Source organism: Mus musculus, chromosome 9 (assembly GCF_000001635.26).
Source record: "Mus musculus strain C57BL/6J chromosome 9, GRCm38.p6 C57BL/6J".
Classification (NCBI taxonomy): Eukaryota; Metazoa; Chordata; class Mammalia; order Rodentia; family Muridae; genus Mus; species Mus musculus.
The window spans coordinates 36,609,513-36,753,244 of record NC_000075.6 but is presented as its reverse complement, the minus strand read 5'-3'; the positions used below and the strand labels follow the sequence as shown (position 1 = coordinate 36,753,244).

The window sequence follows — 143,732 nt, the reverse complement described above, 5'->3', positions numbered from 1 at the left end:
TGACTAGCTAGATTTACTGCCCACAAATAAAACAGTGTTATGGCCAATATTTACCAGTTGCTTTCTGTATTCTAAGTATTATTCTAGGTGCTTTGTGTGCTGCGTTTTCTTTACAATGACTTCAATAAATAGGTATTTACTGAAAACTCCTTGGGCTGCAGGTGCAGCTTGGTGGGTGAGCATTTGCCTAGCATGCGTGAGGCCCTGTGTTTAATCCCCAGCACTTGGGGGATAAAATTATACTCAAGACCCCTTCTTACAGGAAGCAGAGGCAAAGGGAAGTAAAATAGTTTGCCCAAAATCATACGTGTGCTGAATAGTAGTTTAGAAACTTGAATCTAAATAGTGTGCTCCAGAATTGTCTTCTTTTTTTGAAGGTTTATTACCTTTTTGATTATATGTAAGTAAGTGCAAGTGCCTGAAGAGGACAGAGGAGGGGCTTAAATCACCTGGAACTGCAGTTACAGATGGTTGTGAGCCAGCAGATGTGGGTGCTGGGAACCAAATTTGGGTTTTCTGAAACAGCAGTATTTGTTCTTAACCATTGAGCCATTCCTAGGTGTGTTTTCTTAGATATTCCTAAGTAGTTTTTTTTTTTTTCCTCCCCCACGGTTGTGGGTATGTTGAGATAGGGTTTCTCTATGTAATTCTGGCTGTCCTGAATCTTACTCTGTAGACCAGGCAAACCGGAAATTCAGAGATCTACCCGCCTCTGCCTTCTATGTATTAGGATTAAAGGCCCAGTTTCTAAACAAGTATTGTTAACATTGTGTTAGTATGGGTTTTGAATCTCTGTTGTCTTCTGCAGGAATTGCTATCTTTTGCATGCTGCTTACTTACTACATGTGGATCAAGGCAGTGAAGACTGGTTCCATCTATTGGGCTGCCAAGTGTGCCCTCGCTTATTTCTACATGGTAACTTTGTGTGTGTGTGTGTGTGTGTGTGTGTGTATGTACGTATGTATGCATATACATGTCTCTTTGTCCTTTTCTTTTTTCTGGTGCAAGGATTTGATTTATCACTGTTACATCTCCAGCTTGTCTACATATTTTAATTTTTTGGGGGGTGTTCAAGACGGGGTTTCTCTGTGTAGCCCTGGCTATCCTGGAACTCACTCTGTAGACCAGGCTGGCCTCAAACTCAGAAATCCACCTGCCTCTGCCTCCCAAGTGCTGGGATTAAAGGCATGGCCCACTACTGTCCGGCTAAGTTTTTCTTTTTTTTTTAAAGATTTATTTATTTGATACATATGATGAGTACCTTTGTAGCTGTCTTCATACATACCAGAAGAGGGTGTCAGATCACATTGCAGATGGTTGTGACCCACCATGTGGTTGCTGGGAATTGAACTCAGTACCTTTGGAAGAGCAGTCAGTACTCTTAATCACTGAGCCATCTCTCCAGCCCCATATTTTCAATTTTAAAATTTTCTTTTTTCACCTAGTTCTCTTTGATATGGGGTCTTATGTATCCTTGGTTGTTCTCTCCTCTGCTGAGGATGACCTGATCCTCCTGCCTCTACTTCTTGAGAGCTGGGATTGCAGATGTGTACCATAATCTATGCTTGGCAAGCTCTCTACTAACCTAGCTACATCTTAGCCCTCTGTTTTTTTTTTTTTTAGTCTGCTAATAAAAATTTTCAAATTCTGTATTACTGTACTTCCTATGGGTATATGTTGGTTTTCTCATATTTTTGTTATATTTTCCTTAAAATTTCTCTTTCCTAATACATATTTTGTATAATTTTACATCTGTCTCTTGACTTTCTTTATATCTCTGCTTCTCCTTAGATTTTGTGTGTGACATAATTAGTTTCGCCTATATTTACACTGTAGCTTGGTATATACAGTTGAACATGTTGTGAGTGGTGCTCAAAGGGACTGTTCTATCCTCACAGGTCTCTTCATGGGGAGGCTATGTGTTCCTGATCAACTTGATTCCTCTACATGTCCTGGTGCTAATGCTGACAGGCCGTTTTTCTCACCGGATCTACGTAGCCTACTGTACTGTTTACTGCCTGGGCACCATTCTTTCTATGCAGATTTCCTTTGTTGGTTTCCAGGTAAACCTGAGACTTTGTAGAATTTTCTGCAGCCAAATGTTTCTGAGTAGCTTCTTAGAATGGCTTCTCTTAAAAACATGAATTACAGTTTGTATTTGAGGCTGTTTTTAACTGAAACAGCAGAATCATTGGTTATTAGAATCTGCTTCTAATAGCATGTCAGTATTTGCTGTATGCTCTTTGAATTTAGTGGCTCTTTGGCTTGAGATTGTGTGAGGAGGAGGAGGAGGAGGAGGAGGAGGAGGAGAGCCTGTTTAGTTAAACAAGGTTGACTTTAATAATCAAAGTTTAAATTTCAAAAAAAGGTTAAAATTCCAGCCCTTTTAGTGGAAAAGATCCCATTTAGTAGCAGTGAGCTCTGATCATCTTAATGGGGCCAGTGTGAGCTCTTGAAACAGTAAAGCTTCGAGGCTAGCCTGATCTACAGACTGAGTTCCAGGACAGCCAGGGCTATGCAGAGAAACCCTGTCTCGGATAAAAGAAAAAGAAGAAGTAAAGCACAAACCTTTTACCCAAGTTCCAACATACAGTTAACAGGACACTGTGTGTGTTTGGTTTCTTGTGTATAGTTCTCATCTTTAAAGATAAGTACTTTTAGTCAATTAATTTATAAAGTTTGCTATTTGGTGGAATGTGTAAGAGATGTAATATGCTAATCCTTGAGGAAGCTGGAAAAATACATACAGCTGTTTGTGGTCTACACAGTTCACAGTTCAGTAGTTACAGAAGGCTGTTTCCAGAGCATCAGCGCTATTAGTGTCTGGGACTTGTTAGAAATGCGAAGTCTGTAGAGGTAGGAGGATTAGGAATTCAGGGCCATCCTGGAATACCTGAAACCTTGTCTCAACAAACAATAGAACGAACACATCAAGATCCCAGGCCAAACCAAACTAAGTGAAACATAAAAGAGACCTGTTGAATGAGAAACTCTAGGGTGGGGCTTAGCAGCCTGCTTTAACATTGGTTAAAACAGTGCTTAGCCCATTGGTTATGATGCCCACTAGATTTAGAGAACCATTGTGTATGGAAAAGAGTAATTTATATACTAAAGAGATCTAGTGCTGTGAAACATAGGAGTCATTGATTTGTCAGGTTTGGAAATGATAATTATGTTGAATTTTAAATGGTCAGTTTTAGTGAAAGGGAATTTGGGGAAAATGCCAGTCTACACTAAGGAAAGAGCCTAAGCAGACGGCATAGGTGTGATTGTGATGGTGTATATGCTTCGTTGGCCTCCAAACATTCCTTGGAAAATATACTCGATAAATTAAACCCCTTTAATATTGGTCCTCATTCACTTTGGAACTTTAGAACTCAATTGACTCCTTGAGCTAAATGGATCAGGAAAATGCCAATCTTGGATGAACTCATTCTGGGTTTTTTGTTTTGCTTTATTTTGTTGTTTTGCTCCTAATATTGCCATCTATGATCACCTACCTTTCCCCCAGCCCGTCCTTTCATCAGAACACATGGCAGCCTTTGGAGTGTTTGGTCTCTGTCAGATCCATGCTTTCGTAGATTACCTGCGCAGCAAGTTGAATCCACAGCAATTCGAAGTTCTTTTCCGGAGTGTTATCTCCCTGGTTGGCTTTGTCCTCCTCACTGTGGGAGCTCTCCTCATGCTAACAGGTAGAGGATTCTTTTATTTTACTTTTTATTTCAAGCTATAAAGTTCTACTTAAAATTAACTAATTTAGTTTTATGTGTATGAGTGTTTTGCCTTCATGAATGCCTGTGTACCACATGTGTGCCTGGTCCCTGAGGAGGCCAGAAGAGGGCTTCAGATTTCCTGGAACTGGATTTGGGTCAGTAGTAAGCCACCATGTCTTCTGCAAGACCAGGAAGTGCTCAGTCCGGTTTTTTTGGATTCTGGAGAGCTGCTAAAAGGACTGTGTAGCCTTGCCAGTCTTTTCTCAGTTTCTGTCCTATTGGTTAACTTAGAGAAATTTGTACACCCTTTCTCATATTTTAAATCATGGCACTGGTCTCATTCTATGGAAACTAAATCCTGATGGTCTCAGTCAGGGTTTCTATTCCTGCACAAACATCATGACCAAGAAGCAAGTTGGGGAGGAAAGGGTTTATTCAGCTTACACTTCTATACTGCTGTTCATCACCAAGGAAGTCAGGACTGGAACTCAAGCAGGTTAGGAAGCAGGAGCTGATGCAGAGGCCATGGAGGAATGTTCCTTACTGGCTTGCTTCCCCTGGCTTTCTCAGCTTGCTTTCTTATAGAACCCAGGACTACCAGCCCAGAGATGGTACCACCCATAATGCCCCCCATCCCCCTTAACTAATTGAGAAAATGCCTTACAGCTGGATCTCATGGAGGCATTTCCTCAAGGGAGGCTCCTTTCTCTGTGATAACTCCAGCTTGTGTCAAGTTGAGACACAAATCCAGCCAGTACACATGGCTATATAGTTTAGATGATATTCTCTTTTTTTGATTTACTTATATTTTTCAGAAGCTAATTTGGTATTTCTAATTCATAGCAGGATGAAGGACTTAGTTCACTTAGATTCAGGAGTTGGCCTTGATTGGTTGATTTGAGCAAATCAAATCTAAGATCTTCCTTTCCTGTAGGCTTCTTTGACGCCCCCACTCCCAACCCTGTGAATTTATATATAGCCTAATTATTGCACTGACAAAAATACTCCGAATTTAAAAAGAAAAGGAGTGAAATTCTGTAAGTATAATTTACTGTAGTAAAGCAGAACAGCCCTTTCCCGCCTCAGAATTTTACTGAAATGTAATGCTGTGGGCTGGTGACATGGCTCAGTGGATAGAAGTGCTTTTTGTACAATCCTGCACTCCTGGGATGAAATGAGTAGCTAAAATAGTTCAGCCACCCAGAAGCTTGGAGGTAAACTAGTCTGGAATATAAAGCGTGGCAGAAACAATCAGGGAACTCCTGCTTCAGACATGGCGGATGGCGAGAACTGGTTCCCACAAGTGTCTTCTTACTTCAACACTTCTGCACACACTCAGACACATTACACAGGCACACTAATAATAAACATGAGATGGAATGTTAGTAATTAGCATTTTAGCTTAGTGTTTTAGGGATATATGTTAAATATTGTCTTTTTTTTTCTTTCAGGAAAAATTTCTCCCTGGACAGGGCGTTTCTACTCTCTGCTGGATCCCTCTTATGCTAAGAATAACATTCCCATTATTGCATCTGTTTCTGAGCACCAGCCCACAACCTGGTCTTCCTACTATTTTGATCTACAGCTCCTTGTCTTCATGTTTCCAGGTCTGTCTTGCATTTTGAAGTGACCATAAGAATTAGTCTTTGAATCCAAATATATTAACTATTCTCTTCATTTTTTATATATTTTTACATAATTTTATTACAATACTACAATATATTTTGTATTTGTATTATAAAAATATTACAATATTATAAAATACTACAATAATTTTATTATATATTTACAAATGTTTTTATTTACATGTATGGATATGTGCACATGTGTACAGTTCTCTGCAGAAATCAGAAGAGGGTATTGGATGCCCTGCAGGTTAGGGGCAGCTGTGAGCCATCCCATGTGGGTACTTATTATACCTAATACTCAGTAACATATTTTTCACCCAACTCAGTTTTCTTCTTGGCTTGTTGAAGTTCTATGTTGAGTTTTTGTAGTTAAAGCAATTTGTTATTATAAAAACAGTGAGATAAGTTAAAAAACACAAACAAGCAAATTTACACTAGATCTGACTACTTGTTCTACCACTGTTAACATTTTAAATTAGATATAGTGCTGAATGTTTTTCATTTTAGCACTGGGACTCCTGAGGCAGGAGGATTGTGAGTTTGAGTTTGCCCTGGGCTACATAGTGAAACATTCTCAAAAAGCCATACCAAAAAAATCTCATTGTCAATATTAGTTAATTTTGAGACAGGCTCTTACTGTTTATTCCTTGCTAACCTGGAACTTGCTACATATGGCAGGCTTGCTTCAAACTACAGAGATCTGCCTGCCTCTATCTTCCTTGCAAGTGCTGGGATTAAAGGCTTTGGATCAGATTTTTTTCATGTATTCACATGTGTAAAGATGTGGAAAAGGACAAAGGTCTTATAACTTCTTGTAGCAGCATTTTTTTAAAAGATTTATTTATTATTTATTTTTATATGTAAGTACACTGTAACTATCTTCAGACACACCAGGAGAGGGCGTCAGATGTCATTAAGCCACCATGTGGTTGCTGGGATTTGAACTCAGGACATTTAGGACAGCTGTCAGTGCTCTTAACCCTGAGCCATCTCTCCAGCCCGTAGCAGCATCATAATATATTTCATACTTAATATATGGTATAATTAACCATCTCTTCTGCTAGGCATAAGATTATTTGTGTTCATTTGGTTTGTAAAAATATTATAGTAAACATCTTTGCATATTTTTTCTGACAGATTCCTAGAATTACTTACTGAGGTAAATGTGTGAAGTCATCCTGCCATAATGAAGATATTTTCCCTTGTAGATGTCTGTTTACAGGGCTCAGCTACTTACTTTTCTTTCCCTCTTTTGTAGTTGGCCTCTATTACTGCTTTAGCAACCTGTCTGATGCTCGGATTTTTATCATCATGTATGGTGTGACCAGCATGTACTTTTCAGCTGTAATGGTGAGGAATTCACTCAGTTTTAGCAAAACTTTATCCCTGACTTGGGGGTCTTTTCTTTTCCTTTTGTCTGGCTGAACTAGAAAAAAAAATATTGAAGATTATGCAAAGCTCCTTACAGTTGTTAACCCTTTTTTGGAATGCAAAGAGACTCATATTCTGTTTGTGGCGACTAATTTTCTTGGGCTCATAATCTTGTGTTAGGTACTTCATTGAATTTGGAGCAGATTAAAGAAAGACATTTGCATGGAACTGCTGTTACAGGCAGTAGTGAGCCACCTGATGTGGATGCTGCACACCAGACTCAGGCTGTTCCCCAGAAGAGTGGGAAGAGTAAGCACTAAGCCTCTGGGGTGGACTTTAGTATCTTAAAGCCTTGAGTATATTTTCTCCTGCTTTGTTGTTAAGGCAGAGAAGATTTTATGTAACGTTATGATATATCTTATCTACTTCAGAATAGTTTTTTATTTTTATGTGTATTAATTAGTGTTTTGTCTTAGTGTGTGTCTGTGTACTGTGTGCATATTTGGCACCTTTTGAGGTCAGAAGAGGTTGTTGGATCCCCTGGATGATCTGAGTTATTGACAGATATGAGCTGCCCTGTGGGTTCTAGGAATTGAACCCAGGTCCTCTAGAAGGGTAGTGCTTCTAAGCACTGGACCATCTCTCCAGCCTTTTCTTTTTGTTTATAAATATATATTTAAAGGTTATAAACAACAGTAAAAATGTATTTTAGCTGAGGTTGGTGGTATAGACTTGTGGTCCCAACACGTGGGAAGTTGAATCATATGTTCAAGGATGGTCTAGGAAATGTAGAAACTCTCTATCTTGAAAAAGAAAATGCACAAAGATAAGTTGGTTTTTTTTTTTTTGTTTTTTTGTTTTTTTTTGTTTTTTTGTTTTTTTGTTTTTTTGTTTTTTTCGAGACAGGGTTTCTCTGTGTAGCCCTGGCTGTTCTGGAACTCACTTTGTAGACCAGGCTGGCCTCGAACTCAGAAATCTGCCTGCCTCTGCCTCTGCCTCCCGAGTGCTGGGATTAAAGGCGTGCACCACCACGCCTGGAGCAGTCAGTCTTCTTAACCACTGACCCTTCTCTCCAGCCCCCAGAAATAAGTTTATAAAAAAAGTAAAATTTTAATTATATATTATATAATCTATGCATATATATTATATATAAAAATATATAAGTAAGTTTGTAAAAAGTTATATTATTTAAAACATAAGTATATATACATTTAGATCTGTAGTAGAGATTGCTATTTATATTTATGGTTTTGAGGCAAAGTATTTTTACCCGAGTTTTTTTTCTTTTTAAGATTTATTTATTTTCATTTATATGAGTACACTGTAGCTGTTTTCAAATACACACCAGAAGAGGGCATCGGATCCCCATTACAGATGGCTGTGAACCACCATGTAGTTGCTGGGAGTTGAACTCAGGACCTCTGGAAGAGCAGTCAGTGCTCTTAACCGCTGAGCTCTCTCCAGCCCTTTCCACCAAGTTCTAATTATCGTTGTATATGTGTGTGTCTGTGTGTGAGTATGTGCATTTTAGTAAAGGAGCCCTGGGAGCCACAAGCAGGCTCTGGTGAGCTGCTGCTTGTGTGCTGGGAACTAAATTCAGTAGATGATCCTAAACCATTGAGTCATCTTTTCAGCTCCAAAGGTTATCATTTATTATGTTTATTTATATGCATGTTTATGTGCTTGTGTGTATGCTACATGCTAGCAGGTGCTTCCAGAGTTCAGAAGAGAGCATGGCTATTGGGAACTGGACTCCAGTCCTCTGGAAAAGCAACACATGCTCTTTACTGCTGAGTCATCCTCCAACCCTTGCTTAGACTTTTTTTTTTTAACTATAATGATGTACATGTGTCCGTCCAGAAGAGGATGATAGATCCTCAAGCTGGAGTCCTAGGCATTTATGAGCTGCCTAACTTTGAAGAATTTAGATCTGGAAAAGCAGTATGTGCTCAGAGTCACTGAGCTAATTCTCTAGCCTTGGCATTGAATTTTCTTTCTCTTTTTTTCTGGTTTTGCTTGTTTGTTTGCGACAGGGTTTCTCTGTAGCCCTGTCTGTCCTTGAACTCATTCTGTAGACCAGGCTGCCCCTGAATTCAGAGATGCACCTGTCTCTGACTCCTGAGTGCTGGGATTAAAGGCATGTACCACCAATGCCTAGCCTTTCTTAACATCTTGATTGCTGGAATTACAGGCTTGCACTGCAACAGAGTTTAAAAAGTACATACTTCTCTCATGCTATAGCTATATCATATAGTTTCTATTCCACTTTTTCTGGAATAGAGTGTTGGAAATTGCTAAGTTGACATCATAGTCTACTAAAAGATTGAAGTTTGTCATTTGTGAAACACTGATTATACTGATATTATTCTTGTTCTTTTTAGGTGCGTCTAATGCTGGTATTGGCACCTGTTATGTGCATTCTTTCTGGCATTGGTGTTTCCCAGGTGCTGTCCACATATATGAAAAATCTGGACATAAGTCGCCCAGACAAGAAGAGCAAGAAGCAACAGGATTCTACTTACCCTATTAAGAATGAGGTGAGGGGCTGGAGTGATTGCTCAGTGCTTAAAGGCACTGACTGCTCTTCTAGAGGTCCTGAGTTCGATTCCTGGCAACCACCTGTGGCTCACAACCATCTATAATGGGATCTGATGCCTTCTTCTGGTGTGTCTGAGGACAGCTACAGTGTACTCATATAAAAAAAAATCTTATAAAACAAAAGAATGAAGTGAGGTTTAAGTAACATGTTGCCTTGGAAAAAATGTGTGTGCATGCATGCATGTGTGCGTGTGTGTGAATGTGTGTTATTTGCTTATGTTCAAGATCAATGTCTTGAGTGGTTAGAATTAATTTATGCAGCCTAACATATTTTGTTCTCACATAAGAAGCCGTGTGTGTTGGCTTACTGTACAGTTCTTCTTTCTATAGGTGGCGAGTGGGATGATACTGGTCATGGCTTTCTTTCTCATCACCTACACGTTTCATTCGACTTGGGTGACCAGTGAAGCCTATTCTTCTCCCTCCATTGTTCTGTCTGCTCGTGGTGGGGATGGCAGTAGGATCATTTTTGATGACTTCCGAGAAGCGTATTATTGGCTCCGTCACAATACTCCAGAGGTAAAAATTTGGGAGGAGTTGGGTACTTGGATAGTGGTGAAGACACTTGAAATTGTAGTAAATCTCACAACTTTTACATGGATGGGAAGCTTAGAAAAACTAAATATTCAGAAACTTCGGTTTTTTTTTTTTTTTGAGACAGGGTTTCTCTGCATAGCCCTGGCTGTCCTGGAACTCACTCTGTAGACCAGGCTGGCCTCTAACTCAGAAATCCTCCTGCCTCTGCCTCCCGAGTGCTGGGATTAAAGGCATGTACCACCACTGCCTGGCTAGAAACTTAGTTTTTAATACGTTTTAAAGACCAAGTGTCTTCTAGAGTAGTGGTTCATGGGTCATAGCCTCTTTGGTAAACCTGCGTTTCTGAAAATATTTACATTACGTTTCATAACAGCAAAGTTACAGCTATGAAGTAGCCATGAAAATAATTTTATGGTTGGGGGTCACAACAACATAAGGAGCTGTATTAAACGGTTATAGCATTAGGAAGGTTGAGAACATTGGGTTAGAGTAACTTAAATTCTATATTCTGCTTGGACACATGTGTTGATATGATAGTGGTTTTAATATAAGGCAGATCAACCCAGTTACAACAGAAGAAAATGTTTTATGTCTGCTATAGAAAAAGCAGACGCTAGAATAGACAGTTACCACTTAATAATAATGGCATATAACAGTTTAGTTTATGTCTCTAGAGGATCTGATTTCTTTTGTAGTAGCTTTTGAGAATAGCATTTCAGAGTCAGATTTGCTTAACATCTAAACCAAGAATGTTTTTTTAAAGTAGTGTTGGGGTTTGAACCTAGAGCCTTAGCATATGCTAGGCACACAGTCTACCACTGAACTGTTCACCTTTAGTCCTTGCCATCATAGTTGTGATTTGTGTTTTCCTTTCTACCACTGCATTGTAGTAACTGATTTTATAATGTAATTAAGAGTCATTTAAATTACCTAATGACAAACTAGGATTGTTGGCACATGTATTTTATCCCAGCATTGAGGATGCAGAGGCAAGTGAACCTCTTAGTTTGAGGCCAGTCTGAGACCAGGTTTGAGACCTTGTCTTGAAAGATAGACATTTAAAGTACCTAATGACTCTAACCTTATTTATTTAGTTATACTTCATAGTCTTCCCTACATCTCTTGATGCACTGTTCTTTTTCAATGATCTGGAATTAAGATATTTGGGAGTGTTGGATTATGTATAATTTAAATTATTTCCTGACTATATATAAATGGAGGAGTAGATGCCCCAAGTTTCTTTTCTTTTTCTTTCTTTCTTTTTTTTTTTTTTTTTTGTTTTTTTCAAGACAAGGTTTCTCTGTGTAGCCCTGGTTGTCCTGGAACTCACTCTGTAGACCAGGCTGGCCTCAGAAATCTCCCTGCCTCTGCCTCCCAAGTATTAGGATCAAAGGTGTGCGCCACCACTGCCTGGCTCAATTCTATTTTCTTGTTAGGCATACATTACTTTGTAAAGGAATTGATTAATTGGGCAAGTCTTACTTGCTATTGATGATGCCTTTCCACTCTTCCTTAGCATTTGGATTTAAGAGCAGTGAGATAAACATCTATTTTCATCTTGTTTTAGGATGCAAAAGTCATGTCATGGTGGGATTATGGCTACCAAATTACTGCAATGGCAAATCGGACAATTTTAGTGGACAATAACACATGGAATAATACCCATATTTCTCGAGTAGGGCAGGTAAGGTAAAGGGGTCCTTTAAGTGTCTGTCTGACATGTGAAGTCTCTGGGAAGTGTGTCGCTACGAGAGGAGGTTGACTTGAGATTTTTTTTTTTTGAGAATTATACATTTACTTTTCTAGGCAATGGCATCCACAGAAGAAAAAGCCTATGAAATCATGAGGGAGCTTGATGTCAGCTATGTGCTTGTCATTTTTGGAGGCCTTACTGGGTATTCTTCGGATGGTAATGTACTTGATACTGTATCTAGCTGCAGGGCATAGATTCTTTGAAAATTTAGTGAATCAGTTATTGTTTTACTTATTTATATTTGATTTTGACAGAGTCTCATGTGACTCAGGCAGGTCTTGAATTTGCTGTATTCATAAGGATAACCTTGAACTATGAGTCTTTCTGCTTCTACCTCTGGTGCTGGAGCTACAGGCATACACCATTTGTCTGTATTTTCTCTCTTTTTAAAGAAAAAGTTAGGTGTGTGTATGTGTGTATATATGTATACAAAGGAAAAGTAACTTTCACAAAACTGAAGTTAATAATATCTGTTTTTGGTTTTGCTTTTAAAGTTAAACAATTCTGGAGATTTAAAGTAAGTGGTTGTCTCATGGCCCTCAACTTAAATAAGCACCCTTAACATCAGTCTCCAGAAGCAGTAATTCCTGTCTTCAGTTTCTTAGGTTTTTACTTTTTGTGCTAGGCATTGATTCCTGGAGCTTACATGTGCTAGGCAAGCACTTCACCACTAAGCTATACTTTCAAATCTTTATATTTTAAATTCCTGCTATTCTGGGGTTGATTAGTTTTAATTGTACTATATCAATGTCTCTTTAAAAGGTTGTTTTACTTCATTTATTTTGTGTGTGTTTGGGGATGCATGTATGCCGTGGATGTCAGAAGACAACTTGTGGAGGTTGGTCCTTTACTTCCACTGTGTGGGTCATGAAGCTTGGAAGCAAGCACATTTACCTGTAGGCCATCTCACTGGCCCTCTGTCAGCTCCTTACAGTTGGTGAAGTGTTTTACCCCTCACCTCACATTTCTCCTCTTTTCTGTGTTTTTATGTAGTTAATCTACAACTTTTAATTAAATCTAGGTACTTTGAAATTATGACTGTAAATACTTATTGCTCAGTCAATCAATCTGTGGTTACTTTCCTTCCTATATCAAATATTTTCTTTTCCTACAGCTAGTGAGTATGTTGTATTTCTATGTTAATTTTCTTTGAATGTGTGGCTTCTTCTACACAATTACACAATTTGCCGCTGCAAATCCAGTTCTATGCCTGCTTCTGAAAGATGCTTCTATTTTATTTTAAATAAGACTATTTCAAATGTATCTTGTATAAACAAAATGAAATTGATAATAGCAGGAATAGCAGACAATTGCCCCAGTACTGTTTGGTAGTAATTACTATATATATATATATATATACACATATATATATATGTGTGTGTGTGTGTGTGTGTGTGTGTGTGTGTGTGTATGTGTGTGTGTGTGTGTGTATGTGTGTGTATATGTGTATATATGTATATATATATGTATGTATATGTAATTAAGTACTATATAAATATATATTTGTATGTCTACATATCTGCTTATTTGTGTGTGTGTATGATTTGTGTGTGTGTGTGTGTGTGTATGTGTTTAGTAGGATGGTTCTATAGGATGTGATAGTACACATCTGTAGTTTCCACTCTTAGTGAGCAGGAAGGTCACTAGTTTGAATCTACTTTGGGCTGTATAGCAAGATCTTATCTGTTGAAAAGAACCACAACATGTAGTTTCTTGGAGTCTTCTTACTAACCAATAGTAGTAACCACTGTCAACTGAGTAGAATATGTTGGATGTTGGAATAAATGTGTCATTATTTGTAACATATTAGAAAAATTTTATGAAATTTAGGAAGTGAGCATTAGTAATTTAGCATGAAAAGAAATACTGCTTAGAGTCTTAGTTAGGGTTTCTGTTGCTGTGACAAACATTCTGACCGAAAGCTACCTGGGAAAGAAAGCATTCATTGTATCTTACAGACTTTCTGTTTACCAGGGAAGCTAGGGAAGGAGCAGAGGGAGGGGCTTATGCAGAGGCCATGGAGGAATGTTGTTGCTTACATGCTTGCTTCTTGTGCCTTGTTCAGCCTGCTTTCTTGTAGCAGCCTGAACCAACCATCCCAGGGGTGCGCCGCCCCCCCCCCAATCATCAGGCAAGACAATGTACCACCTGCTTGCCCATGGGTTAATCTGATGGGGACATTTTCTCAGCCAAGGCTGTTTTTATTCAAGTGATTCTAGTTTATGTCAAGTTTACAAAACAAAAACAAAGCAAGTGACCCCAGAACAAAACTAACCAACACACTTGTCAGGAGGTCTTCATTAGAGATTTTTTTGTTTGTTTGTTTGTTTAATTTTATTTTGTATTTGTCTGCATGTGTGCAATTGCAAAGGTTGACGTCTTTCCAGTTAAACAGTACTGGCTGGTATGTGAGTCTTTAGGGATCCACCAGTCTATCCCTAGTATTGGAATTATAAGTATGTGCTACCATGCCCAGCTTTTATAAGGGTACTGAATTTATAAGGGTATTGAATTCAGGTGCTCATGTTTTTGTGGCAAGCACTTTACTGACTGATGCCTTAAGATTATCTTTTTTAAAAAGTTCTAGACAGGGACTTGCTGTATAGTGAGTAGTGAGGATGGGATGGCTGAGTGTGGTGATGCTTGCCTTTAATCCTAGTGAGAGTCAGGATAGCCAAGATTATATAGAGAGACTCTGTCTCAAAAACAAACATACAAACAACTTACAGAGGGAGAGACTTGATCTCACTGTGTAAACTGTCTGGTTTCAAATGCACTGTGTTGACCAGCTGTTCTCAAATTCGTAGTGTTTGAGGCCTTTGCCTCCCAAATGCTGGTCTTAAGCCATGCACCACCACACGCAGCTGTTGCTTAATATTGTCTAGTCTCTTACATGTGAGACTGCATCCATCAGGTTTAGATCCTTTTGAAGTTACTCCACCCATTTACTTGATTTTTACGGTCTCCGCACTGCTTGTGAAGGTGCTCTGTAGATTATATTGCTTACAGTAAGATGATTTAACTTAACTTGCCTTTGAGTGTTTGGTAACAGCAGTGGTTTTTGTGTTTACCACAGTAAATAGTTATGGCAAAACCCAAGGTTGGGAATTAACAACTTTTGTTTGCATTTCAAATACCCTATCTGTGGTTGATGAATTTTAAAACAGTGTTTTGAAAAATAAACCTTAAGATATACTTTGTTTACTGCTTTATCATGTCCAGAGCTTAACTGAAACTATCTTTCTGTTTACTCTGAATTAATAAAAACAAGCTAGGCACTGTTGTGCTTACCTGGGATCCCAGCATTTGGGAATAGAAGCAAGAAGATCAGGAGTTCAAGGTCTGCCTTGAACAAGACACAGAGTTTAAGATCAGCCTGGGCTATATAATAAGACTGTCTTTAAAAAAAGGCAAACAAATTATTACATGTATAACAAAAAGTATTCTCCATTAAGCATACTGATACATTGTTATATTTATTTATGTGTTAATTTGTGTGATTTGTGTGGGGATGCATGTGTCATACCATACATATGGCCATCTAAGGACAACTTTGTAGCATCCATTTTGCTTTTTTAAAAAAAATTTGGTTATTTTGTTTATTTACATTTCAAATGTTGTCCTCCTTCCCAGTTTCCTCTCACCAAATCCCCCATCCCATCCCCCCCTCCCCTTTGCCTCTATGAGGGTGCTCCCCCACCCACCCACCTATTCCTTCCTCACCACTCTAGCATTCCCCTTTACATTGGGGTGTATCAAGCCTCCACAGGACCAAGGGCCTCCTCTCCCACTGATGCCAGATAAGGCCATCCTCTACTATATAAGGAGCTGGAGCCATTGGTCCCTCCATGTGTACTCTTTGCTTGGTGGTTTAGTCCCTGAGAGCTCTGTGGAGGGGTGGTGGTGGGGGTTTGTCCAGTTAGTTGGTATTGTTCTTCCTGTGGGGTTGCAATCCCCTTCAGCTCCTTCAGTCCTTCCCCTAACTCATTTGAGTCCTCGAGCTCAGTCCGATATTTGGCTGTATCTGCATGTGCATTGGTCAGGTGCTGGCAGAGTCTCTCAGAGGACATCTCTACCAGGCTCTTGTCAGCAAGCGCTTCTTGGCAGAGTTTGGTGTCTGCATGTGGGATGGATCCCTAGGTGGGGCAGACTCTGGATGGCCTTTCCTTCATACTCTGCTACATCTTTTTGTTTCTGCATTTCCTTTAGTTAGGAACAATTCTGTATTAAAAGTTTTGAGATAGGTGGGTGATGCCATCCCTCAACTGGGGGCCATGCCTATCTATTGGAGATGGTCTCTATAGATTCTATCCCTGCTTTGTTGGGAATTTTGTCTAATGTTATCTCTGTCGGGTCCTGGTAACCTCTTGCTTCCCTGGCATCTGGGACTTTCTAGTGCCCCCCCCCCCGTTCCCCATCCACCACTGCTACATATTTCTGTTCAATTTTCTGACCCTCTGTACTCATCTCCTATCTCTTGCCACATCTGATGCTGCCCCTCCCTTTTTTTCCCTCCCCCTCCTCTCTCCCTCCCAGCTCCTTCCTCCTTCTACCTCCTATGATTATTTTGTTCCTCCCTCTATGCTGGACTGAAGCATCTACATTTTGGTCTTCTTTCTTATTAAGCTTCATATGGTCTGTGGGTTGTATCATTGATATTCTGAGCTTTTGGGCTAATATCTACTTATCAGTGAGAATATATCATATGTGTTTTTTGTGTGTGAGTTACCTCACTCAGGATGATACTTTTCTAGTTCCAACCATTTGCCTAAGAATTTCATGAAGTCATTGTTTTTAATAGCTGAGAACTACTCCATTGTGTAAATGTACCACATTTTCTGTATCCATTCTTCTGTTGAGGGACGTCTGGCTGTTATAAATATGACTGCTATGAAAAGAGTGGAGCATGTGTCCTTGCTATGTGTTGGGACATGTTTTGGGTATATGTAGCATCCACTTTCTCTTTCCACCTTTACATAGGTTATAGAGCTTGAACTCAAGTTTCTGGCTTTCACAGCGAGCTCCTTACCTCCCCACTAAGCCCCTTCCCCAGGCCGTCTCACTAGCTTACATTACTGTTCTTTAGAAATCATTTGGGGGGTTGAGGAGATGGCTTAGGAGATAAGAATATTTGCTTCAAGTATGAAGACCTGAGTTCAAATCCTCAGAAACCAACGAAAAAGCCTGGGTCGCTCATTACTCACTCATGACTTTCGCTGGCATATCTCCAAGTTCAGTGACACCCTCTCTCAAGGGAGTACGGCAGAAGGGATAGAGTAGGACATCAGTATTGTCTTACACACACTTGTATTTTATTTATTTATGAAATGAAAAGTTTTATTTCTTCTTGGCTACATCTTATTGTGTTTTTAGTGTTCTTAATCGTGAACCCACCCCACAACAACAACAACAACAAAGGATCTCACTATGTATGGATACATACATAGTGGCCTGGAGCTTACTATGTAGACTAGACTAGCCTTAAACTTAACAGAGATTCTTCTGCCTCTGTTTCCCAAGTGCTAGGTTTAAAGGTGTGCACCACTGTACTTGGCTTCCAGTTTAACTTTTTATTGAATGCTTATGAAGGCTTAGAATAAAATATTATAGTACAGATGCATTTATATAAAAGCTTGAAGCTATGTAGCCTAGGCTTGTCTTGAATGCAGAAAACTCTTCTCTTAGCTTTCCAGTGCTGGGATTATAGACAGTCACCACTGTGCCTAGTTTCCACCTTGTATTATATTCTTACAGCACTTCTAAATTGGTAAGAATCATACTTCAAGTGCTTATTTAAGTAAATGTGGCTACTGGCTACTTCTTGCAGTACCTTAGCCCTATGTAATTTGTAGGAATACTTTCAGTGTGGCTTAAGACTGGACCAGTAATAGCATACAATTTCATCAATTAACAATTTCTAATAAAAGTTTTATATTTTTAGGAAGTGTTTTGCTAGCACACTATCCTGTCTTTACAGTTGAATGATAGCATTCCTTATTAGGAAAATACGATGGAAATTTCTTTAGAAATAGTGATATTTTCAGTGAGTTCCTGAGAACCGGCAGCCTTTCTCATGCAGCAGTGCATTCATTTTTTTCTCTAGATATCAACAAGTTTCTTTGGATGGTCCGGATTGGAGGAAGCACAGAGACAGGAAGACACATTAAGGAGAATGACTACTATACTCCTACTGGGGAATTCCGTGTTGATCGTGAGGGTTCTCCGGTGCTGCTCAACTGCCTTATGTACAAAATGTGTTACTACCGCTTTGGGCAGGTCTACACAGAAGCCAGTGAGTGTGATTCATAATGCTAACAGCAATAGTAATAGCTGACACATACTGTGTTTTCCATGCTCTGTGCTTAGTATTTTAACTCATTTAGTCCTCACAGCAACCCAGAAGATAATTTAAACTAATGTTAATGTCATTTTTATATTTGAAGAAGTTGAGCCCACAGGTTACTGAACTCTTGCTAATAATTATGTGATAATTAGGATTCAAACTCAGTCTGCCTTTAAGTTCTGTGCTTTAAAACATTATCTTTTATTTTGTGTATATCAACAAAGAATATCTCAGTGTGAGAAAGAATAAAAGAAAAGAGTGCTTTTTCACTATTTAGATAAGTACATTGAGAAGGATTTGGTCAGGTTAAATCCTGTCTTTCAGATTTTTTTCTTTTTTCTTTTTTTTTTTTTCTTTTTGGTTTTTTTCGAGACAGGGTTTCTCTGTATAGCCCTGGCTGGATGTCCTGGGACTCACTTTGTAGACCAGGCCTCGAACTCAGAAATCCACCTGCCTCTGCCTCCCAAGGGCTGGGATTAAAGGCATGCACCACCACCGCCCAGCTAGTTTTGTTTCTTCATCAGGGAAAACTTTTGCAGTATATACAAGTCGTGGACTTGTGGTCCATGGAAGGGTTACTAGTGCTAGATCTTTGGATAACAGTCCTCAGGAGTAGAGTGCCTTAAAAGTCATCTTGTAGATTTAGAAGACAGACGCTACATGGACCCTGCCAAGCATCACATTGGACAGGACTCAAGTAGGGTAGCTCTTGATTTGCCCTTTCTATCTGATGCTCTTCCTTACAGACTCTAGTCAAAGTGCAGGCTGGGAAATAGTGCAGTCAAAGTGCAGTCAGTGCAGTAGATGATATGCAGCTCCATCTCTTTAGGAATCAACTTGTATAATAGATGTTTTCTCTCGTTGCTTTTAGAGCGTCCACCAGGCTTTGACCGTGTTCGAAATGCTGAGATTGGTAATAAAGACTTTGAGCTTGATGTCCTGGAGGAAGCGTATACCACAGAACACTGGCTAGTCAGGATATACAAGGTGAGGAGATGCTGCAGGTCTCAGAAGTTGCTCTTGTACTTATAGATTTGTTTGTTCTAGTAATCAGTTTCCCAAATAGGGACATTTTTAATAAATGGCACCTGGTTTCAAAGTAGCTTGTAAGTCACTTGAAGTGTTAGTTATTTATTTGAGTGTGTGTGTGTTTTCAACTTTGTGGAGTTGATTCTCTTTAGTTTTGTATCGGTTCATCAGACCTGTATGGCACTTTATCTGCTAAACCATCTGACCAGACCAAAATACTACTAATTATATTTTTTGATTATTCTTAGAGAGGAGACATCCCAGTTGGTGATTGTTATGGCAACATTTCTTTTTCTTTAAAAAAACATTTTTTACTACATTTTTATATGGGTGGGGGAGAGGCATCTTTATATGGGGAGGTGGGTACGCCATGTATTGAGGTCAGAGTACAGCTTGTACCGATCAATTCTTTCATTGTGATGGATCCTGGAGATCAAAATCAACTGCCCTTACTCACTGAACTGTCTTGCCAGACTAGCTTAGTCCTTTTCTTTTTAGTTTTAGGGATAAAGTTTCAGGCTGACATCCAGTTTGGCATTAAAATTACTGTGTAGCCCAGGTTGACTTTCTTTATAGCCTTAGGTATGGTAGCATTACAGATGTGGCCACTGTACTTGTTGTAGCAATACTGTTCCAGGTAGGGATTGGAATAGCTTGGGGATTAGGGGAAATGCATGTGTTTCTGTTTTTAAATTACTTTTTTAAAAAAACAGCATTAAAAAAAATTATTTATTTTATGTATATGAGTACACTGTAGCTATCTTCAGACACACCAGAAGAAGGCATCAGATCCCATTACAGATGGTTGTGAGCCACCATGTGGTTGCTAGGAATTGGAACTCAGGACCTCTGGAAGGGCAGTCAGTGCTCTTAAGCCCCAAACTATGAGTCATCTCTTCAGCCCCAAACTATGTTTTCTTTTTGCTGAATTTATGATACATAATTATATGATGTCATGTAAGAGTGTGTTACATCTCTTATATGAGAAATGATTGAACCACATATCTAGAGAAGCAGAGGCAGGGGAATTGAGTATGAGGTCAGCCTAGGCTACATAGTAAAGCCCTATCTCAAATAATAGGAAAAAAAAAAAAAACCGAATGATTGAAGTCTTTTGGTCAATGTCAAAGTTAGTCTATACTGGTTCTTAGAGGTACTCTAAAAGGCTAGATTGACAGTAGGTAGGCTTTATCTCATGCTAATTTATTCACATGCCAAACATGTGTAATCCTTTCTGCTTACAGTGGAACTTGTAGATCTTTCCAAGTTGACCTTTCGGTAAATACTGAAGTTATGTCTTTATGTTGCAGGTAAAGGACCTGGATAATCGAGGCTTGTCAAGGACATAAACGTCACATTGTGCCCTGAGCATTATGCTTCGCACTGAGCGCGTCATGTTGAGGACGCTGAAGATGTTTTTTATATGCAGTTTATAAGAACAGCCGGATGGGGTTAGAATTGTCTGCAAGTTTTGCCCTGGACAATATGGGCTGGGCCAAGTGAAATGATTTTTATAATTCTGAGCAGGTTACCAAATGAAATGTTATGGCTTTACTTTGGTCAATTAAAAGGGGGGGGGGATTTTTTTTAAATGTGCCTTATTTGTTTTGACTTAAATTGGCTGATACGAGGATCACAGAAGTGAGCGGATGGAAGACCATATCCATGCTCTAGGTCCCCAAATGAACCAGATAGGAGCATTTTTTTCTCCTATCAGCAATCTCAAGGACTAGCTCTGGTTCAACAAATGTAAACAACAACTTTGTCACACTTTTTTGTTTTTTAGCACCCAGGTACAATGCTTTCCTTATAATGGGTGCTTAATAAATTTTTATCAAATGAATAAATGTTTCTGGGACCAGAGGAGTGCTGTTTCTGGGCAAGAAAGACAGCTTTCTTGCTGTTATGTCTATGTTCTCGATGTCTATTTCTTTAGAAGCTCTTTGGCTTTATAAGGACAGAAAGTTGCTGAGTATTCCTGATCTCACCAGTATCCTTTCAAACTAATGGCAGTTATTCTTTTTCTAAGTAGAAATGTGAAGCAAAAGTGACTAATCCAGTAGTTCTTAAGATCAGTGAAACATCAATCCTAGAGGAAGACACTCCTCCAACATCAGGTTGATGATCAGTAGATGTTTCTGGAATCAGATGTCATTATGTGGACCTACATGAAGTTTAGGCATTCAATACTTCACTAAACCTAAAACATAGTAAATGGCTCTTTGCTCATTTTCTCTAGACTGCACTAAATCTCTTAGGGTTATCCACCGTGAGCTTCTGTTTTTCTTAATGTCAGTCTGCTGTGTTCATATACCACTTTGAGGCTTGATTACTTGGTTTTGAATCCCTTGCTAAATATATACATAGGAAGTGGGAAGTATTGCTACTAGCAGGTACTTTGATATCATTGCCAGTCTGACTGCAAGAAAAGAGACTTCAAAAACTACAAAGCACAGAGATCCCATAGATATTTTGTGTCAGGATAAATAGCTTTCTGTTCTGTATAATAGGATATTTCATGTAATTTACAACATAGGGCATAATCACTGATGTATATAAACCATCTTAAATTAATTATAGTGTTTCTATTTAAGAAAACAGGAGGAATTATATGACTTTTAGATAGTCACAGTGGTACTCAATGCATATGTGCTTAGGTGTACTTGTATACCTAAGGGCTTTTCCTTCAAACCGGTGTATGTACTGTGTATTTTAACTGTGGGTGAAATTTTAGATTTAACAGATGATTTGATATCCTATATGTAAATACATTATTTGATTTATATACAGAACTACTGCCTAGTGGGAAAGGTTAACCTGAGACTTATCAATATGATTAACATTACAGGTTATTAGTAAGCTTTCTCTATAGTATAAATGGGATACCCCCTTTTCATATCATTTTGACTCCTGGGATCTTGATATTTTCTAGTCTACAAAGATTTTTAAGTTGATTTCATTTTCAGTTGTAGTCTTCTTAGTGTAAAAAAAAAATAAATCCACCTCAAAAGCAACAATAAAATTTCACACACATGCCCACCCACACACCCAGCCAGCACTCGCCAGAGACTCTTGCTTCCAGGTCTGGTGAACCTCGCACTGTGCCTCCTGCCTGATCATTAGTAACTTGCTTTGTTATGTTTTGGTGTTTTAGTTTGAGGTAACATTGATTTCTTTTTTCTTTCTTTCTTTTTTTTTTTTTTTTTTTTAACCAGTGGCTTTCAACATTGTGCGTCATGTTCTCTTTGGCAAACCATTATCTCCCAAAGTATTTACATTGCAATTCATAACAGCAAAATCTTAGCTATGAGGTCACAGTGAAAATACTTTTATGGCTGGGATGTCACCACAAGATGATGAGCTGTATTAAAGAGTAGCAGCCTTAGGAAGGTTGAGAACCACTGCCCTATGTTTTGTGACACCATTTTTACTATCATCTGTTACTGTTCTAATTACTTTTTTTTTTTTTTTAAAGACTGTTCCATGTAGCTCAGGCCAGCTTTGAACTCAAGATACAGATGATGCTAGCTTTGAACTCTTGATCTTCCTGCCTCTACCTCCCAGTTGTGGGCTACTACAGCTAGTTAGGTACTATTTTTCCTATATATTTTAAAGGAAATACTTTAATTTTTTGGTACTTGTTATCTTTCCTGCTTCCTTACCACCCCAGCTAGTTCTCCCTCATTTGTGCCCATTTTCTCATACTGTGATCAAACCTATTCGTTAAACAACTTTGGGTGTTTTGAGACAGTATCTTTTATAGCTAGGGCTGGCTTTGAATTCCTGATTCTCCTCTCTCTATTTGCCAAATGCTGGTATTAAGATGTATGCCACCATACTTAGTTACATTGGGTTTTTCAGAATGTCTTTGATTTTTCAGCTTGAAATAACTCTTCAGGTTTGTTGAATTATATTATTTTACTGTTGTATTTGTTGATCTTTGCCATTTTCATTGATTTGCCATGTCTTAGTATCTTCTTATATGTAGGGGAAATACATTTCTGGAGCTCTTCTCTATCATACTCAATGCATAGCTGGGTATAGCATTCCAGACTGGCGCTCTTTACATTATAAAGGCACTGGCCCACTGTTCTAATGTTGAGAAATGGCAGTTATTTTGATGAGTATTTGTCTATTCTTTGCCCCAGATCTTTTTTGCATCTTTTTTGTGGGTGTTCACTGTCCTGGGTACTCTGGATTTTCATGTGTGCATAGTCAAATTTTTCTGTTTTTTTTTTTTTTTTTTTCAAACAGTTATATATGGATTCCTCCAATTCTCTGATAAGGCTAATTAAAACGTTCATATTTTAGGCAACATGGTATGACACTTGAAATATTTAAATTTTTGTGTTTGGGTGTTTTACCACATATATGTGTATCATGTGCATTCCTAGTACCCATAGAATCCAGAGGAAGACATCAGATTCCTGGCACTGGAGTTATCGACAGTTGTGAGTTGCCATGCAAGTGCTCGGAATTGAACCCTTTGTAAGAACAGCCATTGGTTTTAACTGTTGAATTAACTCCCCAGTCCATGATGAAGTTATTTGAGTGTGGGGCTTTCTGAGTCAGTTTTCTAATAGTTTCTTAGTTGCTCTTCTTTATTCTACCTTTTTGGAGATTTCCTCAGCTGTATTTGTGGTCTTGCTCTGTTTTCCCCTCCCTCCCTCCCTCCCTCTCTTTTTCCTCCCTTCCTCTTCCCTCCCTCTCCCCTTTTGTATGTTGTGCGTAGGTTTAAGCCCAGGGCCCTGTGCATGCTAGGTAAGCACTCTTAACAGTGAGCAACATCTCTTAATTTCAACCATATTTAAAAAAAATAACTTTTTTCTTTTCTGCTTTCATATTTCTAAAGTCTTAAGCACTCTTGTTTAGAGATCTCTTTTGTCCCATTGTTTTGCTGCCTTTCCAATTAAAGACTTTTCCAAATTCTTGGCTGACTGCTTTTTTCAGACTGGGTGGTCTAAAGTGTTATGGAGAATGTGTGCATATGCTTTTTAATGTACTATGATCAGGCTGGGCTGGCACACTGAGAAGTTGTTGATATTGGTGTTAGATTTCCTTTTTCTTCCATAATATGTGTTAACTTTCCTTCTTTCTTTTGTACATAAGATTCAGGATTTCTGTCCTTTTATTCAAGGATATTGGCCAGGCTGTTGCCTTTCTAGGTTAAAGTAGAAAAGGAAAGCATATTGGTTCAACTCTCAGTACATACACTTAAATTTAAATGCTATTTTCAGGATAGCCACACCTTTTACTATGTCTACTTTATAGTTTAGCAATCATTTACTATCTCAAACCTTACTAGTAGCTTTGGGGAAGAGCTCTTCCTTGGTTATAGAGCTCTTCCTTGGTTATACAACAGGAAGTGTTTAGAGATCTCTGCTTCATAGGTAGTCGTGTGACTGCCCCATTTTGACCTTCATATTCAGAGTTGCCTGGTGTCCTCATTTCAATTCTGGGCTTCCCACGATGCATGTCAAGTCACTTTCCTGTACTGTCATTGGTGTCTTTGGGATTAATCATTATTTTGTGTTTGTTACCTTTTATTTTCAGTAGGCTTTCAGTTTTCCCAAAATTTCTCATACTCAGAAAGGAATAGAGGGTATTGTTTATGTGGCCCCTCCCTCCTTTAAAGTCAGTCTCATGTAGCCTAGGTTAGATTCAAATTTAGGGTGGCTTTGAATTCCTGATCTTTCTCCATCTCCCTCCGAAGTGCTGTGATTACAGGCAAGTGTTATGCCTCGTTTCACTACTATTCCTTCCTAACTAATTTTAGGGAGTTTTATCATGAGTCCTCCTACTCCCCACCTCTCTTCACTTTCAGTTACTCCTCTGTGTCTGAACAGTTTTCTTTTAATCGATTCAGACACATTAGGTGTTTTGAGACAGTATTTAATTTATTCCAGGTTATCTTTGAGCTTTCTATATAACCAATGTGAACCTGAACTGGTCTTCCTACATTCACCTCCCTGTTGTTGGTATAGGTGTACACACAAACACATAAACACACACACACACACACACACACACACACACACATATACACACTCTTCTCCAAGTCAGAACTCTGATACTGTGTCTTTTCCAGGAAATAAGACATTGATTCCATTTAAGACTAGAGGAACCTAGATTCCATTTAAGAGCACTTGGGAGGCAGAGGCAGGTGAATTTCTGAGTTCGAGGCCAGCCGGTCTACAGAGTGAGTTCCAGGACAGCCAGGGCTACACAGAGAAACCCTGTCTCAAAAAACCAAAAAAAAAAAAAAAAAAAAAAGACTAAATCAACCTCTTGTAGATTTCAGAATATACACAGGAAATCACAAAGAAATGGAAATAATCTAATAGCTTGTTTTTAATTACACGAACCCTAAACTGATAACATGGTTTAAGTTTAAACATTTCCAGGTTAGATTTCATGGAGTTGGAGATGTAGCTCAGAGGCAATGCACTTGACTAGCCAGCACATGGTTTCATTGTTTCCTTATTTTTTGTATCCAAGTCCCTTTTCTTAGAATTGACATTTCTCTATTATGAGACTTTTGTATGCTTGGCAGGCATTCTACCATTATGCCATAAGTCTAGCCTAGTTAAGGAATATTGATTGTGCTCCCCAACCCACCTCCTTTTTTTTTTTTAGATAAGATCACACACACTCACACACCCTTGGCTCAGGCTGACCAACCTGAATCACTTTCCCTGGCTCAACCTCCCTAGACTGAGGTTATAGATGAGTCACCATTAAGTCTACTTTGCTGTTTGTTTTTTCTTGAAAGCGAGCATCTTGGTTGGGTATCTCCTGCTTTATCTCTATAGTGTGGTGGGCCACCGTGCTTGTTTAAGAAAGCTAGTACAGGCAAATAGTCGTGTGTCCCCCCCCCCCCAAAAAAAAAAAAAAGATTTAACTGGTTCTGGAGCCTCCTGTTCAGGCAATATTGGTGACTCTCACTGCACTTTCCCCTCACACATCCGCGGCGATGTGGTTTTTTTTCCCCTTCGTTTTTTTTTTTTTTTTTTTGGTAAGACTAACCCTGTATAACTCGGATTGCCTTGAACTCAAGATCTTCTTGCTTACGCTTCCCAAGTTCTAGGTCTACAAGCATGCACCACCACACTTGCTTTCCTTCGTTTTTTTTTTTTTTTTTTTTCAGAATTCCAGCAGCAGTTGCTAGCTTCTCAATTCGAATACTAAGGGGGGCACAATTGAGTTTACAGAGCACTCTGTGTCGCTTAGTTTGAGCCTTCCTCCCTGGGGCTCCGAGGTCAAGAGCAGGTCGGTTTACGTACTTAACGGTGCAGCCTTTGCAGGCTCTGAGTGGCAGGGAACCTGGGTTCTTGGCCCAACTGGTGGCGCAGTCTGGATGGAGGCTTCGGTGCCTCTGTGGAGCAACGTAAGGCGTGGCACACGCCCCGTGCCATTTCCATTTCATTCGGACTCAGAGATCAGTTCTCACCAAAGCAGTCGTCAATACCAAATCTGGTCAGCTTGTGTCTTAACTACGGCCACATCAGAATTTCAGCCAGTATTAGAAGGAAGGGTCCTTGCGCGGTCGGTCTACTGAAGTCGCTCCTCTGCAGAGCCTGGGATAGGACAACGCGCGCCGGCCCGCTTTACGGCAGAGGTGTGCGCTTTTGCGACAGCATGACGCAAGCAGGTTTTGGCGGGAAAAGCTGTGCATTTGGATTCCTGTGGCAGCTGGCAAAGGACTGCTTGGTGAGAAGGGCGTCCTGAACAGTGGGAAAGAACTCCAGCAAAGGACCCAGAGGGCTTGTTTAGTGTGGACGGGCGCGGGGAGGGAGTGGTCCAGACTAGCAGAGAGGTGGGAGGGCCGCCCGGAGCCCGGGCTGGAGCGGGTGGCCCGTGGCTCTCCAGCATAAAGGGACCAGAGCGATTGTAAGGCTCCGGGGTTCGCATGCTTTCCCGGCTCTAGGGGTCCCTGCCTCCCGCTTCTCTCCGCGGCTTGGCCCCGCCCTGTTCCCTCCCGGTGCTGGGGACACGTGCCGTTGGGGTGGGAATTGGAAGTGAGCGGGTGGGAGGAGGGGCTGCTCTGGCAGTAATTACCGTAGTTACACCCAGCTGCTCCCCACCCCCGCACCCTGACCTGCCCGCAACTCCCTTTCCGGATCATTCACCCGAAAGCTCTTGTCTTGCAACCCTGGAGCCAAGCAAGTGCTCAGTTTTGCATAAAGGCGGACGGAGGACAAACGTGGAAACAGGATTTGTGATAAACAGGACAAAATGTTCAAGTTCAGTATTATGACGTGGGTAAATATGGTTCAGATGTAAGATGAAAAGAAAGTCGTGCGGAATCATAGCAGGAGACATGGCTCAGTGGCATTACAGGTGATGAGAGTTTACACTCATCCCCAGTATTTTCTGGGATCCTGCATTTTACAGTCGCTGTGCTTGGAGTCATGGCAGTGCCTTTTGTGGAAGACTGGGATTTGGTGCAAACTTTGGGAGAAGGTGCCTATGGAGAGTAAGTTTGAGTCCTCATTTTAATTTTTTATTGCAGTGTGTGTCTGTCTGTCTGTCTGTCTGTCTGTCGTGCTATGGTGCGTGCACCTGTGGAGGTCAGAAGACAACTTGCAGGAGCTGGTTCTGTTGAAGGTTTGGAGGGATCATTAGGCCTGACAGCAAGAGGCTTAACCTGCCTGGCCATTACCATGGTCTTCCTAATTTAAATATTACCTGTTTGTTTGCTTTAGTTTTCCACCTGTTGTCTGAGTACACACTTTAAAAAAAGTCCTTTATTTCAAGTGGCAAAGAGCATGGATATTCGCATTTGTACATCAAGGCTCTGAGTGAGTGAAGCACATCCACACCTGTTCCTCCTCTTTTGTGATGGTAGACATTGAACCTAGTGCATCACTCATGCTGGGCTTATGCTCTGCCATGAGCTACATTTCTAGGCCTGTAAAACACCAAATTTCTTCTTACATTTGTTTTTGTTCAGATCAAAATCTTGTTAAATTGCCTAGGTTGGCCTTGAACTTGTACACTGTAGCCTCCCAGGTAGGTATGACAAGCCTGTGCTTGACGGTCCAATTTCTTTTCTTTCTTTTTTTTTTTTAATTTTACTTTTATAAAATTTTCTTTTATAAAAGAATTGTTTTCCTAACAAATCATGTGTCTTAGAATTTTAAATGAGATAATGAAAAGACCCTGGCGGCATCCTGCCTAATTTCAGATCTCCACACTCAGCTGATCCTGGTTGTATTTGTGTTCTTTTTTTTTTTTTTTTGGTTTTTTGAGACAGGGTTTCTCTGTATAGCCCTGGCTGTCCTGGAGCTCACTTTGTAGACCAGGCTGGCCTCGAACTCAGAAATCCGCCTGCCTCTGTCTCCCGAGTGCTGGGATTAAAGGCATGTGCCACCACGCCTGGCTGTATTTGTGTTCTTGAGCAAGCTTTATGTGCCTTTGTTTCTTCATCTGATGATAGAATTAATGGTTCTTACCTTAAAGATGTGTTCAGTAGTTGGCTCAGGCATATATGCATGAGATTAATAAGTGTAAAGTAATGCTGTTGTATTACTAGATCATGTGTATATGTGATGTATTGTAGACTTGCTATTGTCTTTCAAAGCATGGTCAGTTATTAGATAACTTGCAAGCACAAGGTTTCCAAGTTTCCAAGACTTTCTTGGAGCATTAATGGCAATGCTTCACATTTGTCTCAATGCGTCTGAGAACATAGCAGAGGCCATTTCATTTTCCTTGATGAAGAAAGGAAGAATAGTTTGGGGTGTGTTACATCTAACTTTTTGAAGCTTTTTTTCTTAAGATTTATGCATTTTTAAAATATGGATGAGTGTTTGCCCACAGAGGGCCAGAAGTGTGGGATTCCCCCAGAACTGGAAATTACAAATGATTGTGAGCTACCATGTGGGTGCTGGAAACGGCTGAGGTCTGAAGCAAGTGCTCTTACATGCTGAGCCTTCTCTCCAGGCCCCCCCTCAGGTATCCCCACCCCTCAGTTTTGTTTGTAGAGAGAATAAATATCTCATTGGCACCAAACTCCAAGAGCTCTGCTTGCCTCTGCTTCTCAGAGACACCTCCACCCGCTGCTAGGGTTTTGCTTTTTTTGTTTTTTTTCTTTGAAAGTTTCTTTGTAGTCTAGGCTGTGTTTGAACTTGGACCCTTTTGTCTCTAGAATGCTGGAATTACAGGTGTGTATCAGTAATCTTTTGAAGAGTTAGGAGAAAGGGAATTCTGAGGTGAAAATGTTGTAACTTTTTCTCTCTTTCTTTTTAAGAGTTCAACTTGCTGTGAATAGAATAACTGAAGAAGCTGTTGCAGTGAAAATTGTAGACATGAAGCGGGCCATAGACTGTCCAGAAAATATTAAGAAAGAGATCTGCATCAATAAAATGTTAAGCCACGAGAATGTAGTGAAATTCTATGGCCACAGGAGGGAAGGCCATATCCAGTATCTGTTTCTGGAGTACTGTAGTGGAGGAGAACTTTTTGATAGAATTGGTATGGAAAAGATTTAAGATAAATATTTTACTGAACACCTTCATACGTTGTGTGTGCTGCTGGACATTAAACCCACCATCTTTCCACAGGCCCTTCAACTGGTCTACTACTCAACCATGTTCTCAGCTGTTTCTTTGGTTTTTAGAGAAAAGGTTCCTCTCTGTAACCCTGGCTGTCCTGGTACTCACTCTGTAGACCAGGCTGACCTTGAACTCAGAAATCCACCTGCCTTTGCTTCCTGAGTGCTGGGATTAAAGTGTGCACCACCACCACCCAACTCTCTTAGCTGCATTTTTAAATGTTAGCTAGATCAATTTTATTTCAGAATTGGTTATGTAACAGGAAAATTGGAGGAAGAGTCAGGCATTCTTGACTTTGTGATGTAAAAGTTTTATGATTTAAGTCTGTGATGTAGTGAAATTGTACATGACTTCCCTGTTGGCAGTCATTGGGAACTATTTAAAATTATTTATTTATTTTATGGCTGTTTTGTATTCTGTGTACCATGTGCACACCTGGTGCCTGTGGAGGCATGTCTGATGCTATAAGAGGCTTGAAGAGGGTACTGGATCCCCTGGAGCTGACAAATTGTTGTGACTCATGTGCGTGCTGAGAGCCAAATCTTGGTCTTATAGAAGTGCAGCCAGTGCTCTTAACTTTTGAGCCATCTTTCCAGCCCTGAACTTTGTGTTAGAAGAAGTAGGGAGACATTTGAAGGAAATGAAGTCCACTGGGGTTAGTATAAGATTAAAATACTTTTAAATTACTTTCCTATGATGTTAGCTTATTTTTATTATTTAGCATCTAGGGAGATGTGAGTTATTTAGTGATGTATTTGTTAATGGACTTAAGTCTTTTGATAGTATGCATTTCCGTTTGCTTAAGTATAAACATAGTGAGATATGAATTAAGAGCCTGTATGGTTGATGCCTGATTATAATCTTTCAATAGACTATAATTGTTTCTTCCAGAGCCAGACATAGGGATGCCTGAACAAGATGCTCAGAGGTTCTTCCACCAACTCATGGCAGGGGTGGTAGGTACTACAGCCTCTTTCCCCTTGCTTAAAATTAGCATCAATAATGTGAGTTGCTAAATTCTACTGTTTTGACCTCCCACTTAGGTTTATCTTCATGGAATTGGAATAACTCACAGGGATATTAAACCAGAAAACCTCCTCTTGGATGAAAGGGGTAAGATTAATATTTTGTTAATTCTATCTGTCTGTCTATCTATTGCATGAGTACTGTGTCTGTATGTACACCTGCCTCTCAGAAGAGCACATCAGATCTCAGTTTAGAGGGTTGTGAATCACTATGTGATTGCTGGGAACTGAACTTAAAGATCTCTGGAAAAGCTCTTAACTGCTGAGCCATTTCTTCAGCCCTTGTTAATGTTATATTTTAGGTTAATCATATAGACCTGTGTCTTAGTTAGGGTTTTACTGCTGGGAACAGACATCATGACCAAGGCAACTCTTATAAGGGCAACATTTAACTGGGGGTGGCTTACAGGTTCAGAGGTTCAGTCCATTATCATCAAGGAAGGAACATGGCAGCATCCTGGTAGCCATGATTCAGGAGGAGCTGAGAGTTCTACATCTTCATCTGAAGGCTGGTAGCAGAATATTCTTTTCCAGATAGCTAGGACTAGGGTATTAAAGCCCATACCCACAATGACATACCTACTCCAACAAGGCCACACCTCCTAATAGTGCTACTCCCTGGCCCAAGCATATACCGACCATCACATTTCACTTCCTGGCCCCCATAGGCTTGTCCAAACACATGAGTCTATGGAGGCCATACCTAAACATTGCATACATACATTTCCCCATAGTCTGTAGCAGTCTTAACAATGTTTAAGTCCAAAGTCTCTTCTCGGATCCATCCAGTTACTTAACTGTAATCCCCAAAGCAAGATAGAGAACCAACTGGGCAAATGCCGAACTCTGCATCTCCATGAACTCTGCATCTCCATGTCTGATGTCAGCAGTTTTCAGATTTCCAATTCCTTTTTCATTTTTGTTTACTGCAACAAACTTCTTTTCCTGGGCTGGTTCTACTCCCTGTTAGCAGCATTCCTCAGGAGATAACCTATAGCTCTGACATCTTGAAAATCTTGGGGTCTCCAAGGCAGCTTAAATGTTACAGCTTTTTGTACCAGTGTCTGGGATCCACACATGATCTTCTGGGCTCCTCTAAAGGGCTTCTCCAGGTCTGCCGTTTGTAGCACTCTAAGCTCAGGTTGATCCACTCAACTGTTGTGGTCATCTCATGGTACTGGCATCTCCAAAACACTGCTGGCTTTTGCTGCAACTGGGCTTCACCAATAGCTTCTCATAGGCTTTCTTCACAGGGTCAAGACTCAACTCCTTTGCATTACTCCTTCAGTCCTGGGCCATCAACTGCAACTGAGGCTGCACCTTCACCAATGGCCTTCTTTGGTCTCTCACAGTGCTAAGCCTCAGCTGCTCTTCATGACCCCTTCATGCCTTCAAAACCAGTACCACCTAGGTGACCCTTACACATTACCAAGTATAGCTGCAGTGTGAGGTACAACCTTGGCTATCTCTGGAACACAGCTTCTTTGTGCTTTCAGAAAACACTTACCAGAAGATTTCACCTCAGTGATGCTGATCTATCTCTCTCTCTCTCTCTCTCTCTCTCTCTCTCTCTCTTAAATTTTTTTATTGGATATTTTATGTATTTACATTTCAAATGTTATCCCCTTTCTTGGTTTCCTTTCTGGAACCACTCCATCCCATCCCTGCCCCCTGCTTCTATGAGGGTGCCCCCCCCCCCCCCACCTCACCATCCCAGCATTCCTACATTGGGGAATTGAGCCTTCACAGGACCAAGGGCCTTTCCTCACATTGATGCCAGACAATGCCACCCTCTGCTGCATGTGTGACTGGAGTCATGGATCTCTTCATGTATACTCTTTGGTTAGTGGTTTAGTCCCTGGGAGCTCTGGAGGGGTCTGGTTGGTTGATATGGTTGATATTTGTTATGCTATTAGCCTTTTTCTTACATATCTGATCTATATGAGTATGTATATACTTTGTTTTGTTAATTATTTCCATATTCATTGTATGTATATATATATGAGATCTTGTTGTTTTTTGATGGACATTTATAACTGATATTACAATATCCTTACATTTGTGAATGTGGAATTTCTGCTGTGGGTAGGTATGGTCTCAGTGAGAATTGTTAGTTCAAAGAGTGAATGTTTCAAATTTTGACACTTTGGCCAGACTGCTTTTTAAAAAAGGCTGTACTTATTGATAATCCCTCATAATAGGATTTTTCTTAATTTCTTAAATCCCTTTGCTACAACGTTCTCTGATGTCTATATTTTTATAGCCAGGATAACCACAGTTTATTATTAATGTCTCACTGATTTTATTTCCTACCTGCATTGGCTGACACAGTGCCTGTTACTTGCATGTAAGGAAGCCATGCTTAGTTACCAGCTTTGCTGTTGACTCCTTATCCTCCACAGTCTCAGTGAAGGGCTTTACTATGCTGTCTTCCTGGGTGTGTTTCCAGGAGGGCATCTACAGCATCCTTATTTAACCTGCTGCCAACTAGTTTTTCTGTTGATGATAATTCTCTTTCTTTAAGAAGATAAGGTCTTTGCTAAGTTGAGTATAAATGACGATGCCTTTTACTTTTTCTTCTTTTCCATATACATAGTTTTATTTTGTATTAATTATTTTACTTATTTACATCTCAAGTGTTGCCCCTTCCCTGTACCCCCTTGAAGAGTTCTTCCTCCCTTCCCCCCTCCCCCTCCCCTCTGAGAGGGTTCTTCCTCCGTTATCCCTCCACCCTGGGGCATCAAGTCTCTACAGGACTAGGCACATCCTCTCCTACTGAGGCAGCCCTACAAGGCAGCAACATATGTGCTGGAGGGGGTGGGGGTGGGGGTGGGGGTTCAGACCAGCCTATGACATACATAGATTTCTTTTGCTCATTTTCAGGTAGAAAAGTTCTATAAGCCCTAAGCAAAACCAGTGTTACTTCCAGTAATTTATATATGTGTATATATATTTGCAAATCTTTTACTCCAAAGTTGTCTCTTTTTCTTTTGGTTTAGATAACCTCAAAATCTCTGACTTTGGCTTGGCAACGGTATTTCGGCATAATAATCGTGAACGCTTACTGAACAAGATGTGTGGGACTTTACCTTATGTTGCTCCGGAGCTTCTAAAGAGAAAAGAATTTCATGCAGAACCAGTTGATGTTTGGTCCTGTGGAATAGTACTTACTGCAATGTTGGCTGGAGGTAAGGATATATAATCATGAGAAAACTTCTTTTCTCCAAAAAGTCAGATTTCTCATACCAAAATAATAAAGATTAAATAACCCTAGGGAATCTTAATTCTGTAATAGAAAAGGTTGTGAGCCCAGCCTTTAATCGTGGTGCATCTTTCCAGCTCTTTAATAGTTTTATGTTAGTGTTTAACTCATCGCCTAGGGCGATAGGTACTAAGTACCGTTCGGTGAGTGTGTTATATACAGATTTATTTCATATAGAACTTGAAGGCTTGAAGTCTGGGTGGTGAAGTTGCCAGCATGGTCATTTTCTGAGGGCCCTCTCTCTTCCTGCCTTACAGTTGACCACCTTACTGAGAGGAGAGACAGACTCTTTAGTGTCTTCATAAGGACCCAAATCCCACTTTTGAGGGCTTTCATACTCATGACCCAGTCACCCCACAAAGGCCCCACCTCCAGAATCATCACACTGGGAATGGGAGTGAGTGATCTGGCTGCAAACAGTGATCTTGGTTTGATTTGGTTGATTTGCCTGGTGAGGCTGATGTGGGCTCAGTTGAAGAGGACAACTTTTCCTGGATAGAAGAGGGTTAGCCTTCGGTGTATTGAGTAGCTTTGATTCCCTGCTAGATCCTCCAAATAAGCTCTCACATTCATTATCTTGGGGGTTGAGATTTTGGTATAAACTGTAGTGGGAAATAAACTTTTAACCCATTATACTTTATATCTTATTCTTAACTACCTTGAAACTTATAACCCAGAGGTTTATTTTCATGAAGTATAACCATTAAATTAAAAAATCTCAACACTTCCTTTGGGGTTGTTGGAGATTAAACCCAGGGCCCAATACCTGACAGGCAAGAATTCTGTCACTAAGTTGTATCTCCATCTTTAATATGATACCTTTGAAAAGAGTAAGTTTCTATGAAACTTAGCATGAAAACCATATTGAATTACTGTGGAGAAAAATTGTATTCTTTTTATGTTGTTCATTTTCCTTTTATGTGCTTATTTTTCTTGACATATTTGTTACGTAACTTTATGAACACTCAAAAACTGTAACTTGTTTTATTTTTAGAATTGCCGTGGGACCAGCCCAGTGATAGCTGTCAGGAATATTCTGATTGGAAAGAAAAAAAAACCTATCTCAATCCTTGGAAAAAAATTGATTCTGCTCCTCTGGGTAACTAACTGGGTTGTTTGAAAGTATTGATCCTGTGGGTAATAGTGTCATGGTAGTTGATTTTTTTCTTAACTCTCTCCCCCCCTTCTCCTTCTTTTCTTCCTCCTCCTCCTTCTTTTCTGACTTTTTTCTTCCTTCTTCTTCTCTGTAGTCCTTTTAACTACCTTAGAAAATGTAAGTCAAGAGGGAGGAAGGGAGGAAAGGAGGGAGGGAACAACTCTATAATTGTGGCATTTGGAAATACACTTTTAAAAATATTTTTAAAAAATCTATATATCAAATGTATACTGTATGTATATTAGTTATAAGTATATGCTTTTGCAAAAGGTAAATCCTATTTCATAACTCTTTAGTTGTGATGCTCAGCATTTTTCCACATCTTTAATTATGGGCCTGGATCATATTTTTAAAGACTGATGGTACTCATTATGTGGATATATTTTACTCTTTCAATTTAGAGATTTAGGTTTCTCCTTAATTTTACTTTTATAGAAGAAGTATGATAAGTGTCCATGTTACTTGATGCTTGTGTATCCTTTATTTGATTAAAGTTTTTTCTTCTCCCACAAGCAAGACTGGAGGGCTAAGAGACTATGTATTTCCCCTTTTAAGTGTTGCCCCTTATTTTACAAATTTACTTTTTAAATTTGTACCATTTTGTCATTTATTCATGTTACTTTTTTGCTGTATTTTGAAACACTGGGTTTCATTGTATCCTTGGGTGGTCTGGAACTTACTATGTAGATCAGGCTGGCATGGAACTTACTATATATATAATCGACCAGGCTGACTTTCATATTCAGAGATATTGGTCTGCCTCTGCCTAGTGAATACTGGCATTAAGTACACCACTATGCATGGCAAAAATGAATTTTTTAAACCAATAAGACTGTTTTTTAAAGCTTTTTAAATTTTGCTCTGTTTGAGCAAAGAAGTTTATAGTTTTTCTTAATCCTTTGAGGGTCTTTTCATAACGCATTAATGTATATAACGTTTGTTGCAGTATTTCCTAGAGTTTATTATTTAATTTTGCTGGCTATTTTAATGTGCAGATGTTTTGAGTTTTTCATACCTAAATTCTTGTCATTTTTGGCTTTTGACTTACATTGTCATGCTTATTAGAAAGGTCTTTTCTACTCTTTTTTTTTTTTTTTTTTTTTTTTTTGTAAAATTATTTGCATTCTCATTTGGTGTTTCTGTGGGTTAATTTTTATGTTTGATTGTTGTTGGCTTTGATTTTGAAACGGTCTTGTTTAGCCCAGGCTGACCCTGAGCTCAGTTGTGTAGGAGAGGATGATTTTGGTTTTCCAGACTCCACCTTCAGATGCTAGCACGCTTGTCTGTTTTGGGAGACAAGGTCTGTGTTGGCCCATGCTGGCCTGAATCTCAGGCTGGACCTGACTGTGGCAATCCTTCTGAAAGCTGGGACTAAAAGCTGAGTCACTTTTCATTCCTGGTTTAAAAGAATTGATTTATGTATGATTTTTGTTTTTTAAATGTAGGAGTGCTCTTCTGTATGTACACCTACATTGCCAGAAGAGGGCATCAGATCCCTTTATAGGTGGTTCTGAGCTTAACTGCCGAGCCATCTCACCACCCCCCTGGATTATGTTTTTGATGTTGTGATGTTGGGGATTGTACGAGTTCCTTTTAAAATTAATATATATTTCCTAAGCTGGCCTCAAGCATTCTGCCTGTGCCTTTCAACTATTAAGGTTGTAGGCGTGTACCATGTTTTTGGCTTTTATGCCTTAAGGTTTGTCTAATCTGCGAACCCCATTTACAAATACTGTCTTATTTTCTTTTCAGCTTTGCTTCATAAAATTCTAGTTGAGACTCCATCAGCAAGGATCACCATCCCAGACATTAAGAAAGATAGATGGTACAACAAACCACTTAACAGAGGTAAATATAGATACTTACAAAATACCACAAACCAGTGTGGTAAAATAACTGTGGTCTGTCCAAATGAAGATTTTAATATCTAGTAGGAAAAACAAATGTGGAAACTATTTTCGTTCATGAACAGCTAAAAAGAGTGCTATATCTCAATGTTTGATGGACTCTAATAAAACAAGATTTATTTTCCTCATGAGGAAATGATGTAAAGTCTAAATTTTGAAGATTAAAGTGTTAATAGGTGAGGCATATTTGACTTGAGCAGAAGCAGCAGCATTTGGTCAAATCTTAGATTTAGTGGGTCAAGTGTATTTGAAGAACTTAAAAGATCAGGTCAGTATAACACAGACATTGTGTTTCTTGTTCATCATTAGCCAGTGGTACTCAGGAAATGCTTGCGGAGTGAGTGGGTAGAGATGCGGGGGAGGTTTGAATTGATTTGGGAAAGGCAGATAACCAAGTTATAGGACGGCCTTTCTGGGCTGTGTTTAGGATTTATCCTGGAACTCACCATCACTAGGACACGTTTGAGGGGCTTTAAGCAAGAAAATGACAAGCTGATGTGTTTGTTTTTTTTTTTTTTTTTTTTTTTTTCATTTTTTATTAGGTATTCAGCTCATTTACATTTCCAATGCTATACCAAAAGTCCCCCATACCCACCCACCCCCACTCCCCGTGTTTGGTTTTAAGAGTGTTTCTTTCTGAATACTTCATTATTTTTTGATGAGAATGAAGAGATTACGTAATGTGGGATTTGGGGCTGGAGAGATGGCTCAGCGGTTAAGAGCACTGACTGCTCTTCCAGAGGTCCTGAGTTCAATTCCCACCAACCACATGGTGGCTTACAACCATCTATAACAGGATCCGATGCCCTCTTTTGGTGTGTCTCAAGACAGCTACAGTGTACTCATCATATATATAAAATAAAAATATAAAATCTAAAACCAAATGTTTTTAAAAAAAAGTAGTGTGGGATTTTACAGTAGGGGTTTAGATGTGAGAAGATGGTAGCTTGGAATATGTTAGTGGTAATGGCATTGTAGAAAGGTGATGGGTTTCAAAGAGTTGAAATTATTGGACTGGTGAGTGCTTAGATTATAATAGATTTTGAAGATATCATGGTGACTCCCAAGTGCTGTTCTGGTAACTTTGGAGGAGAAACTTATTTTATGGAGCTGAGTAAGCTCTCCAGGAGAGAGAGAGGGAGGGAGAGAAAGGGGAGGAGAGAGGTGGGGTGACAGAGGGAGGGGAGGGGAGAGGGAGAAAGGGAGAGAGAGAGAGGAGGGGGCAGAAGGGGAGGGAGACAGGGAGGCAGGTGAGGAGAGGGGGAGAAAGAGTGCGTGTGTGGGCACGTGTGTGTGTGTGTGTGTGTGTGTGTGTGTATGTGTAAGAGAGGCATAAGAAGTATATTTGCAGATTTGGTAGTGACATACTGTGTTATTTTATGTCTGTTGACATTAATTTTTCTAAATATAGGATAGTATATCATGCTAAGTAATGGAAGGGTGGGTGGTATCAATTTCAGAAGAGAACAGAAGTTTTGAAATAATTCTTTCTTAGAAAGTGTGAGGAGACAAGTAGCATGCCCTGATGTAGTCTAGCTGAGGGCCTTATTCTGTATTGACTGTCATTCTTTACTGAGTTATTTAAAAATTTTAAAAGTTCTAGTCATTGAGCTAGTCTTTTGTCGAACATCATGTTACCCATAAAATATGGCATTAAAATTGTGGCCTTTGTGAAGCATTAGTGTAACATTCCTTTATTTAAACATAAAATTGTTTAAAAGAAGTTTATATTACTTTGCAGTCTATAAATGGATTTAGATGTGGCTTTATTCAAATTGCTAGTTGGATTAAGTACTTGAATAGAAGATTTGTATTTGTTCCCTTTTTTTTAAGGAGCAAAGAGGCCACGCGCCACATCAGGTGGTATGTCAGAGTCTTCTAGTGGATTCTCTAAGCACATTCATTCCAATTTGGACTTTTCTCCAGTAAATAATGGTTCCAGGTAAGACTTACAAAAATTAAATTTTTCTCACCCCCACCCCCTTTTTTTGAGATAATGTCTTACTAAATAACCTCAATGGAACTGGAACTGGGTGGCCCACCCTGGTCTTGAACTTGTATAACTTGTATTGATCCTTCTGTGTCTGTTTCCTGAGTGTTGTGATTACAAGTTTATACTACCATGGATTGGCAGATTAAGCCCTTTTCTTAAATGTAGTTATTCCCCACAGAGAATAAAACATGAATATATTTTACCTAATAATGCAAATAATTTTACCAAAATGAGAATGAATGTGTGATATAAGAAAATCCTGGTAGGTTTTATGTAAAGACATTTTTAGTCTGACTCTGTATCCTATACAATTATAGTCCCAGGTAACTGCTAATTGGAAGGCTGAGGCAGGAGGATAGATTGCTAGGCCAGGCCAGGCCAATCTAGGCAACAAGATGTAATCTTGTCTTAAATAAACAAACAACAAACACAAAAATGAATAATTAGAAAGAATGAAGCCACCTTAAAAACAGAGACTTGAAGCCATTCTTTTCTTCTCTTTTAATGTCTCAGTGAAGAAACCGTGAAGTTCTCTAGTTCCCAGCCAGAGCCGAGAACAGGGCTTTCCTTGTGGGACACTGGTCCCTCGAACGTGGACAAACTGGTTCAGGGCATCAGTTTTTCCCAGCCTACGTGTCCTGAGCATATGCTTGTAAACAGTCAGTTACTCGGTACCCCTGGATCTTCACAGGTAAGGAACTTGATTTTTTCAAATAAATAACTTGCTTTTTATTTTTGTTGTCTTAAATCTTAGGTATATGGTATTAATACTTTTAGTTGATACATATTATTTGGATAAGTAAGAAATAATTAGAGGAGGCCATTAAGGGGGAAGAAGCCTAAGCTAAAGAAGAGAATTTCAGACTAATTGCTGTAAACTGGTCACACTGGATTGATTCAGTTCTCTTCTCTGATGTGCAGAACCCCTGGCAGCGCTTGGTCAAAAGGATGACACGATTCTTTACTAAATTGGATGCGGACAAATCTTACCAATGCCTGAAAGAGACCTTCGAGAAGTTGGGCTATCAGTGGAAGAAGAGTTGTATGAATCAGGTAGGTTTTGTTAGTTTTCGATATTTCTTTTCCCATAGAAAATTAAATATTTGAGTAAAAACTATTAGTGATCAGTGAGCATTCTAAAAATATAAATACTTTGAAAAAGAAACAATTGAAAGTTTTAAGAGTTTTTTTGTATGTTTTTTTTTTTTTTTTTTGTCTTGCCTTGTGTTTTCAAAAACCTCTGAAGTTAGTATTTTATATTAAGCTGCAGTTGAAGATGTGCCTGCCTCCATGTTTGGGGTCTTGGTGCTGGCTCTTGGCTGCCCTCTTTCTCTCCCATCGGTCATCTTGCCCGAGCTGCTTAGAGCTACTTACCGACACTATCGTGTCATTATTGTTCTAGTTTTTCAGCCTCAAATAGCTTCTCATTGTCTTTCTTGTATTGTTTTTTTGTTTGTTTTTTTATTTCTTTGAGATGGGTTTCTCTGTGTAACAGAGCCCTGGCTGTTCTGGAACTCCTGTAGAGCCAGCTAACCTGGGGCTCACAGAGATCTGCTTACTCTGCCTCCTGAGTGCTGGGATTAAAGGTGTTTGCTACCATGCCCGGCTCTTCTTGTACTGTATGTGATAATCTTGTTTTCTTTCTCATATACTTGACTGATTGATTGGCTACAGTATTGGGGATTGAACCCAGGCATTATGTATGCTGGGCAAGTGCTTTACTACTAAGCTACACCTCCAGTCTTCACTCTATTCCTATTCCTTTTGATTGGTTTTTCTTTCAATTCTGCTTTGCTAAAATACCTTTTTTTTTTTTTTTTAAACTAAAAGTTCACTTAGACTAAAGTTCTAACTTATAGCTTGGTTTAGGTTGGAGAGAGAGACAGCTTTGTTTGTTTGTTTGTCTGTTTGTTTGTTTCTTTCTTTTGGTAAGGTTTATTTATTTATTTTTTAATTTTACGCTCATGTGTAAAGACTGTGATGGTGTACATGTGTATGTCAGTGTCTGTGGAAACATCAGATCCTTTGGAGCTAGAATCCTAGGTGGCCGAGAGCCCCCTGACATGGGTGCCAGGAGTGGGAGAGAGAGTGGCAAGTGCTTTTAACCTGAGCCATCTCTCCAGCCTTGAAATGTATGGTGTTCTTCATGATACTCTGTTAAGCAAGAATTGTTAAGACTATTTTCTGTTCATGTGTGTATGTGGCTTGACCTTATTCTTTATTGCCTTAGGTTACTGTATCAACAACTGATAGAAGAAACAATAAGTTGATTTTCAAAATAAATTTGGTAGAAATGGATGAGAAGATACTGGTTGACTTCCGACTTTCTAAGGTATTTTTCATAGATTTTATTCATAGTATTTTTCTATGGAAATATTTCTATGTAGCTTTTCAAAATGGCTTTATATTTTACTTTCAGTGGTCCACCTCCCTCCCCCACTCCCTTTCTCTCTCTTGCCTGTCATTTAATTTTGGTTTTCATAATAACTGTGGAAATACTATATGCTTTTTGTTTTGTGGTAGCTTTAGTAATGACTCCAAAGGGTAAGAGTGGTAATGCTGGCAGTTTTATTACAGACTATTGTTATAATTGTTCTATTTTACTACTAATTATATTACTCTTACTATGGCATATTTATAGATTTAGCTATGTATACATAGGAATGCAGATGGTATATGCCATGTGAAGTTCCATCCTATGTGGTTTCAGACTTCCTCAGAAAGTTTTCCACATGAATATGTTATAACTAGTTAGTTGGCATTTGTAAATATATTATAACTCGATTTTTTTCATTTAGTGTTATAAACATTGACTTTTGCTATCATCTGTTTTCGTAAAATGTTACTTGGTTGTTTCTCTCTGTCTCCCCTTCTCTCTTGCTCCTTAGTATAAAAATGTAGAGGGCTAGGGATGAATTACAGTTTGTAGAGTGCTTGCTTTAGCGTGCACAAGCTCTGAGATTGGATCCTCTGCACAGATAAAGCCAGGTATGGCAATATCTGCCTATATTCCCAGCACTCAGTAGGTGAGAACTATCAGAAACTCAACCAGTTTTCAGACCAGCCCTACATGGGACTCTGTTCTCCCTAAATTTTTTTTTTGTAATATATACAGATAAATGAAAACTAAAAGAAAAAAATTAAATTATACCTTTGACACTTACAATTTATGATATTTTGGAATACTAAATTATTTTGATTCATATATAATATCTATTTTTAAAATTATTTACTTTACACCCTGCTCACTGCCCTCTTTCCAAATCTTCCCCATCTCCCTCTCCCCTTCTCCTCTGAGAGGGTGGGGGGGGGGGAAGGGCTGGGGCTCCCACACCCACCCTGTATGAATGTCTCCTCGAGGCCAGGCACTTCTGCTCCCACTGAGGCCAGACTAGGCAGCCCAACTAGAAGAACATATCCTACGTACAGAAGACCTACTATTTTTTTTTAATAAAAGTTATGACATTAAAAACTTGTACATTATAATATAGTGAACTTCACAGATTTTGTGATTAATACCATTTTGCTCCCCTATTATTTTTAGTTTAAAAGTCTATTCTGTATTAAAATCAATATAATGTCTGTTTTCTGATAGTTCATGTGTGGTTCTAGAAAGGGTTGAAGAGTAATTCATGTTCTGTATGTGGGAGACTGGTTGAAATAATTCTTTTCTAGATTTTTGATATAGTTAAAGGTTTCTTCTCTAGTAAAACCCATAAATTGTTATAAAATCCTGTTCAAACAAGTCAGATTTATATGGAATGCATAACTAAGCTGGAATGTTGGTGCATACCTGCAATCCAGTATTCTCAGAAAAGAACCGAGAGGAGGAGGCAAGAAGAACTGGACATAGTTAAGGGTGTTTGTTTCTTTGGTCAGGAATGAGAATGTGCTTTTTTGATACAATCTTTTTTATATTTTTAAAATATTTTTCCTAAAATAGGGTGATGGATTAGAGTTCAAGAGACACTTCCTGAAGATTAAAGGGAAGCTCAGCGATGTTGTGAGCAGCCAGAAGGTTTGGTTTCCTGTTACATGAGGAAGCTGTCAGCTCTGCACATTCCTGGTGAATAGAGTGCTGCTATGTGACATTTTTCTTCCTAGAGAAGATTATCCTATTCTGCAAACTGCAAACAATAGTTGTTGAAGAGTTCTCTTCCCATTACCCAAACATCTTCCGATTTGTAGTGTTTGGCATACAAATACTACTGTATTTTAATTGTATGTAATGCTTTGGGGAAAGGATGGATCAAATTCATTAGGTATTTCTCCAGCTGTCTTTAAATTGTCTGGATTTGAAACCAAGTTATGGGATACTTGAGTTTGCCAGCTTTTATACCCATGTAGTAGTATCACTTTTGAAAAATCAAAAGCTTGTTTCATCCCAAGCAAAATATTTTCTTCTCTGCCTATTTAATTGTAAGGATGAATAAACACAGACCATATACAGTTGATTGGTTCATGAATGAGGCCAGCCACAAAAATGTGTATGTTAATGTATGTACTGTATTTTCAGTTTGGGTATATGTGCTGCACAAGGGCTTGACCAATTATAAAACTTTTTTGAGTTAAAGTGTTTTAAATTGCAAATTTTCCTCCTGGCGTAGCTTGTCAAATATAAAGACTAATTTGGTTGGATTTTCACAAAGTTGAACATAAACTCTAGTGCTTAAGTGACATTACTCTAAAAATTACACACTTAAACAATTTTTTCTAGATTCACAGCCATATTTTAATTACTCTAGAAATAAACTATTTTCAAAATCAATATCTAACTCTGAACTTATTGGCCAGCCACCAAGTTTCTAGATGACACTGACTGAAAAGGGGCGGGAGTAAGGAAATGCAGGAGTTGACCGGATCCTTGTTCCTCACCTTGTACACTCACTTAAACTTTGTTTTGTTCATAAAATTTATATTAAAATATGAATATATGATTGGGGTCCTGTATTCCTTTTCATAGATAAATTCCAACATTAGTTAGTCTGAAAGCTGAGAACATTTAAAATTTTATGGCTCAAGTTTATTTCATGTTGGTATATGCTGTTGTCACCCACTTAACTCTCCCATCCCCAAAAGTTAACTTGAACCTAACTCTATTCAGTCTCCTGTTTCCCACTTGTAGTCCCACTGTGGTAAAAGTCAGCCATCTTGTTAAAAACGTTACTTATTCGAACCCCAAGTCCCATCTGCGCTGTACTGTTTTATGTCATTGTCTTCTTCATCTGATGGTATGCAGTACTGTCTTCCGAGCCTGTATCTCTCAAGTCATGATTGCTTTCCGCCATTACTTGGCACCTACTCAACTATATTGCTTTGGTCTCCATGATTTTGAATATTCTTGTACTTCATATAAGTAGAATTGTATATTTGCCTCTTAGTGTTTGGGTTACTTCATAACAACTCTTTTCAGGATTTATCTATGTTATAACATATCAGGTTTCATTCCTTTTGGTGACTAATACTCCATATTATGTATGTCTGTGCGTGTGTGTGTGTGTGTGTGTGTGTGTGTGTGTGTGTATGTATACTCTTTCATATGATCATGCATATTTGGATTGTTGCCACCTTTTGTCCATGTAATTGATACTGGTGTGAACATGAATATATAAGTACCTGCTCAAGTATGTTTTTAATTTTTTGTGTATAGACCCTGAGGTAGAATTGCTATGTCATATGATAATTGTGTGTTGTTTATTTTTTTCCGCTTATAAAATACAACAATTTATTTAAAATTTGTAACAACTGTTTTTTGAAACAGGACCTCACTGTGTAGATCAGACTGGCCTTTGGCCTGTGAACTCATTGTCCAGCCCAGGCTGTTTCTTTTTTTCCTGACTCTGTCTCCCAAATACTGTGATTACATAGCATGCCTGGCCCAACTTGACTTTGACAGGACAGCTATATTTACAGCTATGTTGTCTTTCCTGTGTAATTTTATTAACACCAAAAGCTATATCTTTAAATGTTGTACGCACACTACAGTAAATATGGGTTTTATTTATTTTTTTATTTTGAATCAAGTTTTCATGTAGTCTAGGCTGGCCTTTAACTTGCTATCCATGAGTGGATAGCTTTAAATTCCTCATCTTTCTGCCTCTACCTCCTAAGTGCTGGGATTACAGATGGCGTGACAGCTCATCTACATCTTCTCCATCCTTGGGTTTTACATAATTGTTCTTATATTTGTTGTTGCTGGGGATCCAATCTAGGATCACATTCAAGTCTTGCAAACACTTTTACTGAGCCAGATCCTTTTTTTTTTTTAAAGCAAGTTTGACAATTCTTTTTTTTTAAAAATTAATTTATTTATTATATGTGTGTACACTGTAGCTATCTTCAGACACTCCAGAAGAGGGCATTAGATTTTTGTTACGGATGGTTGTGAGCCACCATGTGGTTGCTGGGATTTGAACTCAGGACCTTTGGAAGAGCAGTCGGTGCTCTTAACCACTGAACCATCTCACCAGCCCCACTGAGCCAGATCCTTAAGCTGGGATTTTTAGTTATGCCTTTTCAGAGGTATTTGTATTGTGGTTTTTTACTGCTCTCTAGCATCTTTTCATCTAAAGTTCAAGGGCAATCTGTAGGCACAATTTTTTTGCAGCCTATTGTAATAAGGGTTCAACCTCTCTTCTTGCCCACCACCTGCTAGAGGTAGCAGAAAAGAAAAGTTATTAGAGATGGGGGAAGTAGACCTGTTTAGCAATAATTTTTAGCCCTTTAGGGGTGAGCTTGATCTTCTTTGTCCCCCGTTCAGTCCCATAGCAAACACCAAACAGAAATCAGCAACTACCGTCCGGTCCTCTTGGCAGGCAGATAACAATCTGTAGTTCAGTCCTGAGGAAACCACAAGGCTTGCCAACTGGTCCGAGGCTATGGAAGCAGCAAGAATTAGAGCAGTTCTTTGGTGAGCCTCTTCCAATGGCAGCATTACCACAAGTGGAGCTCAACAACAATATGTAGGGCCAACTAATACATGTGTGTCATTAGTGAAGAGTAGCTAGGCAGAGCAAGCCAAACCAACGCTCTTGCTCTCATTGTGTGCGGGATCATATTTATACTCCTTCATCATGTGTCCTTTCACCTGTGTCTGCTTCATGAAAACATTCTTTCACATGCCTGCTTTAGCGAGATATTCTTTTATCTGTGTGCCCCAGCAAAAAATCATTTGTCATAACTGACTTTCCGAAGAAACTTAGAAATTTCCACTTTAGCAATCTTAATCATTTCTTACATAGCAGTAGTAGTTATAATCAGTTCCTTTAGCCCACTGTCTGTGAATCTTAATTTTGCCTTTATTTCTATGGGATAATTCTGTTTCACCAGACACTGAATTTTTAGTTGATAGTGTTTGGACATTTTTTTTTTCCTTTCATTAATGTATATATCACCTCACTGCCTTTGGGCCTACAAAGGTTCTGCTGAGAAATTAACTGTTTTTATGAGACAGTGGCACTAAGTAGCCCAGGGTAACCTGGGCCTCACTGATAGACCAGGCCTACATTAAACCTGCAACTCTTCTGCCTCAGCTTCCCAATGACAGGGTTACCAATGTGTACTACTGCACCCAGCTAACTGATAATCATATTTAGGATCCTTTCTCTTCAGTGAATTGCTTTGATGCCTTCAAGAGTCCTTTTTCACCTTTAGTTTTTGATAGTGTTGTGACAGTATGTATGTCTCAGTCTTAACCATCCTGAGAGCTCATTGTATTCCCTGTGTTTGCAGATCCATGCCTGTCTTCTGATTTGGAAGCATTTCAGTCAACTAGTCTCTGTCCATCCCTTAGTCACTTGTGAGGTAGTACTGACTGTGTGATAGTGTTGTTTAAGTCCCAACTTAAATTGCTTATGTCAGGCTTCCCTTCCTCCTTATTCAATTTTAAGCCTTCGGAGTTGGTGATAATCCGTGGTAGGAATGTGTGTCAGTGCTAAAACATCTGACAGTGCTGTATGGTTGAACCGAAATCAGAGTTGCGGATTCTTGGTTTAAACCTGCTGTTAAATTCTCCAGCACCAACACTGCTTGTTTACATATTGGTTTCCTGATTGCTCTCACATCAAAACCTGTTGTTCTCTGAACACACTTGAGACCCTCCATTTAAAGTGTTTCTGTGGGGAGTGTTCAGTACAGTTTTCTTTCTTTGCATGTCTTCCAATCGTTTTGTTGAAAGCTTGGCACTTGAGGCCTGGAGATAGGGCTCGGTGGTTCAGAACTCTGGCTGCTCTCACAGAGCATGCAAACCCCCAGCACCCACACTGGGCAGCTCACAGCTCACCTATAAATAGCTCCATGGGATCCAAAACACTCTTCTGGATTCTGGCCACTTGTACATCCATACATACCTAGACATATTTTTACAAAAAACAAAAACAAAAAATAAGTCCTTAAAAATAGTTTTTCCTTGAAAAACAAACACAACTCTTAAACTTGCTTTGCGCACATCATAACAGCAAGGTATGTTTTGAGCCTTGGGATCAAGCTGATGTGAAGGGTTAGTGTCTTCTCGTCCTTCTTGCCTTCACATTCCTTTTCTCAGTTCCTCTGTGTGTATAGCTGCTTGCTTTGCTCACCTGTTCAACTGTGTATGTATACTTTTATATGTTCAGGTGGGGGGAGTGCAAGCACACACGGGCCTGGTGGTCTTTCCTTTTTTTTTTTTTAAACACTTTTTAAAAATATTTCTTTCTTTTATGTATATGAGTTCACTGTAACTGTCTTCAGACACACACCAGAAAAGTGCATCAGATCCCATTATAGATGGTTGTGAGCCAACATGTGGTTGCTGGGAATTGAACTCAGGACCTCTGGAAGAGCAGTCGGTGCTCTTAACCGCTGAGCCATCTCTCTAGCCCCTGGTGTTCTTTCCAATCGTGCTTGAGGGACAGACACTTCATCCGGCTCCAAAGAAATCTGCACTTGTAACCTAGAATTCTTGACGGACTTAACTTAATCTCCCAAGTATTAGAATTACAAGTGTTTCTTTCTTTCATGCCAAGCTGGAATTTACATATTTTGTTGTATTCCTTTAGCCATGACCTCATGTCCAGGTAGTCACCTTTTCTATTAGTTCCTTTTGTAGTTTTGTTCATTGCTTCCCATGGTTTTTCCCAATTTGAGATCCCAGCAGTTTTGTTTTCCCCTGAGTGAACTCTTAAGTTAGGAGAAATAGAGTTGTCTGTCAGCAGTCCCCCAAAGGGTTAGAAGGTTGTAAATACGGTCTGTTCATGCAGTTTGAGGGCAGGTATTGACAACTGGGGTATTGTTCCCAAGTATGGTTTGCTGCTTAGAGGATGGAGCAAAAGCCACTAATGCCAGCATTTTCATTTTATTTTCTTTCTCTTTAAGTAGTGTGACTATTGTCTGTCTTCAGTTTTTTATTTATCTTGCTATGGACTGTAAGTTTATTCTTCATCCAATGTGGGCAAATTCTAGCTGTTATTTAAACGCTAAAATGTTTGGTAACAATGTATTAATCGTTGAGGCTTTGTTCCTTTCTCCCAAATGGATAATTATTGATCTAGCTTCACTCTGAGTGACTTCTTGTGTGGGCTCCAGCACCCTGTTAAAATCATCAACTGATAATTTCTTCCATTTATTGTACTCAGTATTTTGTTTTGTTTTAGTCTTAAAATGTTTTTTCCCTTTCCATTTATGAACTTGGCTATTGATTTACTGTCTTTTCTTCCATGGTTACTGGGTATACAGTTCCTTGCCTTTCCTATGTCTAATAAGTTCATATGTTGTAGATGCTGAATTGTAGATATTCTGGGCCTCCTTGTATTCTGTGAAGAGTGATGGTTTTTGCTTTAGTGGGAAACAGAAGACTTACTCTACACAGTAGACCTCTCAGTTCTGTTCTTTCAGAACGCAGCAACTACAGTTATCGGGAAGAATTTGGTCAGAGTAGATCCTCAGTTGAGTTTATCTCCTGTGGTTCTTTTCTTGAATTTTCCCCTGTTTTTTAGCTACCTGGCCAGCACTAGTCAATATTCCTTGAAGCCTCTGACCAGTGATGCTCAGCTGCTGTCCTGTAATTCATGGGTTAAAAGTTAACTAGGCAGAAGCCCACACATCTCACTCAGTACTGTTTTTGTAGTGACTTCTCTATTTGAGGAGAATTTTGAAGCTTTTTAATTTCTACTTTTTATGATTGAGTACATAATGTATATAATAATGGTGGATGAGTTTTCCATAGGTGAAAACCAGAACACTCTTATTCTTCGCTTTTAATAACACACTTGAGTTTTTATTTTCCCAGTGCCTATAGCTAATAGATCTGTGTCCCCTCTCTTCAAAGAAACCGGTTATATATCAACACTGTTAACAAGTGTTAACTTGTTTGTCTGTAAACCATATGTCAAGTTAAGAATTTGATACTTTAGTTTTTGGTCATAATTTTTAATTCCATTTGATCTAAAGATAGGATTACATATTCAAAATAGTTTCATTCAGAAATTTGAGGATGAATTTTCTTTTCAGCCTAAATTTGTTGTCAATGGGACCTGTTATTCAGATGCCTTTTGAAATGGCCATATGAGTGTGTGCATTTATGTGTATGTGTGTGCATGTGTGTATGTGTGTCTCTGTGTGAGGGTGCACATGTGCTTGTATGTGTTTACATGTTCTATAACTGACAATGTTTTATGATGTGCTGGAGTTCTTATGCATACCAAGCTATGCATAGTGGCTCATAGCTATGATCCCAGCACGTGGGATGCTGAGCCAGGAGAACTGCTGCAAATTTGAGACCAACCTGAAGCTGCATAGTGAGTTCTAGGTTATCCTGAACAATGGCTATGTTCAGAGATACGATGGCCAAAATAATTTTAGTTATGATACTAAAGACTTAAAAAGTGGTAAATTATTTTATTGAAGTTAAATCCTGTTGCTTTGCAACTTACATTAAGACCAGCAGCTGCTCTTGAGTCTTCAAAGTTGTGGAAGAGATGTCTGAAAGGAGATGGACTTGTTTAGGAAGAGAGGAGTGATTTTTGGTCTTGAAAAAACATCCACATGTTGGTATGAAGACTCATTTTAAGGCCATGCATATTTGGTTTTGGAATCCAGCTGTGGCTCTCACTAGCTATGTTACTTTAGTCAATTTGTAATTACATGGAATAAATTATTAAATAATGTTATTTCTTTATTTGTATAATAAAGGTGATTCCATCTTTCCTAACTTCCCTTCTCTTTCCTGAGATAAGGAACAACTGTACACATGAAAACACCTTGAAGTAAAGGACTGTAAGGTGTTGAACCTGTTCCTCTATAGCTGAGTAGATGATCCTCTCAAAATGATTTAAGGGTTATGAATTGCTTAAATGAAAAGGAGTATTTTGTAGAGAGACTCTCTTATATGCATCACCTGTCAATCAGAAACTGATGGCCAATGAGCTGAGGCAGGGTATAGGTGAGACACTGGCAGAAAGAAAGAGAATCCTGGGAAATAGTAAGAGATAAAGGAAGAGAAGCACAGGGGATGAGATGAGGGACAAGTGGGGAGATAGCGGTAAGCCAGCCGGTGAGACGAGACTGACAGGAACTAGGAGGATCTCATGCTATACAGATGAAGGAAGAAGTGGGCCAGGACTTAGGAGAGGTAACTAACCAAGTAGTAGACTTTAGCAGTAGAAAAGAAGAAACATCAAGAAGAACAAAAAAGGTAAAGTGTACACTGATCCCCCTACATTGAAAAGGGATTTGAGACTGAGACATTAAAATGTCTCCAGTCCATATCTCAAGCTAAGCATAGCCAGTGTCTTGCTGGCTCAGGAATACTCAAGGCTTATCATGCCATCCTTTCAACTGGCATAGATAGACATTTAAATTGCAGTTTGGTTATGGAGTCCAAACTAATGTATAAAAGAGACAGATGCCTGCTCAGAGGGAAAATAATCATCTTTAGCTGAATTGTGCACTTGGCACACTCCATATATATGTTAATGCAGAAATTTGTATTACCTCTGAAAGCTTATATATTCACAGAAAAAAAAAATCAACCAAAAAGACAGCCCTTACAAGATTCACCCTCTGAGATGCTGAGATACATTTTGTTCCATCATCATGCCTGATCCTACCTCAGACTGCCTTAATAACTGTTTCATAAGAACTTGTTTCCAGAATAGCTTCAAAGAAAGCTGCTGACCTCAAATGACCTCAATTCGTCCAGCCTTACAGACTGATCCACTCAGGACGTTACTTAAGTAAGCCTGAACTTTCTCAGCATTCAGAGACTGCACAGCAACTGTCTTGGCTAGCTTTAAGACTGACCAATATCCCAATTTCTTGTCCTCCCCCCCCAAAAAATGCCCCAAATCAACAGGAAGCAATTTTATGAGAACTATGCTCAATTCCCAAGATGTGGGGTGGATGGTTTTAATAGGTCAATGGATGATGAATATTGTCATTTAAGGGGGTGGTAACAAATTGTAATGATCTTGGATCAGGGAGGAAACAAAATAGAAAAGTTAGACTCAGGGATTTCCCTTTCCTTTATCCTTTTCTCCTATCTAATGTTAGGGAGAAAATGGGAAGAATGGATGAAAAGAAAAAGGGGAATAATATAGAAATACTAGAAAGAAAGGGTAGATTATTGAACCTACTCTTAGACCAAAAAGTATTAGCAAACCAAAAATCTTACATTGGTATAGATCTTTCTATATTGATAAAAAATTAAGGTCATAGGTGGTTACAACATACATACATATGTATCAAGTCTGTTTAAGGTATTATATCTATGTAATTCTTTTTTTAAAAATTTAAAATTTTATTTGTAATTCATTTTTTACACTCCATAGTCCATTCTCCGCCTCTCCCCTCCCACCCTCCAATTGCTCCACATCTCACACCTCCTCCCTACCACCCCCAGTATCCACATGGATGTCCCCACCACCCTCCACCCCATCTGACCTCTAAACTCCCTGGGGCCTCTGTCTCTTGAGGGTTAGGTGCATTATCTCTGAATGAACATAGACCTGGACGTCCTCTACAGTATGTGTGTTGGGGGCCTCATATCAGCTGGTGTATGCTGTTTGGTGATCCAGTGTTTGAAAGATCTTGAGGGTCCAGATTACTTAAGACTACTGGTCCTTCTATAGGATCACCCTTCTCCTAAGCTTCTTTCAGCCTTCCCTAATTCAACAACAGGGGTCAGCTGCTTCTGCCCATTGGTTGGGTGCAAATATCTGCACCTGACTCTTCAAGCTGCTGCTTGGGTTTTTTGGAGGGCGGTCATGATAGATCCCTTTTTGTGAGTGCTCCAGAGCCTCAGTAATAGTGTCAGGCCTTGGAACCTCCCCTTGACTTGGATCCCACTTTGGGCCTGTCACTAGACCTTCTTTTCCTCAGGCTCCTCTTTATTTCCATCCCTGTAGTTCTTTCAGACAGAAATAATTGTGGGTCAGAGTTGTGACTGGGATGGCAACCCCATCCCTCACTTGATGCCCTGTCTTCTTGCTGGAGGTGGGCTCTGTAAGTTCCCTTTCCCTACTGTCAGGCATTTCTCAAAGGTCCCTCCCTGTAAGTCTTGGGAGTCTCTCACCTCCCAGGTCTCTTGTGGACTCTGGGGGTCCCCCCCCAACCTTCTATTTCCTGAGGTTGCCTGTTTGCATTCTTTTTGCAGGCCCTCAGGGCACGTGTTCCACTATGTTCATAGTGGCCTTATTTGTGATAGCCAAAATCTGGAAACAACCTAGATGTCCCATGACAGGAGAATGGATACAGAAAATGTGATTCATTTTCACAACAGAATTCTACTCAGCTATTAAGAACAAGGACATCCTTACTTTTGCAGGCAAATGGATGGAACGAGAAAATATCATTCTGAGTGAGGTAACTCAGACATGCATGGTATGTACTCACTAATAAGTGGATATTAGCAAAAAAACAAAAACAAAAACAACAAAAAACCATACAGAATACACAGGATACAGTCCACAGAATTCAAAAGGCTCAGCAAGCTGAAGTGCCCAAGTAAGGATGCCCCAGTCCCACTTGGGAGAGGGAAGAAAGCAATCACAAGTGGGGAGAGAAGGAGAGAGGGACTTGGGAGGGAAAGTGTATGGGGGGTGGGGAGAACCTGATCTGGTATTGGGTGAGGGAAAAGGATCTATGTAATTCTTAAAAATGTAATGTTGAATTCTAGTCCATTTAAAATATGCTATTACAAACAATTTAGGAGAAATGCAAGTAAGTAGTCAGATAAACTTATGGTTATATTAGATACTAATTTATTACAGTTTTTTTTCAAAATCGAATAAATTTTGTGGTAAATTAGTCACTTGGCAAGAAAATGTTCTTGCCTCAATTGCAGACAGAATCCTATTCAAAATGGACAAACAAGATGCAGGAAAGTCAATTGCTGGACTTTGCAATGACAAGGTAGGCAAGTCCGTCATAATTCCTGCTTCAGAAAAATGTCTGTCATATACTGGGCTAGAAGGCTGAAGATAGTTGGTTCAACAGTATAGACACAATTTATAGATGACTGTCCAGGCAGCCAACAACTTCTATCATTTCAATAGTTTTGGAATCTGCTTGGTCTGTACTCAAGTAATATTTATTCCTTCTCAGATCTATGATGGGGTTTGAAGACTAGATAGTCTCACAACTAAGCTTAAGTTGTTTAGGATTTAAAAAGGTGTTATAAAATCTATACAAGTTATGTTAGAAAAGGATTTAAGTACAGAACTCTAACTGACCAAGATAAGATAGATAATAGAATACTTTACCCAAAGTTATCAAATACAAATGGACTAGACTTGTAAAAGTAGTTTTTATCTGATGGTTTTTATAATTGTTAATACTGTATATAATTTATGGATGTCAGAGAAAGAGCCTTTCATTGAACTAAAAAGGGGGAACGTAGAGAGAATCTCTTATAAGAAGTTGGTGGCCAATGAGCTAAGGCAGGAAGTAGGTCGGACACTGACAGGAAGAGAGAGATTTTGGGAAATGGTAAGAGATAAAAGAGTAGAGTACAATGGGGGATGAGACAGGTAAACCAGCAGGTAGATGAACTCAGGGAGATGCTGAGGAGAAAGAAAGCAGGCCCGGACTGAAGGAGAGATAACTAACCAAGTTATTCCAAGTAGACATGGAATAGATTAAATCGTTAAATAAGTCAAGAGCTAGTCAGGGAATGAGCCAAAGTTTATGACCTAGGCATTTAACAATAAATAGTCTCAGTCATTCCAGGAGCTGGGGCTGGGAAAGGAAAATTTGGAATTTAAAAAATATTTTTACAGTATTTTGCTCCCATTATGTTGATAGTAGACTGTAAGTCTCAGCTCAAAAACAAAAAGGCTAAATTGTGTACTTACGAGTAGAAGGGTGTGCGAGACAATCCTACCATATTGTTTATGTCACTGAAAGATTAATTTGCACTTTGTATTCTCTATTGTATCCACTCTAGGAGACCCCTTTAGCTTTCACAAATGATTGTGCACAACATTCACTTTGTTCATGGACAGAAACAATAACTTTGCAAACTAGACTGATGAAAAACAATCTGACTGAAGCCTATGTTCTTTAATAGCAATTTATTGCAAAAAAGAACATCTGCGGAAGGATGGGAGCAAAGTAAGGCAGAGGACATAGGCAATGGGGTATCAATAAAGACAAGGTTTGAGCTTCTTATCTGGTGATCAGGCAGAGCCCGATGTGATTAGTTGTTGAAGTTGAACATAAATTGAGCCAAGTAGAGTGGTGAACCTGCCTAAGTCAGAGCAAGAAGTAGGGCACGGGCATCTAGACCTTGTTGCAGAGAGGTTCATTCCGACAGCACATAATTTGCATTCTTGTTCCATGAGAGAAGAGGTTCATAGATGGGCACATGTTCTCACACCCTTGAACCATGAACTGGAGTTTTCCACCTGAAAGAGACAGATTGGCAGTAACAGTAAGCTGCTTCCAACCTTACCCTTTATCCATGGCCCATGGTTCCCCATGTTGCCATGCAAGAATGACCAGGACTACTACTCTCTATTTTTCTATAGCCTTTTTTTTTTCTTTCTTTAACCATCCCTCTTGTTTATGTCTTCATTTTCTTCCTGTAATGGTGAAATTTCACCAAGCTCATCATTTTCACTTGACCATGCTACTCTGCCATTACCCTTCCCTGCAAGTCTCTAGCGAGCGGACTATCCTTAACTTCCATCTCATTTACAGCTGAGCCTCAGGTACTTGGAGCTGATACTTTTTCCTTCTCAAATATGCACTAGAAAAATTCTAGTAACCAACTTTCTTAGCCATTTTCCATGTTTTTTTCCCTTTCTGTATGAACTTGATACTATTTACTTTTTCTTATTTCCCCTGATTTTTCTGTCTTCTGTTTCTGAGTTCAGTTACCTCTACTGACCTAAGTCAAATTCCCTTTCCACTTAAGTGATCACCTTCATGCACATATGCTAACAACTAATTTTTTTTCTGTCCTAAATGGAACTCTACCAACCTCCCTTTATTCCTTGCTTTCCTAACTTTTTCTGCCATTGAGAATTTTGGGTGACTGCTTTGGCCAGTCAACATTTATTTTCTTCATTGCAAACCCAAAAGAGTTTCACTCTGATGCCTGTCTACATTCTATATTTTTCATTTTGACTTTGTGTTTGTTTTTTGGGATATCTTTGTATGACTAAATCAATAGTTGTCTTTATTTTTGGAGTTTCACCGGTGCAAGCTTAGCATTAGGATTTTAATGTTTTTAGTATTTTTTTTTTATGTGTGTACGTGTGAAGGTCAGAAGACAACGTGTAAGAGTTGGTCCTCTCCTGCTGTGTGGTTTGCTGCACACTAACTCAGGTCAATAGGATTGGTAGTATGTGCCTTTATACATTGAGCCATCTTAGCCATTCCTGAGCATCAGTAAGTAGTTGTCTAGCTCAAGCTCTGTACTCTTGGAGTTTACATGTTCTATCTATATACCCTTTCCTCTCCAGACTTACCTGCTTTCCTTTACCTGTGAACTTCCAGCACTCATGTGCTTTGCCTCCTTTTTCTTCTCTTTAGACACCGTCTTGCTACATTGCCCAGGTTAAGTCTCCTACTTCAGCCTCCCAAGTACTGAGAAGAAACATATCACCTCACCAGTTTTCTCTGTAGTATTTCTTATGTTAGACTACAGTCTTTCTGTACACTGTGTTTTTGATGCCCCTTTCTGTAAGGCTCGTTGTATGTATTGTTTATGTTTATTCAGTAGTGGTTAAATGTACAATTACAGAACTATAGGGAAAATATTTCTGTCTAGGGGTTGGACAAAGCAGAGCTGGGCAGTATGGATCGTGGAATGGAAGTAGCCAAGAGCCCTTGTTTCGGAGATGGAATACTAAGCATAGGGTTGCGAGATCTGAGAATATGCACTCAGATTTGTTTCCCTGTGCACAGAGGTTTGTAGACAATTGCTGATTAGTTTATTCAGTGTCTACTAAATGCCTACCATTTGTTATACACTGTGCTGTGTCCTAGGAAGATTGAATCATGAACACACTAGACAGTTCTGAATCAGTGTATGAGTAGCTTAAGGAACAACTTAAGAGCTCAGACCTTGAAGAAATGCAGTTTTCTAAACCCCCAAGTTCATTGATTCCTACTGTCCCCATTCCCCATTTTTGTTTAAGAGGTGATTGATGTGCTCTCTGGTGAATTTATCCCAGACGTTCCTACTACCTTCAAAGATCTTCTTTAACATGCACTGCTGGGAGTTTTGAGTGGTGCATACTCCTTCTCCACGGAGACATTTTGCATCATCATTCATATAAGCACATGTGTGGCAATTTATTGTTATGGCTGAAATGTGAAGAAAGAGTGATGACATTTCCATACAAACTACTTAGTCAAGTTACACATATGGGGGATGGGCGTTGTAAAAAGTGAGACCACTTACATCACATTTCTTAGTTCTTTTTGGCAGTACTAGGGATTGAACGTCTAGGACCTTAGGTATGGTAGGCAAGCGTTCTGAGCTACAAACCTAGTCCTTCCTCCCACCCCCCAACTCCCTTTTACCTTTTTGTTATTGAAGACATGGTCTTGCTTATTGTCCAGTGATGGGAGTATAAGTCTGGACTACCATGTTCTCTTTTCTGAGTCAGGGAATACCTTCTCTCTCATTTGTAACCTTTATTGCTGATGAATACTAAATTTATCTGAGTAACTTTTACCCTAGTCTGTATTCCACTGGCTTCTTGAAATTATACGTAAATGTTCTTCTGTCATGGTTTACTCCATAGCAGAAAACTTATGTAACTGAACGCCTGTCATACTCTCTCATGACCTAAGAAACACACTCTCGGGGTCAATTTAACTAAATAAGCAATACTGGAAGGCTAGAGTGCTGCTAGCTCTGTGAAGAGTTAATCTTTCTTCCTTCCCTTCCCTCCTTCCTTTGGTCTTTCTCCTTCCCTCCATTCCCCCCCCCCCCCCCCCGTGTGTGTGTGTGTGTGTGTGTGTGTGAGTTTGAGATAAGGTTTGAATATTTAGCTCAGTCTGACCTCAAAGTCATACCAATCCTCCTGCCTCAGCTTCCCTGAAGTAACAGACATGAACCATCAGGCAGTTTCCATTTCAGACTTACCTTGAAGATGAGTGACAAAATTCTGAAATGCTTCTGCATCCTTATACGATCTCTAGTGTTAATCCCTTAGTAAGAAGCATAACTTTGGGCAGACCTAATTTTGATTTACTACTTTCTAGAAATGTGACTGACATTGGCGATAATAGTTTTACCTGACTACTCATCTAAAAAATGTTGGATAATTAACAAAATTGGGTGAAATGAAATATTTGTATCTGATAGTAATTTGAGACATCCAACTTAATTTTCATTATTTCCTTACTGTGAATGGGAGCATGTAGAGAGGTCAGAGGACAATTTGAGGGAATCGGCTCTATGATGTGGACCCTGGGTATTGAATTCAGGTTCTCAAGCTTGGCTCAGTTGCCAGCCACTTAGCCATCTTGCCGATCCTAATTTCCCATGGACAGTGGAGTTGGAGAGCAGAGTAGTAGCATTCCTTTCTTAAAAGAGGGCTCTCTAAGTTATGCTACATTTAGGGCTGAATGAACCTGAAAAATGCTTTCTTTTGATACTGTGAAGAAACTTTTTCTTTCTTTTTTTTTTTAAAGATTTATTTATTATATATAAGTACACTGTAACTATCTTCAGACACACCAGAAGAAGGCATCAGATCTCATTACAGATGGCTGTGAGATACCATGTAGTTGCTGGGATTTGAACTCATGACCTCTGTAAGAGCCGTCAGCACTCTTAACTGGTGAGCCATATCTCTATCCTTCTTCCTTCCCTCCCTCCCTTCCTTTCTTTTTTTAACGATAACACTTCTCTATCCCTGGATGTCCTGAAACTGGCTCTGTATACCAGGCTGGGCTTGAACTCGTAGATCTGCATGTCTCTGCTTCCCAAGTGCTGGGATTAAAGATGTGTGCCACCACCACCTGGCTGAAACAGAGTCTTTGACAGAGCTATTTGTGACATTAATGATTCTTTTATGTGCTTCCATAAACTTGAGTTTGTTCCCCCCTTCCCTGCTTTTCTCTCCTTCTCCTTCCTTTCTCCTATTGAGACAGGGTGTCGTCTAGGCTCGTGTTGAACTATGTAGCCCAGGTTGACCTCAACCACTAGTCAAAGACTAATACCCTTCCATTGTGGCTTACCTGCAGATGTGCTTGGAAGTGGTGTACTCATAGCATCATTTTCTTTGTCATTTGTCTCGCTAGACACCTGTTCACCTGCTTCGTCACCCGAAACTTCACCTGAAGATGCTTCGGAGGGCTGGTCACTTGAGGACTGTTCAGTTGCAGGTTGTTCACCTGAAGTGTGCTCGGTGGAAGTGTGCTCGCCCGAGGAGTGCTCCTCTGAAGTGTGTTCTGACAAGTGCTCTCCTGACATGTGGTCACCTGACATGTGTTCTGAAGACTGTTCTCCTGAAGAGTGCTCACCTGCAGAATGTTCAGCTACAGCATGCTCACTTGATTCCTGTTCACTTGAACTATGACCACTCAGAGTCTTCTCATCTAAAGGAGTTTCATATAAAGCCTCGGCATCTGAAGGGTTTGCGAGTGAGAGATACTCGCTTGAAAGTTGCTGAACCGAAGCTTGTTGGTCTACAGAGTCAAGAAGCTCCTCAGGCTGACCTGGTGGTGCTCCTAGGAGGAGAAGAAATACAAGAATGGTGAAGACAGAATGGGATCAAGACTGATTTCCTGTGGAGGCCAACAAGTGGGACTGCTGCGACTCCTGCCTGGCAGGTCTAGATGAGACACTTAAAGATAGTTTAGATGTTGGGAGAAGTCATCTAACTACTCCAAAAAACCAGGTTTAAGACAGAAGTGTTTAAATAAGTTGGAGATTGTTGCTAAGACTTAAAGACACAAGAATCACACGTGGAATCCTCTCACCTAAGCATGGAAAGCACATGAAAAGCAATGAATGTCCCTACCTGACAAAGGCAGAATCAGAAATCAAAGGACCCTCATTCATGTCATCAGAAGTCAGCCCTTTCTCCAACTCCTCTATGGGTAAAAGGCAAGAAGAATAGAGATAGGGAAAGAGAAGGCAAATAGTCCTCTTCCCCTGCAACAAGGTCTGGCTGTGAAATCCTGGGTCCCTTAAAATTACATTCTCCCACTTCTACCTCTTGACTGTAGGAGTTACAGGTGCCACAGTGCCTAGCACAGATAGCTTTTAATACTGATTAATTCCAGCCTAAATTGAGGTTAGGTTCTTTTTGGCACTGGTGATGGGACTCATTTTTTTTTCTCAACAGTAGGAAACTTTAATCTCTGGGTAAGGGTAAATGTTAAACTAGGACATCCATAACCAGGGGAAATCAGTTGGTATAGGAGTTCTCACAGTTGTTCTTGCTTAGTTAACTCTTGATTCTAAGTCATGTTGGTTTGGGTAAGTTACACCTGTCTTTCATCAAGGGGGCAGAAATACATGAAAAGTCCCCCTCTGATGTTGACCTAGTGTTTGTTTAAAGGGAAGACTTACCTTGGGCAGATCCAAGCAGATAAAGACCCAGTAAGATTAACTCCTTCATTTTGATTTAGGTAAATAAAGATCTCTAATGTGGCACACTCAAGAGCTGAGAAGAAACTGAGCAAACGCTCCCAGTGTTGAATCAGAGCCTCTGGGAATTCTAGAACTTGAGAAACAATCTATGTGTCCTCACAATGGGTTGTTCCTCTTACATCCTGTTCAGGCAGGCTGGCCCTGCAACCCATGGCAATGCCACTAGTGAAGAGCATTTTCTGTGTGTAGAATAGTGTGTTAGGGGTAGCTTCAAAAACAAACAAAAAATGTTACCAGAACACACATGTTCTTTTAGTGAAAGTTTAAAAGATAGCACTTCTTTGCAGAGGGTCAACAGTGAAGTGTGGTGACCTGGTTACTTTCTGTTTGACTGAGTGTTTCATGGCTCTGGTTTGCACTCTGGAAGACTAATCTTTGCTGAGATTAGCTGAGTGGTTTTGGCTTCAAACTGAGGTTAGTCCTAAGATTGGAGGGCAGAAGGTACTACAGTTGGCACAGGCTGAGTCTTTACACTATGTCCTTTCTCCCATGACCCCAACTTTGACTAGGCCATAGTAATATTTTTTCTTCCTTCCTACTTCAGCTTAGGGATAATAATGGTTTCCAGCTTCTAAACTCCAACTGCTCCAAGTTTCCTTTTAAAGTTTTCTATAACACCACATATTTTTTTTTTTTTTTTAGAAAAGTCATTTCATATGTACTTGTGAGGGCATGGTTTTTAGGAATCAGACAGGCAGCTCAATGGTAACTAGAGTTTACACAGAATAGATGATAAAGGGACAGGAGGTAGCCAAGCTGAGTAGATGAGGTGAGACCTCTATCTGCCATAAAGCTACAACTCAGGGTGGCAGAGATCCTCTAGCCACCACCTCAGACTCTTCCCTATCCCACTTTTTGTACCATGTGCCACTGAATGTTGGACCTAAACTTAAGTGTATCTATTTCTGTTATAATTAAGATTCTTTCCCCCATTGAACTTTAAGCCTTTAAAAAGTAGGGACCTTTTCTGTCTCTTTCACCATTGTAGTCCTAGTACCTGGCAGCATGCTTGCTACATAATAGGTACATAGTAAATTTCCTGAGTGAAGGAATGAATGACTTGACTTTTCTGTATCTTCCTCTGCTTCATAGAAGAGAATCTATTGAGAACTAGATAGGCTAGGTTTGATTTGTATCATCTGAAGAAAATGGTCATTCTGGACTTGCACACCATTTCTAAGTTAAGCCAAGGAGGCTTGCTATATCTTATCATTTGTCTTTGTTTCAACTATACAGAAGTAATGAGCTATATAAGAGCTGAATGGTCATTAAGGCTTAATCTGTCCTACCTTGCTTGAGTTGGAAGTCTGAATTAGGATTTTTGAGCTTCAGCCTGGACTCCTTTAGAGAAATATGTGAAGAAACATATCAATAGCTCATTTCCATCATGGGAAATAGGCTCTTTTTATTAATAGAAACCGTGGAAATTAGTCTAAGAAAGGTGCTGTTGGTACCATCTACGAGTGTAAAGTTGTCAGCACCCCTCCTTGGCAGTTATCAGAATCTTCTAGGACATTCCTTTGCTTCTCCCTTTCTTGCGGCCTCTTGAGGTTGACTTCATAGCACCAATTTCAATGTCCCTCAGATTGGTTTTCCCTAGACCCCACTTTGGACAGTTTCTCCCTGTACCCAGAAATCTGGTGCTTTGAAATCAAACCTCTGAGCCTTTAGGTATATTATGTGAAGGGAAAGAAACATGGTGATAAAATTTGAATGGCTTAGGCATCCAGAGGTATTCTAGTTTCTGACTCCTATCACTGGCCCAATTTCATACAGAGAAGCTGATGTTCTAGTTTCTAAAGACCCTAAATTGGTGAAAAAAAGTTCAGACATTCATGTCCTTATACTTTTTGTGCGCTGCTTCAAAATGGTCTGAGCCTAATGGAACTCTCATAGGAATATGTTAGGTTCGCTCTAGAGAACTGAGTTAAAAGGCCATTTAGGCTGAGGGGTTGAGACTATTGGAGGCCCAAAGTAAGCAAGCCAAAAAGTCTAGGAATGATAACAACAAAGTATACAGAGGTGAGATATATCATGCCTCCTGGAACTTATCCTGATTAAATTATGTGTGGTTATGATTAAATTATGTGTGGTCATGTATTCCATTGGCCAGGCTTCATGGAGACTGCAACATAGTCTGTGACCTCAATGGTGAGTCTAGATATACAATAGCTCTAGGAATTTCGTCTCTTTCTCCCTCTACTTGTGTGTGTGTGTGTGTGTGTGTGTGTGTGTGTGTGTGTGTGTGTGTGGTGCTGGGGAGCAAATCCAGGATCTTGCTTCTGCTAGCCACGCCCTCTATTTCTGAGCTGGATCTGCATTATATCACTTTACCCATAATGTTCTTGAACTTGTGATCCTCCCGCTTTGGCTCTCCAGGCTCTGGGATTATGCATGTGCTACCACCCCTACCTCCTACGTTCTGTTTATCTAGTGACTTATGCTCACTTTAATTACTTGTACTTATTGTTTAGTACTTCTTACTCATAACTTTTGCTTATTTCTGGCTTATATCTATTCATAACCCTCTTTGGCATAGCATGTGCTTCTTTGTATTTTGGTTTTTGGTCTTGATAAACATTAGTCACTCTTCTCACATACAGAGTTTTGAATCGATAATCTGAGTTACTTAGCCTCTTGTCAAACTTAATGCAAAGCTGGGTAATATCATAAAATTCATGATAGTCACAGTAGTAGACAGGCTCTGCAATCCCTAGTGTGGCCATTTATGTTATGTTGAGAAACCCGTTGAAAGTCTTGACTGTAGACATTATAAGGCTTCCCATAGGTTGTAGGGAAGTACTGAAACCAGAGAACGTATTATTTCATCCATTCATTGCTATAGTCAAGGGGGAACATCAAGATTTTCTCAGTCCATTCTTACATATTCTTTCTCAGCCTTAGCTTTCTACTCTTTCCTTGTCTCCATCTTTATCCCAGAATATATTCCAAGCCATATCTAGATACAACTTACTTGCTCTCTAAATATGTAGCACTAACTATATTTGCATCTCTCCCTCTTTCATGAAGATATGTCTCCATTGTATCTTCCAGATAATTATCTCCTCATGTTCCCTGAGAAGTCTTCCATGTTAATCACCACCTCCAAATGGAAAATTTCAAAATTCTACTGCGCTGGCCCACAAACCTCCCTCCTTAGTTCAGACATATATATCGGTACTTGCTGAACATTGTTCTCTGGATACCATGCAACATCTTAAACTCAACATCTATAATATATAATTACCATTCATATTCTGACTCTGTTCCCTCGGTTATTAGACCCGTCACAAACTCAAGATACTCAAGCCTGAATTCTGAGTGCCATACTGACTTTCTCTCTTGGCTTCATTTCACACATGATAGTTTGCAGGTCCCCTCTTTCACTAATACCTGTCATGTTCAATGTTCCCATCTTTCTCATTTCCCTTTGAAAACAATAGATCTTTTTCCTTATCAGAATATTTATTTATTTATTAACTTATTTCTGTTGCCAAAACTGTTTGTAAAACTAAATTTTATTTATGTATAAGTCAGAGTGTTTTGCACACAGAGGACACTGGAGTCCTTGATGGTTGAAAGGGATCTGATACCTTGTCTCACTATTTGATCTGAGTGGTAAATGAAAGACCAACGCTTACAATAGTCTTGAAGGAGAAACTCATAAATAACACTTTATGTGGAAGATGGATATACACTTATTAGCGCTGTGAAACTACATTTATTCATTACTATTTTTTTTCTGGTCTTGAGGTAAGCCCAGAGCCTTGAGCTTGCTAAACAACTGCTCTACCCACCGAATCTCAAGATCCTCAACTCTACAGTGTGACACATGAAAAGAGTGAGAGCAAATGGATGGAGTATGTAGAAGGTAAAATGTCTGTGCTTGAATCTTAGTGACAAAACAAGCAGGTGTAGCCTGTAGCTAATAAGAATTTGTGGGTTGCTATAAACAAAACAAGTGCTTAAAATTATATAGGAAAGTGACTTCTCAGCACATCTAGTTCAGACCCAAATAACTCTTAGGTGTTCCCATTTTGTGCATCTAGCTAATGACCTGATCCCCACCCCCCCACTCCAAAAAAAGAGGTATGTCATTAGGTGCAGGGTCTGGTGCAGGGAGCACTATGTATAAGGTTAGGAATGGTACAAGCTACCATACCAGCATCTGGTGGAATGTATATATTTTAATACTGAATTGGTAGATTTCCAGTTTTCTTCATTTCCCAGCTTCTTGAATACTAGTGAGCTGGCTTTACCAAAACACATCTTTTGGAAAATTGGGTAGTTCCAGAGGAAAGATCCTGTAGAATTTGATATTTGACTAAACCCAGAGTGAGTTATTTGCCTGTTGAGCTTGTTAGTCTAATGTGAAGTTTGACACCGTCCCCCACCCCTGCTGCTGCCCCATCCCACCCTCAATGGTTATTCAGAGCAAGTGTTCAATGGGAACACAGGGCTGAGAATCACTACACAGTTAAGAGTATCCAACATAAAAGAATCTGAAACCTACAGAATCAGTATCACAAACAGGTGAGAAAATCTTCAATTACTTTGTTCTTAGTACTGAGATAAACACAGGCTCTGAAAAGTTACAGAAGAGTTCGGGAAGAGAGTAATAGTATCACACTTCTCGAAGGCAACATGGGGAAGTAGGCCAGGAATAGCGTTTAGAGAATTTTGTGGAAAAATTTAACCCAAATTTCTTTTGTCAGTTTAATTAGAGAAGAGAATTGTTAAGGTCAAGGAATTGCCTCATAAACCACATAAACACTGATCTCAATCAGATAGGGATAGTTTATTGAGTATATACCCCAGGTCTGGTCAGCCAGGGTCATGGTCCAGATTCAGAGACTGAACCATGACCCTGAGTTAAGATCCTACAAGGTTTTTAAGCCCCAAATCCACAAACACCTGTGCCAAGTTATTTCACCAGTCAGGATTTAGGGATAGGGGATTTCCTTAGGAACTTGTCTTAGTTGTACATTTATCCTTCTCCTATTGGTTGGGGGGTATTCAACCGTGTCAAGGGACTTGCCTTGTCTAATATTCATGTCTTAGCTTGTCTACCAGGATGGGGTGTATTTATGTCTTAACTTGCCAAACTTGTCAGTTTCCAGGGAGGTCTTAGGAACTTAAACTTTACTTGACTATTACTCAAAATGGAAGTCTTATGCCAAATAGTTTCTTATATTGGTATACATGTTTCTCTTACCTTGAAGTCTATCCCAGGCAACTTATACCATAAAAGCTTATACACAAGTGCAGGAAGTGCTGTTGAGTTCTGGTCTGAGCTTATTGTGGGTAACAATACAAAACAGTTTGACTTATGATCGGTTTCCAAGGGCACAGAACATAACAGTATATTTAATCAATCTTGGCATTAAGAAAGTTTCCTTATATTGGCAGGTTAGCTATTATAGGTCCTGTTACCTAGGCCTTAACATTTTACCTAGGCCATAACGTTTTACCTAGACCTTAATACTCTATCTAGGCCTTAATATTTTCCCTAGGCCTTAACAAGAATAGTTATCTTTTCAGAAAAACAGTCTCAGAGCAAATGGTTTTGTGTATTGAGAGGGATACCAGCATGCTTAGTTTAAAAAGTAGGTTGTTTTTTTTCTCTCTTAGCATGTCTGAAGATAGGCAGTTGCTGACATGTCAGAGGCCTAAATATCTGAAGGCATGTATATGAAATTCTTTTATCTTTCTCCTTGTTCTTGTTCATAGTCAGCAGGTGGCAGTACAGCCTTGGGAATTACATCCACACAGCCAAGCTTGTCTATTGCTGTGTAACAACTGATCACAAACATTTTACAGGCAAATAGATGGAACTAGAAAATATCCTGAGTGACTCAGAAGGTACATGCATGTATGATATGTACTCACTGATAAGTGAATATTAGCCATAAAGTACAGAATACCCATACACCCTACAGACCCAAATATGTTAAACAAGAAGGAAGGCCCAAACAAGGATGCTTGAATCACTTTTAGTAGGGGAAACAAAATAGTCATAGGATGCAGAGGGAGGGAGAGAAGTGGGTAGGAGAATGGGGAGGCAAGATGAGCTTGCAGTGGTGAGGTGGGGTGGAGGGGAGGACAGGAGAGAGGCTCATAGGGCCAGGAGAATGAATAGAAACCTGCAGCTGACTGGGGAGAGGTGGGTAAGGGGTGTGGAGGGGAGGAAAGAATCTCTGGGAAGTCCCAGAGACCTGGGATAGGGGAAGCTCCCAGGAGTCAATGTGGGTGACCTTAGTCAAGATTCCTAACAGTGGGGACATGGAACCTGAAGAAGCCACCTCCTGTAGCCAGGCAGTACCACGAGTGGAGGGATAAGAACACCAAACCACCCACAAAACTTTCCACCCCAAATCTGTTCTGTATAAAAGAAATACAGGATGTAGCAGAAACCAAAGGAAAGGCCAACCAATAACCAGGCCAAATTGAATCCCATTCCATGGGCAAGCACCAATCCCTGACATTATTAAAGATACTCTGGTATGCTTCCAGACAGGAGCCTAGCATAACTGCCCTCTGAGAAACTCTACCCAGTAGCTGACTGAAACAGATAAAGATAACCACAACCAAACATTAGACAGTGGTCATGGACACCTACAGGAGAGTTGGGGAAGGATTGAAGACCCTGAAGGAGATGCAAACCTCACAGGAAGGCCAACAGAGTCAACAAACCTGTACCCCTGGGAGCTTTCAGAGTCTGAGCCACCAACCAAAGAGCATACATGGGCTAGACTGAGGCCTCCCGGCACACATGTAGCAGACAGGCAGCTCATTCTTCATGGATGCCTTGTTTGGCCTCAGAGGGAGAAGATGTGCCTAACCTGGCAGAGACTTGATATGTGAGGGTGGGGGGATACCCAGGGTGTCCCACCCTCTCAGAGGAGAAGGGAATGGGGGGAGGACCTCTGGGAGGGAAGGTCTGGGAGGGGGAGCACCATGTGGGATATAAATAAATACAAAAAAAAAAAAACCAACCCTCCAAACTTTGTCACTACAGTTAGTGTCCTGCTACCATACAGCTCTGCCAGTCATCAGGCTTGACTGGATTGCTACTGACTGCAAAGCCAACATGGAGATGCAGAACTGTACTCTTAGTTAGAAACCTGGGAGAAATCTGCTTTTGCTTTCAGTCAGACTATAAGAATTCAAGTCCATGCATCTATAGGACTTCAGTCCTTGCGTTCCTGAGGGCCTAAAGTGGGAAAGAAAATGGAAATGTTGGCATTTGTACTGAGATTTTCTTGGAAGGTGTGGGAAGCTTAGCAATAAGCGTCAAGTTAATTAAACAGTACAGTGATGTTTTTAGGAAAAAGTGTTTAGCTTATGACTAAAATGAGTGTTTAGTAAGGATCTGGTGTAGGACATAGGAACTTGTCTCATTAGCTATTTTCAGTAGAAAGGTGTTTAAAGGATTAGGTGCTTATAAATTAGAAGAATAGAGAGAATAGTCACGTGTAAGCTGGCCTTTGACACAGGCTTCCTGGAGAACTTGTAAAACTGGTGTACCCACGTCTCACATTCTCTCACATGCAGGAGTCACCCTGGAGCATCAGGGAGCTTCCATAGAAATGTTTAAAGCATCTATCCCCGCATGATCTCATCTGTAGATCTATGCCACAGCAGTCAGGTTGACCCTGGCAAAAGCCTGGCTTTTGGGCTGGTTAGATAGCTCAGTGGGTAAAAAGCACATACTGCCACACTTTACTCCTTGCATTTTGAGCCCTGGGACTCTTGATGGGGGGGACTAGTCCCAAAGTTGCCCTCTGACCTGCACATGTGTTTATCTTCTCTTCACAAACAAAGTGTAACAATTTATATGTTTCTAAACCATCTAAATGTTAGCACTGTCAAATCAGAATGTCTCTGTGTGAAAGGATGGGTTGTTACAGAAGAGTCAGATAGGCTGAAGATGAGTTAGTCTTTGTTTACAAAGCCCAGGAAAGGAAAGCTTATACCTACCTAGCAAAAACTTGGATGCTTCTTTATAAATTCATTTTCTGTTTTCACTTTGTAAGGTTTTTTTTTTTTTTTTTTGTTATGTTAACATTATTTTGTTCCTAAACCCTAACGGCCTTTAACTTTCCAATGGCTTAGTGAGCTTCCACCCAAGAGATCCAGGAATTAGGATTTGTGCGACTTGGATTCACATCCATAGCGATTGAACTGAGTTAACTGATTTAACTCCCTGAGAGTAAATAACTGCCAACCAAGGTCACTATGTCCAGCAAAGCTATTACTTAAAATTGGAGAATTAGAGAACTTCCATGATAGTAGTATCTATAGCATTTCATGACTACGACACCAGCATTAAAGGAGATACTTAAAGGAATCCTACACGGGAAGGAGGAAGACAACCGCAAACCCAGGAAGAATGCATTATATGAGTAGATAAATAAAAATCAAGTGTAATCTAAAATGTTCAACTCATTAAATCAGCAAACTCTTAAGATGAATATAGAAAGAAAAATACAAAAATCAAAAAGGGAAAAGAATTACAGAATTACAGAATCAGCAAATACATCTCTGTAATAACCCTAAATTAAAAATGGCCTCAAAATATCAATAAAAATTGTCTGCAAGAAACTGACCTCTTGACATGAAAGGCAAGGATGGGAAATGACACATCAAGTAGCTGAAATCTGAAAGCAAGCAGGATTAGCTGTAAAAAAGTGGACTTGAAGACAAATTAGTGAAAAGAAATAAAGGTTATTGTCTTAGGTTCTCCCTCCACCATTGCTGTGATGCAACATTCTGACAAAAGGAGCCTAAGGGGGCTGGAGGGATGGCTCAATGGTTAAGAACATTTGCTCTACTTGCAGAGGACCCAAGTTTGAATTTAACACCTGATCACTAACTGTTTTAGTCATATGTAACTCCAGTTTCAGGGGGAGCTAATGCCTTCTTATGGCCTCCATGGGGACTACATGCATGTAGTGCACAAACTTACATGCAGGTGTACACATAAAATTAAAATAAAATAAAAAGGAACTCAAGGGAGACAGCTTTATTCTGTCTTACAGTTCCAGTCCACAATGTTGAGGAATTCAAGGTAGCAGTGCTTGATGTGACTTGTTGCATCACACCCATAGTCAGGCAGTAGAGAGCACTGAATGAATGCCAGTACTCGTTTTTGCCATCTTGTCTCCTCCTCAGGACATGGTCCCTCTTACAATTGGTTTGTTTCTTCCTGTATTAGTTAATGTAATCAAGATAATCTCCTCTCAGATATACCCAAAGGCCCATCTTGCAGGAGATTCTAGAGATATTAAGAAATATATATATACCGTGTGTGTGTATCTATGTGTGGTGTATGTATGTTTGTATGTGTATGAGTATATAAAGGTAGAGGTTTATTGACTATAAACATTCAAGATAGAAAGCAATCATGCATATACTCACTGCATGAAGACATATTTGGTATTCATGGTCTAGTCTACCATGTGCTATCAAAATTTTCTTATAAGAATACATACAAGGGACTGAAGAAATGCCTTTATGATTAAGGGTATTTGTGGCTCTGGAAAGGGAACTGAATTGAGTTCTCAGCATTCACATGGTGGCTCACAACCCTTTATAATTCCAGTTTCAGGGTTTTAACACCCTCTTTTGGCCTCCATGAGCACTGCACACATTCAGGCAAAATACACACACACAAAATAAATGTTTTAAAAACTACATGAGGGGACTGGAGAGATGGCTCAGTGGTTAAGAGCACTGGCTGCTTGCTCTTCTAGAGGTCCTGAGTTCAATTCCCAGCAACCACATGGTGGCTCACAACCGTCTGTAATGGGATCTGATGCCCTCTTCTGATGTGTCTGAAGATAGCTACAGTGAACTCATATAAATAAAATAAATAAATCTTAAAAACAAATACATTCAGAACAGGAACAGGGGAAGAGACAGTGCTCTCCTGGCCAACTGCTTGCTGCCACATAGCCTTCAGGACCATCCCTGAAAGAAAAACTGTTCAAAATTTCATTTAAAATATAGATATGCCCAAAATAGAGGATTTAAAAATAAGATTTAAAATAAGATTTGTCAATTAAAAAAAAACTAGATTTAAAAAAATACAAATTATGCTAAATAAAAAGAAACTAAAAAAAGATTTATTGATTTATTTTATGTATATGAATACACTGTAGCTGTACTGATGGTTGTGAGCCATCATGTGGTTGCTGGGAATTTTAAATTCAGGACCTCTGTTCTCTCTGGTAGGCCCTGCTTGCCCTGGCCCCGCTGGCTCTGGCCCAAAGATTTATTTATTTACTATTATATCTAAGTATACTGTAGCTGTCTTCAGATACCAGAAGAGGGCATCATATCTCATTACAGATGGTTGCTGGGATTTGAACTCAGGACCTTCGGAAGAGCAGTCAGTGTTCTTAACCACTGAGCCATCTCTCCAGCCCCAAACTTTATATATATATAAGACAGTGAAAATAGTTGAATCTTTTAAACATGAAAATTAGTCTTGAGTAAGGTAGAAGTTCTGGGTAAGCAATCAGTCATAATAAAAAACAATTAAATGAAAGGATACAGTACCTTCATTCAGAACTTCATTAAAACTATGATTAACATTTAATTATGAATATAGCAAGTAAAATATTAACTATCATAAACAGTTTTAAACTTAACTATTAAAGGACTTTAAAAACATAAAATATAAGAAAAATGTTCAGCTCTTGGGATGCTTACATTAGTGGATCTGCAGATGAGGATCATCCGTCACTTCTGCAGTCTGCATAGATGTATATGTATGTGTATGTGTATGTGTGTGTGTGTGTGTGTGTGTGTGTGTGTGTGTGTGTGTGTGTGTATGTGTGTGTGTGTGTGTGTGTGTGTGTGTGTATGTGTATGTGTATGTGTATGTGTATGTGTATGTGTATGTGTATGTGTATGTGTATATGTATATGTTTGATGTGAGAAAGTTCATCGCCTCGAATTTTGTAGTCCAGCAGTGGGTTAGAAGTTGTTTTCCACCAGTAAGAATGGAGTCTTGGAATTTTAAAAAATGAAACAAACAAACAAACAAACAAACAAACCAAAACCATGATGCTTCAATGAAAGCATCTAGTTTTCTTGATCATTTGAGAAGACTGTAACTAATTTTGAATCATAGCTAAAAGTCCCTAGTAATAATATGAATTTTCCCTTTTTTAAAAAAAAAGTACTGCATTTTATTTATGCATGTGGAGATCAGAGAAGGACTTACAGGAGTCAGTTTCCTCCATGTTCACACCCTGTGGATCTTGGGCATTAAACTAGGGCTCTTAGGCTTGGTGCATTTACCTTCTGAGCCCTCTTGCAGGCCCCATGATTTTTCTTTTACGAAGATGGCTGTATGTAGTTTTCATGACCTCTCCCAGCAGGGCATATTTTGGTGGTGTGCCCATGAGGAAAAGACCAGGGCATCAGAAGGTAAACAATATAGGAAAGTTTGATATCATCTGGTCTCGAGCAAGCTATGTTTTATGCCAAGCAAGTTTATCAAGAAGTACATCTTATATACTGTTTGCAGGAGAGGGGATGGGCCAGCCCTGGCAGAGAGCTAAATCAAATAAATTAATTGGCAAAAAGAGCACAGTATACCTCAGACATGGCTGCCTTAGGACGGATAAGAAGGGAAAGTTGGATTCTCAGAAATTAAAACCTTAACTCCTCTGAGGACTTGGCCCTAACCCCAGAACAGACCTTGTCAAGCCTGCTTCTGGGCAAGGACACAAAACACATGTTCTCTTTGTCCTTTTATTAGGGACTCTGAGAAAGCCTTGGGTTGGCATGGCTCCCAACACTTTTACCTACAAAGTTTTTAAAAACTAAAATGTCAAGTACTTACTTTATGAAGATACACTGGATGCCTTCCAAAAGGGTTAAATCATAGGAGAAAGTTAAAGTTTTAATTGATTTTGACAGTTTATTAGTGTTATTTCTTAATAATAGGCCGAATTTATGAACATTTAAATATTTGTTCACAATTACCATACAATTTAGTAGGAGCGTTCCAAATAGGAATAATTCCATAAATATAATTTTTTTCTGTGGGTAAGACAATGACTATGCAACAGGCAAAGACTTACTCTAATGGGAAAACATAAAATGAAATCTAATCATAGGGTTTAAGTGTCCCATTTTTACTAATGTAAGTAAGGGTCCACGATATGCAAAGGATGACGCTAGTATGCAACAACAAAGAGCAGTTATTCTGGTCAACTAATGCCTGGTAGGAGTGGGCGAATTTTACCTTTCTTTCCCTTGATTGGACAGCTCAATCTCCAGGGGTATAGGGGTATAGGTGCTTTAGTGATTGGTTAATTGGTTGGGGACTTTTGCTGAATAGCTTTATTTGGCTCAGGTTAGGTGGTGGGGCAGCTTCTACAGCTCCGGATTGGCTGCTTCCTGATTGGCTGCTGTCAGGGGTGGTTTTTTCCGGGAATTGACTGGGACTTTTCCAGTCCTGGGAAACAAAAACTTATGCCTGATCTTCCATACTGCCAGTTTGCAGCCTGTCAAGAAGTCAGCTTGACTCTGGCTAACTCTGTCCTCTTACTAAGAACAGATCGACACTTAAGATAACATTGTAAACAGAGAATCAAGCATTAATTTCATCCTAGGATATTGAATCTTGACTTGAAAAAATTTAGTAACCTTTATATTACAACCAACTTAATTATAACCCTATCTATTTTCCCCCACCATCTTTCTATAGCACACTTTTATCTAATATTTTTATCGATTTCCATTATGGAACAATCTTTATATCTTCTTTATTTGATGGTTTATTGTTATTATTATAACAGTAGAAAAAAATAGTTTTTTGAAACAGGGTTTCTCTGTATAGCCTTGGTTGTACTGGAATTCACTGTATAGACCAGGCTGGCCTTGAACTCAGAAATCCACCTGTCTCTGCCTTCCAAGTGCTGGGATTAAGGCATGTGCTACCACTGCCTGGTTTAGAATATAATTTTAAACGAAAACCTAGCAGGTAGTAGCTAAACACACACACACACACACACACACACACACACACACACACACACACACACACACACCATTTATCTAGTTTCTTAAATAGTTAACAGTTTATAAATCCATGTTAAAACACACACACACACACACACACACACACACACACACACACACACACACACCCACACACCATTTATCTAGTTTCTTAAATAGTTAAGTTTATAAATCCATGTTAAAATATTAATAGCCTCTTTAAAAATCAGTTCAAATTAATTTTTTGTTAGAGATTTAAGTCATTGTACTAGTCACTCTGAAATAGTTTTTGTTTAAAACAGTCATTTGCTTCTCATTAGGGTTTATGAAGCATCCAAAACAAGGTAAAGTTTGAAATTATTATTATTTTTTTACAGTTTTGTTTTGGGTCATTTGTTTATCTTTTTTAAAATAAATATTTTATGTATATAAGTGTTTGGTCTGCATATAATTGTATGCATCATGTGCATTCCTGGTACTCAGGGAGACCAGAAGAGGGCATTGGATCTCCTGGGACAACAGTTATTAGTAGCCGTGTGTGAGCAAGGAATTGAACCCTGGTCCTCTTGAAGAGTCATCAGTGCTCCTAGTCATGGAAGAGTGCTCTTAATCACTGAGCCATCTCTTTTTAGACTTACCAGTTTGCCTTTGTAGAAGTATATAGTCACTTAACAAGTATTTTGCCTAAATTCTTTTATTTTTTTGTTTGATTTTTTTTTCTTTTCTAGACAGGGTTGCTCTGTGTACCCTTTCTGTTCTAGAACTCAGGATGATATTTTCTAATTCCATCCATTTGACTGCAAATTTCATGAAGTCATTGTTATTAATCACCGAGTAGTACTACATTGTGTAAATGAACCACATTTTTTGTATCCATTCTTCTGTTGAGGGACATCTGGGTTGTTTCCAGCTTCTGGCTATTATAAATAGGGCTGCTATGAACACAGTGGAGCATGTGTCCTTGTTATATGTTGGAACGTTGTTTTGGGCATATGCCCAGTAATGGTATAGCTGGGTCTTCAGATAGAACTATTTCCAATTTCTCAGGAACCACCAGATTGATTTCCAAAGTGGTTTTACCAGCTTGCAAACCCACCAGCAATGGAGGAGTGCTCCCCTTTTACCACATCTTTGCTAACATCTGCTGTCACCTGCATTTTTGATCTTAGCCATTCTGATTGGCGTGAGGTGGAATCTCAGGGTCATTTTTATTTGCATTTCACTGATGACTAAGGATGTCGAACATTTCTTTAAGTGCTTCTCAGCCATTTGAGATTCCTTGGTTGAGAATTCTCTGTTTACCTCTGTACTCCATTTTTTAATAGGATTATTTGGTTCTCTAGAACCTAACTTCTTGAGTTCTTTTTATATTTTGGATAATACCCCTCTATCAGAAATAGGGTTGGTAAAGATCTTTCCCCAATCTGTAGGTTGTCATTTTTGTCTTGTTGACCGAGTTCTTTGCCTTACGGAAGCTTTTCAGTGTTATGAGGTCCCATTTGTTGATTGTTGATCTTAAAGCATAAGCTATAGGTATTCTATTCATGAAAATTTCCCTGTGCCAATGTGCTCGAGGCTCTTCCCCGATTTCTCTTCTATTAGGTTCAGTATATCTGGTTTTATGTGGAGGTCCTTGATCCACTTAGACTTGAACTTTGTACAAGAACATAGGTATGGATCAATTTGCATTCTTTTACATGCAGACTGCCAGTTAAACCAGCACCATTTGTTGAAAATGCTGTCTTTTTCCACTGGATTGACCCAGGGGTCCTGGTATGCAGGGTATTGGGCAGGGTTTGGGGTCTCACCTGTGATCCTGGGTGTGTTAGAATACATGGGGAGTCAAGCTGCTACTCCACGTGGGCTGTATAGGTTTGGACCCAGAGCAGAGGCTCTCTTCCAGGCACTGGTGCAAACCAGAAGGCACACAGGTCTCTGGCTGGGCAGGTTATCCAAGCCAAGATTTTTAAAGTTGCTATTTGTTAGATCTTCTCTAATCTTCACTGTGAAAGGGAAGTTTAACAAAAAGATCTTTAGCAATCATGTATATATGTAGTCCAGAATTAATAAAAAAGCTTATATTTAACAGTTTTATATAAGAATATTTTAAGGGGATGAGGATATGGCTCAACAGTTAAGAGCATTAGCTGTTCTTAAAGAGATCCTGGGTTCAATTCCCCCTACCCACATGACAGTTTACAACTGTCTGTAACTCCATTTCCAGAGGGTTTGATGCCCTGTTCTGGTCTCCATGGTTATAGGCACACAGGTATTTCACAGGTAAAATGCAGGCAAAACTCTCCTACACATGAAATAAAATAAAAAATAATAAAAAACAAAAAAGAATGTTTTGAAAATTAAATCATATAATTTTTTTGTTTCTCATGACTGTAATACAAGTGAATAAATTGTAATTGATATGTATTTATTTGGAACCTGTTTTTGAAGGAAATCATTGCATATATGTATGTATATACATATATATTTTCACATGGACTTATGTGAAGATATAAAGCATAAAACAGTAAATGGAATAGCTTAATCAAATCTTTATCTTATGACTAATGAATGTTGTTTATATAAACAATTATCATGTTAAAGTTTTTATGAAATACTTAGTATAACCAAAGACTATACTTAGTATAACCAAATCACTCTAATAGATTTTAAGATGTTTTGAGTATCAGGTATGTATTTATCCCAGGTCTTTTAATACATCATCAAAATATTCACATTTGTAAATCTTCACATGTGCATTTTATCTAGGCATGCCAAATAATAAAAATAACAATTTTAGCACACAATTAAATGAATACTAAGAAAAACTAGTATAATTCATTAATTTTTTTCTTTATACAAACAACACATAAAAGCAATTATTATACACACAGATGACATAATTACATGAAATCTAGCTGTGGTCCAAAAGAAAGGTAGAAAATTTGGAATCACTCTCTTGAAAGTGTGAGAAAGGCTTAGTTACACAGAGATCATGAGGTAAAGTTTGTCATGTAGACTCAAGGTGGCGACTCTTCCTCTGCTTTTTTTTTTCCATTTTTTATTAGGTATTTAGCTCATTTACATTTCCGATGCTATACCAAAAGTCCCCCATACCCACCCACCCCCACTCCCCTACCCACCCACTCCCCCTTTTTGGCCCTGGCGTTCCCCTGTACTGGGGCATATAAAGTTTGCATGTCCAATGGGCCTCTCTTTCCAGTGATGGCCGACTAGGCCATCTTTTGATACATATGCAGCTAGAGTCAAGAGCTCCGGGGTACTGGTTAGTTCATAATGTTGTTCCGCCTATAGGGTTGCAGATCCCTTTAGCTCCTTGGCTACTTTCTCTAGCTCCTCCATTGGGAGCCCTGTGATCCATCCATTAGCTGACTGTGAGCATCCACTTCTGTGTTTGCTAGGCCCCGGCATAGTCTCACAAGAGACAGCTACATCTGGGTCCTTTCAATAAAATCTTGCTAGTGTATGCAATGGTGTCAGCGTTTGGATGCTGATTATGGGGTGGATCCCTGGATATGGAAGTCTCTACATGGACCATCCTTTCATCTCAGCTCCAAACTTTGTCTCTGTAACTCCTTCCAAGGGTGTTTTGTTCCCACTTCTAAGGAGGGGCATAGCGTCCACACTTCAGTCTTCATTTTTCTTGAGTTTCATGTGTTTAGGAAATTGTATCTTATATCTTGGGTATCCTAGGTTTTGGGCTAATATCCACTTATCAGTGAGTACATATTGTGTGAGTTCCTTTGTGAATGTGTTACCTCACTCAGGATGATGCCCTCCAGGTCCATCCATTTGGCTAGGAATTTCATAACTTCATTCTTTTTAATAGCTGAGTAGTACTCCATTGTGTAGATGTACCACATTTTCTGTATCCATTCCTCCGTTGAGGGGCATCTGGGTTCTTTCCAGCTTCTGGCTATTATAAATAAGGCTGCTATGAACATAGTGGAGCATGTGTCCTTCTTACCAGTTGGGGCATCTTCTGGATATATGCCCAGGAGAGGTATTGCTGGATCCTCCGGTAGTACTATGTCCAATTTTCTGAGGAACCGCCAGACTGATTTCCAGAGTGGTTGTACAAGCCTGCAATCCCACCAACAATGGAGGAGTGTTCCTCTTTCTCCACATCCACGCCAGCATCTGCTGTCACCTGAATTTTTGATCTTAGCCATTCTGACTGGTGTGAGGTGGAATCTCAGGGTTGTTTTGATTTGCATTTCCCTGATGATTAAGGATGTTGAACATTTTTTCAGGTGCTTCTCTGCCATTCGGTATTCCTCAGGTGAGAATTCTTTGTTCAGTTCTGAGCCCCATTTTTTAATGGGGTTATTTGATTTTCTGAAGTCCACCTTCTTGAGTTCTTTATATATGTTGGATATTAGTCCCCTATCTGATTTAGGATAGGTAAAGATCCTTTCCCAATCTGTTGGTGGTCTTTTTGTCTTATTGACGGTGTCTTTTGCCTTGCAGAAACTTTGGAGTTTCATTAGGTCCCATTTGTCAATTCTCGATCTTACAGCACAAGCCATTGCTGTTCTGTTCAGGAATTTTTCCCCTGTGCCCATATCTTCAAGGCTTTTCCCCACTTTCTCCTCTATAAGTTTCAGTGTCTCTGGTTTTATGTGAAGTTCCTTGATCCACTTAGATTTGACCTTAGTACAAGGAGATAAGTATGGATCGATTCGCATTCTTCTACACGATAACAACCAGTTGTGCCAGCACCAATTGTTGAAAATGCTGTCTTTCTTCCACTGGATGGTTTTAGCTCCCTTGTCGAAGATCAAGTGACCATAGGTGTGTGGGTTCATTTCTGGGTCTTCAATTCTATTCCATTGGTCTACTGGTCTGTCTCTATACCAGTACCATGCAGTTTTTATCACATTTGCTCTGTAGTAAAGCTTTAGGTCTGGCATGGTGATTCCAACAGAGGTTCTTTTATCCTTGAGAAGACTTTTTGGTATCCTAGGTTTTTTGTTATTCCAGATGAATTTGCAAATTGCTCCTTCTAATTCGTTGAAGAATTGAGTTGGAATTTTGATGGGGATTGCATTGAATCTGTAGATTGCTTTTGGCAAGATAGCCATTTTTACAATGTTGATCCTGCCAATCCATGAGCATGGGAGATCTTTCCATCTTCTGAGATCCTCTTTAATTTCTTTCTTCAGAGATTTGAAGTTTTTATCATATAGATCTTTCACTTTCTTAGTTAGAGTCTCACCAAGATATTTTATATTATTTGTGACTATTGAGAAGGGTGTTGTTTCCCTAATTTCTTTCTCAGCCTGTTTATTCTTTGTATAGAGAAAGGCCATTGACTTGTTTGAGTTTATTTTATATCCAGCTACTTCCCCGAAGCTGTTTATCAGGTTTAGGAGTTCTCTGGTAGAATTTTTAGGGTCACTTATATATACTATCATATCATCTTCAAAAAGTGATATTTTGACTTCCTCTTTTCCAATTTGTATCCCCTTGATCTCCTTTTGTTGTCGAATTGCTCTGGCTAATACTTCAAGTACTATGTTGAAAAGGTAGGGAGAAAGTGGGCAGCCTTGTCTAGTCCCTGATTTTAGTGGGATTGCTTCCAGCTTCTCTCCATTTACTTTGATGTTGGCTACTGGTTTGCTGTAGATTGCTTTTATCATGTTTAGGTATGGGCCTTGAATTCCTGATCTTTCCAAAACTTTTATCATGAATGGGTGTTGGATCTTGTCAAATGCTTTTTCTGCATCTAACGAGATGATCATGTGGTTTTTGTCTTTGAGTTTGTTTATATAATGGATTACATTGATGGATTTTCGTATATTAAACCATCCCTGCATCCCTGGAATAAAACCTACTTGGACAGGATGGATGATTGCTTTAATGTGTTCTTGGATTCGGTTAGCTAGAATTTTATTAAGGATTTTTGCATCGATATTCATAAGAGAAATTGGTCTGTAGTTCTCTACCTTTGTTGGATCTTTCTGTGGTTTAGGTATCAGAGTAATAGTGGCTTCATAAAATGAGTTGGGTAGAGTACCTTCTACTTCTATCTTGTGAAATAGTTTGTGCAGAACTGGAATTAGATCTTCTTTGAAGGTCTGATAGAACTCTGCACTAAACCCGTCTGGTCCTGGGCTTTTTTTGGCTGGGAGACTATTAATAACTGCTTCTATTTCTTTAGGTGATATGGGACTGTTTAGATGGTCAACTTGATCCTGATTCAACTTTGGTACCTGGTATCTGTCCAGAAATTTGTCCATTTCGTCCAGGTTTTCCAGTTTTGTTGAGTATAGCCTTTTGTAGAAGGATCTGATGGTGTTTTGGATTTCTTCAGGATCTGTTGTTATGTCTCCCTTTTCATTTCTGATTTTGTTAATTAGGATTTTGTCCTTTTGTCCTTTAGTGAGTCTAGCTAAGGGTTTATCTATCTTGTTGATTTTTTCAAAGAACCAACTCCTCGTTTGGTTAATTCTTTGAATAGTTCTTCTTGTTTCCACTTGGTTGATTTCACCCCTGAGTTTGATTATTTCCTGCCGTCTACTCCTCTTGGGTGAATTTGCTTCCTTTTTTGCTAGAGCTTTTAGATGTGTTGTCAAGCTGCTAGTATGTGCTCTCTCTCGTTTCTTCTTGGAGGCACTCAGATCTATGAGTTTCCCTCTTAGAAATGCTTTCATTGTGTCCCATAGGTTTGGGTACGTTGTGGCTTCATTTTCATTAAACTCTAAAAAGTCTTTAATTTCTTTCTTTATTCCTTCCTTGACCAAGGTATCATTGAGAATAGTGTTGTTCAGTTTCCATGTGAATGTTGGCTTTCCATTATTTATGTTGTTATTGAAGATCAGTCTTAGGCCATGGTGGTCTGATAGGATACATGGGACAATTTCAATATTTTTGTTTCTGTTGATGCCTGTTTTGTGACCAATTATATGGTCAATTTTGGAGAAGGTCCCGTGAGGTGCTGAGAAGAAGGTATATCCTTTTGTTTTAGGATAAAATGTTCTGTAGATATCTGTCAGGTCCATTTGTTTCATAACTTCTGTTAGTTTCACTGTGTCCCTGTTTAGTTTCTGTTTCCACGATCTGTCCATTGATGAAAGTGGTATGTTGAAGTCTCCCACTATTATTGTGTGAGGTGCAATGTGTGCTTTGAGCTTTACTAAAGTGTCTTTAATGAATGTGGCTGCCCTTGCATTTGGAGTGTAGATATTCAGAATTGAGAGTTCCTCTGGGAGGATTTTACCTTTGATGAGTATGAAGTGTCCCTCCTTGTCTTTTTTGATAACTTTGGGTTGGAAGTCGATTTTATTCGATATTAGAATGGCTACTCCAGCTTGTTTCTTCAGACCATTTGCTTGGAAAATTGTTTTCCAGCTTTTCACTCTGAGGTAGTGTCTGTCTTTTTCCCTGAGATGGGTTTCCTGTAAGCAGCAGAATGTTGGGTCCTGTTTGTGTAGCCAGTCTGTTAGTCTATGTCTTTTTATTGAGGAGTTGAGACCATTGATATTAAGAGATATTAAGGAAAAGTAATTGTTGCTTCCTGTTGTTTTTGTTGTTAAAGTTGGCATTCTGTTCTTGTGGCTGTCTTAGTTTTGTTGAGGGATTATCTTCTTGTTTTTTCTAGGGCGTGGTTCCCGTCCTTGTATTGGTTTTTTTCTGTTATTATCCTTTGAAGGGCTGGATTCGTGGAGAGATAATGGGTGAATTTAGTTTTGTCGTGGAATACTTTGGTTTCTCCATCTATGGTAATTGAGAGTTTGGCTGGGTATAGTAGCCTGGGCTGGAATTTGTGTTCTCTTACAGTCTGTATAACATCTGTCCAGGCTCTTCTGGCTTTCATAGTCTCTGGTGAAAAATCTGGTGTAATTCTGATAGGCTTGCCTTTATATGTTACTTGACCTTTTTCCCTTACTGCTTTTAGTATTTTATCTTTATTTAGTGCATTTGTTGTTCTGATTATTATGTGTCAGGAGGAATTTCTTTTCTGGTCCAGTCTATTTGGAGTTCTGTAGGCTTCTTGTATGTTCATGGGTATCTCTTTCTTTAGATTTGGGAAGTTTTCTTCAATAATCTTGTTGAAGATGTTTGCTGGTCCTTTGAGTTGAAAATCTTCATTCTCATCCCCTCCTATTATCCGTAGGTTCGGTCTTCTCATTGTGTCCTGGATTTCCTGGATGTTTTGAGTTAGGATCTTTTTGCATTTTCCATTTTCTTTGATTGTTGTGCCGATGTTCTCTATGGCATCTTCTGCACCTGAGATTCTCTCTTCCATTTCTTGTATTCTGTTGCTGATGCTCACGTCTATGGTTCCAGATTTCTTTCCTAGTGTTTCTATCTCCACTGTTGCCTCACTTTGGGTTTTCTTTATTGTGTCTACTTCCCTTTTTAGGTCTTGGATGGTTTTATTCAATTCCATCACCTGTTTGGTTGTGTTTTCCTGCAATTCTTTAATGGATTTTTGTGTTTCCTCTTTAATGTCTTCTACCTGTTTGGTTATGTTTTCCTGTAATTCTTTAAGGGATTTTTGTGTTTCCTCTTTAATGTCTTCTACTTGTTTAGCAGTGTTCTCCTGTATTTCTTTAAGTGAGTTATTTAAGTCCTTCTTGATGTCCTCTACCATCATCATGAGATATGCTTTTAAATCCAGCTCTAGCTTTTCAGGTGTGTTGGGGTGCCCTGGACTGGGCGAAGTGGGAGTGCTGGGTTCTGATGATGGTGAGTAGTCCTGGTTTCTGTTAGTAAGATTCTTACGTTTACCTTTCGCCATCTGGTAATCTCTGGAGTTAGTTGTTATAGTTGTCTCTGTTTAGAGATTGTTCCTCTGGTGATTTTGTTACACTATATCAGCAGACCAGGGAGACTAGCTCTCTTCCCTGAGTTTCAGTGGTCAGAGCAGTCTCTGCAGGCAAGCTCTCCTCTTTCAGGGAGGTGCACAGTTATCTGGTGTTTGGACCTCCTCCTGGCCAAAGATGAAGGCCCAAAACAGGATCTTTCCCAGAAGCTGTGTTGCTTTGGCCTGCAGACTGCCCGCTGCGGAGTCCCAGAATCAAGGTGGCTCCCGCGGAACGTGAGGCAGAAGCCTCACGGGCTGTGGGGACACCTGTGCTCTGACCAGGAAGGTGGCAGGTTGTCTGGAGCCGAAAATGGCGCCGCCTCAGAGGCTCTGTGGCTCTCGCCCGTTCCAGAAGCTGCTGGCCTCTGTGTTCCACACTCTCACCCGCAGACTGCCGGCCGTGGGGTCTCGGAACCAAGGTGACCCCCGCGGAACGTGAGGCAGAAGCCTCCCGGGCTGTGCGGACACCTGTGCTCTGATCAGGAAGGTGGCAGGTTGTCTGTCGACTCTTCCTCTTCTTAAGAGCTTAATATTTTAAGAGGAGATTCCTTTACAGATAAAACAGTTTTACTCAATGTTACTTTGGATCAAAGTCTGTTTTGTTTGACTCTTTTTTTAGTGAGGCTAAATCATATTCCCCATGTTTGTGTTTATATTTTAAATATAAAGAAAATAATTTCTTTCATGTGTTGTTCAGATCAGGCATCATCCACTGGATTGATGTCAGTCTGGATGTCTAGATCTGACAATGCTGGTCTGTCTCCTTTCTTGGGATTAGGGAACACAGGATGTCCCATACAACTTCTTACCTAGTGTTCGGTCATTACTAATGTTCAAGTGAGTACTTTTCCCCTAGGCATTATTCCTAGAGTCCCTCAGAATATACTGCTTCTGTCCAGTGTAAAGCTGAAAGTTGTGAGTGGGATGGGCAGAAAAACAAAAAGCAGAGTGTCAGGTAGAGAGAAAAGTACAGAAGAAGTTGTTACTTTTGTGCCTTGTTGAAGAATAGTTTTCCACTGTGCTTTGCTAGAAGCAAGAGACTGGCTTAGGACATGTGGGCTATTAAATCTTATGATGATGTCCCCCAGAAAAATGATATACTGTTACATATGACACAGGGGTGGGGTTTAGATGAATCTAGTTTTACTTTTGGTGCCAGTGGCACTTAACAAGCACTAAGTAGATCCCTGGCCAGAAAAATAATGAAGGAAATCCAAGGCAACATGAATCATGCTTAGCAGGGTAGATCTGCCAAACAGCAAGAAAAACCTCACCAACATGCTTAAACTTGAATCTTAGCACAAAGCTTGAGGATGTCTGCAGTGATAAGGCAGGAGATACAGCTCTTATGTGTGCATCCCTAACAGCCCTAGGAGCTCCCCCAAGCTTCAGGGACCTCAACTCAGGTGAAACCTGGATGTGTGGCTTCAGTAAAGGCAGAGTTTTAAAACTAGTGTATGTAATGAAGACATTTGAAGCATAAGAATTCAAAAGCAAAGAACTGATCAATGAAAAATATAAGTTAACTGAATGTGAGCGTAGCTTTGAAGTGAAAAGCAATATTTTCACATGGGGGTTTTAAATTTAATTTTATGTTTTTACGTATTCACTTTACATCCTGCTCACTGTCCCTGTCACCCCCTCCCACAATCCTTTACCCATCACCCCATTCCCTTCTCTTGTGAGAGTGAAGGGCCCCCTGGGTATGCCCCCCAAACCTCTGCCCTGGCACTTCAGGTCTCTTCAAGGCTAGACACTTCCTTTCCCAGTGAGGCCAGACAAGACAGCCCAGCTAGAAGAACATATCCCACATACAGGCAACAGCTTTTGGGATAGCCCCTGCTCCAGTTGTTCAGTACCTACATGAAGACCAAGCTGCACACCTGCTACATATGTGTGGGGAGGCATAGGTCCAGCTCTTTTATGTTCTTTGGTTGGTTTAGACTCTGAGAGCCCCAAGGGTTCAGGTTAGTTGACTCCGTTGGTCTTCCTGTGGAGTTCCTATCCCCTTTGTGGCCCACAATTCTTCCTCCTATTCTTCCATAAGAGTCCCCAAGTTCCTTCTACTATGTGCCTGTGGGTATCTGTATCTGTGTCAGCTTCTGGGTAGAGCCTCTCAGAAGATAACTTGCTCCTGACTGCAAGAATAACAGAGTATAATTAATACTGTTAGGGGTGGGTGCTTGCCCATCACATGGGGATTTTTAATATCATGAGATGGATCTTGATCTGATATCTTTGGTATGGAATTTTGGTCTTTGGAGTTTAGGGATGAATTCATACAATGATCAAACACAAAACTAGTTGGAGTATAAAATATTTGCTTTTCTCCAAAATTTTTCCTTTTCTTTAAATTAGGTATGGGAAAAGTGTCCTGAGAAAAAGTAAAAAGAAGAGAGAGGAAAAGAGATCAACAAATGGTCAGAATTCAAAATACCTTTCAGAGGTCTAAAAGTAAACAACAACAACAACAAAAAAAAGAATGTCAAAATTTAGCTGCTTTTAAAGTAAAGTAGCAAAATAAATACCTAAAAACAAATACTTTAAGCGCAAACTCAAATAAAAAAGGTATCTACAAAATAGAATCCTTAATCTTCTTACAATAGACAAATGACCCATCAACCAAACCAAGGGAGGTCCATGAGAGCTCTAGAAAGAACTCTCTAAAACTCAGAGGAAGTAATGCCAAATGGGTTGGATCAGTGGGCTTATTAAAGTACCTCACTTCTATCCAGGATTTCTGTAAAAAGTGGCTCATTCTTGGAGGCTTTTATGGAGGAGGTGCCATACAGAGCAATGCAAAGACAGACCTATGGCCCCAAAAGGAATGAGAGGGTTTATTTAGCATCAAATATGAGTGAACTGGAAACATAGATTTAAGTTACCCTAGATTCCCTGTTTTGACAAGGAAGTGTAGGCTTAGATTTTTTTTCAAAACCAACCTTAATAAGGGCTCTTAAATGCTTCAACCTCCCTTCTTGCCCCCTGATCAGAAGTAGGCAAGAAAGAGGGTTTAATAGGAAAAGGGAGTTTGTGTACTTGTTTAAAATTAGTTCTTTGGGGGAAATTCCACTATTTGTTGTTAGGATATTAGCAGTCCAGTCTAAAACATCAAGCATGAATCAGTAGCAGCAATCCAGTCGAACTGGCAAACACCAAACTTGAATCAGTAGCAGTGGATCAATCCAAAAGAAACCATGAGGCTGTGCTGAATTGGCAGTCTGCAGACTCAGCAAGAAGCACCCAGAATACCATGAGAAGTTCTTTGGCACATTTTTCTCTATGAAATCACGACAAGTGAAGATCAGTGAAGACCAGCAAAGTGTTGTAAGGTGAACCAATGCAAAAGTATAGTTCACTGTCTGTTGGGTTATACTTATGCTCTTTTAAAACATGTGTCCTCTCATGGGTCTCCTTCAGCAAAGCATCCTCTCATGTGTCTGCTTCAACAAAACATCCCCGCAGAAGACAGCTTCCAGAAAAACATCACATGACAAAACTGAGTCTCCAAAGAAACCAGAAATTTCCACTTCATGAAAGCAGTTTTGTGACTGTGTTTTTCTTTTGTAGTTTAATTTTTAGTGCTTTACAGAACAGTTAGACACATGCCTAGGCACATCTCTTTTTGTGAAACCAGAAGATTAATTTCTAAATGTATCATATTGAACAGAGTTTCCTTTTGTATGGAAAGTCATGATAATGTGTTATATCCCTCCAAGCCTGTTAGCTACCTGATTAACTATTCTGTTTAATCTCCCAGCTGTGAATCCCCCACTTAAGATTTAGGCAAAAAAAAAATCTGTGGAAAAGAAACTTGATATTGCCTGACTTCCTAGGTAGGACAATAGAAGTGAGCATAACCACTAAATCATGTAGGATCCAGAGCTATTTGCTTTATCCTTGTCTGGGTGTCATTGACTGTCCCACCAGCCTTGGATTATATGTAAAGCAGTCTCTGTCTTTGGGTTCTGGCCACTACATTGCTCTTTGGTTTTAGAGTCTTACTAAAATGCCTGCTACTACGGCTGTGCCTCTCCTTGATAGTAGGTCTCTTGTAAGGTGAGGTCATAGTGTATTGTAGGAGCCTGTGCTATGTCAGACACACTGGTTGCTAGTGATTTGTAGCCTGCCCAGTGTCCAAGGACAAACTGGGTTTACCTGAAAGGGGGACTAGAAATGAAAACAGGCAGGGGGCGAGAGAAAAATGAAGCCAAGACAAGTTTCTGATTCAGGCTTTGAGTTTAATGTTCAGCACTGCATTTATAAAGAGAAAGCTCACAAAACCCATACTTTGTTTGAGCTGGAGTATGTTGCAAAGCAAGGCCAGCATGGCAGTCTAATCTTCTAATCTTTTTTTTTTTTAAGATGAGCAGTACCAATTGCTAGATGGGTGCACAAGATTTACTTGTTTTCCATAATCCCATCTAGGGTAAAGAGCGGCCAGGTGACTGTTCCTGTCTTAGGTCGGTGTCTATATTGCTCCTTCTTACCTGTCATAAAGTCCTTCTTACCTGTCATGGAGATCAAACATAGTATTGATGTATGTGTCTGCCTTAGGTCGATAAGAGCTCAGGAACACTCTTACCCACCATTAATTCTGTAAGAGGAATAGCAAATATAGGAAAGGTAGTGATGGCAACTGTAGGACTATGAGGGATACCAGACACTGGAGAAGAAAATAGAGAAGTGGTGGTACTCTTGCCCCTTTTAGCACTATTCTTCCTTTTCCCATTCTTATTCCTCTTTTTGGGCTTAATTATGACCTATTAGGTCCTACTGAAAAGGAGATGTGCTCAATTTTAAGTCTAGTGGTAAAGAGTAACCTGTCATCATAACCTGCCTTATAAATTCTAAGTCCCCAAGTTTTCCCTTTAACCAGTCTTCCTTTATCTGTCTTCCTGAATTAGTAAAGCTTACCCATAAAGGGTTGCAAGCCCTTGAATATCCAAGGTAGAACTAAACAATTTGGCTCTGCTTCTCAAGCACTCCCAATTATAAGAACTATTTCTTTTAACATAAATCAGATTCCAACTGGAGGAAGGATTCTACCTAGCATCACTTGTGGTAACACAATTCTAGTCATAACAAAAAAATATGCTTACCTACTCCACATTGATATTGTTTATCTCTATTAATTTGATCCTTAGGGCAGATAAGTATTTAAAAGATGACAGTGAGGAAGGAGTTTCACACATCCTTTATCTATGTATCTTGCCCTGTAAGTATACTCATATATAGGGAGTGACAGAGGCAAGGCACCAGAGGCTTTGGGATTGTACAGGTATCTAATCCAGGTGCCAATTGACAAAGATCAAACACAAGGTCTGGCTACCAGGTATATGGGAGGTGGTTGTGAGAATTGATAGAAAACACTTGCTCTCCAGTAAGGGTACAGACTACACTCCAGGTTAACTTAGCCAGTTGATAGGTATTTTTAGCCATCTTCATCTTTGGTATCCTCATCATTAAAAGGCTCAGGATCCATGTCTACTTGATGAATCAATCTTTCAGGCAGCCGTTGTGCTCTATTTTCTTCCTGTGAAAAAACAGACAGAACCTCATCCTCATATTAAAACAGGGTCAGGACTGTTCCATGTGTTAGGTGAACCAATGCAAGAGTGTAGTTCTCTCCATTTTACCAGAGCATATGATCTGGAAGTGCTGGGATGCCAGTGGTGATCCTCTGCAGACTGACCTTTAGCATCAGTTTGCAAAAAACAAACAAACAAACAAACAAACAAACAAACAAACAAACAAAAAAACAAAGAACAAAAACAAGGTGTGCTTTTGGTGACCTTGAGGGATATAACTTCCTCTTTCTCTCTTTTTTTTTGAAAAACCAATTTTTCAGAGTGTGATGCACATGTTCAACAATCCCTTGTCCCATTGGGTTATAAGGGATTCCAGTTTTATGTACAATATAAAATTCCTTACAAAATGATGTAAAGTTGTTTCCAGTACAAGCTGGTCCATTATCTGTTGATGATTTTAGGTAATCCCAGAGCATTGAAGGCTTGTAAGAAATGATCAGTTTACATTTCTAGAAGCTTCTCCCATATGTAGAAAAGCAAAAAGGAATCCTGAATAAATGTCAATACAGACATGTATATGTTTCAATTTTCCAAATTCTGCATAATGAGTCACATCTATTTGCCAAATATGATTGGGCATAAGGCCTTGTAGATTAACCCTTAAAAGAGGAACTGGAGATAATGTAAGAGAGTTAGGGCATTGTTTTATAATCATTCTAGCCTGCTCCTTATGTTGGAGTCTCAAGTTGTGACTAGAGATATGAAATTTATTATGATCATGTGTAGTCAATGCAACAGGATATGAAACTAAGACTTCTCCTATCAAAGCTCTGTCAATGCAATTATTGAGTGTAGGTAAAGGTTCAGTGACAGGAGCCATGGCCTCAGCCATGGCCTTGTAGAAAATGTCTAGCTTACATAAACATCCCTGAGAGAACATTCGTGGTCATAACAGAAAGAAATATTGTGGGTAGAGAGGGCACTGTGACCATTGGTTCCAGAAGCTGAAGATTGCACTTGACCTTCAGAGAGCCCCCGGGCTCTTCCCCCCCCTCCCTTGAAGCCTCCTCTTTCTTATATTGCCATCCCAGAATAAAGTTTTTCAGAACTTGTTCAGTTTAATTGTCTTGCTCTCATTCTTTGTGTTTCTTGTCCCTCCCTTCTCTCTCCTGCCCTAGGTCCCCGCTGATTTTCCCTTCAGGTCATGGCAGACCAGGAAGTTCAGAATGAGCTAATATATGCCCAATATAAAAGGGATTTTTTGGGTATGAATGATATTTTGTAGTTGGGAAAACAGAGATCTGGCTGGTGTATTGAAATGAAATGTACCACAAGTTTCCAATAGAGGAACAGACTGAGCCACATATAGACTATCAGTAAAAAGATTAAAAGTATTATTTACAGACTGACAAACATTCAGTACTGCTGTCAGTTCTGCTAGCTGGGCAGAGAGCCCAGGAGTCTCTATGACTGCTTGTTGATTACTTATAAGATAGCTTGCATGTCCTTTAGAGGAGCCATCAGTAAAAATTAAAACAGCATTATGTAGGGGCTGTAAAGATGTCATATTAGGAAATATAATCTTATGTACATTTAAAAATTTTATCAACCTATCTTGAAAGTAATGATAATCTATAATGCCTTTAAATCCTATTTGAGCAAGGAACCAATCCATACTATGCTGCTTTAACCAAATATTTTGGTCCACATTAAAAGAATAATGATATCTGGTACTTTGCCAAAATAAATTAGTGCCTGTCTTCTTCCAAATATCATCATAAGGGCTACTGCCTCATAATATGACAGGATATTATGTTTAGGAGATATCCATGAATGTATCCACATAAGAGGAGCCCTTTTCCATAATAATCCTGTAGGTTTATGAGTCATATTAAAAAATCAACAAATGTAAAGGCAAAGAATAATATATACAAGTAACAAATTGTTTTTCAATAGCTCTTTCTACTTATTGTAAGGCCAACAATCCTTCTGAGGTTAAAGATCAAGGGGAGATAGGATCAGAACTCCCTTTAAGAATATCAAATAAGGGTTTTAATTCTCCTGTAGTAAGCTTTAAATAGGGGCAAAGTCAATTAATATCACCTAATAGCTTTTGAAATTCATTTAAAGTATTTAAACTTCTGGGAATAAATGACTTGATCTGTAAGTCTAAAGCCTAAATAATTATAAGTATCCTAATTTTGTACTTTTTCTGGAGCCATTTTTCTATCAGCTAATGCCTGTTGTAAACCTGTATAACATAAGAGCAAGTCCTGAGGATCTTTTCCTGCTAACAGGATATCATCCATATAATGTGTGATGTATTGGCCATCACTGTCTTATAGGCTGAATGGCTTGTGCCACAAATTTTTGACATAATGTTGGGCTATTACTCATGCCATGAGGAAGAATTATCCATTGATATCTTTTAATAGGTTCTTTAAAATTGATAGAAGGAACACTAAAAACAAATCTTTCCCAATCCTGGGGGTGCAAAGGAATAATAAACAATCTTTCAAATATACTACTATTTTATAATATCCTTTAGGAATGGGTACTGGAGATGGAAGCCCAGGTTGTAAAGTTTCCATAGGTACCATGGGTTCATTAACCTTTCTTAGATCTTGTAGCAATTGCCATTTACCAGGTTTTTTTCTTGATAAAAAATATGGAGTATTCCATGGAGACTGGGATTCTATTATATGCTCTGCCTCTAGTTGCTCCTGCACAAGCGAAGAGTTGGCTCCTAGTTTTCCTTTAGATAAAGTCCGCTGATCAGCACACATTGGAACATTATTAAGGCATTGAATTTTGTATGCATGGGATTCAGGCAAGATAGTGGCCATTATAGAAAATACCCCAAGCTTCGAGTGTTAAAGTGAAGCTTAGGCCTTTCAAATTTCTTAATGCCTTGCCCTTCCTTTCCTAGCCCTTGACCAGGCAAAATTATTGTCTTAGCATTTGTTTAGTCACTACTTCATTAGGACTGCACATCATAAGACCCATCTGTGACAAGAGATCTCTTTCCCAGAGGGTAATAGGCAAATGTGACATGATATTGTTTTGGTAAAGCTCTCCATCCCAAATATGCCCCAGCAATGAAAACACGACTCAGTTAATATGAATACATGCTGTGTGCCTATATTGAGCAGATCTACCACTATACTACCATCTTCCACATCTATGAGACCCCTTAGAACTTGCAATTTCTCCAGGCCATGTGCTTCTGTTCTGCTTTTCTTCTTCCTCCTCCTCTGCATCCTCTCCCTCTTCCATTTTCTCCTTCTTCCCTCCCTCAACCTGATTCACCTTCCCTTTATCTTCCCAATCTCCTTTATTTTACAAATTAAGGTGGGAAGCAGGTTTACAGGAAATCACCTGAGTGCTGACTCACTCAGTGTTCACAACCCCTCACAGGAGAATGAAATTAACATCAAATACAATTAGCCCCAGGTCTATCTGCATTTGAGTGTTAAAGTGAAGCTTAGGCCTTTCAAATTTCTTAATGCCTTGTTCTTCCTTTCTTAGCCCTTGACCAGGCAAAAATCATTGTCTTAGCATTTGTGTAGTCACTACTTTATTAGAACTGCACATCATAAGACCCATCTGTGACAAGAGATCTCTTCCCCAGAGGGTAATAGGCAAATGTGACATGATATAGAGTTTAATTTGTCCTGATTTGTCTTCCTCAGCTCTCCAGGTTGGAATTTTAGAACTTTGTTTTGGATTATTGTCATAACCCCCCTTAATGATGAGTGAGAGTATCAGATAAAGGCCAAGTTGATGCCCAATCTTGTCCTCTAATAGTTGTTACATTGTAAGACCCCCTTTCGGGGACCCCCCACTCTAGTCTAGGGAGAGAGAGAGAGAGCGAACCCAAAGAAACAAGAGAATCCTGCTTGCTGTAAGCACATGAGGCAGTTTAATGACAGAGCTCCGGTCGAAACATATCTCACGCAGGAGACAGTGGATTTGACCCCGAGGTTCGAAAGCTAGGGGTTTTTATGGGGTAAAGGGCTTAAGGGTGGGGAATTCAGCATAGCGACACACTATTGGCTTATTCAAACAGCAGAAAAATTATATGTACGTGCAGATTAGGGTGTCAGAGTTCTGTGAGTTGGATGTTTATCAATGCTAGCAGAGTATCTGGTCAATTTGACTCAGTTCAGATAGCCCTGTTATGTCCTCACATTCCTCTTTATCTTTATGGTCAAGGTGTTCCCAGGAATGTTTTAAGTACGGGGCATGCCTGGGTTTGTTTTTCTTTGTTCTCAGCCCCAGGCAGCATCTAGGCTCACAAACAACCAGCAATTTCTGAGCACTTTATATGAATTACAGGTCTTGAAATTTCATCTTTCTTTCAACATCAGCCTCAATATCTATTAATCCATCAAAATATTTTCCTTCAGTTACTAATTTAAGGTTAGGTTGCTTACTAGTAATAGATTGAACCCAGTACACATCAGAGGAACCAAAGCCACCTTGTCCTTTCTTACTCTTAACACAATTGGAAGGTAGCAGATGCAAGGGAACTAAAACAAGTTGAGCAATTCTCCAGGTACAGTTATAATACCATGGGGAGAAGCAACCATAACTCTAACTTCTTCTGCATAATCATTATCTATAACTCCTGGATAGATCTCTAGTCCTTTTATAATAATGCTGCTTTTGCCCAGAAGTAATTCCCTGGTCCCTGGAAATAAGGGTCCAAAAATTCCTGTAGGCAGTGTCTGAACTCCCATTTCTGGGATCACTACTGTGTAGTTGGTGGAACTGAGGTCCAATCCTGCACTTCTTGGGGAAGTTCAGAAATGGATTTCCCTGGCTTGGCAACAACTTCATGGCCCCATAGCTGGTTGCTGTGGATGTCTGGTGGCCCGAGTTATTAAAAATATGCATCATGAGTGGGCAATACTGGAAATACAGACTCCTGAATATCCAGTTTCATAACTTATTGAATAACATTAAGTTCACTAGGTATGTTGATTTCATTGGATCTAATTTTCTGAGCAATCCCAATATCCTTTGATAGATAATCATTGGCAAACATAGGTTCTCCTATTCCAATCTTGTTTTCTAATATGAAATACATACTGAATGTAAGGCAATTATATCTCTCTATATTTTATAGTTGGTTACAGAATGGTTACAAAAAGCTAAAGAAACTGTAGAGGAACTCAATAGATATAAAGAGTCCTTACTGAGGGCATAGGCAAAAGGCTGTTTAGATACAGAAAGTCAGTCCCAATGGTTAAATTAGGAGTCTAGTTGGAGAGTTGTTGGAGGAGAGCAGAGCCAAGATTTGGGATCCCAAGGTTGAGCTTGGCCACAGCATTGAGTTAAGCTGAAGAATAAGACACAGGACTGTGGAGGACCTGAGTCCCAGGATTGTTCCACTACAGGCTCATAGGACTGTGGAGGCAAGAGGAAGGACCAAGTTCAGGTGATGAATGGATATACAGATACAGAAATTTGAATAGTCTTTGTTAGTGGTTGGGACTGAGGTGAATTGAAGTGCCCAGGACAGTTCGGCTATTGGTCCCTGAATGACAGGTTGGTGGGGCTATCTACATTTTAGTATATGGTGTCTTCCTTTTTATGAGCTCCAGGTGAGGATGTGATACAGTTTGGTAGTCTCATGTGGTCACTAGCTTCTTTATCCTGTTTTTGTTTTTGTTGATGTTTGTCTTATTTTTCTGCTGTAGGTTTATTATGCTTACATACTAACACCTTTCCTGTTTGATTTGATAAGTTTATAGGGGGTATATTTTTAAAGTTTTCAAATAAGGTTTATCAGTACATGCCTTATTTATCAGTGGTACAAAGCAGGTGGGGCTGTTTACTGAATTGGAACTGAAAATGGAGCTAAACGCTGCTTATAAAATGAGTGACTCACAAGTCCCTTCCGCTCGACTGGAGACTCGAGCCCCGGGCTACCTTGCCAGCAGAATCTTGCCCAACACCCGCAAGGGTCCACACGGGACTCCCCACGGGACCCTAAGACCTCTGGTGAGTGGATCACAGTGCCTGCCCCAATCCAATCGCGCGGAACTTGAGACTGCGGTACATAGGGAAGCAGGCTACCCGGGCCTGATCTGGGGCACAAGTCCCTTCCGCTCGACTCGAGACTCGAGCCCCGGGCTACCTTGCCAGCAGAGTCTTGCCCAACACCCGCAAGGGTCCACACGGGACTCCCCACGGGACCCTAAGACCTCTGGTGAGTGGACCACAGTGCCTGCCCCAATCCAATCGCGCGGAACTTGAGACTGCGGTACATAGGGAAGCAGGCTACCCGGGCCTGATCTGGGGCACAAGTCCCTTCCGCTCGACTCGAGACTCGAGCCCCGGGCTACCTTGCCAGCAGAGTCTTGCCCAACACCCGCAAGGGTCCACACGGGACTCCCCACGGGACCCTAAGACCTCTGGTGAGTGGATCACAGTGCCTGCCCCAATCCAATCGCGGGGAACTCGAGACTGCGGTACATAGGGAAGCAGGCTACCCGGGCCTGATCTGGGGCACAAGTCCCTTCCGCTCGACTCGAGACTCGAGCCCCGGGCTACCTTGCCAGCAGAGTCTTGCCCAACACCCGCAAGGGTCCACACAGGACTCCCCACGGGACCCTAAGACCTCTGGTGAGTGGATCACAGTGCCTGCCCCAATCCAATCGCGCGGAACTTGAGACTGCGGTACATAGGGAAGCAGGCTACCCGGGCCTGATCTGGGGCACAAGTCCCTTCCGCTCGACTCGTGACTCGAGCCCCGGGCTACCTTGCCAGCAGAGTCTTGCCCAACACCCGCAAGGGTCCACACAGGACTCCCCACGGGACCCTAAGACCTCTGGTGAGTGGATCACAGTGCCTGCCCCAATCCAATCGCGGGGAACTCGAGACTGCGGTACATAGGGAAGCAGGCTACCCGGGCCTGATCTGGGGCACAAGTCCCTTCCGCTCGACTCGAGACTCGAGCCCCGGGCTACCTTGCCAGCAGAGTCTTGCCCAACACCCGCAAGGGTCCACACGGGACTCCCCACGGGACCCTAAGACCTCTGGTGAGTGGATCACAGTGCCTGCCCCAATCCAATCGCGCGGAACTTGAGACTGCGGTACATAGGGAAGCAGGCTACCCGGGCCTGATCTGGGGCACAAGTCCCTTCCGCTCGACTCGAGACTCGAGCCCCGGGCTACCTTGACAGCAGAGTCTTGCCCAACACCCGCAAGGGCCCACACAGGACTCCCCACGGGACCCTAAGACCTCTGGTGAGTGGAACACAGCGCCTACCCCAATCCAATCGCGTGGAACTTGAGACTGCGGTACATAGGGAAGCAGGCTACCCGGGCTTGATCTGGGGCACAAACCCCTTCCACTCCACTCGAGCCCCGGCTACCTTGCCAGCTGAGTCGCCTGACACCCGCAAGGGCCCACACAGGATTCCACACGTGATCCTACGACCTCTAGTGAGTGGAACACAACTTCTGCCAGGAGTCTGGTTCGAACACCAGATATCTGGGTACCTGCCTTGCAAGAAGAGAGCTTGCCTGCAGAGAATACTCTGCCCACTGAAACTAAGGAGAGTGCTACCCTCCAGGTCTGCTCATAGAGGCTAACAGAGTCACCTGAAGAACAAGCTCTTAACAGTGACAACTAAAACAGCTAGCTTCAGAGATTACCAGATGGCGAAAGGCAAACGTAAGAATCCTACTAACAGAAATCAAGACCACTCACCATCATCAGAACGCAGCACTCCCACCCCACCTAGTCCTGGGCACCCCAACACAACCGAAAATCTAGACCCAGATTTAAAAACATTTCTCATGATGATGATAGAGGACATCAAGAAGGACTTTCATAAGTCACTTAAAGATTTACAGGAGAGCACTGCTAAAGAGTTACAGGCTCTTAAAGAAAAGCAGGAAAACACAGCCAAACAGGTGATGGAAATGAACAAAACCATACTAGAACTAAAAGGGGAAGTAGACACAATAAAGAAAACCCAAAGCGAGGCAACGCTGGAGATAGAAACCCTAGGAAAGAGATCTGGAACCATAGATGCGAGCATCAGCAACAGAATACAAGAAATGGAAGAGAGAATCTCAGGTGCAGAAGATTCCATAGAGAACATCGACACAACAGTCAAAGAAAATACAAAATGCAAAAGGATCCTAACTCAAAACATCCAGGTAATCCAGGACACAATGAGAAGACCAAACCTACGGATAATAGGAATTGATGAGAATGAAGATTTTCAACTTAAAGGGCCAGCTAATATCTTCAACAAAATAATAGAAGAAAACTTCCCAAACATAAAAAAAGAGATGCCCATGATCATACAAGAAGCATACAGAACTCCAAATAGACTGGACCAGAAAAGAAATTCCTCCCGACACATAATAATCAGAACAACAAATGCACTAAATAAAGATAGAATATTAAAAGCAGTAAGGGAGAAAGGTCAAGTAACATATAAAGGAAGGCCTATCAGAATTACACCAGACTTTTCACCAGAGACTATGAAAGCCAGAAGAGCCTGGACAGATGTTATACAGACACTAAGAGAACACAAATGCCAGCCCAGGCTACTATACCCGGCCAAACTCTCAATTACCATAGATGGAGAAACCAAAGTATTCCACGACAAAACCAAGTTCACACAATATCTTTCCACGAATCCAGCCCTTCAAAGGATAATAACAGAAAAGAAGCAATACAAGGACGGAAATCACGCCCTAGAACAACCAAGAAAGTAATCATTCAACAAACCAAAAAGAAGACAGCCACAAGAACAGAATGCCAACTCTAACAACAAAAATAAAAGGGAGCAACAATTACTTTTCCTTAATATCTCTTAATATCAATGGACTCAATTCCCCAATAAAAAGACATAGACTAACAGACTGGCTACACAAACAGGACCCAACATTCTGCTGCTTACAGGAAACCCATCTCAGGGAAAAAGACAGACACTACCTCAGAGTGAAAGGCTGGAAAACAATTTTCCAAGCAAATGGACTGAAGAAACAAGCTGGAGTAGCCATTTTAATATCGGATAAAATCGACTTCCAACCCAAAGTTATCAAAAAAGACAAGGAGGGACACTTCATATTCATCAAAGGTAAAATCCTCCAAGAGGAACTCTCAATTCTGAATATCTACGCACCAAATGCAAGGGCAGCCACATTCATTAGAGACACTTTAGTAAAGCTCAAAGCATACATTGCACCTCACACAATAATAGTGGGAGACTTCAACACACCACTTTCTTCAAAGGACAGATCGTGGAAACAGAAACTAAACAGGGACACAGTGAAACTAACAGAAGTTATGAAACAAATGGACCTGACAGATATCTACAGAACATTTTATCCTAAAACAAAAGGATATACCTTCTTCTCAGCACCTCACGGGACCTTCTCCAAAATTGACCATATAATTGGTCACAAAACAGGCCTCAATAGATACAAAAATATTGAAATTGTCCCATGTATCCTATCAGACCACCATGGCCTAAGACTGATCTTCAATAACAACATAAATAATGGAAAGCCAACATTCACGTGGAAACTGAATAACACTCTTCTCAATGATACCTTGGTCAAGGAAGGAATAAAGAAAGAAATTAAAGACTTTTTAGAGTTTAATGAAAATGAAGCCACAACGTACCCAAACCTATGGGACACAATGAAAGCATTTCTAAGAGGGAAACTCATAGCGCTGAGTGCCTCCAAGAAGAAACGGGAGACAGCACATACTAGCAGCTTGACAACACATCTAAAAGCCCTAGAAAAAAAGGAAGCAAATTCACCCAAGAGGAGTAGACGGCAGGAAATAATCAAACTCAGGGGTGAAATCAACCAAGTGGAAACAAGAAGAACTATTCAAAGAATTAACCAAACGAGGAGTTGGTTCTTTGAGAAAATCAACAAGATAGATAAACCCTTAGCTAGACTCACTAAAGGGCACAGGGACAAAATCCTAATTAACAAAATCAGAAATGAAAAGGGAGACATAACAACAGATCCTGAAGAAATCCAAAACACCATCAGATCCTTCTACAAAAGGCTATACTCAACAAAACTGGAAAACCTGGACGAAATGGACAAATTTCTGGACAGATACCAGGTACCAAAGTTGAATCAGGATCAAGTTGACCATCTAAACAGTCCCATATCACCTAAAGAAATAGAAGCAGTTATTAATAGTCTCCCAACCAAAAAAAGCCCAGGACCAGATGGGTTTAGTGCAGAGTTCTATCAGACCTTCAAAGAAGATCTAATTCCAATTCTGCACAAACTATTTCACAAAATAGAAGTAGAAGGTACTCTACCCAACTCATTTTATGAAGCCACTATTACTCTGATACCTAAACCACAGAAAGATCCAACAAAGATAGAGAACTTCAGACCAATTTCTCTTATGAATATCGATGCAAAAATCCTCAATAAAATTCTCGCTAACCGAATCCAAGAACACATTAAAGCAATCATCCATCCTGACCAAGTAGGTTTTATTCCAGGGATGCAGGGATGGTTTAATATACGAAAATCCATCAATGTAATCCATTATTTAAACAAACTCAAAGACAAAAACCACATGATCATCTCGTTAGATGCAGAAAAAGCATTTGACAAGATCCAACACCCATTCATGATAAAAGTTTTGGAAAGATCAGGAATTCAAGGCCCATACCTAAACATGATAAAAGCAATCTACAGCAAACCAGTAGCCAACATCAAAGTAAATGGAGAGAAGCTGGAAGCAATCCCACTAAAATCAGGGACTAGACAAGGCTGCCCACTTTCTCCCTACCTTTTCAACATAGTACTTGAAGTATTAGCCAGAGCAATTCGACAACAAAAGGAGATCAAGGGGATACAAATTGGAAAAGAGGAAGTCAAAATATCACTTTTTGCAGATGATATGATAGTATATATAAGTGACCCTAAAAATTCTACCAGAGAACTCCTAAACCTGATAAACAGCTTCGGTGAAGTAGCTGGATATAAAATAAACTCAAACAAGTCAATGGCCTTTCTCTATACAAAGAATAAACAGGCTGAGAAAGAAATTAGGGAAACAACACCCTTCTCAATAGTCACAAATAATATAAAATATCTTGGCGTGACTCTAACTAAGGAGGTGAAAGATCTGTATGATAAAAACTTCAAATCTCTGAAGAAAGAAATTAAAGAAGATCTCAGAAGATGGAAAGATCTCCCATGCTCATGGATTGGCAGGATCAACATTGTAAAAATGGCTATCTTGCCAAAAGCAATCTACAGATTCAATGCAATCCCCATCAAAATTCCAACTCAATTCTTCAACGAATTGGAAGGAGCAATTTGCAAATTTGTCTGGAATAACAAAAAACCTAGGATAGCAAAAAGTCTTCTCAAGGATAAAAGAACTTCTGGCGGAATCACCATGCCAGACCTAAAGCTTTACTACAGAGCAATTGTGATAAAAACTGCATGGTACTGGTATAGAGACAGACAAGTAGACCAATGGAATAGAATTGAAGATCCAGAAATGAACCCACACACCTATGGTCACTTGATCTTCGACAAGGGAGCTAAAACCATCCAGTGGAAGAAAGACAGCATTTTCAACAATTGGTGCTGGCACAACTGGTTGTTATCGTGTAGAAGAATGCGAATCGATCCATACTTATCTCCTTGTACTAAGGTCAAATCTAAGTGGATCAAGGAACTTCACATAAAACCAGAGACACTGAAACTTATAGAGGAGAAAGTGGGGAAAAGCCTTGAAGATATGGGCACAGGGGAAAAATTCCTGAACAGAACAGCAATGGCTTGTGCTGTAAGATCGAGAATTGACAAATGGGACCTAATGAAACTCCAAAGTTTCTGCAAGGCAAAAGACACCGTCAATAAGACAAAAAGACCACCAACAGATTGGGAAAGGATCTTTACCTATCCTAAATCAGATAGGGGACTAATATCCAACATATATAAAGAACTCAAGAAGGTGGACTTCAGAAAATCAAATAACCCCATTAAAAAATGGGGCTCAGAACTGAACAAAGAATTCTCACCTGAGGAATACCGAATGGCAGAGAAGCACTTGAAAAAATGTTCAACATCCTTAATCATCAGGGAAATGCAAATCAAAACAACCCTGAGATTCCACCTCACACCAGTCAGAATGGCTAAGATCAAAAATTCAGGTGACAGCAGATGCTGGCGAGGATGTGGAGAAAGAGGAACACTCCTCCATTGTTGGTGGGAGTGCAGGCTTGTACAACCACTCTGGAAATCAGTCTGGCGGTTCCTCAGAAAACTGGACATAGTACTACCGGAGGATCCAGCAATACCTCTCCTGGGCATATATCCAGAAGATGCCCCAACAGGTAAGAAGGACACATGCTCCACTATGTTCATAGCAGCCTTATTTATAATAGCCAGAAGCTGGAAAGAACCTAGATGCCCCTCAACAGAGGAATGGATACAGAAAATGTGGTACATCTACACAATGGAGTACTACTCAGCTATTAAAAAGAATGAATTTATGAAATTCCTAGCCAAATGGATGGACCTGGAGGGCATCATCCTGAGTGAGGTAACACATTCACAAAGAAACTCACACAATATGTATTCACTGATAAGTGGATATTAGCCCCAAACCTAGGATACCCAAGATGTAAGATATAATTTGCTAAACACATGAAACTCAAGGAGAATGAAGACTGAAGTGTGGACACTATGCCCCTCCTTAGATTTGGGAACAAAACACCCATGGAAGGAGTTACAGAGACGGAGTTTGGAGCTGAGATGAAAGGATGGACCATGTAGAGACTGCCATAGCCAGGGATCCACCCCATAATCAGCATCCAAACGCTGACACCATTGCATACACTAGCAAGATTTTATTGAAAGGACGCAGATGTAGCTGTCTCTTGTGAGACTATGCCGGCGCCCAGCAAACACAGAAGTGGATGCTCACAGTCAGCTAATGGATGGATCATAGGGCTCCCAATGGAGGAGCTAGAGAAAGTAGCCAAGGAGCTAAAGGGATCTGCAACCCTATACGTGGAACAACATTATGAGCTAACCAGTACCCCGGAGCTCTTGACTCTAGCTGCATATATATCAAAAGATGGCCTAGTCGGCCATCACTGGAAAGAGAGGCCCATTGGACTTGCAAACTTTATATGCCCCAGTATTGGGGAATACCAGGGCCAAAAAGGGGGAGTGGGTGGGCAGGGGATTGGGGGTGGGTGGATATGGGGGACTTTTGGTATAGCATTGGAAATGTAAATGAGTTAAATACCTAATAAAAAATGGAAAAAAAAATAAAATGAGTGACTCCTGATCCACTTGGACTTGAGCTTTGTGCAAGGTGACAAATATGGATCTATTTTCATTTTTCTACATACAGATTGCCAGTTAGACCAGCACCATTTATTGAAGATGCTTTCTTTTTTCCATTGTATATTTTTGGCATCTTTGTCAAAGATCAAGTGTCTGTAAGTGTGTGGTTTTATTTCTGGGTCTTTAGTTCTATTCCATTCATCAACATGTCTGACTCTGTACAACTACCATGCAGTTTTTTTTTAATCACTATATCTCTGTAGTATAGCTTAAGGTCAGGGATAGTGATTCCTCCAGAAGTTCTTTTATTGCTAGGAATCATTTTCACTATTCAGGGTTTTTTACTTTTGAGAATTGCTCTTTCATTTCTTTGAAGAATCATGTTGGGATTTTGATGGGGATTGCATTGAATATGTAGATTGCTTTTAGTAGGATGGGCATTTTTACTGTTAATTCTGCCAACCCATGAGCATGGGAGATCTCTCAATTTTCTGAGATCTTTGATTTCTTTCTTGAGAGTCTTGAAGTTCTTGTCATACACATCTTTTACTTTTTTTGGTTAGAGTTATTGGTAAAAGCACTCTGGAAATCAATGTGGAGGTTCCTCAGAAAATTGGAAAGAGATCTACCAGAAGATCCAGCTATAACACTCTTGGGCATATACCCAAAAGATGCCCCATCATGCCACAGGGCCACATGTTCCACTATTATCATAGCAGTCTTATTTGTGATAGCCAGAAGCTGGAAACAACCCAGATATCCCACAACAGAAGAATGGATACAGAAAATGTGGTTCATTTATACAGTAGAATACTACTCAGCTTTATAGAATGAGTCAGCTAGTCATCATGAGTTTTACAGGCAGAAAGATGAAACTAGAAAATATCATCTTGAGTGAGGTAACGCAGACCCAAAGGTATATACATGGTATGTACTCACTAATAATTAGCCAAAAAAGAACAGAATTTTCAGGATACAATCCACAGAACTCAAGAAGGCTAACAAGCTGAAGGGCTCAAGTGAGAATGCCTCAATTCCACTTGAGAGAGAGAAAAAAGCAATCACAGGAGGGGGAAGGGAGAGAGAGACACTTGGGAGGGAAAGGTGACAGAGAGGGGAAGAGAAAAACATGATCAGGTATTAGGGGGGAGGAACAGAACTGAAGCCCTGAGGGCCAGCAGAAAGAATCAAAACAGGCAACCTTGAGAGGTAGGAGGTGGGGGAATCCTCTAGAATGTACCTGGGAGGTAAGAGACTCTCAGGACTCAAAGGGAGGGAACTTAGATGAAATGTACTACAGCGGGGAGAGGGAACTTGTAGAGTCCACCTCCAGTAAAAAGACAGGGCATCAAGCGGAGGGATGGGGTTGTCATCCCAAGTCAAAAACTCTGACCCAGAATTGTTCCTTTCTAAAAGAATTGCAGGAACAAAATTGGAGAAGAGCCTGGGGAAAAGGAGGTCAGTGGTAGGCCCAAATTAGGATCCAGCTCAGGGAGAGGCCCGAAGGCCTGACACTATTACTGATGCTATGATGTGCTTACAAACAGGGGTCTATCATAATTATCCTCTGAAATTCCCAACAGGTAGCTGAAAGAGTCAGATGCAGATATTTACACCCAACAAATGGACCGAGGCTGATGATCCCTGTGGTTGAATTAGGGAAAAGCTAGAAAAAGATGAGAAGGAGGGTGACCCTATAGGAAGACCAGCAGTCTCAACTAACCTGGGGCTCCGGGACCTCTCAGACACTGAGCCATCAACCAGGCAGCATCCACCAGCAGATATGAGGTCCCCGACACATAGACAGCAGAGGACTGCCAGGTCTGGACTGAGTCAGAGAAGATGCACCTAACCCTCAAGAGACTTGGGGCCCCAAGGAGAGGGGAGGTCTGGGGGTGGGGATATCCTTTTGGAGATGGGATGGGGTCAGGGGGAGGAATTGTGGGATGTGGAATGGTTGGATCCCCAGGAGGGGGATTTGTGAGAGACCAAACTGTGGGAAACTAGACCCGCAATAACTCTCACCCTGAAGATCCGGCTGACCCTTTGAAGGGGATTATGTCACCCCCTCCTTCATTGTCTCCACCTGGCGCCTGGGACTGCCAGCTTCACTCCCTTCTTCATGTATCCACTTGGCACATGGAATTGCTTAGATAAAGTCAGCTTTACCTCATACTCCTTGTCTCCATTTGGTGCCTGGGACTGTTTATGGCACTCCAAGATAAACTGCAGAATGTTTGAAGGCTGCCCGTGACTGTTTTAGGGCCGACATTCCAAGATAAGCTGCAAGATGCCTGCAATCAGCATCCACCCCAGATGTCCATTCCTTTCTCTGTATTTTATTATGCCTCCTCGACCCCTCCCTATTTTCTCTCACTTTGTGCTTATAACCAGGCTCTTAGCCTCCATTAAACAGACCTTGACAACTCTTTGCTTGGTCTCGCTTTGCTTTCTGTGCCCGTTTCACTTTCTCTGCCTTGGTCTTCCTCGACCTACGGAATAACTAAGTCCTGCTGGACAGGACAGAGTGACGCCCAGACGTAGGGCTCGAGGCACGGAACTTTGCCTGGTGGAGACCATGGAATCTAGCTCCAAGAGAAGTTCATTGCGACTAGAAGAATAAGCTGTTTGAGGAAAGATCCTATTGCTCAGAGGGGAAAGTGTCCTCCGTAAATTGATGCCTCTCCGCTAAGACATGGGAACTAGCTGTTGAAGGAAGCAGTCTTCATCAGAGACCTGAAAGCTTCTCTGAGGGAAAGGGGAGTTAGAGCTAAAAAGAAAGACTTGATAATTTTTAAAAAAATTTTTTTATTGATCAAACATGTCCATGGTTTATTATTGATGAACCCGAGATACATTGGGAAAAAAAAAGGCAAAGGTAGGACGTGATCTTAATGATCTTGTGAATAAAGAAGGACCAGATGCAGTGCCTACTCAGACCTTTAGTTATTGGCCACAGTCCTCTTCCCCTGCGTGGTGTATGACTGTGGGCCTGAGAGTGCTCTTGAAAGAAATGAAAAGTCCTCTTGCAGTTCGAAGCAAGGCCGTTTCTCATGAGTGATTTGGGGTGTTGCCTCTCCTAAGTCAGAACGTGGGGGAGTGAGCTCTGGGCCTTTCATTTGGTGCATTGGTGGGGAAGTGCGACCACCCCCTCACACCTGAGAACTGACTTGGAGGCATGGGGATCCCCTCTGGAATGTATGCGTGCCAGCCGGTGATGTGTGCTTGTTGTGTTTGTTTGTTTGTCTGTGTCTTGTCCTTTGTTTCTGAAGAACAGAGCAGTTTGGATCTGCCTGAGTTTGTTTTCTCTGGTGTTTGTAGATGGTGGGGTTTCCTGAAACTCGCACTTGGTATTTGCAGCTGTCCTTTCGGGCCATAAGGCCTGGAGGACTATGGTCATCACAGACTGCAACCCTGGGGGACTTCCTGGGAAGTGGGGAGAGCCAGGGACACCTGGTAGTCTCCGGAGATCGGTCAGAGGGACCAAGTTTTGTTTATGAAATGGAAGTTTACCCTTCTAATTCTTTTGCCTGCTTGTGGAGGACGAGAAAGGGTCCCATGTGTCTGGATCTGTTGGTTTCTGTTTTGTGTGTTTTGTGTATGTATTTAGAGTTATGTGAAAATCTAGAGAAGTGCTAGTGTGGCTGGAGAAGCCCTGCTAGGAGCCGATTGCAAACACAGCTCTTAAAGGAGCCAACAGCCTTTTGCTTGTAACAGAAAGTTAGCTTAAAATTGGTAACTCTGGGTTGGAGTCATTCTAAATAACATGTGGCATGAGCGAACCCAGGAAAACAGGTCTTTAAAGATACTTCATAATAGGGATAATCGCGGGACCTGAGACTGCATTAACTAGGGAAGCAGATAACCCAGCCTGATCAGGGGCTCAAATCCCTTCTGGTCCACTCCAGCACCGGGGTGCCTTGCCCACAGAGTCTCCGGACACTCCCAAGGTCCTCACAGGATCCTCCACGGATCTTAAGACCTCTGGTGAGAGGAACACAACTTCTGCCAGGAGGCAGGTTTGAACACCAGATATCTGGGCACTTTCCCTGCAAGAAGAGAGCTTGCCTGCAGAGAATACTCTGACCACTGAAAATAAGGAAGATCTAGTCTCCCAGGTCTACTGATAGAGGCTAACAGAGTCACCCGAGGAGCAAGCTCTAACCAGAGACAACTATAACAACTAGCTTCAGAGGTTACCAGATGCGAAAGGCAAACGTAAGAATACTACTAACAGAAATCAAGACCACTCACCATCATCAGAATGCAGCACAGCCACCCCACCTAGTCCTGGGCCTCCAACACACGAGAAAGGCAAGACCCGGATTTAAAAGCTTATCTCATGATGATGGTAGAGGACATCAAGAAGGACTTTAATAACTCACTTAAAGAAATACAGGAGAACACAGCTAAACAGGTAGAAGACCTTAAAGAGAAAGCACAAAAATTCCTTAAAGAATTGCAGGAAAACACGAACAAACAAGTGATGGAATTGAATAAAACCATTCAAGACATAAAAAGGGAAGTAGACACAATAAAGAAAACCCAAAGTGAGGCAAGGCTGGAGATAGAAACCCTAGGAAAGAAATCTGGAACCATAGATGTGAGCATCAGCAACAGAATACAAGAGATGGAAGAGAGAATCTCAGGTGCAGAAGATTCCATAGAGAACATCGGCACAACAATCAAAGAAAATGCAAAATGCAAAAAGATCCTAACTCAAAACATCCAGGAAATCCAGGACACAATGAGAAGACCAAACCTACAGATAATTGGAATAAATGAGAATGAAGATTTTCCACTCAAAGGACCAGCAAATATCTTCAACAAAATTATAGAAGAAAACTTCCCAAACCTAAAGAAAGAGATGCCCATGAACATACAAGAAGCCTACAGAACTCCAAATAGACTGGACCAGAAAAGAAATTCCTCCTGACACATAATAATCAGAACAATAAATGCACTAAATAAAGATAGTATATTAAAAGCAGTAAGGGAGAAAGGTCAAGTAGCATATAAAGGCAGGCCTATCAGAATTACACCAGACTTTTCCCCAGAGACTATGAAGGCCAGAAGAGCCTGGACAGATGTTATACAGACACTAAGAGAACACAAATGCCAGCCCAGGCTACTATACCTGGCCAAACTCTCAATTACCATAGATGGAGAAACCAAAGTATTCCATGACAAAACCAAATTCACACATTACCTTTCCACAAATCCAGTCCTTCAAAGGATAATAACAGAAAAAAAACAATACAAGGACAGAAATCATGCCCTAGAAAAAGCAAGAAAGTAATCCCTCAACAAACCAAAAAGAAGACAGCCACAAGAACAGAATGCCAACTCTAACAACAAAAATAAAAGGAAGCAACAACTACTTTTCTTTAATATCTCTTAATATCAACGGACTCAATTCCCCAATAAAAAGACATAGACTAACAGACTGGCTACACAAACGGGACCCAACATTCTGCTGCTTACAGGAAATCCATCTCAGGGAAAAAGACAGACACTATCTCAGAGTGAAAGGCTGGAAAACAATTTTCCAAGCAAATGGACTGAAGAAACAAGCTGGAGTAGCCATTCTAATATCGAATAAAATCGACTTCCAACCCAGTGTTATCAAAAAAGACAAGGAGGGACACTTCATACTCATCAAAGGTAAAATCCTCCAAGAGGAACTCTCAATTTGGAATATCTAGGCTCCAAATGCAAGGGCAGCCACATTCATTAAAGACACTTTAGTAAATCTCAAAGCACATATTGCACCTCACACAATAATAGTGGGAGACTTCAACACACCACTTTCATCAATGGACAGATTGTGGAAAAGAAACTAAACAGGGACACAGTGAAACTAACAGAAGTTATGAAACAAATGGACTTAGATATCTACAGAACATTTTATCCTAAAACAAAAGGATATACCTTCTTCTCAGCACCTCACGGGACCTTCTCCAAAATTGACCATATAATTGGTCACAAAACAGGCCTCAACAGATACAAAAATATACTGAAATTGTCCCATGCATTCTATCAGATCACCATGGACTAAGGCTGATCTTCAATAACAACATAAATAATGGAAAGCCAACATTCACAGGAAACTGAACAACACTCTTCTCAATGACACATTGGTCAAGGAAGGAATAAAGAAAGAAATTAAAGACTTTTTAGAGTTTAATGAAAATGAAGCCACAACATACTCAAACCTATGGGACACAATGAAAGCATTTCTAATAGGGAAACTCACAGCTCTGAGTGCCTCCAAAAAGAAATTAGAGAGAGCACACACTAGCAGCTTGACAACACATCTAAATGCTCTAGAAAAAAGGAAGCAAATTCACCCAAGAGGAGTAGACGGCAGGAAATAATCAAACTCAGGGGCGAAATCAACCAAGTGGAAACAAGAAGAAATATTCAAACAATTAACCAAATGAGGAGTTGGTTCTTTGAGAAAATCAACAAGATAGATAAACCCCTAGCTAGACTCACTAGAGGGCACAGGGACAGCATCCTAATTAACAAAATCAGAAATGAAAAGGGAGACATAACAACAGATCCTGAAGAAATCCAAAACACCATCAGCAAACCTTTTGTTAAGGTTGGCATTCTGTTCTTGTGGCTGTCTTCTTTTAGGTTCGTTGAGGGATTACCTTCTTGCTTTTTCTAGGATGTCATTTCCCTCCATGTATTGTTTTTTTTTTTTTCTCTGTCATTATCCTTTGAAAGGTGGGATTCGTGGAAAGATAATGTGTGAACTTGGTTCTGTCGTGGATTACTTTCATTTCTCCATCTAAGGTAATTGAAAGTTTGGCTGGGTATAGTAGCCTGGGGTTGCATTTGTGTTCTCTTAGTGTCTGTATAACATCTGTCCAGGCTCTTTTGGCTTTCATAGTCTCTGGTGAAAAATCTGATGTAATTCTGATAGGCTTGCCTTTATATGCTACTTGACCTTTTTCCCTTACTGCTTTTAATATTCTATCTTTATTTAGTGCATTTGTTGTTCTGATTATTATGTGTCAGGAGGAATTTCTTTTCTGGTCCAGTCTATTTGGAGTTCTGTAGGCTTCTTGTATGTTCATGGGCATCTCTTTCTTTAGGTTTGGGAAGTTTTCTTCTATAATTTTGTTGAAGATATTTGCTGGTCCTTTGAGTGGAAAATCTTCATTCTCATTTATTCCAATTATCTGTAGGTTTGGTCTTCTCATTGTGTCCTGGATTTCCTGGATGTTTTGAGTTAGGATCTTTTTGCATTTTGCACTTTCTTTGATTGTTGTGCCGATGTTCTCTATGGAATCTTCTGCACCTGAGATTCTCTCTTCCATATCTTGTATTCTGTTGCTGATTCTCGCATCTATGGTTCCAGATTTCTTTCCTAGGGTTTCTATCTCCAGCCTTGCCTCACTTTGGGTTTTCTTTATTGTGTCTACTTCCCTTTTTATGTCTTGGATGGTTTTATTCAATTCCATCACTTGTTTGTTCGTGTTTTCCTGCAATTCTTTAAGGAATTTTTGTGCTTTCTCTTTAAGGTCTTCTATCTGTTTAGCTGTGTTCTCCTGTATTTCTTTAAGTGAGTTATTGAAGTACTTCTGATGTCCTCTACCATCATCATGAGATATGTTTTTAAATCCGGGTCTAGCTTTCGGGTGTGTTGGGGTGTCCTGGACTGGGTGAGGTGGGAGTGCTGGGTTCTGATGATGGTGAGTGGTCTTGGTTTCTGTTAGTAAGTTTCTTACGTTTACCTTTTGCCATCTAGTAATCTCTGGAGGTAGTTGATTTAGTTGTCTCTGGTTAGAGATTGTTCCTCTCGTGATTCTGTTAGCCTCTCTCAGCAAACCTGGGAGACTAGATCTCTCCTCTGAGTTTCAGTGGTCAGAGCACTCTCTGCAGGTAAGCTCTCCTCTTACAGGGAAGGTGCACGGATGTCTGGCATTCGGACCTCCCTCCTGGCAGAAGATGAAGGCCCAAAACAGGACCTGTCCCAGAAGCTGTTTTGCTTCGGCCTGTCACAGAAGCTGTTAGCTTCTGTAGCCCACACTCTTACTTGTGCAGAATACTCTTTGTGGAGTCCAGGAACCAATATGTCTGCTGCCAATGTTGAGGGAAAGTGCTCCTGGGCTGGGTGGACACCTATTCTCTGGCCGGGAAGGTGCCCGGATATCCGTAGCCTGAATAAGGGGCTGCCTCAGAAGCTCTGTGGCTTCTGCCTGTCCCAGCAGCTGTTAGCTTCTGTATTCAACACTCTCACCTGTGCAGAATACTGTCAACGGAGTCCCGGAACGGAGATGTTTGCCACTGATGATCGTATATGATAGTCTTAGAAAGGGTGAAGGAATTGTAGGAGAATCAAATGCAATCTTTATGAGTGTTTTGAAAATCTGGTGTAATTTGATAACTATTAATTGTTATATGATGTTGCTATTTGCTTTTCTTCTCTAGATTTTCAGCATTTGACAAAGAAGCTCCAATATGTTTACTTCAGTCAATTCCAGGGTAGATACCATAGATATTCCAAATTAGTTTTGGAAGCATGGGTAACTCCATCTCAGGACTCTAAGAGTCTAGGGGGACATTCTATACTCAGGTTACCAAAATTACTTCAGATCTGGAATGTTTTGACTAGAATCTGCTGCACCTAAATGCAGATTGATATTATGTCTTTTACACTTGAATACCATTTTGTGGAGGGGTTGTAGAATCCAAAATAAGTTCAAGATCATCTAGCCTCTTTCCCTTTGAAGGGACTTTTAGAAACATAGCAGTCAAAATGACTAAGTCTACAGCTGCCAAATCAAAATGAACTGTTCTCAGAAAAATAACCATAACAAGATTAGCAGTTCCCAGAGAAATTCCCCTACCTGATCCCACACTGAATTCTGAAAAAACCCCTCAAATCGTCCTGACCTTGCTAGAATTCCCCATGATGTTAATTGCTGTGATGTTAATAGCTGACCCATAAGTTCAAAATGTACTGCTGTTTTGCTGACCAAATCATAATAACTCACCATAAGGGCAGGTAACTCACCAAGTGACTCACCTAGTGTGTCACTAGGCCAAAGATAGTCACCCTATGCAAACCAACCAATGCCTGAAAAGGTTACTTGCTGCACCAATGAGAATAAGCCAGCTAACCCTGTTGCCTAAATCTGCCCCTTACAAGGTATAACACGTGTGTTCTTTCTTTGTTCTGGGTCTCTCCCCTTGCCTGCATGCTGAGGAGGGTCCCCTACACATTGGATCAATAAAAAAAATCCTCTTGAGGTTTGTAGCGATGGTAATCTCTGTGGTCTTTGTGAGTGAGGGTCTTTTGATGAACTCCAACATTTTGTGCATTGTCCGGGAAGACTCTCTTCAGGAGGACCCAGACACTGTGCATCAGAGGGCTGCTATAGCAAGGTAAAGTGGGATCCCTGTCTGTCTGCTTGCCTGCCTGCCGTCTGTCTGTCTGTCTTGTCAGTGTCTGTGTCTGTTAGGTTCCAGGAGGGGATGATTAGTTTCAGGTTCTAGTTTCTGGTCTGGTTTTGGTCCCGGGGTGGGGGGGGGAGGGCTGACTGGTATTCAGGCCCCTAAGACATCTCACCAGTTCCAGGTTGGAGATCTGATCTACATGCACTTGCATCATGCCCAGACCCTCAAGCCTTGCTGGAAGGGTCCCTGCCTAGTCCTGCTTACTACCCCTTCTTATCCCATTTCTGCTCTTAATCTTTGGCCCGTGCATCCTTAATTGCTTAAGAACAGTACAAGTTTTGATGCTCAGACAACAATATCAGCAGTGCAACAAAGTGAGACATCATTTCAGGAATCAAAGGTACCAGAGGAAAAGGAGGGGAGGTGTGCCGGGTGTGGTGGTGCACGCCTTTAATCCCAGCACTTGGGGCACTATGTTGGTTTCTTCAACAATAATGTTTTACCATTAAGCTTTGTAGTGTAACTAAAGCAATGGCAATAGCCTGTAGCCTGTAGTGTTTGAAGAGAGATAGTCTACACCTGAAACTGGGCATTAATTGGGTAGCCTATACTATCTTACAGAGACACTGTTCTCTGTTACAGATTAATTAGATTCAATTAGAGATGAAAAGGGAGGCATTCCTTGAAAGGCACACTTCATAAAGAACATAAGATGTCTCTCTTTCCTCATTGCACCATCACACTGCCCCGTTCTCACCCCAAGTCTGTTTGTTTTTGAGACAGTGTCTCTCTACATAGCCCTGGCTATCCTGGAACTCACTATATAGACCAGGGTGGCCTTTAACTCAGAGGTCTGCCTGCCTCTGCCTCCTGAGTGCTGGGATTAAAGGCACAAACCATGTCTGACATATTGCTTTCCCTGGTTTTCTGTGTCAACCTGACAGAAGTTAGAACCATCAGAGAGGAAGGAGCCTCCGTTGAGGAAATGCTGTTGAGCCAAATGAGATCCAGCTGTCAGGCATTTTCTCAATTATTGATCAACAAGGAAAGTCCCTGCCCATGGTGGGTGGTGTCTACCTGGGCTGGTGTTCTCAGATTGTATAAGAGAGCAGGCTGAGCAAGCCATGAGGAGCAAGCCAGTAAGCTGCACTCCTCCATGGCCTCTGTACTAGCTTCTGCCTCCAGGGTCCTGCTCTGAGTTCCTGCCTTGATTTCCTTCAGTAATGAACTCCAATGTGGAAGTGTAAGCTAAATAAGCCCTTTCCTCTCTAACTTGCTTTTTTGGTCATGGTGTTTTGTCACAGCAACAGAAACCCTGACTAAGACACATACTCATCCCATTTTGATAGAGGAGCTAGAACAGCCATTCAGAGACTGGGGCACTTTTTATGGTTCGAATCTGAGTTGTTCCTTCAAAGCATCACATGTGAACACTTGCTCCTCAGTTGATGGCACTGTTTTGGAAAGCTATGGACACTTTAGAGGTAGAACCCAGCTGGCAAAGTCATTAGAGGTGGGACTTTGAAGGTTATAGTCTTTCCTGATTCTGCCCTGTGCTCTTGGCTACCTGGTCCTGGCCATAAAAACAGCTTTCTCTGCTTCATTCTTTTTTTGTTTTAAAATATTTATTTATTGCATCTAAATACACTGTAGCTGTCTTCAGACACACCAGAAGAGGGCATCAGATCCCATTACAGATGGATGTTAGCCACCATGTGGTTGCTGGGATTTGAACTCAGGACCTCTGGAAGAGCAGTCAGTGCTCTTAACTGCTGACTCATCTCTCTAGCCCTCTGCTTCATTCTTGAGGTTCAGATTGTAAGTTCTCAGCATTCAGAGCCCGTCACCAGGCCTGTTGCCTTTTGTCATACTTTCCCACCATGATGGACTCCTAAAGTCCAGAACTGTAAGCACAAATAAACTCTTTCCTCTGTAAGGTGCTTTAAGAGTCACTGTCTTGGGGCTAGTGAGATGGCTCAGTGGGTAAGAGCTTCCGAAGGTTCTGAGTTCAAATCCCAGCACCTACATGGTGACTCACAACCACCTGTAATGAGATTTGACTCTTTCTTCTGGACCGACTGAAGACAACTACAGTGTACTTATGTATAATAATAAATAAATCTTTGGACCAGAACGAGTAGGGCCAGCCACAGCAAGCAGAGGTCCTAAAATTCAATTTCCAACAACCACATGAAGGCTCACAACCATCTGTGCAGCTAGAGTGTACTCACATACATAAAATAAATAAATAAATCGTTACAAAAAAAAAAAGAAAAAAAAAAAAAGAAAAGGGAGGCATTATGACAGACACCGAAGAAATTTAGAGTAATTAATTTGGGTCTTCTCTTTTGGTTAATTTGGCTGATGGTTCATCGATTTTATTAATATCCTTGAAGAACAAACTCTTTGTTCATTAATTCTACATATTTGCATACTTTTATTTTATTAATTCCAGCTTGATTTTATTTCTTTCAACATTTGTCTACTGACTTTGGCTGTATCTTGCTCTCCTTTTTTCAAGACCTTCACATACATCATTGCATCATTAAATTGAGAGCTCTCTTTCTCTCTCTTTCACTTTGTGTGTGTGTGCATGCATGTGCATGTGTGTGTATGTGCTATATAGCCACTTAGCCCTATAAACTTTACTTTCAGGAATGCCTCCATTGTGTCCTGTAGATTTTGGTGTTTCCATTTTCATTAAATTCTAGGAATGTTTTTAAAAATTTTCTTTTTTGATTTCTTCCTTGACACTACTATCATTCAGTAGTGTGTTTCTTAGTTTTCATGAGTTTATGTACTTCTAAAATTTCTATTAATGTTGGCATCTAGCTTTACTCCAATATGGTCTGATAGGATATAGGATGTTTTTCCATTTTGTTTTCTATGTTTGTTGAGGCTAGATTTGCATTGCAATGAGGAGTTGATTTTGGAGATAGTTCCATGGGCTGATGAGAAGACTGAATACTCTTCATTGTGTAGAATGTTCTGTTAGGTCTAGTTAATTAATGATATAATCCAACTCTAATGTTCTCTGCTTAGTTTTTATCCAGATGACCTGTCTGTTGGTGAGAATGAGTAATTGACGTCACCTTCAATCACTGTATTATGGTTAATCTATGGTTTTTGATCTAGTATTATGACTGTTATTGAAGTTGGTGCATTGATGTCTGAAGTTGTAATACCCGCTTGATGGATTTATTTCAATGAGTATGAAGTGACCTTCTTTATCTTTTCTGTTAGTTTTTGTTTTTTTAGTTTTCTTTTAGTTTTTGTTTGAAGTATGTTTTGTCAGTTATTACAACTGCTATATTGGCTCATTTCTTAGTTTAAATTTGCTTGGATATTGGGATTGGATGTGTTTCCTAGTGAATGTGCATTGTTGACATGGGCATAGCCATCTCAAAGACCCAAATGCTGCAGACTCACAAGACAGGCAAACCTTTTCTAGGTAGGGTATGGAAATTGGCTAAACTTTTCCCTGACCTGTGTGCAGATGCTGAGAATATGTTAAAAAACTGGCAACTACAGTTTCCTCCTCTAGGATGACTGCAGTTGGAGGCTTATTCCCTACAGAGATCTCTCACAGAAACTAGCTAATTTTCCTCCTTAAGTACATGAACTCACTGAGTTTCCTGGTAGTGTAAGTAGAGCTTCCATCAGAGTGAGCACAACCCACCTGATCCCAGATATTCTGTATGTATTTTTGTCCTTTATTCATTCCCACATGGCCCCAGTAAGGTTTACAGGGCCAAGCCATATAAAACATGGCATTTGGAATTAATTTTTTTTACTCTAAGGTTGTGGCTATCATTTATACTGAGATGTGTCCCTTGGATTAAACAATGATAAGGACCTTGTTTCCTAATCAAATTTTATTGTCTGAATCTTTTTATTGAGGAATTGATGATAGTCATATTTTATCATGGAAAAATGTATCTCTCCTTCAATTTTAATGGATAGTTTTGTTTAGTACAGAAGTTGTCATTTGTTAGAACCTGGAGAACATCTTTCCAGGTCCTTTTGTCTTTAAAAGTTACTGTAGGATAGTCTGGCATTATTCTGATGTGCTTGCCTTTTTATGTGACTGCACCTCTTTTGTTGCAGCTTTCAAAACTCTTTTTTCTTTTTTTAAAATGTTTTAATTATAACATGTTCTCTCTGATGGACAGTCATATTCTGGCCTCCTCCATTTCTGAGAACTACTCTTGATCCATGTTTGGAATTATCCCTGGACTTGGCTTCATGTATGAGTTTGAATCGTGTTCTAGCTCTCTTTCTGCATCTATTCTAGATTAGACATTAGCTCTGGTTCCTCCAGATTTATCAGCTACCAGAGGTCACAATTTCTTGAATCTCTCAGTCATGAGTCACTATCTGATAGTAAATACTTTTTGGAAAGAAACCAGAAGGACATGGCCAACTGATGAACAGAGCCAGTGATGAAGGTAGGATATGGGCTTTCTGCAGGGTATCTGCTCAGTTCATGGCTTGGCATTCTATTGGGTGCCCCTCCTTCCTTGTGCTTATATATATGTTGATCTTGTTGATGCTATGTCCTGAGTACTCTGCCCTGCACTCTGCTGAGCTGTGTTCCTAGGCTCTCACTGCAATGGAAAAGTACCTCTTGTTGCTACTCTTGGGCATCTTTTTGCGGGTGGGCTTTCTGCAAGGTGAGATCCTGGCAAATGGTATTGGTAGGCAGACATATGATTATCACAGTATGTTGTGATTTGGAAAAATGAGCAGCAGGAGATATGTTTAGATATGATCCCTGACCCTTCACTCCTATACTTGTTCATTCTCCTTTCCTCCCTTGCCTCTGATATGACCGCTATAGTCTTTTCTTGTCCTCCTATTTTTTATTTTCCGGCTCCTGGTCCTTCCTTAATTCATAGATGTAAATGTAGGCTGAAAGTTGGGCAAGAAAAGTCCTTGATAGAATAATAACAATGAGAAAATGGGGAGGGGGATCTGCCCAATGCTGTGTGACTGTCTCTAGCAGCCTGCATCAGATATTTGATTTTTATCCTTACAGTCTGTGAATTGGGGGTGGGGATACTTTCTTTGTTCTGCTGAAGCCATTCCCTTTCAGAGTACAAGGTCATGGGCTTCCCTGTAGAGGTAAGTACAATGTATATCCAACTCCTTCTCTGAACATTTTTTTTTTCTTATTCAGGGCCATGGGCTCAGCTTCTGTATGATGCTTGGAGCTGGGTGCTGAGTATGTCTCTTACACTTGGTTTTGCTCTTCCAGCTCTGACATGTGTCAGCTGTGGAAGGTTGAACTCTTCTGGGATTTGTGAGACAGCAGAAACCTCCTGTGAAGCTACAAATAATAGGAAGTGTGCTTTACGGCTACTCTATAAAGGTATACAAGACCTTGGAGGTTTCAGGGTATTTTTTCTTACCTGTGAGAGATACAACAATCTGTGATCTTTGGCAAAGATGCTGAGTGTGGGAGAATGTGTTGCTGTGTAAAAGTAGAAAAGGGTTCCTCTAATTCTAGTATTGGTTGCCAATAATTGTCAATCAGATCAACAAACAATAATGAGAAAAAACAATTTTGGTTGGTCTCTTGGTGGTCCACAGGGCCTTCTCAGTGAATATAATCAGAGTTGACAAAATTTTTAATCTAAAATTCCACTTAGCACTTTTGTGAATGGAATATTGCCTGTGTGTAACATTAATAGACAAACAATGACTATCTACCTTGAAGACCAGATTTTCTCATTGATCAAGTCACTGATTCTTTCCAAAACATGTATATTTTATCTCTTTTCCTTTTTCCTCTTCAGATGGCAAATTCCAATATGGCTTCCAGGGATGTCTTGGAACATGCTTCAATTATACCAAGACCAACAATAATATGGTAAAGGAACATAAATGTTGTGATCACCAAAATTTGTGTAACAAGCCTTAAAAGCCCTTACCTGCCCTCCCTATTCTACTTAGGTAAGTCCTTATCCCTTCCTTGTACTCTTGTAGTCTTATAATACTATGAGACTACAATGTCCACCACTGCCCAGGCTCTGTCATTTGTCTTTACATATCATCAGGAGTTGAAATTTTAACAGTTGAATTGTCACTCCCCATTTCTAGGTTTCTGGCATCCTTTCCTTTCTCCCTGCTTTCTTCCAGCATGATTGACATATAGAACACTCGTCCTCACTCCTCTCTTGATTGCTCTCTTTTTAAAGTAAATTATCATGATGGATAAATGCTGCAATTAGGGATTGGTTTCCCTGTGAATATGACAGACCTGATGCCTATTTTTAATGAACCTTCACTTCAGTGATGCCTTTTCTGCCAGGCTGGCCAGCAAACAAGAGCTCCAGCATCTCATTTCATTCTTATTCAGAGAATATAGGACATATGTTAGGTAGATTCTCACTTCTGTGACTTATGTAAAACAATAAAAAAAGAAATATTAGTTTTCTCTCATGATTTTGAGATTTCCTCCATGACAGGAGGATGCAATAGAACAGAGTTTTTAAATTCATGGCCTGTGGGAAGTAAAGTTAAGTAATATAGGGCATGACCAAGATGAGATACAGCTCCTAAAGAACTGTCCCTGATTGCCTACTTCCTCCAGTTAGATTCTCCCCAAGAAATCTCTCCCATCTTTTAGCATTCTGTCAAGTGTTAAAGTGAATTAATGTCTTAAACCATGGATTAGGACAGAGATCTCACATGCTAATTGTCTCAGGAAATGTCCTCCCAACACTCCCAGACATGTACTTGTGGAATCTCTCAGACATCCTCAGTTCTATCAAGTGACTAGGTTGTGACATCAACAACAGGTGAAGGTGCTCCTGAACCACAATGTCCATCTTTCCTGAGTTCACATGCGCATGTGCTTCTTTGTCCTGCAAAGACTGCAGTTTAGCTTCACTTTTAGTAAATTCCATAGTTTTTGAAGTCAGGGTTGTTTGGGATATTTATTGTTATACTTTAGTAGATTTTATAGTCAATTTAAAAAATTGTAGACAATGATGCCCATAGAAAATATTGCTACTGATCCCTTCTCAAGACACATTTTTGTTTATACTTTCAATTAGATATTTCAAAGTGTTAGAATCATGTCTAGGTTACAATATGTGTTTGTATGTATTAAACACATCTATTTGTTATTTATTTATTTAAAATATTGAAAACATTATGTTTTTTTCAGAGATATTCATTGCATCATGCCACTGGAGCAGGTCATCAAGCCTTCTACTGAACCATATCTTTAGCTCCACACCTACTTTCTAAATAATATACCAAAGTAGTGTACCCATGCTATATGTATACTTCTGTTTTCTGTTGGGTACCTTGCAATGCATTCTATGCCTCATTAAATGGATTTCATTGTACAATATGCATTCTTATATTATACTCAATTAAACTTGTTTTGCACTTACTTGTTTGTGTGTCCATGTACATTCAGCTGCCCATATTTAGAGATCAGAAGTGAAATTATCGAAGCTAATGATCCCTTAGTCTCTGGATTGTCCAACCTTTCGTCTAAGCTCCAAACTTTGTCTCTGCAATTCTTTCCATGGATATTTTATTCTGTATTCTAGGGAGGAATGAAGTACCCACGCTTTGGTCTTCCGTCTTGATTTTCTTGTATTTTGGAAGTTGTATCTTGGTTATTCTGAGTTTCTGGGCTAATATCCACTTATCAGTGAGTACATACCAAGTGACATCTTTTGTGATTGGGTTACCTCATTCAGGATGATATCCTCCAGATACATCCATTTGCCCAAGAATTTCATAAATTCATTGTTTTTAAGAGCTGAGTAGTACTTTATTGTGTAAATGTACCACATTTTCTGTATCCATTCCTCTGTTGAGGGACATCTGGATTCTTTCCAGCTTCTGGTTATTATAAATAGGGCTGCTATGAGCATAGTGGAGAATGTGTCCTTATTACCAGTTGGAACATCTTCTGGCTATATGCCCAGGAGAGTTATTGCTGGATCTAGCGGTAGTACTATGTCCAGTTTTCTGAGGACCCGCCAGACTGATTTCCAGAGTGGCTGTGCCAGCTTGCAATCCCACCAGCAAAGGAGGAGAGTGTTCCTGTTTCCCCACATCCTCGCCAGCATCTGCTGTCACCTGAATTTTTGATCCTAGCCATTCTGACTGGTGTGAGGTGGAATCTCAGGGATGTTTTGATTTGCATTTCCCTGATGATTAAGGATGTTGAACATTTTTACAACTGCTTCTCAGCCCTTTGGTATTCCTCAGTTGAGAATTTTTTGTTTAGCTCTGTACCCCATCTTTTTAATGGGGTTATTTGAATTTCTGGAGTTCAGATTCTTGAGCTCTTTGTATATATTGGATATTAGTCCCCTATCAGATTTAGGATTGGTAAAAATTCTTTCCAAATCTGTTGGTGGCCTTTTTGTCTTATTAACATTATCTATTGCCCTACAGAAGCTTTGCAATTTTTTGAAGTCCCATTTGTAAATTCTCGATTTTACAGCACAAGCCATTGGTGTTCTGTTCAGGAAATTTCCCCCTGTGCCCATATCTTCGAGGCTTTTCCCCACTTTCTCCTCTATAAGTTTCAGTGTTTCTGGTTTTATGTGGAGTTCCTTGATCCACTTAGATTTGACCTTAGTACAAGGAGATAAGAATGGATCAATTCGCATTCTTCTATATGATAACCACCAGTTGTGCCAGCACCATTTGTTGAAAATGCTGTCTTTTTTCCCCTGGATGGTGTTTGCTCCATTGTTAAAGATCAAGTGACTATAGGTGTGTGGGTTCATTTCTGGGTCTTCAATTCTGTTCCATTGGTCTACTTGTCTGTCGCTATACCAGTACCATACAGTTTTTTTTTTTTAAATATATATCACAATTGCTCTGTAGTACAGCATTAGGTCAGGCATGGTGATTCCACCAGAGGTTCTTTTATCATTGAGAAGAGTTTTTGATATCCTAGGTTGTTTGTTATTCCAGATGAATTTGCAAATTGCCCTTTCTAATTCATTGAAGAATTGAGTTGGAATTTTGATGGGGATTACATTGAATCTGTAGATTGCTTTTGGCAAGATAGCCATTTTTACTATATTGACCCTGCCAATCCATGAGCATGGGAGATCTTCCATCCTCTGAGATCTTCTTTGATTTCTTTCTTTAGAGACTCGAATTTCTTATCATACAGATCTTTCACTTCCTTAGTTAGAGTCACACCAAGGTATTTTATATTATTTGTTACTATTGTGAAGGGTGTTGTTTCCCTAATTTCTTTCTCAGCCTGCTTATCCTTTTTGTAGAGAAAGGCCATTGACTTGTTTGAGTTAATTCTATATCCAGCTACTTCACTGAAGCTGTTTATTAGGTTTAGGAGTTCTCTGGTGGAAGGAATTTTTAGGGTAACTTATATATACTATCATATCATCTGCAAAAAGTGATATTTTGACTTCTTCCTTTCCAATTTGTATCCCCTTGATCTCCTTTTGTTGTCAAAATGCTCTGGCTAGGAATACAAGTACTATTTTGAATAGGTAGGGAGAAAGTGGGCAGCTTTGTCTAGTCCCTGATTTTATGGGGTTGCTTTCAGCTTCTCTCCATTTACTTTGATGTTGTCTACTGGTTTGCTGTAGATTGCTTTTATCATGGTTAGGTATGGGCCTTGAATTCCTGATCTTTCCAAGACTTTTATCATGAATGGGTGTTGGATTTTTTCAAATGTTTTCTCCGCATCTAAGGAGATGGTTATGTGGTTTTTGTCTTTGAGGTTTTTTTTTTTTTTTTTTGAGGAGGAAAAGGTTTATTCAGCTTACACTTCCATACTGCTGTTCATCACTAAAGGAATTCAGGACTGGAACTCGGGCAGGTCAGGAAGCAGGAGCTGATGCAGAGGCCATGGAGGGATGTTACTTACTGGCTTGCTTCCACTGGCTTGCTCAGCCTGCTCTCTTATAGAACCCAAGACTACCAGCCCAGAGATGGTCCCACCCACAATGGGCCCTGCCCTCTTGATCACTAATTGAGAAAATGCCTTACAGCTAGATCTCATGGTAGCATTTCCTAACCTGGAGGTCCTTTCTCTGTGATAACTCCAGCTTGTGTCAAGTTGACATAAAACCAGCCAGTACACTGTCTCACTTCGTAGCCCTGGCTAGCCTGGAACTCACTATGAAGACCAGGCTGGTCTTGAACTCACAGAAATCTACCCTCTTCTGTCTCCCAAGTGTTGGGGTCAAAGACAAGCATGACCACATGTGTCTTCTAGCAATTCTTTTTTTTTTCCATTTTTTATTAGGTATTTAGCTCATTTACATTTCCAATGCTATTCCAAAAGTCCCCCATACCCACCCACCCCTACTCCCCTACACACCCACTCCCCCTTTTTGGCCCTGGCGTTCCCCTGTACTGGGGCATATAAAGTTTGCAAGTCCAATGGGCCTTTCTTTCAAGTGATGGCCTATTAGGCCATCTTTTGATACATATGCACCTAGAGACAAGAGCTCCGGGGTACTGGTTAGTTCATATTGTTGTTCCACCTATAGGGCTGCAGTTCCCTTTAGCTCCTTGGGTGCTTTCTCTAGCTCCTCCATTGGGGGCCCTGTGATCCATTCAATAGCTGACTGTGAGCATCCACTCCTGTGTTTGCTAGGCCCTGACATAGTCTCACAAGAGACAGCTATATCTGGGTCCTTTCAGCAAAATCTTGCTAGTGTATGCAATGGTGTCAGCGTTTGGAAGCTGATCATGGGATAGATCTCTGGATATGGCAATCACTAGATGGTCCATCCTTTCGTCACACTTCCAAATTTTGTCTCTGTAACTCCTTCCATGGGTATTTTGTTTCCTATTCTAAGAAGAGGTAAAGTGTCCACACTTTGGTCTTCGTTCTCTTGAGTTTTATGTGTTTAGCAAATTGTATCTTATATCTTGGGTATCCTAAGTTTCTGGGCTAATATCCACTTATCAGTGAGTACATATTGTGAGAGTTCCTTTGTGATTGGGTTACCTCACTCAGGATGATGCCCTCCAGGTCCATCCATTTGGCTAGGAATTTCATAAATTCATCCTTTTTAATTGCTGAGTAGTACTCTATTGTGTAAATGTACCACATTTTCTGTATCTATTCCTCTGTTGAGGGGCATCTGGGTTCTTTCCAGTTTCTGGCTATTATAAATAAGGCTGCTATGAACATAGTGGAGCATGTGTCCTTCTTACCGGTTGGGACATCTTCTGGATATATGCCCAGGAGAGGTATTGCTGGATCCTCTGGTAGTACTATGTCCAATTTTCTGAGGCACCACCAGACTGATTTCCAGAGTGGTTGTATAAGATTGCAATCCCACCAACAATGGAGGAGCATTCCTCTTTCTCCACATCCTCGCCAGCATCTGCTGTCACCTGAATTTTTCATCTTAGCCCTTTTGACTGGTGTGAGGTGGAATCTCAGGGTTGTTTTGGTTTTCATTTCCCTGATGATTAAGGATGTTGAACATTTTTTCAGGTGCTTCTCTGCCATTCGGTATTCCTTGGGTGAGAAATCTTTGTTCAGTTCTGAGCCCCATTTTTAATGGGGTTATTTGATTTTATGGAGTCCACCTTCTTGAGTTCTTTATATATATTGGATATTAGTCCCCTGTCCGATTTGGGATAGGTAAAGATCCTTTCCCAATCTGTTGGTGGTCTTTTTGTCTTATTGATGGTGTCTTTTGCCTTGCAGAAGCTTTGCAATTTTATGAGGTCCCATTTATCGATTCTCGATCTTACAGCACAAGCCATTGCTGTTCTGTTCAGGAATTTTCCCCCTGTACCCATATCTTCTAGGCTTTTCCCTACTTTCTCCTCTATAAGTTTCAGTGTCTCTGGTTTTATGTGGAGTTCCTTAATCCACTTAGATTTGACCTTAGTACAAGGAGATAGTAATGGATCAATTCGCAATCTTCTACATGATAACAGCCAGTTGTGCCAGCACCATTTGTTGAAAATGCTGTCTTTTTTCCACTGGATGGTTTTGCTCTTGTCAAAGATCAAGTGACCATAGGTGTGTGGGTTCATTTCTGGGTCTTCAATTCTGTTCCATTGGTCTACTTGTCTGTCTCTATACCAGTACCATGCAGTTTTTATCACAATTGCTCTGTAGTAAAACTTTAGGTCGGGCATGGTGATTCCACCACAGGTTCTTTTATCCTTGAGAAGAGTTTTTGCTATCCTAGGTTTTTTGTTATTCTAGATGAATCTGCCGATTGCCCTTTCTAATTCGTTGAAGAATTGAGTTGGAATTTTGATGGGGATTACATTGAATCTGTAGATTGCTTTTGGCAAGATAGCCATTTTTACTATATTGATTCTGCCAATCCATGAGCATGGGAGATCTTTCCATCTTCTGAGATCTTCTTTAATTTCTTTCTTCAGAGACATGAAGTTCTTGTCATACAGATCTTTCACTTCCTTAGTTAGGGTCACGCCTAGGTATTTTATATTATTTGTGGCTATCGAGAAGGTTGTTGTTTCCCTAATTTCTTTCTCAGCCTGTTTGTCCTTTGTGCAGAGAAAGGCCATTGGCTTGTTTGAGTTAATTTTATATCCAGCTACTTGATTGAAGCTGTTTATCAGGCTTAGGAGTTCTCTGGTGGAATTTTTAGAGTCACGTATATATACTATCATATCATCTGCAAAAAGTGATAGTTTGATTTCTTCCTTTCCAATTTGTATCCCCTTGATCTCCTTTTGTTGTCGAATTGCTCTGGCTAGGACTTCAAGTTCAATGTTGAATAGGTAGGGAGAGAGTGGACAGCCTTGTCTAGTCCCTGATTTTAGTGGGATTGCTTCAAGCTTCTCACCATTTACTTTGATGTTGGCTACTGGTTTGCTGTAGATTGCTTTTATCATGTTTAGGTATGGGCCTTGAATTCCTGATCTTTCCTAGACTTTTATCATGAATGGGTGTTGGATTTTGTCAAATGCTTTCTCAGCATCTAATGAGATGATCATGTGGTTTTTGTCTTTGAGTTTGTTTATATACAGGATTACGTTGATGGATTTCCGTATATTGAACCATCCCTGCATCCCTGGGATGAAACCTACTTGGTCAGGATGGATGATTGTTTTGATGTGTTCTTGGATTCGATTAGCAAGAACTTTATTGAGGATTTTTGCATCAATATTCATAAGGGATATTGGTCTGAAGTTGTCTATTTTTGTGGTGTCTTTTTGTGATTTAGGTATCAGAGTAATTGTGGCTTCATAGAATGAGTTGGGTAGAGTACCTTCTGTTTCTATTTTGTGGAATAGTTTGTGAAGAACTGGGATTAGATCTTCTTTGAAGGTCTGATAGAACCCTGCACTAAACCCATCTGGTTCTGGGATTTTTTTGGTTGGGAGAATATTTATGACTGCTTCTATTTCTTTGGGGGATATAGGGCTGTTTAGATCATTAACCTGACCTTGACTCAACTTTGGTACCTGGTATCTGTCTAGAAATTTCTCCATTTCATCCAGGTTCTCCAGTTTTGTTGAGTATAGCCTTTTGTAGAAGGATCTGATGGTGTTTTGGATTTCTTCAGGATCTGTTGTTATGTCTCCCTTTTCATTTCTGATTTTGTTAATTAGAATAATTTCCCTGTGCCCTCTAGTGAATCTGGCTAAGGGTTTGTCTATCTTGTTGATTTTCTCAAAGAACCAGGTCCTCGATTGGTTGATTCTCTGAATAGTTCTTCTTGTTTCCACTTGGTTGATTTCGCCCCTGAGTTTGATTATTTCCTGCCGTCTACTCCTCTTGGGTGAATTTGCTTTTTTTTGTTCTAGAGCTTTTAGGTCTGTTGTCAAGCTGCTAATGTGTGCTCTCTCTAGTTTCTTTTTGTAGGCACTCAGAGCTATGAGTTTTCCTCTTAGAAATGCTTTCATTGTGTCCCATAAGTTTGGGTATGTTGTGGCTTCATTTTCATTGAACTCTAAGAAGTCCTTAATTTCTTTCTTTATTCCTTCCTTGACCAAGGTATCATTGAGAAGAGTGTTGTTCAGTTTCCACGTGAATGTTGGCTTTCTATTATTTATTTTGTTATTGAACATCAGCCTTAGTCCATGCTGATCTGATAGGATGCATGGTACAATTTCAATATTTTTGTATCTGTTGAGGCCTGTTTCGTGACCTATTATGTGGTCAATTTTGGAGAAGGTACCATGAGGTGCTGAGAAGAATGTATATCCTTTTGTTTTAGGATAAAATGTTCTGTAGATATCTGTCAGATCCATTTGTTTCATAACTTCTGTTAGTTTCACTGTGTCCCTGTTTAGTTTCTGTTTCCACGATCTGTCCATTGGTGAAAGTGGTGTGTTGAAGTCTCCCACTATTATTGTGTGAGTTGTAATGTGTGCTTTGAGATTTACTAAAGTGTCTTTAATGAATGTGACTGCCCTTGTATTTGGAGCATATATATTCCAAATTGAGAGTTCCTCTTGAAGGATTTTACCTTTGATGAGAATGAAGTGCCCCTCCTTGTCTTTTTTGATGACTTTGGGTTGGAAGTCAATCTTATCAGATATTAGGATGGCTACTCTGGCTTGTTTCTTCATATCATTTGCTTGGAAAATAGTTTTCCAGCCTTTCATTTTGAGGTAGTGTCTATCTTTTTCTTTGAGATGAGTTTCCTGTAAGCAGCAAAATGTTGGGTCTTATTTGTGTAGCCAGTTTGTTAGTCTATGTCTTTTTATTGGGGAGTTGAGACCATTGATATTAAGAGATATTAAGGGAAAGTAATTGTTGGTTCCTGTTATTTTTGTTGTTAAAGTTGGCATTCTGTTCTTGTGGCTGTCTTCTTTTAGGTTTGTTGAGGGATTACCTTCTTGTTTATCTAGGGCGAGGTTCCCGTCCTTGTATTGGTTTTTTTCTGTTATTATCTTTTGAAAGGCTGGATTCGTGCAAAGGTAATGTGTGAATTTGCTTTTGTGGTGGAATACTTTGGTTTCTCCATCTATGGTAATTGAGAGTTTGGCTGGGTATAGTAGCCTTGGCTGGAATTTGTCTTCTCTTAGTGTCTGTATAACATCTGTCCAGGATCTTCTGGCTTTCATAGTCTCTGGTGAAAAATCTGGTGTAATTCTGATAGGCTTGCCTTTATAAGTTACTTTTTCTCTTACTGCTTTTAGTATTCTATCTTTATTTAGTTCATTTGTTGTTCTGATTATGTGTCAGGAGGAATTTCTTTTCTGGTCCTGTCTATTTGGATTTCTGTGGGCTTCTTGTATGTTCATGGGCATCTCTTTCTTTAGATTTGGGAAGTTTTCTTCTATAATTTTGGTGAAGATATTTGCTGGTCCTTTGAGTTGAAAATCTTCGTTCTCATCCACTCCTATTATCCGTAGGTTTGGTCTTCTCATTGTGTCCTGGAATTCCTGGATGTTTTGAGTTAGGATCTTTTTGCATTTTCTATTTTCTTTGATTGTTGTGCCGATGTTCTCTATAGTCTTCTGCACCTGAGATTCTCTCTTCCATCTCTTGTATTCTGTTGCTGATGCTTGCATCTATGGTTCCAGATTTCTTTCCTAGGGTTTCTATTTCCAGCGTTGCCTCACTTTGAGTTTTCTTTATTGTGTGTACTTCCCTTTTTAGGTCTAGTATGGTTTTGTTCATTTCCATCACTTGTTTGGATGTGTTTTCCTGTTTTTCTGTAAGGACTTCTACCTGTTTGGTTGTGTTTTCCTGTTTTTCTTTAAGGACTTGTAACTCTTTAGCAGAGTTCTCCTGTATTTCTTTAAGTGAGTTATTAAAGTCCTTCTTGATGTCCTCTACCATCATCATGAGATATGCTTTTAAATCCGGGTCTAGCTTTTCGGGTGTGTTGCGGTGTCCTGGACTGGGTGAAGTGGGTATGCTGGGTTCTGATGATGGTGAGTGGTCTTGGTTTCTGTTAGTAAGATTCCTACGTTTACCTTTCGCCATCCTGTAATCTCTGGAGTTAGTTGTTATAGTTGACTCTGTTTAGAGATTGTTCTTTTGGTGATTCTGTTACTGTCTATCAACAGACCTGGGAGAGAGACTCTCTCCTCTGAGTTTCAGTGCTCAGAGCACTCTCTGCTGGCCAGCTCTCCTCTTACATGGAATGTGCACAGAGATCTTGCGTTTGGACCTCCTCCTGGCCGAAGAAGAAGGCCCAAAACAGGACCTGTCCCAGAAGCTGTGTTGCTTTGGCAGGTCCCAGAAGCTGTCAGCTTCTGTGTTGCACACTCTCACCTGTGCAGACTAAGTTCCTAAGTTAGGCTGAGTCCCAGAACCAAGATCGTGCCTGATGCTCCTGAGGTAGAGGGCTTCTGAGCCAGGCAGACACCTGTCCTCTTGCCGGGAGGGTGGCCGGCCATCTGTGGCCCGAAAAGGGTGCTGCCTCAGCGGCTCTGTGGCTCCTGCCTGTACCAGAAGCTGTCTGCTTCTGTGGTGCACACTCTCACCTGTACAGACTAAGTTCCTAAGTTTGGCGGAGTCATGGAACCAAGATGGCGCCTGCCACTCCTGAGGCAGAGGGCTCCTGGGCTGGGCAGACACCTGTCCTCTGGCCTAGGGGGTGGTCGGATGTCTGTGGCTGGAAAAGGGTGCTGCCTCAGAGGCTCTGTGGCTCCTGCCTGTCCCAGAAGCTGTCTACTTCTGTGGTGCAAACTCTTACCTGTGCAGACTAAGTTCCGAAGTTAGGCTGAGTCCCGGAACCAAGATGGCGCTCGCTGCTCCTAAGGCAGAGGGCTTCCGAGCCAGGTGGACACCTGTCCTCTGGCTGGGAGGGTGGCCGGATGTCTGCGGCCCGAAAAGGGTGCTGCCTCAGAGGCTCTGTGGCTCCGCCTGTCCCAGAAGCTGTCTACTTCTGTGGTGTACCCTCTCACCTGTGCAGACTAAGTTCCTAAGTTAGGCTGAGTCCCGGAACCAAGATGGCGTCTGCTGCTCTTGAGGAAGAGGGCTTCCGAGCCAGGTGGACACCTGTCCTCTGGTCGGGAGGGTGGCCGGCTGTCTCGTCTTTGAGTTTTTTTTAAATAGTGGATTATGTTGACGGATTTCCGTATACTAAACCATCCCTGCATCCCTTGAATGAAACCCCCTTGGTCAGGATGGATGATTATTTTGATGTGTTCTTGGATTTGGTTAGTGAAAATTTTATTGAGTATTTTTGCATTGATATTCATAAAGGAAATTTGTCTGAAGTTCTCTATCTTTGTTGGGTCTTTCTGTGGTTTATGTATCAGAGTAATCGTGGCTTCATAGAATGAATTGGGTAGAGTACCTTCTGCTTCTATTTTGTGGAACAGTTTGTGAAGTACTGGAATTAGATCTTCTTTGATGGTCTGATAGAACTCTGCACTAAACTAATCTGGTCCTGGGCTTTTTTTTTTTTTTTTTTTTTTTTTTTTTGGTTGGGAGGATATTAATGACTGCTTCTATTTCTTTAGAGGATATAGGACTGTTTATATCATTAATCTGACCCTGATTTAACATTGGTACCTGGTTTCTTTCTAGAAATTTGTCCATTTCATCCAGGTTTTCCAGTTTTGTTGAGTATAGCCTTTTTTTTCCATTTTTTATTAGGTATTTAGCTCATTTACATTTCCAATGCTATACCAAAAGTCCCCCATATCCACCCACCCCCACTCCCCTGCCCACCCACTCCCCCTTTTTGGCCCTGGTGTTCCCCTGTACTGGGGCATATAAAGTTTGCAAGTCCAATGGGCCTCTCTTTCCAGTGATGGCTGACTAGGCCATCTTTTGATATATATGCAGCTAGAGTCAAGAGCTCCGGGGTACTGGTTAGTTCATAATGTTGTTCCACCTATAGGGTTGCAGATCCCTTTAGCTCCTTGGCTACTTTCTCTAGCTCCTCCATTGGGAGCCCTATGATTCATCCATTAGCTGACTGTGAGCATCCACTTCTGTGTTTGCTAGGCCCTGGCATAGTCTCACAAGAGACAGCTACATCTGGGTCCTTTCAATAAAATCTTGCTAGTGTATGCAATGGTGTCAGCGTTTGGATGCTGATTATGGGGTGGATCCCTGGATATGGCAGTCTCTACATGGTCCATCCTTTCATCTCAGCTCCAAACTTTGTCTCTGTAACTCTTTCCATGGGTGTTTTGTTCCCAAATCTAAGGAGGGGCATAGTGTCCACACTTCAGTCTTCATTCTTCTTGAGTTTCATGTGTTTAGCAAATTATATCATATATCTTGGGTATCCTAGGTTTGGGGCTAATATCCACTTATCAGTGAGTACATATTGTGTGAGTTTCTTTGTGAATGTGTTACCTCACTCAGGATGATGCCCTCCAGGTCCATCCATTTGGCTAGGAATTTCATAAATTCATTCTTTTTAATAGCTGAGTAGTACTCCATTGTGTAGATGTACCACATTTTCTGTATCCATTCCTCTGTTGAGGGGCATCTAGGTTCTTTCCAGCTTCTGGCTATTATAAATAAGGCTGCTATGAACATAGTGGAGCATGTGTCCTTCTTACCAGTTGGGGCATCTTCTGGATATATGCCCAGGAGAGGTATTGCTGGATCCTCCGGTAGTACTATGTCCAATTTTCTCAGGAACCGCCAGACTGATTTCCAGAGTGGTTGTACAAGCCTGCACTCCCACCAACAATGGAGGAGTGTTCCTCTTTCTCCACATCCACGCCAGCATCTGCTGTCACCTGAATTTTTCATCTTAGCCATTCTGACTGGTGTGAGGTGGAATCTCAGGGTTGTTTTGATTTGCATTTCCCTGATGATTAAGGATGTTGAACATTTTTTCAAGTGCTTCTCTGCCATTCGGTATTCCTCAGGTGAGAATTCTTTGTTCAGTTCTGAGCCCCATTTTTTAATGGGGTTATTTGATTTTCTGAAGTCCACCTTCTTGAGTTCTTTATATATGTTGGATATTAGTCCCCTATCTGATTTAGGATAGGTAAAGATCCTTTCCCAATCTGTTGGTGGTCTTTTTGTCTTATTGACGGTGTCTTTTGCCTTGCAGAAACTTTGGAGTTTCATTAGGTCCCATTTGTCAATTCTCGATCTTACAGCACAAGCCATTGCTGTTCTGTTCAGGAATTTTTCCCCTGTGCCTATATCTTCAAGGCTTTTCCCCACTTTCCCCTCTATAAGTTTCAGTGTCTCTGGTTTTATGTGAAGTTCCTTGATCCACTTAGATTTGACCTTAGTACAAGGAGATAAGTATGGATCGATTCGCATTCTTCTACACGATAACAACCAGTTGTGCCAGCACCAATTGTTGAAAATGCTGTCTTTCTTCCACTGGATGGTTTTAATTCCCTTGTCGAAGATCAAGTGACCATAGGTGTGTGGGTTCATTTCTGGGTCTTCAATTCTATTCCATTGGTCTACTTGTCTATCTCTATACCAGTACCATGCAGTTTTTATCACAATTGCTCTGTAGTAAAGCTTTAGGTCTGGCATGGTGATTCCGCCAGAAGTTCTTTTATCTTTGAGAAGACTTTTTGCTATCCTAGGTTTTTTGTTATTCCAGACAAATTTGCAAATTGCTCCTTCCAATTCGTTGAAGAATTGAGTTGGAATTTTGATGGGGATTGCATTGAATCTGTAGATTGCTTTTGGCAAGATAGCCATTTTTACAATGTTGATCCTGCCAATCCATGAGCATGGGAGATCTTTCCATCTTCTGAGATCTTCCTTAATTTCTTTCTTCAGAGACTTGAAGTTTTTATCATACACATCTTTCACTTCCTTAGTTAGAGTCACGCCAAGATATTTTATATTATTTGTGACTATTGAGAAGGGTGTTGTTTCCCTAATTTCTTTATCAGCCTGTTTATTCTTTGTATAGAGAAAGGCCATTGACTTGTTTGAGTTTATTTTATATCCAGCTACTTCACGGAAGCTCTTTATCAGGTTTAGGAGTTCTCTGTTAGAATATTTAGGGTCACTTATATATACTATCATATCATCTGCAAAAAGAGATATTTTGACTTCCTATTTTCCAATTTGTATCCCCTTGATCTCCTTTTGTTGTCGAATTGCTCTGGCTAATACTTCAAGTACTTTGTTGAAAAGGTAGGGAGAAAGTGGGCAGCCTTGTCTAGTCCCTGATTTTAGTGGGATTGCTTCCAGCTTCTCTCCATTTACTTTGATGTTGGCTACTGGTTTGCTGTAGATTGCTTTTATCATGTTTAGGTATGGGCCTTGAATTCCTGATCTTTCCAAAACTTTTATCATGAATGGGTGTTGGATCTTGTCAAATGCTTTTTCTGCATCTAACGAGATGATCATGTGGTTTTTGTCTTTGAGTTTGTTTATATAATGGATTACATTGATGGATTTTCGTATATTAAACCATCCCTGCATCCCTGGAATAAAACTTACTTGGTCAGGATGGATGATTGCTTTTTTTTTTCCATTTTTTATTAGGTATTTAGCTCATTTACATTTCCAATGCTATACCAAAAGTCCCCCATATCCACCCACCCCCACTCCCCTGCCCACCCACTCCCCCTTTTTGGCCCTGGCGTTCCCCTGTACTGGGGCATATAAAGTTTGCAAGTCCAATGGGCCTCTCTTTCCAGTGATGGCTGACTAGGCCATCTTTTGATATATATGCAGCTAGAGTCAAGAGCTCCGGGGTACTGGTTAGTTCATAATGTTGTTCCACCTATAGGGTTGTAGATCCCTTTAGCTCCTTGGCTACTTTCTCTAGCTCCTCCATTGGGAGCCCTATGATTCATCCATTAGCTGACTGTGAGCATCCACTTCTGTGTTTGCTAGGCCCCGGCATAGTCTCACAAGAGACAGCTACATCTGGGTCCTTTCAATAAAATCTTGCTAGTGTATGCAATGGTGTCAGCGTTTGGATGCTGATTATGGGGTGGATCCCTGGATATGGCAGTCTCTACATGGTCCATCCTTTCATCTCAGCTCCAAACTTTGTCTCTGTAACTCTTTCCATGGGTGTTTTGTTCCCAAATCTAAGGAGGGGCATAGTGTCCACACTTCAGTCTTCATTCTTCTTGAGTTTCATGTGTTTAGCAAATTATATCATATATCTTGGGTATCCTAGGTTTGGGGCTAATATCCACTTATCAGTGAGTACATATTGTGTGAGTTTCTTTGTGAATGTGTTACCTCACTCAGGATGATGCCCTCCAGGTCCATCCATTTGGCTAGGAATTTCATAAATTCATTCTTTTTAATAGCTGAGTAGTACTCCATTGTGTAGATGTACCACATTTTCTGTATCCATTCCTCTGTTGAGGGGCATCTAGGTTCTTTCCAGCTTCTGGCTATTATAAATAAGGCTGCTATGAACATAGTGGAGCATGTGTCCTTCTTACCTGTTGGGGCATCTTCTGGATATATGCCCAGGAGAGGTATTGCTGGATCATCTGGTAGTACTATGTCCAGTTTTCTGAGGAACCGCCAGACTGATTTCCAGAGTGGTTGTACAAGCCTGCACTCCCACCAACAATGGAGGAGTGTTCCTCTTTCTCCACATCCTCGCCAGCATCTGCTGTCACCTGAATTTTTGATCTTAGCCATTCTGACTGGTGTGAGGTGGAATCTCAGGGTTGTTTTGATTTGCATTTCCCTGATGATTAAGGATGTTGAACATTTTTTCAAGTGCTTCTCTGCCATTCGGTATTCCTCAGGTGAGAATTCTTTGTTCAGTTCTGAGCCCCATTTTTTAATGGGGTTATTTGATTTTCTGAAGTCCACCTTCTTGAGTTCTTTATATATGTTGGATATTAGTCCCCTATCTGATTTAGGATAGGTAAAGATCCTTTCCCAATCTGTTGGTGGTCTTTTTGTCTTATTGACGGTGTCTTTTGCCTTGCAGAAACTTTGGAGTTTCATTAGGTCCCATTTGTCGATTCTCGATCTTACAGCACAAGCCATTGCTGTTCTGTTCAGGAATTTTTCCCCTGTGCCCATATCTTCAAGGCTTTTCCCCACTTTCTCCTCTATAAGTTTCAGTGTCTCAGGTTTTATGTGAAGTTCCTTGATCCACTTAGATTTGACCTTAGTACAAGGAGATAAGTATGGATCGATTCGCATTCTTCTACACGATAACAACCAGTTGTGCCAGCACCAATTGTTGAAAATGCTGTCTTTCTTCCACTGGATGGTTTTAATTCCCTTGTCGAAGATCAAGTGACCATAGGTGTGTGGGTTCATTTCTGGATCTTCAATTCTATTCCATTGGTCTACTTGTCTGTCTCTATACCAGTACCATGCAGTTTTTATTACAATTGCTCTGTAGTAAAGCTTTAGGTCTGGCATGGTGATTCTGCCAGAAGTTCTTTTATCCTTGAGAAGACTTTTTGCTATCCTAGGTTTTTTGTTATTCCAGACAAATTTGCAAATTGCTCCTTCCAATTCGTTGAAGAATTGAGTTGGAATTTTGATGGGGATTGCATTGAATCTGTAGATTGCTTTTGGCAAGATAGCCATTTTTACAATGTTGATCCTGCCAATCCATGAGCATGGGAGATCTTTCCATCTTCTGAGATCTTCTTTAATTTCTTTCTTCAGAGATTTGAAGTTTTTATCATACAGATCTTTCACCTCCTTAGTTAGAGTCACGCCAAGATATTTTATATTATTTGTGACTATTGAGAAGGGTGTTGTTTCCCTAATTTCTTTCTCAGCCTGTTTATTCTTTGTATAGAGAAAGGCCATTGACTTGTTTGAGTTTATTTTATATCCAGCTACTTCACCGAAGCTGTTTATCAGGTTTAGGAGTTCTCTGGTAGAATTTTTAGGGTCACTTATATATACTATCATATCATCTGCAAAAAGTGATATTTTGACTTCCTCTTTTCCAATTTGTATCCCCTTGATCTCCTTTTGTTGTCGAATTGCTCTGGCTAATACTTCAAGTACTATGTTGAAAAGGTAGGGAGAAAGTGGGCAGCCTTGTCTAGTCCCTGATTTTAGTGGGATTGCTTCCAGCTTCTCTCCATTTACTTTGATGTTGGCTACTGGTTTGCTGTAGATTGCTTTTATCATGTTTAGGTATGGGCCTTGAATTCCTGATCTTTCCAAAACTTTTATCATGAATGGGTGTTGGATCTTGTCAAATGCTTTTTCTGCATCTAACGAGATGATCATGTGGTTTTTGTCTTTGAGTTTGTTTATATAATGGATTACATTGATGGATTTTCGTATATTAAACCATCCCTGCATCCCTGGAATAAAACCTACTTGGTCAGGATGGATGATTGCTTTAATGTGTTCTTGGATTCGGTTAGCGAGAATTTTATTGAGGATTTTTTCATCGATATTCATAAGAGAAATTGGTCTGAAGTTCTCTATCTTTGTTGGATCTTTCTGTGGTTTAGGTATCAGAGTAATAGTGGCTTCATAAAATGAGTTGGGTAGAGTACCTTCTACTTCTATTTTGTGAAATAGTTTGTGCAGAATTGGAATTAGATCTTCTTTGAAGGTCTGATAGAACTCTGCACTAAACCCATCTGGTCCTGGGCTTTTTTTGGTTGGGAGACTATTAATAACTGCTTCTATTTCTTTAGGTGATATGGGACTGTTTAGATGGTCAACTTGATCCTGATTCAACTTTGGTACCTGGTATCTGTCCAGAAATTTGTCCATTTCGTCCAGGTTTTCCAGTTTTGTTGAGTATAGCCTTTTGTAGAAGGATCTGATGGTGTTTTGGATTTCTTCAGGATCTGTTGTTATGTCTCCCTTTTCATTTCTGATTTTGTTAATTAGGATTTTGTCCCTGTGCCCTTTAGTGAGTCTAGCTAAGGGTTTATCTATCTTGTTGATTTTCTCAAAGAACCAACTCCTCGTTTGGTTAATTCTTTGAATAGTTCTTCTTGTTTCCACTTGGTTGATTTCACCCCTGAGTTTGATTATTTCCTGCCGTCTACTCCTCTTGGGTGAATTTGCTTCCTTTTTTTCTAGGGCTTTTAGATGTGTTGTCAAGCTGCTAGTATGTGCTGTCTCCCGTTTCTTCTTGGAGGCACTCAGCGCTATGAGTTTCCCTCTTAGAAATGCTTTCATTGTGTCCCATAGGTTTGGGTACGTTGTGGCTTCATTTTCATTAAACTCTAAAAAGTCTTTAATTTCTTTCTTTATTCCTTCCTTGACCAAGGTATCATTGAGAAGAGTGTTATTCAGTTTCCACGTGAATGTTGGCTTTCCATTATTTATATTGTTATTGAAGATCAGTCTTAGGCCATGGTGGTCTGATAGGATACATGGGACAATTTCAATATTTTTGTATCTATTGAGGCCTGTTTTGTGACCAATTATATGGTCAATTTTGGAGAAGGTCCCGTGAGGTGCTGAGAAGAAGGTATATCCTTTTGTTTTAGGATAAAATGTTCTGTAGATATCTGTCAGGTCCATTTGTTTCATAACTTCTGTTAGTTTCACTGTGTCCCTGTTTAGTTTCTGTTTCCACGATCTGTCCTTTGAAGAAAGTGGTGTGTTGAAGTCTCCCACTATTATTGTGTGAGGTGCAATGTATGCTTTGAGCTTTACTAAAGTGTCTCTAATGAATGTGGCTGCCCTGGCATTTGGTGCGTAGATATTCAGAATTGAGAGTTCCTCTTGGAGGATTTTACCTTTGATGAGTATGAAGTGTCCCTCCTTGTCTTTTTTGATAACTTTGGGTTGGAAGTCGATTTTATCCGATATTAAAATGGCTATTCCAGCTTGTTTCTTCAGTCCATTTGCTTGGAAAATTGTTTTCCAGCCTTTCACTCTGAGGTAGTGTCTGTCTTTTTCCCTGAGATGGGTTTCCTGTAAGCAGCAGAATGTTGGGTCCTGTTTGTGTAGCCAGTCTGTTAGTCTATGTCTTTTTATTGGGGAATTGAGTCCATTGATATTAAGAGATATTAAGGAAAAGTAATTGTTGCTCCCTTTTATTTTTGTTGTTAGAGTTGGCATTCTGTTCTTGTGGCTGTCTTCTTTTTGGTTTGTTGAATGATTACTTTCTTGGTTGTTCTAGGGCGTGATTTCCGTCCTTGTATTGCTTCTTTTCTGTTATTATCCTTTGAAAGGCTGGATTCGTGGAAAGACATTGTGTGAATTTGGTTTTGTCGTGGAATACTTTGGTTTCTCCATCTATGATAATTGAGAGTTTGGCCGGTTATAGTAGCCTGGGCTGGCATTTGTGTTCTCTTAGTGTCTGTATAACATCTGTCCAGGCTCTTCTGGCTTTCATAGTCTCTGGTGAAAAGTCTGGTGTAATTCTGATAGGCCTTCCTTTATATGTTACTTGACCTTTCTCCCTTACTGCTTTTAATATTCTATCTTTATTTAGTGCATTTGTTGTTCTGATTATTATGTGTCGGGAGGAATTTCTTTTCTGGTCCAGTCTATTTGGAGTTCTGTAGGCTTCTTGTATGATCATGGGCATCTCTTTTTTTATGTTTGGGAAGTTTTCTTCTATTATTTTGTTGAAGATATTAGCTGGCCCTTTAAGTTGAAAATCTTCATTCTAATCAATTCCTATTAGCCGTAGGTTTGGTCTTCTCATTTTGTCCTGCATTACCTGGATGTTTTGAGATAGGATCCTTTTGCATTTTGTATTTTCTTTGACTGTTGTGTCGATGTTCTCTATGGAATCTTCTGCACCTGAGATTCTCTCTTCCATTTCTTGTATTCTGTTGCTGATGCTCGCATCTATGGTTCCAGATCTCTTTCCTAGGGTTTCTATCTCCAGCGTTGCCTCGATTTGGGTTTTCTTTATTGTGTCTACTTCCCCTTTTAGTTCTAGTATGGTTTTGTTCATTTCCATCACCTGTTTGGATGTGTTTTCCTGTTTTTCTTTAATGATTTCTACCTGTTTGGCTGTGTTTTCCTGCTTTTCTTTAAGGGCCTTTAACTCTTTAGCAGTGCTCTCCTGTAATTCTTTAAGTGACTTATGAAAGTCCTTCTTGATGTCCTCTATCATCATCATGAGAAATGTTTTTAAATCTGGGTCTAGATTTTCGGTTGTGTTGGGGTGCCCAGGACTAGGTGGGGTGGGAGTGCTGCGTTCTGATGATGGTGAGTGGTCTTGATTTCTGTTAGTAGGATTCTTACGTTTGCCTTTCGCCATCTGGTAATCTCTGAAGCTAGCTGTTTTAGTTGTCACTGTTAAGAGCTTGTTCTTCAGGTGACTCTGTTAGCCTCTATAAGCAGACCTGGAGGGTAGCACTCTCCTTAGTTTCAGTGGGCAGAGTATTCTCTGCAGGCAAGCTCTCTTCTTGCAGGGCAGGTACCCAGATATCTGGTGTTCGAACCAGACTCCTGGCAGAAGTTGTGTTCCACTCACTAAAGGTCTTAGGATCTCGTGTGGAATCCTGTGTGGGCCCTTGCGGGTGTCAGGTGACTCCGCTGGCAAGGTAGCCCGGGGCTCGAGTGGAGTGGAAGGGGTTTGTGCCCCAGATCAAGCCCGGGTAGCCTGCTTCCCTATGTACCGCAGTCTCAGGTTCCGTGCGATTGGATTGGGGCAGGCGCTGTGTTCCACTCACCAGAGGTCTTAGGATCCCGTGGGGAGTCCCGTGTGGGCCCTTGCGGGTGTTGGGCAAGACTCTGCTGGCAAGGTAGCCTGGGGCTCGAGTCGAGCGGCGAGTATAGCCTTTTGTAGAAGGATCTGATGGTGTTTTGGATTTCTTCAGGATCTGTTGTTATGTCCCCATTTTCATTTCTGATTTTGTTAATTAGGATGCTGTCCCTGTGCCCTCTAGTGAGTTTGGCTAAGGGTTTATCTATTGTTCATTTTCTGAAAGAATCAGCTCATTGTTTGGTTGATTCTTTGAATAGTTCTTACTTCAACTTGGTTTTTTTTGCCCCTGAGTTTGAATATTTCCTGATGTCTACTCCTCTTGGGTGAATTTGCTTCCTTTTGTTCTAGAGCTTTTAGGTCTGTTGTCAAGCTGCTAGTGTGTGCTTTCTCTAGTTTCTTTTGGAGGCACTCAGAGATATGAGTTTTCCTCTTAGAAATACTTTCATTGTGTCCCATAAATTTGGGTATGTTGTGGCTTCATTTTCATTAAACTCTAAAAAGTCTTTAATTTCTTTCTTTATTCCTTCCTTGACCAAGGTATCATTGAGGAGAGTGTTGTTCAGTTTCCACGTGAATGTTGGCTTTCTATTATTTACATTGTTATTAAAGATCAGCCTTAGTCCATGGTGATCTGATAGGATGCATGGTACAATTTCAATATTTTTGTATCTGTTGAGGCCTGCTTTGTGACCAATTATATGTTCAATTTTGGAGAAGGTACCATGTGGTGCTGAGAAGAAGGTATATCCCTTTGTTTTAGAATAAAATGTTCTGTAGATATCTGTTAGATCCATTTCTTTCATAACTTCTGTTAGTTTCACTGTGTCCCTGTTTAGTTTCTGTTTCCATGAGCTGTCCATTGGCGAAAGTGGGGTATTCATGTCTCCCACTATTATTGTGTGAGGTGCAATTTGCGCTTTGACTTTACTAAAGTTTCTTTAATGAATGTGGCTGCCCTTGCTTTTGGAGCAAAGATATTCAGAATTCAACATTCCTCTTGGAAGATTTTACCTTTGATGAGTACGAAATGCCCCTCCTTGTCTTTTTTGATAACTTTGGGTTGGAAGTCAATTTTTTTTTTCAATATTAGAATGGCTATTCCAGCTCATTTCTTCAGATTGTTTGCTTGGAAAATTGTTTTCCAGCCTTTCACTCTGAGATAGTGTCTGTCTTTCTCCTTGAGATAGGTTTCCTGTAAGCAGCAACATGTTGGGTTCTGTTTGTGTATCCAGTCTGTTACTCTGTCTTTTTATTGGGGTATGAGTCCATTGATATTAAGAGATATTAAGGAAAAGTAGTTGTTGCTTCCTATTATTTTTGTTGTTAGAGTTTGCATTTTGTTCTTGTGGCTGTCTTCTTTTAGGTTTGTTGAAGGATTGCTTTCTTGCTTTTTCTAGGGCATAGTTTCTGTCCTTGTATTGTTTTTTTTTCTTTCTGTTATTATCCTTTAAAGGGCTGAATTCGTGGAAAGATATTGTGTGAAATTGGTTTTGTTATGGAATACTTTGGTTTCTCCATCTATGGTAATTGAAAATTTGGCTGGGTATAGTAGCCTGGGCTGGCATTTGTGTTCTCTTAGTGTCTGTATAACATCTGTCCAGGATCTTCTGGCTTTCATAGTCTCTGGTGAAAAGTTTGGTCTAATTCTGATAGGCCTGCCTTTATATGTTACTTGACCTTTTCCCCTTACTGCTTTTAATATTCTATCTTTATTTAGTGCATTTGTTGTTCTGATTATTATGTGTCAGGAGGAATTTCTTTTCTGGTCCAGTCTATTTAGAGTTCTGTAGGCTTGTTGCATGTTCATGGTCGTCTCTTTCTTTAGGTTTGGGAAGTTTTCTTCTATTATTTTGTTGAAGATATTTGCTGGTCTTTTAAGCTAAATCTTCATTCTCATCTACTCCTGTGATCTGTACGTTTGGTCTTCTCATTGTGTCCTGGATTTCCTGGATGTTTTGAGTTAGGATCTTTTTGAATTTTGTATTTTCTTTGATTGTTGTGCCGATGTTCCCTATGGAATCTTCTGCACCTGAGATTCTCTCTTCCATCTCTTGTATTCTGTTGCTGATGCTTGTATCTACGGTTCCAGATTTCTTTCCTAGGGTTTCTATCTCCAGCGTTGTCTCACTTTCAGTTTTCTTTATTGTTTCTACTTCCATTTTTAGGTCTTCTATGGTTTTGTTCAATTCCATCACCTGTTTGGTTGTGTTTTTCTGTTTTTCATTAAGAACTTCTACCTCTGGCAGTGTTCTCCTGTATTTCTTTATGTGAGTTATTAGAGTCCTTCTTGATGTCCTCTACCATCATCATGAGATATGCTTTTAAGCACGGGTCTTGCTTTTTGAGTGTGTTAGGGTGCCCAGGACTGGCTGAGGTGGGAGTGCTGGGTTGTGATGATGGTGAGTGGTCTTCGTTTCTTTTAGTAAGATTCTTACATTTGCCTTTTGCCATCTGGTAATTTCTGGAGTTAGTTGTTATAGTTGTCTCTGGTTGGAGCTTGTTCCTCTCGTGAGTCTGTTAGCCTCTAACAGCAGACCTGGGAGACTAGCTCTCTCCTAAGTTTCAGTGGTCAGAGTACTCTTTGCAGGCAAGCTCTCCTCTTGCAGGCAAGTTGCACAGATGTCTGGCATTCGGACTTGCCTCCTGGCCGAAGATGAAGGTCTGAAACATGGCCTATCCCAGAAGCTGTGTAGCTTCTGTAGTCAGCACTATCACCTACACAGGCTAGTCTCTGAGGCTTCTGGCAACCAAGATGGCTCCCCCTGGTGCTCTAGCAATGCCCTCACAGGCCAGGCAGACACCTCTCCTCTTGCAGAGAAGTTGCCCAGATGTCTGGAGCCCGAAAAGGGGTCTGCCCCAGAAGCTGTGTCACTTCTGCCTGTCCCAGAAGCTGTGTAGCTTATGTAGTCCACAGTCTCACCTCCGGAGACTAGTCTCTGAGGGATCTGGGAACCAAGATGGTTCCCCCAGGTGCTCCGGCCAAATTGATCCATTCTTATCTCCTTGTACTAATTTCAAGTCTAAGTGGATCAAGGAACTCCACGTAAAGCCAGAGACACTGAAACTTTTTGAGGAGAAAGTGGGGAAAAGCCTTGAAGATACGTGCACAGGGGAAAAATTCCTGAACAGAAAAGCAATGGCTTGTGCTGTAAGATCAAGAATTGACAAATGGGACCTCATAAAATTGCAAAGCTTCTATGAGGCAAAAGGCACTATCAATAAGAAATAAAGTCCACCAACACATTGGAAAAAAATCTTTACCAATTCTAAATCAGATAGGGGACTAATATCTAATATATATAAAGAACTCAAGAAGATGGACTCCAGAAGATCAAATAACCCTATTAAAAATGGGGTTCAGAGCTAAACAAAGAATTCTCAACTGAGGAAACTGAGGAATGGCTGAAAAGCACCTTATAAAATGTTCAACATCTTTAATCATCAGGGAAATGCAAATCAAAACAACCCTGAGATTCCACCTCACACTAGTCAGAATGGCTAAGATAAAAAATTCAGGTGACAGCAGATGCTGGCAAGGATGTGGAGAAAGAGGGACATTTCTCCATTGTTGGTGTGATTGCAAGCTGGTGCAACCACTCTGGAAATGAGTTTGGCTGTTTCTCAGAAAATTAGACATAGTAGAACTGGAAGATTCAGAGATTTTTCTCCTGGGCATATACCCAGAAGTTGTTCCAACTTGTAATAAGGACACATGCTCCACTATGTTTTTAGCAGCCTTATTCATAACATTCAGAAGCTGGATAGAATCCAGATGTGCTTCAACAGAGGAATGGATACAGAAAATTCGGTAATTTGCACAATGGAGTACTACTCAGCAATTAAAAACAATGAATTTATGAAATTCTTAGGCAAATGTATTCATCTGGATGATATCCTCCTGAGTGAGGTAATCCAATCACAAAAGAACACACATGATATGCACTCACTGATAAGTAAATATTAGCCCAGAAATTTGAATATCCAAAATACAATTTGCAACACACATGAAACTCAAGAACATGGAAGACCAAAGTGTGGATACTTCACTCCTTTTTAGAGTTGGTAACAAAATACCCATAGAAGGAGTTACAGAGACAAAGTTAAGAGCTGACACAGAAGGAAAGACCATCCAGAGACTGCCCCACATGGGGTTCCTTCCTATATACATCCATGAAACCCAGACACCATTGCATATGACAGAAAGATTTTACTGACAGTACCCTGACATAGCTCTCTCTTGTGAGGCTATGCTAATATCTGGCAAATGCAGAAGTGGATGCTCACAGTCATCTATCAGATGGAATACAGGGCCCCTAATGAAGGAGCTAGAGAAAGTGCCCAAGGAGCTAAAGGGTTCTTCAACCCTACAGAAGGGACAACAATATGAACTAGTCAGTACCTCCTGGAGCTGTGTCTCTAGTTGCATATGTAGCAGAGGATGGCCTAGTCAGCCATCAATTGGAGGAGAGGCCCTTGGTATTGCAAAGATCATACGCCCCAGTATAGGGGAATGCCAGGGTCAGGATGTGGGATTGGGTGGGTTTAGGAGCACGGCGAGGGGAGGGTATTGGGAGCTTTGGGGATAGCATTTGAAATGTAAATGATAAAAATCTAATAAAAATGCCTTAAAAAAGAAACAGACAGATATACAATGGATGTAGTAAGTAATAATACAATTGTATCATTATTTACCCCTTTCCACATTCCTTTTTCTACCATACCCTTCCATTCTCCTCCTCACTTAAACCTGTCTGTACCATTATTCTCCTTTAATCCTTGATACCACTACATTCTAATTTTTCTCTCCTGTTGTACCTGTTTTCCATGACCATTTCCTAATTTCTTGGTATTTGTAAGTATTCCAAGTGGAGTACACATGTCTGTTGGATCAACGCTAACACCCTGAATTAAAAGATATTAAACACCAAGGAAATATATATGCCATTCATAAATGAGTAACTGAAATGAATAGGTAGTTTTCAAAAAAGATGAGAGGAAGGAAAAGAGGAGAAAGAAGATGAAGAGGAAGAGGAAAAGGATAAAAAGGAGGATAAGAAGGAGGAAAGAAAAAGGAAATGGAAATGGCCAATAACTATTTTTTAACGTGTTCTAGGCTTTAAAGTTGGCAGGGATGAATGTTACTATGGATGGATAATAGAATAGCTAGGTAGTTATTGATGAACACGGGTGTGTACTGTTAGAACATGAGGATCAAATAAGGAGAAGTAAGTAAGAGTTGGCAAGAGAGGGGATACTGGTAGGGACATCTAAGCTAAGGTCCCTTTGAGAGGTCATATGGAAACCTGTTATAGTAGAAGCTTCCTATAATAAATACTTATATGGAAGCAAGATACATGAAGTCAAATAATGGGGTAGACAGATCTTCAAGTGGACATTTCTCATCACCAGAAAAAGCTTCCAGTATCAGGAATGGGTTATACAATTGAGTTGTTAGACAAAGGGGTCCTATAGTGTGGTTGTTTTAGTGAAAATGGCCCCCATAGGCTCATATGGAGTGGCACTTTTAGGAGTTGTGGACTTTTTAGAGTAGGTATGGCTTTGTTGGAGAAAGTGTGTCACTAGGGGTGTCCTGTAAGGTTCCAAATGTTCAAGGTAGTCCGAGTATCACTCTTTCTTCCTGCTGTCGGCCAAACCAAATGTAGAACTCTTGACTCCTCTGGCATCATGTCTGCCTGAACACTGTCATGCTTCCCACCATGATTATACTGAATTAAATTTCTGAATCTGTTTAAGCAGGAGCTAATGCAGAAACCATGGAGGAGTGCTGCTTATTAGCTTGCTCAGCTGTGTTTATTATAGAACCTAAGACCACCAACCCAAGGATGGTACTACCTGTAGTGAGCTAGGCTCTCCCCCACTGATCACTAATTAAGAAAATTCATTACAACTGGATCTTTTGAGACCTTTTCTCAATAGATGCTTCTTCCTCTGCTATGACTCTATCTTATGTCAGCTTGACATATAACCCGCTAGTCCAGTGACCAAACAATATCTGATTGGATTTAAGGCCAACTCATGAGATGGAAGCTATATAAAATGCTGATTGTGTGAAAAAGAACCTGAGATTACATATACCTGTGTATGTTCTTTGGTTGGTTGTTCAGACTCCAAGAATCCCAAGAGTCCAGTTTATTTGATTCTGTTTGTCTTTCTGTGGAGTTCCTATCCCCTTCAGGACAAACAATCCTTCCTCCTATTCTTCCATAAGAATTCCCAAGCTCCATCCACTGTTTGGCTGTGGGTGTCTATATCTGTCTGAGCCAGCTGCTAGTTGGAGCCTCTAAGAGGATAGACACACTAGAGTCCTGTAAGCATAACAGAGTATCATTAATAGTGTTAGGGATTAGTGCTTTCCCATGGGATGGGTCTCAAGTTGGGATGGTGATTGGTTGACCATTCCCTCAGTCTCTGCTCTCTCCCCCATGCTTGTATTACTTGTAGACTGGATACATTTTAGGTTGAAAATTTTGTGGGTGGGTTGCTCCACTGGGGTTTCTGTCTGGATAAAGGAGGTTGCCATATCCCCAATGTAGTGAGTCACAGCTAAGGTCACCCTCATTGATTCTTGGGTGCCTCAATTGTCCCAGGCCATGTCTCATCCTGGAGATGCCCATAACCTCTTAATCCCTGTCAGTTGCAGATTTCCATTAATTTTCATGGTCATTTAGCCATCTCTCCTGTTCTTCCCCACACCTGAATCCTCCATTCCTCTCCCCATCCCCATCCCTCCCAGTTCCCTCTCTTCATCTGCCTCTATGACTATTTTATTCCCCTTTCTAAGTGAGATTCACGCTTCCTTGCTTGGGCCTTCCTTCTTGTTTACATCCCTTCTTTGGGTCTATGGAGTGTAACATGGTACCTGTATTTTGTAGCTAACATCCACTTATATGTGAGTATATACCATTGCATGTCCTTTTGAGTCTGGGTTACCTTACTCAGGATGATATTCTCAAGTTCCATCCATTTGCCTGTAAATTTAATGATGTCTTGGCTTTTAAAAACTGAATAGTATTCCATTGTGTAGATGCACTACATTTTCTCTATCCATTCTTCAGTTGAGGGACATTAAGGTTATTTCTAGTTTCTGGCTATTATGAATAAAGCTGCTATGAACATAGTTGAGCAAGTATCTTTGTGAGATAGTGGAACATCTTTTG

General features: G+C 40.2%; 4 protein-coding genes and 1 long non-coding RNA gene across 7 annotated transcripts in view; 4 read left to right on the top strand and 1 right to left on the bottom strand.

Annotated features, from left to right (window-relative positions):
• The window catches only part of Stt3a (STT3, subunit of the oligosaccharyltransferase complex, homolog A (S. cerevisiae)), a 38,279-nt gene extending 14,378 nt beyond the window's left edge, over positions 1–23,901 (top strand). Inside the window, exons 7-18 of the mRNA NM_008408.5 lie at positions 809–915; positions 1,899–2,063; positions 3,512–3,692; positions 5,165–5,320; positions 6,600–6,691; positions 9,094–9,249; positions 9,641–9,829; positions 11,415–11,531; positions 11,654–11,756; positions 17,704–17,892; positions 18,815–18,930; positions 20,283–23,901. Of these exons, the coding sequence (NP_032434.3) occupies positions 809–915; positions 1,899–2,063; positions 3,512–3,692; positions 5,165–5,320; positions 6,600–6,691; positions 9,094–9,249; positions 9,641–9,829; positions 11,415–11,531; positions 11,654–11,756; positions 17,704–17,892; positions 18,815–18,930; positions 20,283–20,321 (1,610 nt within the window). The 3' untranslated portion in view covers positions 20,322–23,901. The remainder of the gene's footprint in view (positions 1–808; positions 916–1,898; positions 2,064–3,511; positions 3,693–5,164; positions 5,321–6,599; positions 6,692–9,093; positions 9,250–9,640; positions 9,830–11,414; positions 11,532–11,653; positions 11,757–17,703; positions 17,893–18,814; positions 18,931–20,282) is intronic.
• A 2,685-nt stretch (positions 23,902–26,586) lies between these two features.
• On the top strand, positions 26,587–44,763 carry Chek1 (checkpoint kinase 1). Of its 2 annotated transcripts, NM_007691.5 has the most exons (13): positions 26,587–26,682; positions 27,367–27,448; positions 29,225–29,448; positions 30,420–30,484; positions 30,572–30,641; positions 33,553–33,741; positions 34,810–34,914; positions 36,724–36,819; positions 38,712–38,820; positions 39,385–39,562; positions 39,793–39,924; positions 41,102–41,203; positions 42,815–44,763. In NM_007691.5, exons 2-13 carry the CDS (start codon positions 27,384–27,386, stop codon positions 42,908–42,910), a joined length of 1,431 nt encoding a protein of 476 aa, NP_031717.2. In that variant the 5' UTR covers positions 26,587–26,682; positions 27,367–27,383; the 3' UTR covers positions 42,911–44,763. The 2 variants fall into 2 exon arrangements, with proteins under 2 accessions (NP_031717.2, XP_017168606.1); XM_017313117.2 differs by lacking the exons at positions 26,587–26,682; positions 27,367–27,448; positions 29,225–29,448 and adding an exon at positions 29,663–30,183 and having other exon boundaries at positions 42,815–44,606.
• Positions 44,764–54,399: 9,636 nt separating this feature from the next.
• Acrv1 (acrosomal vesicle protein 1) lies at positions 54,400–60,025 on the bottom strand. 2 transcript variants are annotated; one of them, XM_030244023.1, is made up of 4 exons: positions 59,331–59,398; positions 58,546–59,037; positions 56,539–56,658; positions 54,400–54,749 (listed from the first exon to the last, which is right to left on the bottom strand). In XM_030244023.1, the coding sequence occupies exons 2-4, from the start codon at positions 58,793–58,795 to the stop codon at positions 54,625–54,627; spliced, it is 495 nt and encodes a 164-aa protein (XP_030099883.1). In that variant the 5' UTR covers positions 58,796–59,037; positions 59,331–59,398; the 3' UTR covers positions 54,400–54,624. The 2 variants fall into 2 exon arrangements, with proteins under 2 accessions (XP_030099883.1, NP_031417.2); NM_007391.3 differs by lacking the exon at positions 59,331–59,398 and adding an exon at positions 59,885–60,025 and having other exon boundaries at positions 54,402–54,749.
• A 30-nt stretch (positions 60,026–60,055) lies between these two features.
• On the top strand, positions 60,056–84,389 carry 1700027I24Rik (RIKEN cDNA 1700027I24 gene). Its single transcript, NR_040741.1, has 4 exons — positions 60,056–60,379; positions 62,079–62,116; positions 63,719–63,836; positions 84,174–84,389. It is a non-coding gene; the product is annotated as an RIKEN cDNA 1700027I24 gene (long non-coding RNA).
• Positions 84,390–114,642: 30,253 nt separating this feature from the next.
• Pate14 (prostate and testis expressed 14) lies at positions 114,643–117,491 on the top strand. The gene is made up of 4 exons (NM_001033325.2): positions 114,643–114,759; positions 115,344–115,457; positions 115,885–116,041; positions 117,261–117,491. The coding sequence occupies exons 1-3, from the start codon at positions 114,699–114,701 to the stop codon at positions 116,007–116,009; spliced, it is 300 nt and encodes a 99-aa protein (NP_001028497.1). The 5' UTR covers positions 114,643–114,698; the 3' UTR covers positions 116,010–116,041; positions 117,261–117,491.
• The last annotated feature ends 26,241 nt before the right edge of the window (positions 117,492–143,732 follow it).

Bases quoted from the DNA above. Each gene is read 5' to 3' on its own strand.
- Chek1 (NM_007691.5), top strand. From the start codon at position 27,384: ATGGCAGTGCCTTTTGTGGAAGACTGGGATTTGGTGCAAACTTTGGGA. The intron at 30,485-30,571 runs GTAGGTACTACA...CCTCCCACTTAG, and splicing joins ACCAACTCATGGCAGGGGTG to GTTTATCTTCATGGAATTGG. The intron at 33,742-34,809 runs GTAAGGATATAT...TTTTATTTTTAG, and splicing joins TACTGCAATGTTGGCTGGAG to AATTGCCGTGGGACCAGCCC.
- Acrv1 (NM_007391.3), bottom strand. From the start codon at position 59,933: ATGAAGGAGTTAATCTTACTGGGTCTTTATCTGCTTGGATCTGCCCAA. The intron at 59,038-59,884 runs GTAAGTCTTCCC...TTCTCCTCCTAG, and splicing joins TCTGCTTGGATCTGCCCAAG to GAGCACCACCAGGTCAGCCT. The intron at 56,659-58,545 runs GTAAGCCACAAT...TTCACATTTCAG, and splicing joins ACTTCCAAGCACATCTGCAG to CCATAACAATAAATTGCCAC.
- Pate14 (NM_001033325.2), top strand. From the start codon at position 114,699: ATGGAAAAGTACCTCTTGTTGCTACTCTTGGGCATCTTTTTGCGGGTG. The intron at 114,760-115,343 runs GTGAGATCCTGG...TTGCTCTTCCAG, and splicing joins GCGGGTGGGCTTTCTGCAAG to CTCTGACATGTGTCAGCTGT. The intron at 115,458-115,884 runs GTATACAAGACC...TTTCCTCTTCAG, and splicing joins TTTACGGCTACTCTATAAAG to ATGGCAAATTCCAATATGGC.